General features: G+C 40.1%; 3 protein-coding genes across 4 annotated transcripts in view; all 3 read left to right on the top strand.

The window, feature by feature from the left end:
- The first annotated feature begins 12,814 nt into the window (after positions 1-12,814).
- On the top strand, positions 12,815-59,250 carry LOC125938781 (putative uncharacterized protein C6orf183). Of its 2 annotated transcripts, XM_049654124.1 has the most exons (13): positions 12,815-12,958; positions 16,007-16,079; positions 16,475-16,585; positions 20,582-20,695; positions 23,508-23,661; positions 24,713-24,870; positions 26,611-26,763; positions 28,487-28,588; positions 32,795-32,956; positions 42,251-42,363; positions 42,746-42,881; positions 43,138-43,341; positions 57,068-59,250. In XM_049654124.1, exons 1-13 carry the CDS (start codon positions 12,828-12,830, stop codon positions 57,311-57,313), a joined length of 1,857 nt encoding a protein of 618 aa, XP_049510081.1. In that variant the 5' UTR covers positions 12,815-12,827; the 3' UTR covers positions 57,314-59,250. The 2 variants fall into 2 exon arrangements, with proteins under 2 accessions (XP_049510081.1, XP_049510082.1); XM_049654125.1 differs by lacking the exons at positions 12,815-12,958; positions 16,007-16,079; positions 16,475-16,585; positions 20,582-20,695 and adding an exon at positions 21,676-22,138.
- Positions 57,537-99,945, top strand: LOC125939125 (uncharacterized). Its single transcript, XM_049654653.1, has 15 exons — positions 57,537-57,560; positions 59,158-59,364; positions 66,468-66,668; positions 67,399-67,520; positions 69,537-69,765; positions 72,905-73,107; positions 75,386-75,541; positions 77,679-77,772; positions 78,468-78,605; positions 84,397-84,554; positions 85,624-85,735; positions 87,118-87,167; positions 87,770-87,946; positions 96,532-96,649; positions 99,590-99,945. The coding sequence occupies exons 1-15, from the start codon at positions 57,537-57,539 to the stop codon at positions 99,761-99,763; spliced, it is 2,163 nt and encodes a 720-aa protein (XP_049510610.1). The 3' UTR covers positions 99,764-99,945.
- Positions 99,946-114,848: 14,903 nt separating this feature from the next.
- Positions 114,849-144,179, top strand: part of LOC125938782 (coiled-coil domain-containing protein 162-like) — a 52,040-nt gene continuing 22,709 nt past the window's right edge. The window contains exons 1-6 of the mRNA XM_049654126.1: positions 114,849-114,940; positions 115,998-116,159; positions 128,003-128,232; positions 129,384-129,522; positions 130,975-131,095; positions 141,733-141,842. Coding sequence (XP_049510083.1) covers positions 114,902-114,940; positions 115,998-116,159; positions 128,003-128,232; positions 129,384-129,522; positions 130,975-131,095; positions 141,733-141,842 — 801 coding nt within the window. The 5' untranslated portion in view covers positions 114,849-114,901. The remainder of the gene's footprint in view (positions 114,941-115,997; positions 116,160-128,002; positions 128,233-129,383; positions 129,523-130,974; positions 131,096-141,732; positions 141,843-144,179) is intronic.

Genomic DNA, 144,179 nt, shown 5'->3' on the forward strand with positions numbered 1-144,179 from the left:
TCATGGTTCATGAGATTGAGCCTCACGTAGGTCTCCATGCTGACAGCACAGAGTCTGCTTAGAATTCTCTCTCTCTCTCTCTCTCTCTCTCTCTCTCTCTTTCTCCCTCTCCCTCTCTCTCTCTCTCTCTCCCTCTCCCTCTCTCTCTCTCTCTCTCTCTCTCAAATAAACTTTAAAAATAAATAAATAAAGTTTAAAAAATAGTTACTGTGCCAATCTTTGTATAGAGACATGAGTATGCTTCTGGCCAACCTGAAAGTTACACAATTGCTAAAAATATCTTTATTTTATATTTATAGTAATACATTTACTTAAATGTAATTAACTTAGTTTAAGCTCCTCTGAACTGCTGTGCAAGTTCTTTTCATATGTAGGACTCAATAAGCAGGATGACTTTTGCAATAGTTTTGAGCTAATAAAAATCTGCAGTATACCAAACATATCTAATGATTTTTAGTATTCCTCCTTTTATAGGATAAATTAGCAAAACTTTGGAGCTGTCTAGCAACTGTTTGAGAAACCCCAAAGAAAATTTTATATAGAAGACACAGTAATAGTTTATTATTCTGAATTTGGGAAATGCCATATCAAAAAAAGTTACCAGAGGATAAAAGATATGATTAAGTGACTAAAGAAGGTTACAGGCAATTTGAAACATTTCTTTCAAAAAAGAACATGTATACCAACATACCTCAGTTTTTCATATATATCTTTTCAACCTACTAATTAATGGTCACTTAAAATATATAAAAATAAAAGGCAAGTGTATGTAAAAACTATGTTTGTTGACTTAGTATTTATTTTGTTCTGTACAAATGACTTGCTTAGATATAATTTATATCCAAAGATTACTAATTAAATAAGTAACTCAGTTTAATATTCATTTAGGAATTAGAAAAGTATAAAGTATAATTATTTAGGCTTTCCATGAGAAAACAAACCTGTCTTGCATAAGTTAGAAGAGTATACAACATTTTAATTCTCACTGTAATTAAATCAGAAAGGAGACATCTAAAACAGCATTATTAAACAAGCCTAATTTGTCCAACTGCATGCTCACTAGGAACATGATTACTTAAATTTTTCTGTTTTTCATACTAAATATTTAGGAAGTCTTCAAGTTTTGTTTAAAGGTACTAAAGTTTTCTTTCTATTTTTCTCTCTGCTGTCAATTTGCATCTCATTACTTATCTTGTCAACTTGTAAACAAGGCTATTTTTGTAGTAATTTTCCAGTCAGATTGTGGGTTGAGCTAGAAGCACAACTTTAGATTTATTAACACCTTATTTTGGGGCACAAAGCTCTTTTGTACATCTTTACCTGGATTATTCATTTATTTATGATTTCCTATTTTCTTTTGAGAGGAGAGAAAGTAAAAGTTATGCACCCAGAACTTTTTAGATTTCTTGCAGGGATCATTAAGCTCTAAGCAAGTCAAAAGCAATCATTCTCTCTCCATCACAAATTCAGGCTTATTTGTAGAACGCTTGTACCATTCAAGCAAAACAAAGTCTCTACCCTTTGCTCTAAAACCGTTTAAAAACAATTTCAAATTTTATTCATTGTGTATATTTTGTCCTCTCTCATGGTAAATTTGTCTGTTGGAGTTAGATATCCTTATATAGTGTGTTCAAATGACAGCTCTTATGGCCTGTTAGTCTCTAATAGTATCCCAAGGGACAGAGAAAGTTTATAATTATAAATAGACTATTGTAGAAAGCTGTACCTTCCTTTTTGAGGAGGAAAGAAGGCTTTTAAAAAAAATACACTAAAAGAACCAACAGCTTGGTTTTATAACATCAGCCACAGATGGATCAAATGTAATCCAAGTACAAAATCTCACTGGCTGATGCAGCTCCAGATTTCCAATATCTGCTCTTCACTCCGGTGGGCGCGAAAATATTTTTATTTTGATTTGAATCAGAGTGGCACACAACATGAGAACAGCATAGAGGGTTTCACCAGTGGTAAGGCAGCAATGAAATAAATGAGTACTATGGGGAGTAATATGAGCAACTTTCCAACTTACTAGTGAAACCAGTCATCAGTTTGACTAAATCAAGCTCTCAAGACCTAAAGGCAAAGAAAGATGTATCTCAATGACAGGAGCTAACAGAATGCTTAAGACAAACGTAAAATACAATCAAATACACTGTCATATGTTACCTCATAAGGACCAGACAGACCATTAAAAACTGTATTACCAACATTGCTGCCGCCAAAAGAGAAATAGTGGTTGTGTACAAATCAGAACTAGCATGAAAACCAGACTTAACCAGGAAACAAAAAACCAAACAGTTATAAAAAAGAAATAGAATCAACTAAATTAAAACCCTATTTCCACAGAAGATTCACCCTAGGACTGGAAAAAGTTATAACTCAAAGAACCATTAAGTTACAGTTTACTTGGTTCTGGCTGGCGAATACTTACCCCTGGTAGATAAATACATAAAATCTTGGTAGAATCTATAGAATTGTCAAGGAGATACTCAGAGACAAAGCACTTATTAAGGAAAAGTTTACTTTTAAGAAACTTTTGTAAGAAACTCCCAAGTATAAAAGGACTGGTTCGCCAGATAAAAAATACAAGAGTTGGGGGCGGGCGCCAGAGTGGCTCAGTTGGTTAAGCGTCCAACTTTGGCTCAGGTCATGATCTCATGGTTCGTGATTTTGAGTACCACATTGGGCTCTGTGCTGACAGCTCCGAGCTTGAAGCCTGCTTTAGATTCTGTGTGTCTTTCTGTGCCCCTCCCCTGCTCACGCTCTCTCTCTCTAAAATAAGTAAATAAAAATATTTTTTAAAATGTTAGGAACAACCCCACAAAATTATCAATACTATTAGCTTGTAGTTAGTCCGCTCATGATAGAAAAGAGCAATTTTCTCAAATGGCTGTCACAGCTACAAAGGTTATCACAAATCAACATTGTAAAAGTTGATAAAATTGTGTTTATGAGGGAGTCAATACTTATAAACAAAACTTAAGGATTCTTTTATTTGGGGACAGTGAACTAGACACAGTGACCCTGTTTTTGTTTCCTTGTTTTGTTTCTCTCAGGGTGCAAGTTGTTTTATTTTCTGATTATGATGTATACACACACTGACGCAGCAGAGCAATGTGTCAAGTTTTGCTTCAACACATGCTTCTTTTGGTCCTTGGTAGTTGAAAACCCGTTCACAAACAAATACTGAGGTAGTTAGTATAACTTAAAGGAAAAGAACTAACAATACAGCGGGAAAAGGCCAAGTTTAAGGGGGTAGTTTGGAGAGTAGGTTTTTTTAAAAAGAAATTGCCATATCTCTGTGGACAAAATAATAAAAACTTTGGATTAATGGGATTATAATACTAATGACTAAGACAAATCATAAAAATTTGATTTTGATTGAGGAAAAAGAGAGAAGGGGTAGAACAAAATTAAATTTACCAAGCCCTTCAGTGAGAAGTTGAGTCTGACTTTGTCAGACTCAAGGGAAAAATACAGGTAGAATTCCATACTTCAAGAATTTGTAAATACTAAGAGGATTAGGTTCATTTAATCCATATCCCTTTGATGAACCTCCTCTTCCAAACAGCCAGACACCTTGGTTTTTCCCAGACACTTGTTAGACCAGCTTTTCTCAGGATGGAAGCTGTGATTCATTAGTGGATCCTGACATTGATTAGTAGCGAATTGTGACCAGAAGTTTGTTTTTATTTTTTAAATTTTTTAAAAGTTTATTTAATTCAAGAGAGAGAGTGTGTGTGTGTGTGTGTGTGTGTGTGAACAGGGTAGGAGCAGAGAGAGAGGGGAGAGAGAATCCCAAGCAGGCTCTGCACCGTCAGAGCAGAGCCTGATGCAATGCTTGAACTCACGTACCATGAGATCATGACCTGAACTGAGACCAAGAGTCAGATGCTTAACCAACTGAGCAATCCAGATGCCCCCAATTTTTAATGAAATAGAGTAGAAAATATCAGAATACATTATGTGTGGTACTTCTCAAGTAACTATTGAGACTTCTACTTTAGGTAGGATTTAGTAGAAAGACGAGGCGTCCACTGAAACAGATAAATTATGAAGTTATATGTGTAAAGTCATTGGAAAGTCATGGACACAACAAAGCCTAGATGAACTAAATTTCTAGAAAAGGAAGAGCTCTCATGAGTGAGCTGACAATCCCTGGATGTTTTATTCCTTAGATATTCCTTAGATGTTTTAATCCTTAGATAAATTCTGGTCATATTGACTCTGTTTTTGGCACAGAGACTCTACTGGGACAAAGAGAAGCCAGGTGAGTTTTTGAAGACCTTGGGTGCAAACATAGCAGATTTGAATCTAAAGAAGTTGGAAATATACCATGGATATTTGCTGAACGTTAGAGTATAAAACTGGCCCAGAACTGGCCCAGAAAAATCTTCAATTTTTTGGTGCTTAGGAGGTAAATTCCTTCTGGAAACAGGGACTGTGTCAAACATGACAGATCTCTCCCTCAAGTTTTCGCCAGATATTGAACTTGATGTTGTGGGGGACTAAGCTCAAAACCTTTGAAGGACAGAATGCCAGGGATGAAGGGAAAGAGAAAAGCCAGGCTATCAGTCAAAAACCTCAGGAGGCTACACTCACAAAGGAAACTGGATTGGAAGGGCAGAGTTAACTCTGTCCACAATGATTAAGAGACAAAATCCCACCAGAAACAGAAAGCTAGCATGATATACTTGGCTAGTTCTCCCTCTCAAGACATTTGCCAGATTTTGAAGCTGCATTGAAGTAGGAGGCTAATGAGCTAAATTAAAATCTCTAAAATCATAAACACTATGATTCTCCCATAGTGTTTAAGGGGTGAAGGAGAGAGACTTGCCAAGTTGTCAATCAGAAGTCCAGGTGAGCCACACCTGAAGAAAAAGGACAAAGAGGCAAACTGAGTCTAACTAAAACCAGAATCCAGCCCCAATCTAATTCCATTCCTGATGGGATTAAGATGACTAGCCCTTCAAATTATACATCTGACAGAATAAAGGGAGAACCTTTAAGGGGGAGGGGGGGAATAACAACATTATCAGTCCCATTGGTTCTTTTATACACCAAACATAGCATATAATAAACTATAAGACTTGAGAAGATGTGGGAAAGTATGAGTGATGAGAGAAAAAGCAGATAGTAAAAGCAGACCCATAGATGATCCAGATGTTAGAATTAGCAGACAAGGACTTTAAAATAATTACTATGTACATATGTATATACATATCATGCACATATGCACACATACACAGTAAAAGAGGAAAAGATGGGAAAATTGGATAAAGTGATGCATAATTTTCACAGATTGGAATCTATAAAAATATGCATTATAGAACTTAAAAATACAACAGCTAAAATTGAGAATTCACTGGGTAGTTTTAAGAGCTTAGACTGAGCAAAAAACAGTGAACTTTAAGACAGGAAAATAGAAAATATCTGAAAATGAGGCACAGAGACAAAAAGAATGGGATGAATTAAATGGAGTAAAAGAATATAGTGAAGTAATCAAATGTATGTTTAGAGTCCTAGAAGGATAAGAATGAGAGAGAATGGAGCAGAAGCAATATTTGAAGAGATAATAGTCATGAAAGTCCCCGAACTGATGACTCTTATCAACCCAAACATTATAGCTCAGTGAACCCCAATACACAGGGAGGATATATACAAAGGAAGCCACAGTTAAAAACATTACAGCTGAAATGCTGAAAGACAAACATAAAATCTTCAAAGCAGCAAGAGAAAACAAGACATATTACTTTCTAAAAAAGGAACAATAAGACAGATGACTGATTTTCTGATTGAAATTATGGAAGCGAAAAAAGAATAGACGTTTAAAATGCTACAAAAAAAAATATCTGTTATATACCTAATTAAAATATCCTTTGGAAATCATGATAAATACTTATTCAGACAAAAGCTGAGAGAATTCATTATCAGCAGACCCACACCATAAAAAATATTAAAGGTAGTTATTTTTAGATAAAGGAAAATTAACTCAAATGGAAACGTGGGTCCTCAGGAAAAAAAAGAGCAGTGGAAAAGATAAATATGTGATTAAATTTTTTAAATTGAGTTTCGAAGCAGCAAAAATAAAACGTGGAGTTTATATGCAGAAGTAAAGTAAAAAAAAAAAAAAACAGCTGCATGAATTGTAGGAAAGAGGTAAATGGACATAAACCATTGTAAGGTTTTTATTCTTTGGACAGTGGTTAAAAAAAAATACTAGTTTAAGGTAGGCTGTAACAAGCCAAGGATACATATTGTAATCTAAAGGAATGATTATCAAAGTATAAGTATTATCAAAGTAGCAGTATAAAGCAATATAAACATCATCTGGGAATTTTTTAGAAGTAAAAATTCCTCCCCCAGACCTACTAAATTATAAACTTCAGAGGTGGGGCCCAGAAATTGTATGTTTGAAGAGTCCTCTAGGTGTTTCTGATGCGCACTAAAGTCTCAGAACCATTGCCCTGGGTAATAACCAAAAGAAAACAAACAAGTATAATTAAAAACCTAATAGAAGAGAGAAAACAATAATAAAAAACTTGAATAATCTAAAGTAATGAAGGAAAAAAGGAATAAAGGAAGAGAGAATACATAGAACAAATAGAAAAATAAAATGAATAAAATACATAGTAAGATTGTGAACTTAAACCCAACTATAATAGTACTCACATTAAATGTAAATGAATTAAATGCTTCAATTAAAAAGATTTTCAGATTTGACTCAAGAGACAAAAAGGTACAGATAATTTGAAAGGATTAAAAAGATATACCATGTAGGGGTTCCTGGGTGGCTCAGTAGGTTAAACATTGCACTCTTAATTTTGGCTGATGAGATCCAGCCCCACATGAGGGTCTGGACTGACAGAGTAGAGCCTGCTTGGGATTCTCTTTCTCCTCCATTCATGCTCTTTCTCAAAATAAATAAACTTAAATATATACATATATATATATATATATAAACTTAAATATATATATATATATATAAACTTATATATATATATAAACTTAAATATATATGTATATATAAACTTAAATATATATATATATAAACTTAAATATATATATATAAACTTAAATATATATGTATATATAAACTTAAATATATATATATATATATATATATATATATATATATATATATATTTATACACCATGTAAACACTACCCACCCAAAATGTTCTGTGATTGTATTACTAAGACATAAATTTGACTTTAAGGAGTATTACTAAAGGGTGCCTGGGTGGCTCAGTCAATTGAGTGTTGGACATCAGCTCAGGTCGTGATTTCATGGTTTGTGGGTTCAAGACCCCCATTGGGCTCTGTGCTGACAGCTTAGAGATGTCAGATTCGGTGTCTGCTTCTCTCTCTGTCCCTCCCCCACTCGCACTCTGTCTCTCAAAAATGAATTAAAAAGTTAAAAATTTTACAAAAAAATATTACTAAAGATGAAGAAAGATGTCATAATGACAAAAGTTTCATTCAATAAAAAAAAACCTAACAGTCCTACTAGCAGCCAATAATAACTTCAGATACGTAAAACCAAAATATCAGAACTAAATGGAGAAATACACAAAAACCAGTCATTGCCAAAGATTTTAATGTACATATCTCAATATCTCATTAAAAGTCAGACAAAAAAATCAGTAAAGATATAAGATATAGATATAAGAGATTTAAACAACATTATGAAACAACTCAATCTGACTGATCTATGTAGAGCACCACTCCCAACAACAGAATATATATTCAAAAGTACATGACACATTTACCAAAATAGACCATATGTTAGCAGAAAGCAAGTTTAAAATATTTTCAAAAATTGAAATCATGCAGACTATGTTCTTAGGCCACAATGGAATCACATTGAAAACTGAAGCCAAAAACTGGAACCAATTCTAAATGATTTACATGTCAATGAAGAATTCTCAGTGGAAATTAGAAAATATTAAAATGAGAAATAATGAAAGCACATCTAAAATGGTGATGTAACTAAAGCAATGCTTGGAAGGAAATTTATAGTTTAAATGCATGCATTTAGGAGATAGGTTAAAAATTATTGGTCTAAAACTTTAATCTCAAGAGCTTAAATCCAAGATACTAAAAAGAATGTATAATAAATGATTAGGAATAAAAAACATGTAAATAATAATAAATGAATAATAATTCAATATAATTGGTATTATTGAATTAATTGGTATAGTAAATGAATGTAAATAATATATGAATCATAATAAATGAGCAGAAATCAGTGAAAGATAAAGCAGACATAAACAGACATTTAGAATAAAATAAAACTTGGGGCACCTGGGTGGCTCAGTTGTTGGTTGTCCGACTTCGGCTTGGGTCATGATCTCACGGTTTGTGAGTTCAAGCCCCGCGTGGGGCACTGTGCTGACAGCTCAGAGCCTGGAGCCTGCTTCAGATTCTGTCTTCTTCTCTCTCTCTGCCCCTCCCCCGCTTGTGCTCTGTCTCTCTCTCTCTCAAAAACAAACAAACATTTAAAAAAGAAGAAGAAGAATAGGGAAGCCTGCATGGCTCAGTCGGTTAAGCATTTGACTTAGGCTCAGGTAATGGTCTCACAGCTCATTGGGGCCCCGCGTGGGTATCTGTGTTGACAGCTCAAAGCCTAGAGCCTACTTCGGATTCTGTGTCTCCCTCTCTCTCTCTGCTCCTCCTCCACTCATGCTCTGTCTCTCTCTGTCTCAAAAATAAATAAACATTTAAAAAAATTTTTTTAAAGAATTGTTAGAATAAAATAAAACTAAATATGGCTCACTTAGTAAAATTATTAAATCTCTAATAAGACTGATCAAGATAAAATAACAAGTACAGAAATTATCAATAGTAGGAATGTAAAAGGAGACAACACTATACATCCTACAGATAATAAACTAGTAAAAAGACTCAAAGGGCATTAAGAAAGCGAAAAGACCCACAGAACAGGAGCAAATATTTGCAAATAATGTACCTGATAAAATATGTATCTAGAATATATAAAGAACTCTTGTAACTCATTAGTAAAAAAACCAAAAAGCTCAATTAGAAGAATGGCAAAGTGGGGTACCTGGGTGGTTCAGTCAGTTAAGCATCCAACTTCAGCTCAGGTGATGATCTCACGGTTTGTGGGTTCAAGCCCTGCATTGGGTACTGTGCTGACAGCTCAGAGCCTGGAGCCTGCTTCAGATTCTGTGTGTCCCTCTCTCTCTGCCCCTCCCTCACCTGCACTCTGTCTCTCTCTCTCTCAAAAATAAAAAAAATAAAGATGTGCAAAGAATCTGAATAGTCATTTCCCCAAAGAGGATAAACAAATGACCTACAAGCACATGTAAAGATACTCAGCATCATTGACATTAGGGAAATGGGAATCAAAACCACAATGAGATACCATTTCACATCCACTAGGATGATTAAAATAAAAAAGATAATAAGTGTTAAAGATGTGGAGAAATTGGAACACTCACACATTGCTGGTGAGAATGTAAAATGGTGCAGCTGCTTTAAAAGACAGTCTGGCAAAACTTTTACATGAACGTTCGTAACAACATTATTCATAATAGCCAAAAACTAGAAACAACCCCAATCTCCTTCAAATGATGAACTAATAAACAAAATGTGGTATAGCCATGCAATGGAATATTATTCAGCCATAAAAATGAATGATCTATCTGTATGTTAACTAACTGGATACATGCCAAAACAGAGATGAACCTTGAAAACATTATGTGAAATAAAAGAAGCCAGTCACAAAAGACCACATATTGGATGATCCCATTTATATAAAATTGCCAGGATGGGCAAATCTATAGAGATAGACAGTAGATTAGTGGTTGCCTATTGCTAGGGGTAGGGTGACTCAGAAAAATGGAGAGAAACTGCTAATGGATATGGGCTTTCTTTGGGGGGATGAAAATGTTCTGAGATGGATTGTGGTGATGGTTATGCAATACTGTGAATACACTAAAAATCATTGAACTGTACATTATAAGTGGTTTAATTGTATGGTGTGTTAATTATATCTTTAAAAAGCTATTCAAAATATGAAAGGATATTATGAATGAACAAACTTATGCCAAAAAAATTATCTACTTAAATGAAATGTTCTTTTAAAAATTTATTAAAATAAACACAAAAAGGAATACAAAATATGAATAATCATAATCTGTTAAAGATATTGAATCTGTAGGGGTGCCTAGGTGGCTCAGTTGGTTGAGCGTCCAACTTTGGCTCAGGTCATGATCTCACAGTCTGTGGGTTCGAGCCCCGTGTTGGGCTCTGTGCTGACAGCTCAGAGCCTGGAGCCTCCTTCAGATTCTGTGTCTCACTATCTCTCTGCCCCTGCCCCCCCCCTCTCTAAGACAAATAAACATCAAAAAAAAAGAGAGAGAGATTGAATCTGTAATTTAAAAACCTCCCATAGAGAAAATTTCAGGCTGAGATGTTTCATAGGTGAATTATTCCAAACATTTAAGGAAGAAAAAATACCAATCTTACTTTGATAGATGGGCTTAATCCATTTACATTTATTATAATTATTGATATATTTGAACTTATCTCTACCATACTTTTTTTCTTTTTTCTCTCTTTTCCTGATTTCTGTTGGATTTATTAAACTCATTCCTACCTCCCACCTCTACTTGTTTGAGAGGGTCTGTGTTGCATTTTTATTCTTTTAGTAGTCAGTCACCTTGAAGTTTTTGACACAGTATTTTCCTGAAGAGTCTAGTTACTCAGTATTTCTCTTCTAAACATGCCTTCTTTAAGTCTATCAAAGCCCACCTTAACCACCCATTGAACACCCACAAACACTGCTCAAGCTAATCTTACTATCTTTGTCTGAGAGCTTAGATTTTACCACTTTTTAAAAAACTTTTATTTATTTTTGAGAGAGAGACACACACACAGAGTGTGAGCAGGGGAGGGACAGAGAAAGGGAGACACAGAATCAGAAGCAGGCTCCAGGTTCTGAGCTGTCATTGCAGAGCCTGATGCAGGGTTGAACTCAACAAACCACAAGATCGTGACCTGAGCCAAAGTCGGATGCTTAACTGAGCCACCCAGGTGCCCCTAGATTTTACCATTTTTAAGCAGGTTTTTTATTTGTTACAATCAATAATTAATTAAATTTACTTATTTTTAAAAAAGCTTTTGAATAATTTTGAGACTCTCTTTGCGGGAACTTTAAAAGAGGGCCCAGTGCCTGCCTGATACAGAACAGGTAGGTACTCACTAATGGGATCCACCCTATCCCGTCTTCCAATACACAGAGCTGTTTGTCTCTTTGGCACTAGATGTGTGCGGTCAACAGGCATGGATTCCTCTGGGTTGGATTCATCTCATGGATAGTTGTCAAAGACTGACCTCTCCTGATGTTAATTTTGTGAATACTTTACTTCACTGTGCAGTGAGCTAAACGATGCAGGATTAAATGTTCTCATTTCTGAGCTGCGAAGTGTTGAAACTGATCAGGAAATGAAGGCAGAATGTCCATCCTTTGGAAGAAGAATCAGCCAGCCTGTGTTGCTGCCACTCTTGGCTGCTGATTGGAATGCAGCTGTTAAGGCAGCTGTTTCACTGTTTGCCCAACTTGAAAGGACACTGCCAAGTGGCAAATATTTTTCACAACAACATTTTACTTTTGCTAGGAACATCAATGCATTTTTTTGAGCTCCAGCAGTGTGCCAAACATGACAGATTTATTACCCAGCAGGTTCACAACCTAGACTGAGCATGCATGCTCATTTCCATTCCTAATATTTATAAAAAGAATAAATAAGCCCCAAAGGAAGCCTCTACACAAAACATCTCTACAGCTTAATTATTTGTTGGAATGACAGCAGATTAACTTGTGAAAATGAAATATCTCTGAAAGAAAAAATGAAAATCTAGAAATGTCAAAGCAAAAAAGGGAAGGGTTAAATATTTTAAACCTCTCTAATGTGACCCAAGAATTATTTTATCCCACATATCCAGGACAGTAGCAGCAGTAGCACAGGAAACACATCATCTTCTGAATCCCCTACAAATCGTGGGTTCCATTCTAGGTCATGCAGTTAATTTGTGTTGTAATTAGAATTACTGACTAAGTTCTTAGTAAATAACTGTGTTGTATTTGACAGGCTGTGAACTGGATGGGGTAGGACTGAAGCATTATCAACTATTTTATTTAATGGTAAAAGCAGTATGCCAAATATAAGCATTCAGAGCTAAGAAAGCACATTTAAATGCATAAGTATGACTTTCTTGCAAATCCCAAAGTGCAAAGATCATGATCATATTAGGTTGCTTTCCATCCTCAGTATGTTCTCCCTAGTCAGAAGTCCATGGCTTCAAAAAAGGCTTATGGAGAAATGCTCTAGGCATGTAGAGGGATCCCGTACCCACCTATTGTTTGTTCCAGTTGAAGTGATACTATAAGTCAACCTTAACCACATTAACCACCGTTAATAACATTTAGTGTGTAATTCCCACAAGCCTTTATGAAGACTGCAGAGGTTGGGCCAGAGGGAGGCATTCTTTTTTTAATAAACCACCATCATCAGAGCTCGAGTAGGGATGTTTCTGAAGGTGAACTGGGCTGAACATAGTCAATGGAGGTTCTGATTTCTGTTTTCTCTACTATTTACTAAATGGTAATTAAATCATAAATGACAACAGTCTAGTCAGCCTGTTTCCTCAAATTGCAAAAGCATACATTATCACAAAGTTGGCATGACTTCTTGAAGAAAGAGGGACAAAGTTTCATACACTGGATAAAGGTTACCAAGGGAGTCAGTCAGCCACAGAAACTTTGTACTCTTGTTTTTCAGGATATGGTAAAACAGTAAATGCAAATCATGGGTGAAATGTATAAGATCGCTTCCACAGAAAGGATCCAGCAGTTAGAAAAAGAACTGGCTTTGCAACTGACTGAACTAAAGTCTGAGATAGAAGAACAGGAGACTCATCAAGCTTACAGGTAAATAGTAGTAGTGAGAAGGCATGGTCTTCAGGGGCTTCAGCTCCCACTTTCACCCCATAATCTCTATCATCTCCCTCTTATTGTTTATATAGACAATTGGCATTATCTCAAGCTCAGATTTTACGGCTGGCCATGAGTTTTTCCTGTATTCTAGTATTGCTAAGACATTTAGAGGCAATATCCTACCAAGGAAAATAGAAAAGTGCTCACAAATACCATTGTTTTAAAGTTCCAGATCCTATGGGGTGCCTGGGTGGCTCAGTTGGTTGAGCGTCCGACTTCAGCTCAGGTCATGATCTCATGCTCCGTGAGTTCAAGCCCCGTGTCAGGCTCTGTGCTGACAGCTCAGAGCCTGGAGCCCGCTTCAGATTCTGTATCTCCCCCTCTCTCTGCCCCTCCCCTGCTCATGCTCTGTCTCTCTCTATCTCAAAAATTAAAAAAAATAAACAAAAATTTAAAGTTCCAGATGCTATTATACAAATCATGCTAAGTGCAAAGAGGTCTCATTTTTCCAAAAATATTTTAATTGAATTTGACCTTGATTTTGATAAGGCATATAAAAACTGAAATAATGCTAGATATTTGGTAATGAATTCTGCAAATGGTGTTTTATTAGGAGCTTTTCTATAGGTAAATGCATCCAATGATAGCAATCTCTTTTGAAGAAACAAGGTAAAAAGATCAGCCCCTAAGTGGCAAGTCTCATGGGCTCAGGATCTTCAAATCCCTCTCTTTCTATTATTGCTACAATTGGTCAAGAGGAACAATATGAGGTCCCTGTTAGGTTGAATAGCCAAGTAAACACAATGTGGATGGTGAGGGTTGGGGAAAGAAGATCAGGGGAAGAAGCAGTAAATACATGCATTACTACCTCATTCCAAAGATGATTCTGAAGAACTAGTATTTAGTGTGTTTTATAATTTGTATTTGAAGCCACTGGTTGTAGGAAGCAGATCAAAGATTGTATGATGAAGCGAAAAGGTAATGGAACCACGCAGGTCATTATTTCTCTCAACGTTGGTTTCTTTCTGTGAAGAATGAGGTTACAAATATGTACCTTGCCTATATTATAAGGATCACGTGAGGTAATGCATGTTAAAGCACTTTGAAAACTAGAAGACACTGTACAAAGATCAAGTGTCAATATTGTTACAGCTTCAGTGTCTCAGGGTCAAACAAGTGTCTGATCTTTGTACATTGTGTTAGAAAGTCTTCCTGAAGTCTCTTTTATTTTTTAGAATAGAGTGATGGGAAATCTCTGGACACTTGTATTTCTCTACTCCCCCCAAAGCACTTATCACTGCACCTGGAAGAATCTACTTATTAATTCGATCAATACTGAGCACCTTCTATTTGCCAGGTGTTGTGCTAGGTTCTGGAGTCCAAGGAAAATGGAAAATGTACACTTCAAATAATCACTTTAGTATTCTCATTACCCACTAGATTCAAAAATGTATTAAGAACTGTAGTATAGTGGTGCCTTGGTAATTTTTCTTTTTTTTTTTTTTCTGGTTATCTATTATCAGTTTACCCCCAAACCCAGGTCTTTGTAGTGGTTAAATATCTCATAAGTGCTTGGCTGAGTGAATAGGTGAATGACTGTATGCTGAATAAACAATATTAGATTGAACACATGGGTGGATTTTTATGGGTTCAGGTACACACCACTCTTTTAAGTCATTCATAGACACTTGGAGATGAACTGAGATGAAAAACATGATTTGAATAAGAGAAGGTTTAGGCAGCTAAGCCCAGGACACTGCTCAATCTTCCAGCATGCCAAAAAAATCAGAAGACAAGAGGGAAGGAAAGGGATGGGTTTCTTCTGTTTCCCTGACTGCCTGTTCCCTTTCTAGTTGGTTACTGGTTCTCCACCTCCATGAGGTTGCAGCCAGGATTCAGGCACCCAGTAATCACAGAAACTACAGCTTTGATTTATTAGTGCTTTTACTCTTAAGGCTTTTTCAGAGCTTGCCTCATTTTTTTCATCAAAGCCAAGATATGAGGAGATAGGGAGGCAGTATCTCCAACTTCAGTTGGGAATTCAACACAAATGGCTCAGTGAGTTGCTTAGACTTATGTAGCTGAGGGACCTCCTGTCTGGTCTTTTCACAGGACCACTGCCTAAAGTGGGGGTAGAGGGACTGCTGACAAGTATACAAACTAACAGTCTATTTTCATCTTTCCTTAAAACCTACCCATGGGGACTAATAGGGTCATATGAACAACATTAACCTGAATTTCATTGCCTACAATCCCTCTCAAATCTCTAGGTGGTTTCTCACATGTGTTTCACAGCTACCTGCTGTGGCTTCCTTGCCAATGTCTGCAAAGTTTTATCTTGAGAAAGTGATGTCTATACCAGGGTTGCTGTACTCTGATGTTCCCAAAGCTGCCAAGCCTTGGAGTGTATCTTACCCCCAATGGGGAGAGCTCCCTTCTTCCTTTCACAGGGTCCCCCTTCATTACTGGGCCCCACGGCTGTGCTACTTGTGCCTTCTCATATCAGAGCCCATGGTGCAAACAACTCCTTCGTGACTAGGTTCATACAGTACAACTCAGTTAAAATAATTTTCAAAGTATTTCATGTTTAATAAATTAGCAAGAACACGACAATAAAAACATCTTGTTTAAACTGATACTAGTTTTGTGTAAGGTGAAAGAGATGTCTGATAAGCATAGTACTCGTTAGAGATGAGGTTACTGGAGGAAATATGTGTGTGGGGGGGAATCTTAATCATTGTGCTTCTTCCGGTACTCTGGAATTGAAAATAGAGAGGTAAATCAAGGAGAGTAGGAAAAACCATGTTAGAGTGAAGGAAAGGAAAATTGGCCCATGGAAAGGCTTAGCAAACATGAGTTAGACACAAGAGAGATTCAGACTAAGACAGAAGCACATGGTCTTTACATGCTCTCAATAATCCAGTATAATATGACATAGTTATTTAGAAATGAGCAGTTCTGAAGAGTAATCAGGGCCTATCTATAATTTGGTTTATTACAGTTTCTATAATTACAGCTTCTATTGCATAAATCTTTCTGCAGCTCTATTCGAATGCCCAAGGACATTTCTTACTTTCGAAGAGAAAGGGAATTGGCTCTAAAGAAAACTTTACAGGTGAGTAGGAGAGTGTAATTGTAATACACAATTGTATTGTAATACAACAATACACTGGATTTTGCTAACTTTTTGAAACATTTAGCAAGAAAACTTTATTTTCAGCAAACACCAGCTGATGTTATTGACAGTGTTATGAGAGCAAAACAGCCCAATGCTCACTGCTAGATCAGAGTAGGCCACTACTTCTTTGGAGATACCTATTTTTTGTGATGTTTTGAAATTTTACAGTTTCTTGATTTGTGCTATTACAATTCATTATTTGGAAACAGAGGTATAACAGTATAACATGTTGTGTAAAAACTATCAGAAATTGAATATCATTTGCTGTCGTAAACAATGGTAATTTTTCTTCCTTATTTCTTTGTTTGCCTGTTCTGCTGCCTGGGGTTCAGGTGGCTGAGTCAAAGCCCCTTGTTGTTCAAGCAGATGTCATGCAGAGGGAGCTAGAGAGCTGCCTAAGAAGAGAGTACACTCCTGAAAATTTACCTTTGCTTCTGTTGCAGGTAAGTAAGAGTCATGCTGCAATTTGAAAAACAGATCTGGAAATTAATAGAAATTTAGTTATACTCACTAAACTATTGACTAAGTTTCTATCAATTACTCCCTGTGCTGGTATTATGAAGCAATACAATACTAAGAAAGTCTCAGCCCTCAAAAAGCTGTTGACTTAGCCAGGGAATATATTTCTGAAAATGTATTTTAAGAAAATAACTCAAAATATGGTAGAAAACATTTTCCATAAATATTATTATTGCAACATTACAATAAAAGTGAAAAAATCAGAATTGCCTAAATATCAAACAATAGGAGAGTTAAGAAAAATAGCATAATACTGGATAGAATATTGTTCTACCATTAAACATTTTTTAGCATAAGAAACTATTCTGTTATTATGTAATATTTGTTGACAAAAACTAAAGTGTGTGTGTGTCATAATAATGGTCATATAATATATAGAAAAAACACTTAAAGGACATAGACCAAAATGTTAGCAATCACTATCTTTGGAAGGCAGAACAATGAATCTCTTCTTTTTACTTTTATATATTTTCTAAATTTCTTATAATAAGCATGTATTGCTTTGGTTTTTAAAACTCTTTGTTCTTTACTCTTATGTTATGAGTTATATTCTCACTCTGCATGCAAATTAGTTCATTAGCAACTAGCAATTAATGAATAAATTAATCACAAAGAAATAAAAGATGTTGAGATTCTATTTGCCACCTAAACTTTTGTCATTACCGTCATCTAAGATTCACTTTCCTATCATTCTGGCACTCTTCATTCTTTTGTGTATATCTGTGGTTGTCAGCGGAGAGAAGGGGAGACTGGAGATGGTGGACATATGGCAGCGTCTAGAGACATTTTGTCATAATTTGGGAGAGGAATGGATTCCTACTGGCATCTAGTGGGTAGAGGCCAGGGATGCTGCTACATATTTTACTATGCACAGAATAGCCACACCACAAAGAATTATCCAGTCCCAAATGTCAATAGTGCTGGGTTTAAGAAACCTTGGTGTAGCCTAAGCTTCCATATGATATAATTTATCTTCTGCCTAGAGAACAGACTTTAGGGGCGCCTGGGTGGCTCAGTCAGTTAAGCTTCTGACTTCAGCTCAGGTCATGATCTCACAGTTTGTGGGTTCAAGCCCCATGTTGGGTTCTGTACTGACAGCTCAGAGTCTGGAGCCTGCTTTGGATTCTGTGTCTTTCTCTGTCCCTCCCCTGCTTGTGTTTGCTTTCTCTCAAAAATAAATAAATAAACTTAAAAAAAAAAAAAAGAAGAACAGACTTTAACATGTCTTGTACTGCCGATCGGCCATGAATAATGTCTTTGCTTTTTTTTTGCAAAAAGTCTTCATTTTGCCTTCATTTTAGAAAGGTATTTTTGTTGAATGTAAAATTCTAGGTTGATAGTTTTTCTCCTTTGTCACTTTAAAGATGTTGCTCCACTGTCTTCTGGCATAGATAGTTTTCATTTCCTAACACAATGTGTCCTTTTGTTCTATGGGTGCTTTTAAGATTTTCTCTTAGGGGTGTTTAGGTGGCACAGTACATTGGGCATCCAACTTCGGCTCAGGTCATGATCTTGCTGTTCTCAAGTTCAAACGCTTCATCGGGCTCTGTGCTGACAGCTCAGAGCCTGGAGCCTGTTTCAGATTCTGTGTCTCCCTCTCTCTCTCTGCCCCTTCCCTGCTTGTGCTTGCTTTCTCTCTCAAAAATAAACATTAAAAAAATTTTTAATTAAAAAAAAAAGATTTTCTCTAATGGTTTTAAGCTATTTGACTATGGTATTCCTTGATGAGTTTTTCCTTATGTTTCTCTTGCTAGGAGTCGGTTGACCTACTTGGATTGTGATTTTTATCATTTTCATCAGTTTTTGAAAGTTTTCAAATATTATTTCTTTAAATATATTTTCCATCTCCTTCCTTCCTTCTGGGACTCTGATTAGACATTTGTTCAATCACTTTGTATCATTCTGTAAGTCAGCGAAGCTCTGTTAATTTATCCTGTCTTTTCTTTTCCCTCAGTGCTTCATTTTGTATAGTTTCTATTGCTATATCTTCAAGTTCACTAATCTTTTCTTCTGCACTAAGCTGCTGTTAATCATATCCAATGAATTTTTCATTTCATATATTGTAGTTTTCTTTTGTACTTCTATTTGATTTTTTTGGTATTTTTCATTTCTCTCCTTATTATGTTCACATTTTCCTTTTAATCATTTTTATAAAAAAATGATTATTTATATTTGAAAGAAAGAGATAGAATGTGAGCAGGGGAGGGGCAGAGAGAGAGGGAGACACAGAATCCAAAGCAGGCTCCAGGCTCTGAGCTGTCAGCCCAGAGCCCGACGTGGGGCTCGAACTCACGGACCACAAGATCGTGACCTGAGCCACAGTTGGATGCTTAACTGACTGAGCCACCCAGGTGCCCCTTCCTTTCAGTCCTTGAACATGCTCTGCATATTAGTATATTAGCTCTTTTAAAGTTCTTATTCGCTAATTTCATCACTGGTGCCATTTCTGGGTCTGATTCTCTTCATTAATTTTTCTCCTGCTTTTGGGTCACATTTTCCTGCTTCTTTGCATGTCTAGTAATTTTTTTTTGACACTGGACATTTCAATCTTATATTTTTGTATGCTGATTTTTTTAAATTTACATCCAAGTTAGTTAGCATATAGTGCAATAATGATTTCAGTAGATTCCAGAAATCCATTCCCTATGTATAACACCTAGTGCTCATCCCAACAAGTGTCTTTCTTAATGCCCCTTATGCTTTCAGCCCACCCCTCTCACCCACAACCCCTCCAGCAATGAATGCTGGTTTTTAAAATTCCTTTTAAAGAGTATTGGAGTTTATTCTGACAGGCATTTAAGTTGTAGATCAGCTTCATACTTTCAAGGCTTGGTATCAAGCTAGATCAAGTTTAGACTAACTTTCACTCAGGATCATTTATCCTTATTACTAAAGTGTGACTCCTCTGGTGTCTCCACTGAACGTGTCAGGTGGCAATGAGGACTCTTCCCTTTAACTGGAACTTGAACATTTCTTGTCCCCGTATGAACTGTGAGAACTATTCAGTTTATACTTCCCTAGTCAGTTATTCTTTGCATGGCCTCATGGAGTTTCACCCTCTGTAAAGCATAGTTTAATAGTCAGCAAAAAGCTCAAAGAGATCTCCATGCAGATTTCTGGAGCCCTTTCTCTGCACAACATCCCTCTCTCCAGTACTCTGCCCTGTAAATTCCAGCTGACTCAGCCTCTGAAGCTTCAATTTCTCTCTCCTTAACTCAGAGAGACTGCCGTGCTCTGTTTGGGATTTCCTCTCTTATTCTGTGGTTCAGAAACTGCCTTCTTCAGGCAGAAAACCAAGGTGATTGTAGGGCTCATAGCATTTGTGTCCTTCAAGGACCACAGTCCTGCATTGTGTGTTGTTTTATGTCAGAAAATAGTTGTCCTGTTTGTTTTGTCCTATTTTCTAGTTATTTATGATGGAAGGATGAGTCTGTTCCTACCTGTTCCATCATGGCCAGTATTATATTTATTATCATAAATAAAACATTAAAAATGGTTGGTTTATTTGACTATTTTTAAGTATAAATAAAATTTCTGGTCTAAGATTAAAGGCTATAATCTTACCTATAATGTGCTTCGTATTTTTAGACTTATAACTTCAGTTTTTAAGAAATTTTCAGTGTAGCCTTAGACAATTGTACAGGCTTTTATGTCACTGCTAAAATTGTTGACTAAATGATAAAGTACCATCTATTAGATTGGCAACATATCATATAGATTTAGAAATAACTACTTGCCTCATTTAAAGTTTAATGGTGTCTTGAGCCAGGTTTCTTAATTTTATGATCTTCGTGTAGGAAAAATCCATCATTCTGAAGCAACCAGAGAGTGATTTTCCTATTGTTAGTGTTCTTAAGACTTCAGTCTTTCTACTATAATTGTATTCTAAGTGTTAATTTTTATCATTGTTTTTGTTAAAGTATTATACAGAGAGAATTACCCAGCTGGCCCAGAGTAAATATTTACACATGCTTAGATGGAAGAGGTTTTGCCAGCACAGTAAGATTATGGAGCAACTTTATCCTCTTTACAAGGTAGGAATCTCAAGAACAGAACCTATGGGCTCTTTTTTTTTTTTTTTTTTTTTCAGAGAAAGAGTGGTGTGGGGGACACAGAGAGAGAGAGAGAGAGAGAGAGAGAGAGAGAGAGAGAGAGAGAATTTTTTAAGCAGGCTCCACACTCAGCACAGAGCTTGACACAGGGCTTTATCTCACAACTGTAAGATCATGACTCGAGCCACAATCAAGGGTCAGATGCTTAACCATCTGAGCCACCCACGTACCCCTCTTTTTTATAATGAAACAAAATGATCAATAAGCTTGTCAATACACATTATTAAGTATGGTCATCATACCTGTACATTAGATCTCTAGACTCATTCATCTTGCACAACTACAAATCTGTACCCTTTAACCAATATTTCTCCACTCTGTAGTCCCTGTTAACCACTGTTCTACTCTCTGCTTCTATGAGTTCAACTTTTTAAAAAAAAATCATCATGTAATCATACAGTATTTGTCTTTCTCTGTCTCAGTTATTTCACTTAGCATAACATCCTCCAAGTCCATTACTAATGTCAGTCACAGGTGTTAGGATTTCCTTCTTTCTCATTACTGAATAATATTCCATTGTGTGTAATATACCACATCTTCTTTATTCATTCATCCATAAGCAGACTCTTAGACTGTTTCCGTATCTTGGCTATTGAGAATAATGTTTCAGTGGCCATGGGAATACAGATATCTCTTTGAGATACTGATTTTGTTTTATTTAGATATGTCCCCAGAAGTGGGATTGTTAGATTATATGGTATTTCTATTTTTAATTTTTTGAGGAATCTCCATACTGTTTTTCAACAGTGTAGCTTTTCAGTTTTTTTAAGTCATGGCTAAAGATGGTAAAGGAACTAATGGATGTACCTATTTACCTGTTCTGCCTGTGGCAGAAGATAATGGCACCTATTTTTAAGGATGAGATTTAAAGGAACTTTTGTATGATAGAAAATGCATTTTTCTTCATGGATTTGGCCTCCTGTGCTATAGATAAAAAGCTAAGAAGCCCCCTATAGTTACCAAACATCCATATGCACTGACTCTTTGCTTCTCTCTCCTAAGAATATGACTGCTGCCCTTGTCAGTCAAATTCAGAATGTGAAAGAATTTTGATATTCTAGGAGCCTCTTATTTGGCCCCCAAACAGCATTAGCCTATGCTTAGAAGCAAATGACACAAGAGAACAGCTTGCAAATAATCGTGTTCTGACTCTGCCTTCCTCTTAAAAAGAAACAAGTTGCCTACATTATGCAGGAATACAATGATGCCCTTCAGAGAGCTGAAAGATTGTCTGTTGCACGAGAAAACTTCCTTCTGGGAAAAAACAATCCTTCTAACTTAGTGACACAAGAAGACCTGACTGTTTACACAAAGTGGCTTGTGTGTCACCTACACTCGCTCAGGACTGTTCACCACTACCTACGGGTATGTGAAACATAGTTATATGATAATATAGTGCCCTCCCATGATGGTCAGCATTGTTTTTTCACACCTGTCACCTACTTTTGGATTGTCACTGCTTCTGTGTTCTACTTGCCCTACGAATGACAGGAAAATAATTAGTCATTAGCTTTTTTTCTTTGAAACCTTTGAAAATGTTTTTTTTGAAAACTTGCTCTAATGAAACCACTCCATTAATTTAGTTTTTTCAAACATGTGTCTGCTGTATTATTTCATATTCACTCTGCAAGTTCTTGTTCTCATCATCTTGTTCAGAATTTATGATGTCCCCTTTAGATCTGCTTTTTTATTCAGCAGTATCTAATAAGGGTCTAATACATGCCAGGTACATGTCCAGGGCCATGAAACAACAATATGGGCTTTGCTGAAAAAAGTAACTGGGTCCCAGGCTGGAAGGGAAATGAGCAAGTAAATATTCAACTGAAATACCATGTGGTAAGAAAGAATAGGATGGAATAGAAAAGAACAGAATAAGTATAATCACAGAGTAAATAGAGTCACCAATGAGAGGCTGTAACCCAGGCTAGAGGCATCAGAAAGGAGTGATGTGATCATATGTCTATTTTAGGAAGATTATTATTTTGCTACCTAAATCTTTTCCTACTCGTCTATGGCTCATCTCAGTGATACTACCATCCACTGAATTACCCAAACCAGAAAACTGGCCATCATCCTAACTTCAGTCCTTCCCTAGTTGGTCACTATGGTGTCTACCTGTGAGTCCTCTCTCCCCAGTCACATGACATAATAACACTGTGCTCATAAGTCTATGTCCCCCCATTAAACTGTGAACTCTTTGAGGTTGGTCTATGTCTTATTCTTTTTTTTTTAATAATTTTTTAACGTTTATTTATTTTTGAGACAGAGAGAGACAGAGCATGAATGGGGGAGGGTCAGAGAGAGAGGGAGACACAGAATCTGAAACAGGCTCCAGGCTCTGAGCTGTCAGCACAGAGCCCGATGCGGGGCTCAAACTCATTGACCACGAGATCATGACCTGAGCCGAAGTCAAGATGCTTAACCAACTGAGCCACCCAGGTGCCCCAAGTCCATGTCTTATTCTTGTTGGTATCCCTAATACCTCACACAGTGTCTTGTCCATAATGGATGCTTGATCAGTGTAGACCCACTTAGAGGTTCAGGTTGCTTAGTGTTGGTGACCACAACAAGTCTCCCAGATCCAGATTTAGCACCCCATGTTTGAGCAGGTTACTAAGACCCGCCTCTATCTCCTCCTCCTCTATCAAAGCAAAGGGCTGCTTCTGAACCTAAGTCTGGAAGCTTCTGTGAGAATTGAGTTGACATGTGGCCTCTTGGTTGTGCTCTTCTGTAGTCCCTCCAGTATTTGCCCATCTCCAAAGTGCTGAGTGTAGCTATTGATGAATTTCCTGAGGCTTGTCAGGAGAATGAAAATGTATGTGTTGATGACATCGACCCTAATATCCAGAGTTCTGGATCTCTAGACCCTGTGGATACCAGCATTTCAGGTAAGATATCAGTCTTCTGTCTCCTTGGGTAATGTGGAGAAAGAAGATTGTGGTTTTGCACATGTGTTGTTTTATGGCATTGATCTTGCTTGACATTTTTCTATATGCCAAGAAGTTATATCTTCTTAATAAACAAGTATTAATTTAATATTTTATGATGAAAAAAAAAACACTTTTCTTAGACATTATTATCTCCCTCTTTATAACTGACAAATAGAGAGGGAGAAAAGCAATGAACTTGAAGTTGAGAGTACTAGGTTCCAGATATATTTCTGTAGTGGCCTCACTGTGGGCCTGTTCAGGTCATTTCATCTCTTTGGGCTTCAATTTATTCATCTCCAAAATACACCTTTCAGATTAAGTGATACCTAAGGTCTCTTTCAGTTTTAATATTACATGCTTAAAAAATAATTTCCTTATCTGAATCAATTTAATGGTCCTCCTGCCCTTACCTTGTGTTATAGATAACTAAGAAACCTAATCAGGTTTCTACTCTGAGTGGCATATTTGCTTGGGATATGTACAGGGTGACACAGGAGCACCTGAAGTGGCAGCCATCTTAGTTGTAGGGAATCAGAGAAGGCGTCTCAGAGGAAGGCCGTCTGAACTGGGTCCTTAAAAATGAGCAGGAGTGAGCCAGGCAAAAGGAGATAAAAGCTCTCACTTTCTTCTAATTTGCTGGTTAATTTATAAATCATAATCTTTGTTTACCACAAAGGACTATAGGTAGTTCTCCCACTAAGTCATTCTTCAAAGGGTCTGTTGGGTTTCTCCTACAGGCTGTGTGAAGGTGAGTGGTCCTTGCTACCTCCCCCAGAAAGCCAGCATCAAGGGTTTGTCAGATAGGCATGGCCCAGGATGGCCTGGCCTGTAAATTGTGCCAGAGAAGCTTGGGCAAAGAGCAGAATGGGCCTCCCTGTGAACAAAGAAGCTCCTGCCTTCAGTTATCTCACAGAACACTCCATTTTCCCTCCCTGATTAGTGTTTATTGGTCTTAGTGTTCTTGGTTTTGTGTTTTTTTGTGGTTTTTTGTTTTTTTGGTTTTTTTTAGGGCTGACAAGAACAGAAGCTGCTTTCTCCCTGCCCCAACACATGACTGAAAGAGAAGGACTGAAACCCCAGCTGAGGCTCCTGCTCTCCCATTTTAATATCCCATATGACGTGGAAGAGCTAAGGGATGCTACTAAGGAAATGGAACTCTTTAACCTGGTACTTGATGGACTCTTTCTTAATACAAAGATAGGTGTTCGTGAAAGAAAACACTACTGTTTGCCACAAAGTTGGATATCTATGCTGCCTCAATTGTTTCTAGAGTGATAAAATTTAATTGTAATAGGTGAGATTTAGATTAGCACTTGAACTTCCCCTCTGTAAGAGTACTGGGTCTCTTGAATATACAACACAGAGGGATCACAGGATTTATTTTTCTGTAGAATTTAAAGAAAGAGTAGTTTATAGTCCATAGTAGATGGTATAAAAGTAGCCAAGACTTGGAAGATAATGGAGAAGACAACTAGATAATGGAGTTGTCTAGTGTCTTGAGCCCTTCGATTCTCGGAATGTGTTGTAGTAGCTCTCCTATTGGCAAAAATTCTTTAAATTCAATAGAGTTTTATATTATGTAGTGATTTTTTAAAGTCATGCAGTCTGCTGAACTATAACACAGTGTTGCACTTCCTTTAAAAAAAAACTCGTATTAATAGAAACCATGTTAAAACTCATTTCAAAGGGAAAAATAAAATTATGTATGGATGGCTTTAAATTTAGAATATAAAGTTTTCAGCCAAAGCATCAACAATAAAGATATTACTTTAGGTCTGGGTGTGGGATTTTGCAAGCATATGTATTCGCTAGGGAAAAATAGTAAATTGATTGATCCAAACAGGCAAAACTAAAATCTGAATGTGTTTGAATGCTCTTTGTGTAAGAAGGAGCCACTGTCCTCCCTGTCACCATTTGCCATGACATTCAACTTTCACTTCCATGTGTGCTTGTTCCAGCATGATTTTACTAGGATTATTTCTACTAATATGTAACATGGTCTCTTTATGCTCCCTGAAACCGGTGTTATCACATGTGCTCTGGTTTCTTTGAAGGTGATGTTTCAGTTCTTGCCTTTCTTTGCAGCAGAGCGCTTCTAGGGAGTACCTTACCCTCATTGTCAGCAAGCATTGTGATAAACAAAAACTGGAATTGGAATAAGACGGTGTTTTTAAAAGAGTCAAAATAAACAAAAATAAATGATAACACAGTAGCTATCATCAATGATAACAAACAAACAAACAAACCAACCCATGAAGCTGCTGAGCAAACTTGTTCCAAAAGAACAGCTTGTTTCCTTTACATAGCAATAGTTTCCACTTCTGATTATTTTGAACGTTTTTTTAAATTTATTTTTGAGAGAGACCAAGTGTGAGCAGGGGAGGGGCAGAGAAAGAGAGAGACAGAATCTGAAGTAGGTTCCAGGCTCTGAGCTGTCAGCACAGAGCCAGATGCGGGGCCTTAAACTCGTGAACCACAAGATGATGACCTGAGCTGAAGTCAGATGTTTAACCGACTGAGCCACCCAGGCTCCCCCTCCACTTCTGATTTTCTTGTAACAGTGTTATGTGCAGTGCTTGTGCTCACAAGATAATCAATCACATTACAACAATTTTGTGTGTGTGTAGGAAGAGTTCTTATATTTGGGTACTGTTTATTCTGGTTCTCTAATTCCTTAGAGCAGAGTCAGCAAATGACAGCTGCAGGCCACCACCTGTTTTGTTTTCTTTTTTAATAAAGTTTTATTGGAATTCATCCATGCCCATTAGTTTACATATTACTATGACTGCTTTTATACCACAAATGCAGACTTGAGTATTTGCAACAGAGACCATATATATGGTCTGCAAAGACTAAAATATTTACTATCTGACCCTTTAAGAGAAACTTTGCCTTAATCCTGTTTAGGTTTCCCAAAAATTTCAAAGCATCTTTATGGAGCAACAGAGAATGCAAACATTTCCAGACTATGATGCGAAGATAGCTACTATGGAGAATTTGGGTTTGGCAGGACCTGGTATGGCCTTGAAAAAGAAAGCTAACTGGATTTCCTTTATAAAGGTAAGGAGACCTGTAGTGATAGTCACCTATCAGTGATGTCAGCATGGTCATAAAGTATCCTACAAGCAGGCCAAGCAACCTGGTAGCACCAGGTCTGTCGGGTCCCTATTTTCCCCTCGCCTCAGTGCCCTAAGCAAACTGTCCCGTAGGACCAACGGTAGGTACACCAATCTCCCCCAGCTCCTTCCTGCCTTGGGTCCATGTTGAAGTTAGCCATGTTGACCTGCCTTCTCTGAAAAGCCCCCATGATCCTGTACTCTGTATTGAGTCAGAACTCTCTTGTTGTTAGTGGTCTTGGCTACTTGGCTAGAACAAAGAATAACATTCAAAGGTATAAGTGAGCTGTGTAAATCCAGCTTTTTAGTCAAAAATTATTCATTGAGTATATACTATGTTTGAGGCATGACCCTTGGTGCTGGAGATACACAATTTACAAACAATACAGAAGCAGATTAAACAAGATGATTTTGGGTAGTGGTAAGTATAGTGGATTCTCATTGTTTGGGGTTACTATGTTCTATAAAGTTGCCACAAACACTGAATTAACAAATACAGAACCATTGTTCATAGGGAAAATACAAAGTTTATTCATCAACTGATCAATACATAACCTTGATTTATGTGTGTTTCTGTTTAAAGACTAATATATGTTTTTGATTCATTAACATTGAATTCGTGGCCAATAGCACTATAACTCATGCCTGAAAAAAACTTATCAAACATATGTATATCTTCTATAACATATATCACAGCCTTCCTGTACTTAGGAACACTAGGAATACTTCAGCACTATACCTAGGGGCCATTTTAAGCAGTGACATCATCAGTAAAAAACATGAAAATGTAGAAACAAAAAGAACTTGTTTACAGTATGAGAACTGAAACAAGAAGGCAGAATGTCACCTTGTTTGACCTCATCTGGGAATGTGGGGTTGGATGACTCAAATTTTTCACCATCCTTTGCATGTCCATGAATAACCTGGATAGATCTACTACTATTTGTTTGGGTTTTAAAAATAAATTTTAGTGAGTAGAAAATTTTCAAAAAAAAAAATTTAAAAAAAAAATCCTTGAATAATGAGGATCAACTAATTGTGAAAGAAAGAAAAGTCTTGTATCGTAAGATGGAAGGTGGGAAAGGAGAGAAATCTCCTGGGGCTTGAGCAAATAGGTGGTTAGTGTGGGAAAAGCCAGACTTTCTGTTTTAGATTGTTACATTTGCCTTCCAACTATAGATATCAAGGAGATAGTTGGATATAATAGACTGGAGCTTAGAGCTAGATATAAATTTGAGAGTTATGAGTATGTTGATGTATTTACAGCTATGGGTCTAGTTTTTGAAATATACCCTATTAATGCAGAAGGTAAATTTTTACTTGTGGAGTATTTGTGGGCACACTTTTCTTGCCCCATAAATCAAGTGTGGTGCCCAACACTGATGGATTTAGGGTCCCTCCTGCTCATGGATGGTCCTGTGTCGTCCCGGTTGAAGCTAGTAATGTATCTCATAGGCCAGGCACCAACAGGAATTGCTGCTGCCATCTCCCTCCATGGATCTGTGAACCCATGCAGACCCTTTCCAAGATGTCCCATGATCTTGGCAAACTTTCTAGCACCAAGATTAGATCCCATTTCAGAAGGCCCTTGAATCTCTTTGCTTGCAACTTTTTTTTAGAACCATTCTGTTATGTTGTAACTTTGTATGAACATGTTTGTCCCTTAGATTAAGCCAAAATGTGATCCTTGGCAAAAGAAGATGTTGACCAAACTAAAAGAACGGAAAAGAATTGATGCATTAATGCAACTCCAAGCAAAGTTTTTGAAGGTAAGAAAATAACCATGTTCCCTTGTAGATAAAATTCTTGCTAAAATCATTCTCATAAAATTAAATTTTCTTTCCCTTTTAAAGAAATATTAGCCATGGATTTTCTATGAAAGCTTTATTTGGAACGTTCTAATCTAATTGCAAAAGTTTTATAGCCCTGTTAGTTTTCAGTAGAAAGTAACAATTGTCAAAAGAGCTGCATTTCAGTCCAGCTTCAGCACTAATGCTCTGTGTGACATTGGTCTAATCACAAAACGTCCTTGAGTTTGTTTCCTCATCTGTGAAACAGAAATACTGGATGAAGTTATCTTATTTTTATTGTGGCAAAAATCACACAGCATAAAATTTGTCATAGTAATCATGTTACGTGCATGTAGTTGTGTTCAGTATATTCACATTATTGTGAAACAGATCTCCAGAACTTTTTCACCTGGCAAACAGAAACTCTGTACCTATTAAACAACAATTCCCTATTTCCTCCTCCCCACAACCCCTAGCAACCACCATTCTATTTTCTGTTTCTAAATTTGACTACCTTTAGATACCTCTTATAAGTGGGACTCATATAGTATTTGTCTTTTTTGTAACTGGCTTATTCCACTTAGGGTAATGTCCTCAAGATTCATCCATGTGGTAGCATGTGGCCAGATTTCCTCTCCCTTTTGTTTTTCACAAACATTTTATCAGCTTTATTCACAATAGCCAAAATCTAGAAACAACCCAGATGTCTTTCAGAGGGTAAATGAACTAGTTGTGGTACATCTGTACCATAGAATAGCAGTCAGCTGTAAAAAAGAACAAACTAATGATATACCCAAGAACCCGGATGAATCTCCAGAGAACTATGTGACTGAAAAAAAGTCAATCGCATAAAGATGGTATAAGTCCATTTCTACAATACTCTTGAAATGACAAAGTATAGAAATGGAGAATGGATTTGTGGATTGTAGGGGCTAAGGAGAGGCTGGTGAGGAAGGGAAAGAAGTGTGGTTATAAAAGAGCAACATAAGGGATCCTTGTGGTGATGCATTTGCTCTATAACTTGACTGTATCAAGGTCAATATCCAGGTTGTAATATACTGTACTATGGTTTTGCAAGATGTTAACATTGGCGGAAATGGAGTGAAGAGTACATGGGATCTCTTTATATTATTTCCCCCTCTTTTCTTTGATTGTAGTAAAATAGACATAAAATTTACTATTTTACCTAGTTTTGTTTGTCTCAAGTTTTTACTTAAATTCTAGTTAGTTAACATATAGTGTAATATTGGTTTCAGGAGTAGAATTTAGTGATTGATCATTTACATAGAATACCCAGTGCTCATCCCAACAAGCGCCCTCCTTAATGCCAAACACCCGTTTAGCCCATCCCCCCACCCAACACCCCTCCATCAACCCTAACCACCTCCCTTCCATCACCTTACATTTGTTCTCCACTGTTAAGAGTCTCTTATGGTTTGCCTCCCTCTCTTTCTTTTTCCCTTCCCCTATGTTCATCTGTTTTGTTTCTTAAATTTCACATAGGAGTGAAATCATATGGTATTTGTCTTTCTCTGACTGATTTATTTTCCTTAGCACAAGAAACTCTAGCTCCAGCCACATCATTGCAAATGGCAAGATTTCATTCTCTTTGATGGCTGGGTAATATTCCATTATACACACACACACACACACACACACACACACACACACATATATACATACTTTATTCATTTTGAGAGAGAGACTTCATGATGAGCAAGGAAGGGTCAGAGAGAGAGGGAGAGAGAGAATCCCAAGCAGGCCCTGCACTGTTAGCACAGGGCCTGATTTGGGGCTTGATCCCACGAACTGTGAGACCATGACCTGAACTGAAACCAAGAGTGGGATACTTAGCCAGCTGAGCTACCCAGGTGCCCTGTTTTAACTGTTTTTAAGTGTACAGTTTAGTGGTATTAAGTACATCCATAATGTTGGATAATCATCACCACCGTCCACCTCCAGGACTTTTCATCTAGCAAACTGAAACTGTAGACCCATTAAACAATAACTCCTCATTCTTCCCTCTCCCTATTCCCTGGAAACTACCATTCTAATTTCTGTCTCTATGCGTTTGACCACTCTAGGTACCATGTATTAGTGAAATAATACAGTATTTGTCTTTTTATGACTGACTTATTTTACCCATCCACATTCATCCGTGTTGTAGGATACATTAGAATTTCCTTCCTTTTTAAGGCTGAATAATATTCTCTTGTGTGTATCTACCATGTTTTAAAAAATCTATTTGTTGATGGACATCTGGGTTGCTTCCACCTCATGGCTATTATGAATAATGCTGCTATGAACATGGATGTGTAAATATCTTTCTGAGATCCTGCTTTCTATTCTTTTGGATATAAACCCAGTAGTGGAATCGATGGATCATAAGGTAATTCTGTTTTTAATTTTTATTTTCCATAGAAATAGCAGCATTTTACAATACTACCAACAGTGCACAAGAGTTCTGATTGCTCCACATCCACATCAGCACATGTTATTTTCCTCCTTCCTTCCTTCCTTCCTTCCTTCCTTCCTTGTTCTTTCTTCCTTCACCTCCTCCTCCCCTTCAATGCCCCATCTGTCTCCCCTCCCCCTCCTTCTCCTCCTCCTCCTCCCTCTTCTCCCCAACTACCTTCTCTCCCCCTTCTTCTTCTCCTTCTTCCTGTCTTTCTTGATATTAGCCATCCTAATGGATGTGAGGTGATATCTCATTTTGGTTTTACTTTGTATTTCTCTGATGATTAGTGATTTTGAGAATCTTTTCATATGCTTATTGGCTATTTGTATATCATATTTGGGAAAATGTCTATTGAAGTCCTTTGCCTATTTTTAAATTGGGTTATTCTATTTGTTGTTGTTGAGTTGTAGGAGTTCTTCATATAGTCTGGATATTAAACTCTTACCAGATATGTAATTTGGAAATACATTCCCTCATTCCCTAGGTGACTTTCACTCTGTTAATTGTATCCTTTGATGCACAAAAATTTAAAGTTTTATGTAGTCACATTTGTCTATGTTGCTTTTTTCTTGCCTGTGCTTTTGGTGTCATATCCAAGAAATCATTGCCAAATTCAATGTTACGAAGGTTTTTCCCTGTTTTTGTCGAAGAGTTTTATAGTTTTAGGTCTTATGTTTAGATTTTTAATCTATTTTGGGTTAATTTTTTTGTGTCTGGTATAAGATAAAGGTTTAACTTCATTGCTTTGCATGTGGATATCCAGTCCTAAAACAATTTGTTGAAGAGACTGTCCCTTCTCTGTTGAATGACATTGACATCTTTTGATCATCTGACCACATACTTGAGGGTTTATTTCTAGATTTTCTATTCTATTCTGTTGGTCTATATGTCCAATTTATTCCCGTACCACACCATTTTGATTACTGTAGCTTTGTAATATGGTCTGAAATCAGAAAGTGTGAGTCCTCCAGTTTTGTTGTTCTTTTTCAAAATTATGTTGGTGATTTGGAGTCCCTTGAGATTTTGTATAAATTTTAAGATGAATTTTTCTACTTATGCAAAAAACGCCATTGGGATTTTGATTAGAGATTGGACTACATGAAGTTCCTTGTGATATTAAAATGATTGAAATTCCATAATACTTGTATCACTGCAGTAGGAGTTCAGCATTGGGACTATTATTTGATTCTTTACGTCCGGAAAAGAAGGAACATTTATTCAGTACCTACTACATGCCAGGCATTCTTGAAGCAATCTGGGGAGATACATCCTAGTGTTCTTGTTAGCACAGAACAAGAACAGGATTCCAGCAGAGAGGCAAGCCCAAGTCTGCGTCCTTACAAAGCCTGTGCTTCCCTCACACTATCCAGCCTCCTCTTCCTCCATCTCCTGGCAGCTTCCTAATAGCAAACAGGGTTTGTACCCAAAATGATGGGTGTTCATCTTTTCACTGGTCCCACAACACCTCTAGGGGAGCAACCTGCTATTGTGTTTAGAGGGTTGTCACACAATTTTAAATGAGCTCCTATGTGTGTTTGAATACTTACAATGTTAAATGGATGGACATATGTAAGGGAATCGTGATGTTTGAGTATGATTTTATTTTTTAACTGAATAAAGCCCCACTTGGGACTGCTTTCCTATTCGTGTGTACATGACCACATTCTTGCTGAAAAGAAGGGGATAACGCTTTCCCAACCATTCATTTCCCCCTTGTACTCCTTGAGATTTCCAGCCCTGAGCGAGTTATGCAAGTGCTCCAAGACCACGCGGCGAAGACAGTCATGCTGGCTCCATCTCATCCAGCTTTCGTGGCTTCCCAGAGTTTGCACCAGTGCAACTATGACAGTATCTGGGAGGACATTTATAACAACATCAACCTGTACAAGGTACAACAGGAAGAAATAACCAATGTGCCTTTCTGTTCTACGTACCACCTGTGTGTACACCTTAGAAATTTACTTTGGTAGTTTTGCAGAGACCCTCCCCCTAAAAGCTTTACTACCCAGCCAGGCTTGTTTTTATTTTATATACATATATATATATGTATATACATATATATACACATTTATATATATACATACACACACACACATATATATATAATTAGCATTTAATGCACTTAAATGCTAATTAAAAATAGGCATATAAAGAAGTGTAATACAAGATGTTGCTGCTGGGACCTATACATACAAATGCAAAGCTTCACACTTCAGTGCTTAACGGACGAAGCCACCCAGGGGCCCCCACTCCTTAGTGTTAAACACCAAATGAGTTGGACAGTTGTTAAATATTGTGTGTGTTTTAGAGGCAAAGTGGTGCCCCCAGGGTTGGTTCTTTTGGGAAAAAGCCTCTGGAAAAAGGAGGAAATTGAGCCTGGACTTGACGGAATTGTGGGGCTCGGGGCAGTGGTGCTGGAGAGGGAAGCACATTCGGGAGGGAAGCATGAACAACAATGCAGAGGAGATACTGTGCGTGGAGTGTTCAAGTCCAGTTTGGCTGCATGAAAGATTCATGTGGAAATAAATATAGGGAAGAGAGGTGTTTTTAAGAGGAGGGGAGAGAGTAGGTTTTGAATGCCTCTAAATTTCCGACCAAGGAATTTGTACTTTTCCTGTAAGGGAAGTGATATATACATAGCTGTATTTTGTAGGAAGGTTAATTTAGTAGCAGGTGTTAGTTGGATGGGAAGAGGGAGAGATTGGAGGCAGGGAAGCCAGCCAGATAGCTACTACATAAGATGGGCCTGGGGCTTGGCAATGAAAATCAGTTTCTACACAAAGCTATTGGATATTTGTCTTCACAGTGGTACTATATCACTTTTGAATAATCTGCTATTATTTCTCTGTTGCTCTAAGGGAAGAGTTTTGTTTCCTTTGCTTATTTAAGATGGGAAGACTCAATATGTTCATTGTCTGAGAGGAATGAGCAGTGGAGAGGAAGGGATGGAAGATATGAATGGTTAAATCTGAGAAAAGGACCCTGGGGAAAGAGGAGGGAATGGAATGTAGAAACCAGTCCAAGGAGTAATTTTGAGAAAGGGAGAATGGCATCACTTCCCTTGAGGTGAATGAGGTATATAGAATTGTCACGTGCCAAAAGATAAGGTGTGGTAGCTTGTAAATGGCCCTGGCTGTCTCCAGGAGAGAGAGAAGAGGGAGAGGATGTCTGCATTAGTGAGGTAGGAGGTGAAAGTGACAGGTGAGGAGGTATATCACTGCTGGGAACACCACAGGGCCACCAGTGAGAAAAGAATATAAGGATGACCATGTAGCTAGTGGGTTCAGTTGAAGTAAGAGGGCCTGAATTTGTCTGGGGCCCAATCTGCATAATAATCCTATTATTTTCACCCCTAAAGATTAATTGTAGAGTGACTAAAAATTATACATAAAGTCGAAGGTATGGAGAAGTTCAGTAGAATGCTAGAGAGAGCACTGTCATGGTCCATCATCTCAGACTGGGTATGGGAGAAAGCGAAACTTGAAATGAGTTACAGATTAGCTGGAAGCAAACCTGTAAGTGCATGTATGTATACACACACACACACACACACACACACACACACACCACAACTTCTATGCACTTTTCAATCTGTTTAGGTAAGGATCTAGAGAACCTAATAAAAAATGATTTGGTCACACAGATCAGGAACAGATACAGCATATCATGGCATGGATCTCCCTGGCCTCTGAATTCTCTGATAGGGCATGACTACCAACGACACTCCTCAGCTAGCAACCTGCAAAAATTGAGAAAATAGCCACATTTTTCCTATTCCATTGCCATTTCATACTGAGGTATATGTCACCTTGCAGGAAGACCTTATACTAACAAGGGGACATTTAAAAACATCTGGCTCTTTTGTTTCTTGAACCAAGCTTGAAGGAAAGGAGGTAGGGAGTAGGAAAGAAGGGAGGGGGCGAAGGCAAAGTCAGCCCAGGTATCTCAGAATAAGACCCCTGCTCCTAGGATCCTGGACAGTCTACCTCTTGATGCTGATATAATCCTCCATTACCTGAAATTCTGGTATTAATATTTGAGGGCCATTAGCACTAATATGCTTTTCTCCTTGACTGAGAGAATAGGGGCAATTAAATTCCTGGGGGCCAGATGAGGGTGAAATATGAGTAAGGTGAATATGAGTAAGGAAGTGGTGAGAGGCAAAGGAAGAGGGAGTCGGAGGCAAAGAGCTTCATGTTTGAATTCATGGAGAATGGTCCAGGGTCTGGCTGGACCAGCAGGCCAGAGTTGTAGCAATGCCTATGGGTATTTAGGGGACAAAGGAACTTACCAGGGAAAAGCAGAAGGTGCATGGTGACAGCAGGAGATGCTGGCTCAAGTAAATGTTGAAAGGCAGAAAACACTAAGAGGTGCCCAGCCACCCAGTGGAGAGAACTAACACTTCTGCCATTCTCTGTTACTGCTTTCCTCCATTTGCAGATGAGGTAGAAAGTCAAGCAGGGTATGATGAAATACAGTCTCTTTCACCAAAATCTGTTGTGAATGCAATTGCCTAGTGTTAAATAGGAGGGAAAAAAAAGAAAAGGAAGAAAACCACTTCCTCTGGCTATTGACTGACTTGTAAATGTTGTTCTTGGAATTAGCCAAAGGGAGAAAAAAGTGAGCACCTCTTTTCAAGTTGATTTATGGTAAATAGACCCTAAAGAGACTTAGAATACCTATAGATTTTAGAGGTGGATCATGAGGGGAGCCATATAACACACATGGATTAACCTGCATGTTAGTGTCATGCAAGTTTCTCAGGCATTCATTCATTCATTCATTCATTCATTCAATGATTATTACATGGATGCTGCCTTTGTGCCAGGAATTGTGCTGCTCAGGGAATGAAACATGCAATAAACAAGTGAACGAAAAAGTAAATCTACGTCTCTAACTTGTGGGTTCCATGAAGAAAACCACAGGAAAAGGGGGCAGTAGGGTAGAAAGGAGCACTCTCGGAATGATCAGCTAAGCTCTTTCACAGTTGGGGACATCTGAGCTGAAATCTGATGAATGAGAAGGAGTCAGCCATACTGGAGAAGAGTTTTCCAAGTAGAGAATGGAAAATAGCACAGTGTCTGAGAAAGGAAATTCTGAGGCAACAATCAACAGTTTTCTACTTTTCCTTCACAGTTTCCTGTGGGTGTTATTTTGTGACTTCCTTGGGTATATCTGCTCTGGTCAAGAGTCACTTTATACAGTATCAGGGGACCAATAATAGTGTGATGCCATTCTGAATGTTGAATGCTAGTCGGATGAGATTAGGATTAAGTGGAAGGTGGCAGCTGGGAGGAGTCATAGGAATGTGGCTATGAATTTTAAAGCTCTGTTACTATTTTGCAAGCATGTAGCAGTCAAGTATGAATTTTAGCATCTATATGCTGGTCAGCATTCTGATTCTGAAGTTGGCAAGTGATAATAGCCCGTGAAAAATGACTTTCTTAAGCGCCTTCTGCATGAAGGAAAGCAAACCTGGTAGGACTGTCCATTTTAACAGCTCTGAAGGAATATAAGCACTAATTATGTATAGCACAACTTCAGAACAATTTCTGATCAATTTTCTGTGAACACCAGAAGCCTTTCCTTAGGGTTTTTTTTTAAAGAAAATAAATGTTTTATTTTAGAGTAGTTTTAGATTTACAGAAAAGTTAAAAAGATAGTGTAAAGAGTTCCCAGGAATCCCTGTCCAGTTTCTCCTATTATTTAAAAAAAATTTTTTTTAATGTTTATTTATTTTTGAGAGAGACAGTGAGCCAGAGTGCAAGCTGGGGAGGGACAGAGAGAGAGGGAGACACAGAATCCAAAGCAGGCTCCAGGCCCTGAGCTGTCAGCACAGAACCCGATGTGGGGCTCAAACCCATGAGCTGTGAGATCATGACCTGAGCCGAAGTCAGACACTCAACTGACTGAGCCACCCAGGTGCCCCTGGTTTCTCCTATTATTAACATTGATCTTATATTACTTTGTCATACCTAAGGAACCAGCATTGGTACATTACTGGCATCTAAACTAGACTATATTTGGAATTCACTAGTTTTTCCATGAATGTCTTCTTTGTGCTCCCGGGTACCACATTATCTTTAAGTGTCCTGTTTGCCAGTCTCCACAGGTCTGTGTCCATTTCTCGGTCTTTCCTTGTTTACCATGACCTTGACAGTCTTTAGGAGTACTGGCCAGGCAACCTGTAGAATGTTCCCTAATTTGAATTTGTCTGATGTTTTTCTCATGGTTATACTGGGGTTATAAGTTTGGAGGATGAGCACCTCAGAGGTGAAGTGCCTTTCTCATCACATCATATCTGAAGCAGATGCTATCAACCTGATTTATCACTGGGGATGTTACTCTTGATCATGTGGTTAGGCTAATGATGTTTGACAGGGTTTTCCACTGTAAAGTTACCATTTTTCTCCTTAAGAAGTTGTTAGAAATTAATTTTAAACTACAGAAATAATAAATAAATGTCTCCTCCTAGTAAAAAGTGGAAACATCACTGAAAAGTTAATGCTTTAACTTTAGCTAATGGGAACTCGAATACTGGGTCCCCATTCTACTTCCTCAGAGGTTAACATGGTTATTGGCTTCAAGCCTTTTTAATGCATTTACATTTAAACGCATGTTCTCATTAAAATATATATATATATATATATATATATATATATATAGCATAATTTTGTGTTTTAGTTTTGTATATAAATAATCTATCATTGGGGGCCTGGGTGACTCAGTTGGTTAAGTGTCCAACTCATGATTTCTGCTCAGGTCATGATCTCAAGGTTTGTGAAATCGAGCCCTGTGTCCAAGTCTGCGCTGACAGCATGGAGCCTGCTTAGGATTCTCTCTCTCTCTCTCTCTCTCTCTCTCTCTGCCCCTCCCTCACTTGCTCTCTCTCTTTCAAAATAGAAATAAACTTAAAAAAATTATTTACATGATCTGTCATACTCCATGGATCTTTGTGCAACTTGCTCTTTTTTTGCCCAATAATATGTCTTAGAGATCTGTCTCTGTTGTTCTTTTTAATGGCTGCACTATATTTTATTATATACCACAGATCACACAGACACCTCCCTGTGGATAAGTGTTGCCATTTTTTATTCCATTAGAAACCATTCCTACTGAATTTTCTTGTACATGCCTCCTTGTGCGCATGTGTGTTTCTTTAGAGTAGATATTTAGAAGTGGATTTCCTGGGTCACAGAATGTGCACATTCAAAATTTCCTGCTAAAGTGGTATATCGTTTTTCTCCCAACCGGTAACTTATGAGAGAACCTGCTTTCCCACATCCATTTTAACACGGAATGTGTTTGTCTGAACATTGATAATATGTGTAATGTTTCTATCACAGTTTGAATTGGCCTTTTATTTAATATCAGCATGGAAGGCTGGCCACTCTTTTCTTTATACACAATTCTATTTCCAAATTCACTTAAAGACCTGGGTTTGGGGGATAAAGAAAAAAATACCAAATCTTCTTATAATTGTTCATTGAAGATAATTTATAACTAGAAAGAGGTAATTCTGGTCCAAATGGACTGCATTTTTTGATAGTCTTTTGAAAAAACTTAAAAATAATTTAACTGTAGTCCTAACCAGGAGAAGGAATAGACCAGGCAGCCCTATGTGGATCTTCCCAAACCTTCCAAACTTGTATCATATCAAGTTACTTGTATCCAGTGCTTTTCCCCAAGAAAATCCCTGTTTACTCAAATGGTTATTTATGTACAGACATTTAATACTACTATTGACCATCATATATCTTTTTTTTTAAATTTGCATCTAAGTTAGTTAGCATATAGGGCAATAATGATTTCAGGAGTAGAATCCAGTGATTCATCCCTCACATATAACACCCAGAGCTCATCATAAGTGTCCTCCTTAATGCCCATTGCCCATTTAGCTATCCACCCACCCACAATCCCTCCAGCAACCCTTAGTTTGTTCTCTATATCTAAGAGTCCTTTAGACCATCATATTTCTAAAGGTATGGTTTAAATGGTCACTGTTCTTTAGCTTTATGGAATGCTGAAGGGGCAGAAAACACTAGATCAACTTTGCCTCTTCTTTTGCTTCCTTTTAAAAAAAATTTTTTTTAATGTTTATTTATTTTGAAGAGACAGAGACAGAGCATGAGCAGGGGAGGGACAGAGAGAGAGGGAGACAAAATATCTGAAGCAGGCCCCAGGCTCTGAGGTGTAAGCACAGAGCCCGATGCGGGACTCAAACCCACAAGCCACGAGATCATGACCTGAGCCAAAGTCGGACCCTCAACTGACTGAACCACCCAGGTGCCCCCAACCTCTACTTTTGCTTCTTCTTACTGGCCATACGGAGGAGAGGAGAAGGGGACAGCTGTTTCCCCCTGTGTTACTGCTCCCCTCCATTGCCAGAGATATTATGAGTACATGGTGTGCCCTCACAAAAGTGTTATTGTATACAGTAGCTCCAGTGTGCAAGAAGTTCAGGGACACATAAAACACTTCTTTTCTGGTTTCCCTCATCAATTCAATAAGGCATTTTAAAAACAAACCTTTTCTGTTGACAATAATTACATGTATTTATCATAAAAAAATTTGGGAAATATAGAAAAGTTCAAGGAAGAAAATAAAAACCAGCCATTATTTTACCACCCAAATAAAGCAATAGTATTGTTAACATTTGGTATACATATATCCCTCCCTCATATACATATATTCTGTAGGTATACACAAGGAAGCTATAGGGACATTTAGGAGGTGGGAAATACATAATAGACATATTTTCCTTCTAACTCTTTCCCCCTCCACTCCCACTCCATTGGCCCTGCCAATTTCCCAGAATAAAATGAGATTTGCAATCAGTAGAAGTCTCAGAACTGTCCAAATACACGAACTCAGCCGTGCTGGCAAAGACCCAGCCACCAGGGAGAGTAAATGTCAAAGGGTTTACCTGCCTCAGAAGAAAGTACAAACGCAGGTGGTGTTGACATTCTGTTTTCCGGTCAGCCCTGCTGCTTACCTGCTCAGTGTCCAGCCTTCTTAGGGAGATACACTCATGCACCTTTGGTATTTCCTAAGCAGTTTACTTCAGTGGGCTGTGGTTGTTCTGTTTTTCCGGTGGGTGCTGGGCTCTCTCCCGTTACTCACCCTACCCTGTTGTGCCCCCTTCCTCTCTTCCTGGCAGTCTGCTGGGTATTTTTGTGGCTTGTTCAGTCATTCCTTCAAAGTGTCTTTCACTGTAACTTGATGTCACTTTCTGTTCCTTCCTATGTAATTCTGGGTAATTTTAGAAGCAGCTGAAAAAGTCACAGTCCCATCAGAGAAAGGCTGTGGTTCTGAGCCTGCCCTCTGGACCTACGCCCAGCAATGCTGAACTGCAACATAAGAGCACCATAAGGCTGGGGGGCAAAAGTCTTCAGTAGAGCCCCTCTTACCCAAAATTCTGGGCCAAATAGAAACTGTCAAAGTTCAGCTTTCCTCATAGAGTACACTCTACCCTACAGATTTTCTTAAAATAACAGAGATTCTCTTAATTTGGGGTAATGATCTTGTGTTTCTGTATTCAGGAACGGGAGTACACCATGTAGCCTCCTAAAGCCTTTTCCATTCCCAGGGTTGTGGGATGTTTACACAGAAATACACTGATGTGCATACTTACCCAAAACAGGCAGGAGTTAACTATCCACAGGCAGAATGGGAAGCTACTTAACGATACCCAATTAGACCATTTTCTTTCTCACCAACTCTTCCTAGTATCCCTGCTCCAAATTTTCTCCTCCACTGTCATAAAGACCAATTGTGTATCTTTAGAATCTTAGGTACTGTATTAGTTAAAATTATATTTGGCTGTTGGTCATAGTTAAACACAAAATAAGAGAGGGTGAAAGGAGATGGGAATTTTTTTCTCTCCCTCATATTAACATCCAGGGGTAGGAAGTACAGAGACAGTGTGATGATTGCTCCCATGGAGTTCTCAGGGACCCATGCTCCTTCTGTCCTGGAGTTCCAACAAATGTGGCCTCCATATCCAAGATCAACACCTGGTTTGAGATGGAGCTCCAGCTGTCACATTCATATATAAGTGGCAGGATGGACAATGGGGGTGAGGAAGCTGCCACTTCAAGGAAATTCCCAGAAGCTGCCACCTGACATTTTCACTCTCATTCCATTGGCCAGAGCTTAGTCACATAGCCACACCTAGCTGCAAAAGAGGCTTGGAAACATCATCTCCATCTGGGTGGCTATGTGTCAAGATAAATATTCAATTACTATAGAAAAAGAGGAAAGCGGATATGGGGGAACAACCAGCAGTCTCTGCCATAGGGCCTTATTGGAATTCCAAGAACTATTAGAATATAAGTAACCCAAAGAGTGGGGCTCCAAATTAACTCATTGCCACTCAGAATTTTTGTGGGTATCAGCACCGCTACGAAAAAAGAATATCTTATGAGAATGGCGTTTATGCCCAGGGGCAGGCAGAAAGGACAGCCAAGAAAGGGGCTGCTCAGAGGGCCAAGGACATGATCATTCATCAATACCACCTTCTTCACAATTTTTCCTAGGGCCCTTTGTGTGTGATCTCATCCTGCTTGACATCAGGAAAAATGCCTGTGGATTTTTTAAGTATAAACCACGAGTTCTGTGATAGATCCTACAGGGCTAACTGACTATTGCAATCCATGGCCAGCATGTAATTGAGCACCTATGAGGTGCTAGTCACAAAGTGTTAATTCTCACAGCAGCTTATTTTGTATCATTATGCCATTTACAAGTGTGAAAACAGGATCAAGACTATAAACAATTAAATCATAGAGGTCAAAAGTAGAAAGAGGTGTTTAATCCACTGATCTCTCTCAGCCTGGAACAAGACTAGATTAGAGACGTTCATGGTTTCAAGCATCTACAAATGTGTGTATCAACTTTTCATAAGTGAATCATGTAAAAGGTGTGTGTGGGGTGCAATTTTTAAAAGCTGTGAAGAGTTTTATAAAACAGAGACTAAATAATAATAAAAACAGTGCCTTCCAATTTATTTTGGAAATCCACATTTTCATATGTCATGTTGCAATGGACCAAGATGCTCTTCTGTTTGCTCATCTAAATATGCCTTGGATCATAGGATTTAATTTTGTGGTGACCCAGCCCTGATTTTTGTTAATAATATTGCAAATGTTGATGTCATTCAACTGATACTACTTTTTTGATAGAATGAAAATATGAAGGAAGATGACCTTGCGATGGAACAAAACGCAAATGACCCAGCACAAATAAGTCTCTGCCAACATGCTGATAAGCCTGTCAAGCAGAAAAAAGAGAAAGGGTAAAATTAAATCATTTTACTAGGGACTCAAGGAAATGGATTAAACACTGTGGAGGAAATTGAGTGACTGAATAATAAGTAGGTTACATGTTAACTCAAAAATATTTAAAGCTGAAATAAAAGCAAGACTGTTGAAACAGGTCAGACAACTAAATTAATGTTTCACCCTAGGTAGGACTGGGTTTTTAACAAGAGTAATTGCTAAGAGAAATTTCTTTTTATATTTATACATAGTAATTATTTTTATTCTAGTTCATTTTTAAAGAGTAGCTACTGTGAAACTCCCTTAAGTTAAATAAAGTGACTTCAATTTGGTGTAGATGAATTTTCCGAACCACTTTGAGGTGGAAAGCATTTATTCTGTTTTTCCCGCCTGCTAAAGATACAGCTATGCAATGGCCCTACAACGGCTCGGCTTGGACGATGGGACTGGGCCCAGTGATAGGGATCCTGTCCTGACGAGGGGGACCTACTTGTCCTTTCTATATCTGCGCCACCTGCGAATCAGGGAGCTGCAGGTATGTGGATGGCATGGCATGCTGGCTTCAGGTGTCTGAAATGTTGGGTTGTCTCCCAAGGCAGCTTTCCTGCTTTCCCAGTAGCAATGCATCCTTACACCTGTTCTTTGTTTGGATATTTTTCCACAAAATCAGGCCATTTTGGGGGTGGTGTGTTTCTCAGCAGTAGGGTTGGCCTGGCAACCCCATTCAGTTTTACTCTGTTGTGTGGGGCCAGCAAAGGGCAGGGGCCTAACCTGGTCTTTCTTTGTTTCAGCGCGTCTGTTTAGGAATTCTGAACTATTTCAGATCTGTTGAACGAACGCTGACAATCAACACTTCAGGCCTTACCATGGTTGCAGGGAGTCTGGTCCCCACCATAGAAGACAGTTCCCGGGTAAATATGGCAAAAGGAGGCTTGGGCATCTTGCAAGGCCTGGGAGCTCACTGCTATGTCCACGGGACATCTGCTGAGCACAAGGTGAGGTCAAGATTCGAGATTTTTTTCTCCCTTGATTATGCTGTCTCCCAAGTGCCCTTCTTCTTATGTAGCACCTGGAATCGGTTAACATGATAGAATAACAGGTGGGGGGTTCTTAGGGATATGCCTTTTTTAAAAAAAAATTTAATGTTTATTAGTTAAACATTAATTTAAAATAAAATATAATAATAATAATTTAAAATAAAATTTAATGGTTTTTACTGTATTTTTTTTTAATTTTTTTTTAACGTTTTTATTTTTGAGACAGAGAGAGACAGAGCATGAACAGGGGAGGGTCAGAGAGAGAGGGAGACACAGAATCTGAAACAGGCTCCAGGCTCTAAGCTGTCAGCACAGAGCCCGACCCGGGGCTCAAACTTACGGACCGCGAGATCATGACGTGAGCTGAAGTCGGACGCTTAACCGACTGAGCCACCCAGGCGCCCCTTTTAAGTTTTAATATAATTTATTGTCAAATTGGCTAACATACAGTTTGTACAGTGTGCTCTTGGTTTTGGGGGTAGATTCCCATGGTTCATTGCTTACGTACAACACCCAGTGCTCATCCTAGCAAGCACCCTCCTCAATGCCCACCACCCATTTTCCCCTCTCCCCTACTCCCCCGTCAACCCTCAGTTTCTTCTCTGCAAAATTTAATGTTTTTTAATATTTATTTATTTTGAGAGAGAGAGAGACAGAGTGTGAGTGGGGGAAGGGCAGAGAGAGAGGGAGACACAGAATCCGAAGCAGGCTCCAGGCTCTGAGCTGTCAGCACAGAGCCCGACGTGGGGCTTGAACCCACGAACCATGAGATCATGACCTGAGCCGATGCTTAACCAACTGAGCCAGCCGGCGCCCCAGGGATATGGCTTTTTAGAAAAATGCAGTGTCCACTTGAGAGTAGGCAGAGAGCAGTAAAAGCAGCCCTGGAGGACACATGAGGAAGGAAGGCATTTCAGCTGCAGGTTTGTTGACTGTATAGTGAGCAGAACATGAGGGGGCCTTTATGTTATCCTAGCCTGAGAACCACATGTCTTTACAGAGACGCTCTCCTAAGACCCTTTTTGACATTGTTAGAGGTACCCTTCTGCCTCTTTCCTGTTTTGCAAGCCCCAAGTGAAAATATGGATTAGAAAACAAAGGTAGAAAAAAATTGGAAAGAGGTGGACAATTAAATATCGTTTATCCCTGTAAAAGCATGTTTGCCCGTTGGTACTTTTAATATCTCTTGAATATATTTTTCTATAGCTCACAAAATTCATATCAACTCCCTTTCTTTAGGAATAAAGTTAAAAGTGCCTACAGTTTCTTGGAATATGGCAGACACTCTTGCAATATTTTCATTTCAATCTCTAGAAATTTTATTCCTGAAGGTAGGATTTTATAGGAACTTAATCTTCTTAAAAGATAGTTTGACAAATGTGAAAAATAAAATCTAATTTGCTACCAAGCAAGTTGAATTTTAAGCTCATATGACCCCTGACTTAAAGCTTGTCATGTCTATAAGGCTGAGAAATCTTATTATCAACTGTCATCCATAGGCAGTCTAGAGTAGCTCTGTCCAATAGAAATACAACACAAGCCACGTGTATAGTTTACAATATTCTAGTAGCCACATTTTAAAAGTATGAAGAGGGGTGCCTTGGTGGCTCAGTCTGGTTAAGCTACTGACTCTTTTTTTTTTAATTTTTTTTTTTTTTTAACGTTTACTTATTTTTGAGACAGAGAGAGACAGAGCATGAACAGGGGAGGGGCAGAGAGAGAGGGAGACACAGAATCTGAAACAGGCTCCAGGCTCTGAACTGTCAGCACAGAGCCCGACGTGGGGCTTGAACTCATGGACCGTGAGATCATGACCTGAGCCGAAGTCGGATGCTTAACCGACCAAGCCACCCAGGCGCCCCTAAGCTACTGACTCTTGATTTCAGCTCAGGTCATGATCTCACAGTTCCTGAGTTCAAGGCCCTCATTGGGCTCTGCACTGTGACAGTGTGGAGCCTACTTGAGATTCTCTCTCTTTCCCTCTCCCTCTCTCTTTGCCCCTCCTGTGTACTCTCTCTCTCTCTCTCTCTCTCTCTCTCTCTCAAAATAAATAAATAAACTGGGGACTCCTGGGTGGCTCAGTCAGTTAAGCATCCAACTCTTGGTTTCATCTCAGGTCATCATCCCACGCTTTGTGAATTTGGGCCCTGCGTCAGGCTCTGTGCTGACAGCTCAGAGCCTGCAGCCTGCTTTGGATTCTCTGCCTCCCTCTCTTTCTGCCCCTCCCCTGCTCACACTCTGTCTCTCTCCCTCTCTCAAAAATAAATAAACTAAAAAAATTAAAAAATAAATAAGTAAACTTTTAAAAATTAAAAAAATAAAATAAAAAATAAATGCATAAATATGAAATTAGCTTTAATCATATAATCTATTTAACCTAATATATCCAAAATATTATCATTTTAACATATACTCAATATAAAGAAATAATTGATGAGATACCGTACTTTTCTTTTTTCAATATATGAAATTTATTGTCAAATTGGTTTCCATACAACACCCAGTGCTCATCCCAAAAGGTGCCCTCCTCAATGCCCATCACCCAACCTCCTCTCCCTCCCACCCCCCATCAACCCTCAGTTTGTTCTCAGTTTTTAAGAGTCTCTTATGCTTTGGCTCTCTCCCACTCTAACCTCTTTTTTTTTTTTTTCCTTCCCCTCTCCCATGGGTTTCTGTTAAGTTTCTCAGGATCCACCTAAGAGTGAACACATATGGTATCTGTCTTTCTCTGTATGGCTTATTTCACTTAGCATCACACTCTCCAGTTTCATCCACGTTGCTACAAAAGGCCATATTTCATTCTTTCTCATTGCCATGTAGTACTCCATTGTGTATATAAACCACAATTTCTTTATCCATTCATCAGTTGATGGACATTTAGGCTCTTTCCATAATTTGGCGATTGTTGAGAGTGCTGCTCTAAACATTGGGGTACAAGTGCCCCTATGCATCAGTACTCCTATACCGTACTTTTTTTAATGTTTATTTATTTTTGAGAGAGGGAGAGGGAGATGAGTGCAAGTGGGGGAGGTGCAGAGAGAGAGAGAGAGGGAGACACAGAATCTGAAGCAGGCTCCAGGCTTCAAGCTGTCATCACAGAGCCTGGTGCGGGGCTCAAACTCACAGACCACGAGATCATGACCTGAGCTGAAGTTGGATGCTTAACCAACTGAGCTACCCAGGCACCCCTAATGTACATCTCTTTTATACTAAGTCTTCAAAATGTTGTGCTTACCTTATATGTACAGCACACCTCCACTCAGACAAGTCACATTGCAAGTGCTCAATAGCCACATGTGGTTAGAGGCTACTGTATTACAGAGTAGAACAGCTCTAGATACTGAAAAACATTTTATTTTTCCATCCAGTCACCTAGGGTCCAAGCTTCACTCAGTATATAGGAGACTTCTCTTTTTGGTCTCCTTCGCTAACAAGTACCATCCCCCATCCGCTCCTCATACACAGTGTTACCCCTCTGCCCCTCTCACTTGATCCTAGCTCGTTAGTCAAGTCCAGTAAGTATGCCCCTCAGTGGAGCTAGAGGGCAGGGTAAGATGCTTCTGAAACAAACACACCTATAAAACAAACACATCTTTCTCTTGTTAATATTGAGCTGACCTCATACCATAGCTGTGCTGTTATTTGCTAATAGATTAAAAAAAAAAAAAAAGAATTTTTCTTACCACGGAGCTCTCTCTCAGTTTGTTTGTTCTGGGATGGAGTCTGGGGGTAGACACAAAGGAAGGGAGGGGAAACAAATCCTATTCTGCCCCATCAATGGTAGGAGGAGCTTCTGAAGGGTGTGCAGTATTACTGTTCTCTGCTCTCATAAATGACAGGAATAACAGCTCCCTTGGAAGCTGCCAGAAGCTACTGCTATATGTGAGAAACTCCAGGAGGTGGCCTTCTTTCAGGGTCTTTAGTACGACCTTGTGGTTTAGCTCCATGTGTGTGGCCTTGTCAACATTTAAACTGGAATGTCCAGGCCTAACTATGTGATTCTTTCCCCTGTTGGGGATGGGAGGCACAGATGCTAGTTTGTTGGGGGTGATCTCACAAGGCCCAGGGCCAAAACTGGGGCCAAGATCATTGTCCTTACCAGCCTGGGGAGCTGACATTGGAGAAGCCCCTAAGATGGAGACCTCTTCCCTGGATGGAGGAAAATCTTGAGCTAGTATTAATAAGTGCTCACTCTGTGACAATACCCAAAAAGGAAAGCACCTACCACCCATCATGGGCACTTTATGAGTTTACTTTAAGCATGTGGCAGAGTAGAAGGAGCCCCCATATGAGACGTAACAGGCTTTTCCTGCACATCTGACCGTAAGCAAGTCTCTTTTGACATGGAGGTCTGACATCCCATGGCATGTTCAGGATCTGCCTGGACTTGGCATGCTAGTAGCAGAGGCTGTTATGAGTAAGTGGAGGGAATGAGGAGGCTGCAGAAAAAGATCAGGCCAGTCCATTAAAGGCTAGGTGCTCTTTAGGGTAGGGACCAGTTCCAAGGTTGGTGGGGAGCAGAGAATTTTAAGTAAGAGAATGGCCCTCTTCATCACTTTATAAGTTTCTCACGATCTTTGCCCAAATGTGATCACGTTCATTCCCTTGCCTGAAGGCCTTCAGGAGTATCCTGTTTCTCCTGAGATAAAGTTCAGGCTCCTAGGCATAGTCTTCAAGGCCAGGCACAATCTGGCCCCCAACCTCTTGGACCTCATTTCCCTCCACTGTCTCTATATTTCCATTCTTCTGGATCTGGGCCTGGCCCTCCTCTCAATGGGCAGAGCTGTTCACGCCTCTGGGCCTTGTACATATTGGCCCTTCTGTCCCTCACTTCCTCTTTCCTTGGTAAGTACCTACCCTATCCAAGAGTCCATTCAAATAACACCTCTCTGGAAGCCTTCCTTATATCTCCATGCAAAGCTGAATGGTTCTCCCCATGGTCTAACTCCATTATAGCACTCAGCTCATTCATTGCTTCATTCATTCACTCATTCATTCCACAAATGTTCTGATCAGTTTGCTAGGCACTGAGGATACAGCAGTAACCAAAACTGGCACAAATCCCTGCCATCATGGAACTCTTTAGTGGAAAGAGACAGACATTAAATAAATAAGCGACATATATAGAATGTCAGATGGTTTGGCACCAAAGCTTCCTCAGACTTCCTAGTTACTTGCAGTTGGGGCCTAGTGATGAGCTTTGGCCAGTGGGCTGTGAGCAGAAATGACATGTCACTTCCAGACCAAAGTATTTAAGAGCTGGTCCTTGACCCTCGAGCTCTTTTCACTTGCTGTAGCCATTGGAAGGCACTTATTGAGCCACAAAATAGAAACATCCTGGATCACTGGGTCACTGTTGGAAAATGGCTGCCTAGAAAGCAACATGTTCTGCAGTGGACTCTGCATAAGCGAAAAATTAATTTTAACTGTAGGCCACTGAACTTTGGAGTTCTCACAGAATAACCTAGCCTTTGTAGACTAGTGAACATGGTGATAGGCACTGTGGAGAAAAATTAAGAAGGAAAGGGTGATAGAGGTGGAGGCTGGTGATGGGATGTTGAAGCTGTAAGTAGGGTGGTCAGGGAAGGCCTTACTAAGAAGGTACTATTTGAGTAAAGACCTGAAGGAAATCAGGAAGGAAACCACATGACTGACTGGGAGAAGAGTGACAGACAGGGGAAAGCCAATGCAAAGGCCCTGAGGCAGAACCGAGGATAGCATTGTTGTAAGAACAGCAAGGAGTTCAGCACAGCTCGAACGCATGAGGGGGAAATTGGCCGAAATTATAGTAGGGAGATTGGAGGGGTGGGGAACAGGTTGTGTAGGGCCTTGTGGACCATTTCAAGGACTCTGACTTTGAGTGAGAATGGGAGCCACTGGAGAGTTTTGAGCAGAAGAGTGATGTTATTTGATTTACATTTTAACATCTATGCTGCTGCATTGGGAATAGACTGAAGATACTGTAGGACTAAAGTAGACTAGGAGGTTATTGCATTAATCAAACTAGAGGCAATGTGTCTGAGAAGACAGCACGGTGAGAAATGGTCAGATTCTGGACATATTTTGAAGGTACAGCCGGTATGGTTTCCAGGAAGATAGGATGTGGAATACAGAAAAAGAGAAATCAAGATTGATTCCAAAGTTTGGGTCTCAGCATCTGGAAGTTTGGAGTTGCCATCATCTGCCATCTTAGAATGGGTTTGTTAGGAAGATCAGGATCTCAGTTTAGGATTTAGAAATTTTGAGATGCTTATTAGATGTTCAGGTGGCAAAAAGAAACCGAAAGTTGGATATGTATCTTTCATACAGTAGGCATTAAATAAATATTTATTGGGCAGAAGAAAGGCTCTGTTCATTAACAAAATAGTTGTAACATCACAAAAAGACAGTGTACATGAAATTGCAAAGTATATCATGCTGTTCAAATGAAGAACAATTTGCTACAATAACAATATTATACTTATCAGGGGAGACAGAGATAGATTTTTAAATTTTCTTTTAAAAATATTTGAAAGATTATAGCCAATGGGTTGAGTCATTCATCTGACAATTTTTGGTGAAATTCTTATACTGGGCTATTATTATCTGTAATCAATGTAAAGATTATCTAGAAAAAGGTAAGCTGGTCAGAGAAATATTGTCTAATTGCCAAAAGGCCTAAAATTCATATTTGAACAAGTGATGGTAGAAACCAGTGGAATGAAGAAAACAAATGATGGGCCACCAGTTCTACTATATTTACTGTATATTCAAATAGTTATCTTGGCATCAGTTAATTTGCAGTCTTAAAAACATATGAATCTTTCCAAAGATCAGATTATTTCTTACCCAAACAGATAATTATTGCCTTCCCCTTCCTGCCACTCCTCTAAGTATAATATTGAAGGACCAACTGTCTAGACCACAGAAACTTTAGAAGGGGCAGCCTTCCACATAGTTGTGGAAGAAATTAGAAAGGAAATATGATAATGGCTGAGACATAACCCTGCATGAAGTAATTTGTCCATCTAGTCTTTGAAATTCATCTCCTATGGACATAAGCACACATTTCAGAGACAGGAACTGAGGGAAGAAAAGGGAAGGAATATGTATGTCTATGTAGAGGGCTTGAACAATGAGGCACTGGTGGGAGAGTGGAAAAAAAGGCAATTTAAATAGATAATGGTAGTACAGTCAGCATCTTGACACTGCAATGCTTTCCATCAGCTTCAGAAACTCAAACTAATAGCTGTTTCTTTAGTTTTAGAAAATGCCCCAGCACAAGAACATCGGGAAAGTTTTTCTCCGGTAAAGTGGATAAAGGACTCCACACTAAGTTGTCCCTTTCTCCTTAAACAAGAGCCCAGTTTGCATAACAGGTGATAGGAGCTAAAATGCCAACAGCAAAAGCCAATATACTAGCTTATAAACCTAAGCAAGCTGTTTAACTTTTGTATGTGATGTCATTTTCTCAGCATGTTTTCTGTTTTTCATTGGTACTTATCATTTTATAAGAAACAATACTTTCAATTTGGGAACTCCTAGTCAAAGGAGGCGCCGAATTATTAAAAAGTTGTATGCCTAGGTGTGCCTGGGTGGCTCAGTCGGTTAAGCACCTGACTTCAGCTTGGGTCATGATCTCACAGTTTGTGAGTTCGAGCCCCATGTCAGGCTCTGCACTGACAGCATGAGCCCACTTTGCATTCCCTTTCCCTGCCCACTCTCTGTCTCTCCCCAACTCACTCTCTCTCTCTCTCTCTCAAAAATAAATAAACTTAAAAAAAAATTTGTATGCCTAAAGAATAGCAAAAAGCAGAAATTGGAGCCCTTGTGTACTGTTGGTGGGAATGTAAATCATGCAGCCACCATTTACAGAAGAACAGTATGCTTCTTCAAAAATTTAAAGATAGGAATACCATATGGTCCAGTAATTCGATTTCTGGTCAAGCATTGAAAGCAGGGATTCAAAGAGATATTTGCACACCTATGTTCATAATTATTATTCTCTTTGCCTATTATATTTGCCTATTATTCACAATAGGCAAAAGGTGGAAGCAATTCGAGTGTCCATCGACAGATGGTAAATAGGATATATACATAAAATGGAAAATTAGTCAATCTTAAAAAGGAAGGAAAATATGACACATGCTGCAACATGGATAAAACTTGAGAACATTATGCTCAGTGGAATAAGCCAGTCACAAAAGGACCAATACTGTATAATTCCATTTATATGAGGTATCTAGAGTAGTCACATTCACTTGAGACAATATGGAGAATGGTAGAGGCCAGGAGTTGGGGGGAGAGGGAATAGGGGTTATTGTTCAATGGATACAGAATTCCAGTTTTGCAAGGTGAAAAGAGTTCTAGAGATGGATGGTGGTGATGGATGCACAACAATGTGACTATAATTAATGCCACTAAACTGTAAACTGAAAAATAGCTAAGATGATAAATATTATTTATATCATATTTCATGTATATGTGAAAAACTGGGCCAATGTCTCCTAACCTTTTTTTCATTATTGCTTCCCCCACAAGGACTCATTTTAGACTTTTTTCCCCAACAGTCCCCCTCCAAAGAAATGTTAATACCAGAGATATGCCACATATGTGTATAGTATGTATATCTGTGCTTTATACCATAAAAAAGTAAGATTTTTTTGTCCTCCAGGAAATACTTTTCCTTAAAAAATGTTTATTTATTTTTGAGAGAGCACAAGCAGAGGGAGGAGCTGTGAGAGGGGAACAGAGGATCCCAAGCAGGCTCTGTACTGACAGGCTGAGAGCAGCAAGTCCGATATGGGGCTCGAACGCACAAACCACGAGATCATGATCTGGGCCAAAGGCAGATGCTTAACCGACTGAGCCACTCAGGTGCCCCTCCAAGAACTACTTTTTACCCTGGACATTATCACCCCCATTGAGAATGCATTTATTAGGTGTAATGACATGAGGTGAGAATCCATGAGGGCCAAATACAGGATTTCTGACTGGTATATGTTAGAAGTACAAGTAAGCATCATAAAATCATAGACTAAAAGAAATCTGTGTACAAAAATATAAAGAACTATCTCTTCATCCATTCTTTTACTTATTTTCTAACTTTTTATGTGTTAGGCCCTCTAATAAACACTGAGGATACAATAATGAACAAAAATATACATGTTCCTTACCCTCATAGTACTTAAAATCCAGTGAGTGAGACAAATATTGATCAATACTCACACAAATAAATGTAAGACAACAACCTCAGTAAGTGCCTCAAAAGAGATACTTGGTGTTATAGGGAAGCCAGCAGGAGTTCCCTGTGAAAGTAATGATAGAGCTGAGGTTGGAAGGCGAAAAGGCTTTAACTAGGCAAAGGAGGAAGGAGATCTTTCAATGGAGACGAGATAGATTGTGCAAAGGACCTGTGCAGAGAGAGAGTATGGCACTCACAAGAAACCAAAAGACATGAATAGCTGGGACACAGTGATCCAGGTGGAAAGTGATGCAAAATGAAACTAGCCCAGTTTCTTGAACTTGACACTATTGACATTTTGCGTTTGATAATTCTTTTGTTGTGGGAGGCTGTCCCAACCATTACAGGATATTTAGCAGCGTTCCTGGCCTTTACCCCCTAGATGCCAGTAGCACCTACCTCCAAGTTGTGACAACCAAAAATGTCTCCAGACATGGCCAAATGTCCACTGGGGAGCAAAATCACATTTGGTTGAGAACCACTGGAGAGAGATAGGCAGGGGCCAGACTGTGTAGGCCCTGTTAAGGAGTTTTGCTTTATTCTGTAAGTGATGGGATGCCTTTCAGGGATATTAAAGTGGAGGAAACAAGACAATCAAAACTGCATTTCTTTGTTTTTAATAATTTTTTAAATGTTTATTTATCTTTGAGAGAGACAGAGCATGAGTGGGGGAGGGGAAGAGAGAGAGGGAGACACAGAATCTGAAATAGGCTCCAGGCTCTAAGCTGTCAGCACAGAGCCTGATGCGGGGCTCATACTTGTCAACCGTAAGATCATGACTTGAGCCAAAGTTGGAAGCCCAACCAACTGAGCCACCTTGATCACCCCTCAAAACTGCACTTCTAAAAGATCTTCTGTCAGCAGTGAGTAAAATGAGGGAAAAGAAACTCGGGCCAGAAGCAATGTGGATAGACCAATTAAGAGGCTAAACCAGTTTGGAAGCTCCTAGACTTTCCTGGTGAAAGCTAATTACAGCTTGGACTAGGATGGTGGGTGGTGGAGATGCAGAGAAGTGATGGATTGGAAAGATAGGAAGTCAAATCAACAGGAGTTGGTGATAGACTAAACATGTAGGGTGAGGCAGAAGGAGATGGCAGGAATGATTCATGCTAGAGGAAGTGACTGGGTGATGGTGCTGTTGACCAAAATGGGCAAGTTGGAGATGGCCCAGGTTTGTGGGAGAAACACAATTTTATCATATTAAGTTTGAGGGGCCTTTGAGATGCCCAGGAACAGATGCCAAATAGGTCATTGGATATGTGGGTCTGGAGCTCTAGGAGGCCTGGATTACAGATACCAGGGAGCAAATGGTCTAAAGAAGGTAATCTCAGCAGTGAAAGTATACTGCCTCCCAAGGAAGGAGTATAGGAGGAAAAGATGAGGTCCTAAGACTGGGTCTTAAGTGTGACTCCTGTTTAATGACCCGATAGAGAAAAATACACCTCAAGCATCAGCAAAGGGATGGCTGGAAAGTTGGTGAGACCAAAGAGAAGGTGGGGTCTCAGGAGGCCAGGGAAATGAGTGAGTCAAGAAGCAGGGAGTGCACAATGTTTACAGCAGCGCTATCGACAATAGCCAAAATATGGAAAAGAGCCCACATGTCCATCAGCTTTGGAATGGATAAAGAAGATGTGATGGGTGTGTGTGTGTGTGTGTGTGTGTGTGTGTGTGTGTATATATATATATATATATATATATATATATATGATGGAGTATTACTCGGCAATCAAAAAGAATGAAATCTTGCCATTTGCAACAATGTGGATGGAACTGGAGCATATTATGCTAAGTGAAATTAGAGAAAGACAAATATGACTTCACTCATGTGGAGTTTAAGATACAAACAGATGAACATAAGGGAAGGGAAGCAAAAATAATACAAAAACAGGGAAGGGGACAAAACATAAGAGACTCTTAAATATGGAGAACAAACAGGGCTGCTGGAGGGGTTGTGGGTAAGGGATGAGCTAAATGGGCAACGGGCATTAAGGAGGACACTTGTTGGGATGAACACTGAGTGTTATATGTAGGGGATGAATCACTGGATTCTACTCCTGAAATCATTATTCCGCTATAAGCTAACTAACTGGGATGTAAATTAAAAATAATAATAATAGGGGCACCTGGGTGGCTCAGTTGGTTAAGCATCTGACTTCAGCTCAGGTCATGATCTCGCGGTCCGTGGGTTCAAGCCCCATGTCAGGCTCTGTGCTGACAGCTCAGAGCCTGGAGCTTGCTTCCGATTCTGTGTCTCCCCTCTCTCTGACCCTTCCCAGCTCATGCTGTCTCTCTCTCAAAAATAAAAAACATTAAATAAATAAATAAATAAATAAATAATAAAAGAAGCAGGAAGTGTAAAACTGTGTCACATGCTCCTAAGAGATTACATAAGATGGCTAAAGAAAGTCTGCTGGATGTGGAGAAAAGGTCACTGTTGGTCTTAGTGAAAGTGGTTTGCTTTGATGGAGACAGGAGTCAGATGGAGACGGGTGAGGAGTAGGAGATGAGGAAATGGAGACAGTGAATGCAGATCACATCTTGGGAGGTTAGATTGTAGGGAGGAGGGGAGACAAAAGGTGGGACCTGGGGAAGGGCAAGAGGATATTTTAAAAATGAGAGGGATGTGAGGGGCACATGAGTGGCTCAGTCGGTTGAGTGTCTGAGTTCGGCTCAGGTCACAATCTCATAGTTCATGGGTTTGAGCCCCATGTCAGGCTCGCTGCTGTCAGCACAGAGCTTGCTTTGGATCCTCTGTCCCCCTCACTCAATGCCACTCCACTGCTCATGCTCTCTCTCTCTCTCAAAAATAAATAAACATTTAAAAAATAAAATAAAATAAAATAAAATAAAATAAAATAAAATAAAGGAGAGGGATGTGAGCATGTTTCAGTTTCAGTTGGGAAAATAGCTGGCTGCAAGGAGTTGGGTATCCAAGAAAAAGGGAAGCTTCAGAGATGGGAGGGAATGGTCACAGAGAAGGGGAGCAGGGTTGTTCCCCATAGAACAGAAGGAAGTGGAGAGGAGGGTGTGAGCCAGGGGGTCTGTGTGAGGGGAGGTGGAGAAGCAGAGGGGCTTCTGCTGAGACAGAGTGAAGAGTGGGCATGAGGTGGGCTTGAGAAGAGTGAAGTTTGAAATTGTAAGGATCATTATCAGAAAAATTATTCTCAGGATGCAACAGTTCCTCAGTCATCTGAAAGAAATTATGATTGGAATACCCAATTTACTTGTACTACTTTCCTAGAGTTGCCATAACAAAACACCACAAAGTGAGTGGCTCCTAGCAACCAGGAGAGAACTTTATTCTGTCATAGTGTTGGATGTTACAAGTCCAAAATCAAGGTATGAGCAGGGCCATGCTCCCTCTGAAGTCTCCAGGGGAAGATCCTTCCTTGTCCCCCCTAGCATCTGGCAGTTGCTAGTAATCCTGGCTGTTACTTGGCATCCTTGGCTTCTAGATGCATCACTCCAATCTCCACCCCTGTCCTCACATGGCTTTCTCCCCTCTGAGTCGGTCTCCATGTTTTCCTCTTTTTATAAAAACATCAGTCATTGGGAGCTCCTGGGGGCCTCAGTCGGTTAAGCGTCTGACTTCGGCTCAGGTCATGATCTCACAGCTGGTGGTTCAAGCCCCACATAGGGCTCTGTGCTGACAGCTCAGAGCCTCTAGCCTGCTTCAGATTCTATCTCCCTGTCTCTCTCTCTGTCCCTCCCCTGCTTGTGCTCCCTCTTTCTGTCTCTCTCTCTCAAAAAAATTTTTTTTAATTAATTAAAAAAAAAGAACATCAGTCATTGGAGTCACCCTACTCCACTATGACCTCATCTTAACCTATGTATGTCTGCAAAGGCTCCATTTCCATATTAGGTCACATTCACAGGTTTCAGGTGGACATGAATTTTAGGGGAACACTATTCAATTCAGTATATATATTACTAAGACATGAGATTGTGTTAATGCATCTTTAAAGTATTTGTATAATTAAAATGAAAAAGTCTTTAACAGCTCATGTGTATAGATCTCAAGTGCTTCATAAGCACAGTGTCAACGTGCCCCCTGTAAAACTGTTGTGGTATCGCCATTGTCCCCGTGTTACAGGTGAGGACACAGAGGCCAAGAGTAGCTGAGTGACTTGCCTAGGGTGAGATCCTGGCAGAGCTAGGCCCAGAACACAGGCACCCTGACCAATAACACTCAGCTCTATTGCCTGCCTTTTTCCAGGTAACCTGGAGTTAATCAGAACAAAACTTAATCAGCTATTTATCTATGTCACTACCCTTCCCCGCCAGCATTCTTTGCTCATATGTCTTTCTCTACATACAGTGCTTTATGCGTTCAGCATGTCTGCAGCTCCATACTGACAGCCCACTGCATGAGAACAGAAGCCTACTGTTTGGCCCATTTGGGCTGGCAAAATATAACTCTTTCTTTTCCGGTAACTTCTGGGCTTGGCTTTCTTTCCCCAGGTCCACAGCATCCAGTTCATGGAATTCTCAGAAGTGGAGAACCAGGATGACTACTACAGCATAGACGCGGGTTACGTCTACACCCAGGACCAGCGAGGAGTGCATGTCATGTATGATGAAGCCTTGAGTGATCTGAAGGAGCTGGAGGCAGAAATGCTGCTTGTAGCCAGCCATTACATTGAGAAAGAGAAAGGTCAGAAGTCAGATTTTAAAAAATCAACCAGCCAAACAAATAATAAACACTAAGAGCTCTGTTTAACACCTTCCACCTGGAAACATAAATGCATATCCAATAGTATCTGAAAACTCAGTAAGTGCATACACCTCCCCTACTTTAGAGAAGATATGGTTCTGCTTCTAGCTCAAGTCCCTCTTCTTGTTGGAGACTGTGACTACTCTTTCAAAGCGTGGTTATAATTCTGACTGTTGTTTAGACTCTGTTTGTTCCCCACCAGGTGAAGGGGGTGTCATGCAGGGCCCCGAGGGAAGCAAAGTAAGGGAGTGAAGGTAATAATTCTTTTTTCCTAAGTGACAAAAAAGTGATTGACCTTGGGGAAACAGCAGTTAGAAGCAGAGACACCCTGGAATTCCTAACAAAAATCCAGCAGGATAAGCACCAAAAGGAGAAATCATTACTCAGGGTAATCAAATAACCTATACTATGGGTTCTCTTCTTCCTTCTGGCGTCACTCAAATGTATGCAATTCTAGAAATAGGTGAGGAAAGAAGAATCCTTTTGGAATAATATGATGACATTAGCATTATATTTGGAAAGAGCTTAGAGTTTCTAGACATATTGCAACACCTAAAAGGAAATTTAGCAAGGGTTTGTGCTATTTTGTAATATATGTGGTTGGTAATTAAGAATAATTCATTTTGGGGCGCCTGGGTGGCTCAGTCAGTTAAGCGTCCAACTCTTGGTTTCTGCTCAGGTCATGATCTCACAGTTCATGAGTTCAAGCCCCATGTTGGGCTCTGCATTGCCGGTGTGAACCTGCTTGGGATTCTCTCTCTCTCTCCTTCTTTCTACTCCTCCCTCTCTCTCTCTCTCTCTCAAAATAAATAAACTTAAAAAAAAGAATTTTAATATTGATATAAAATACTGCTCAAAGAATGTTTGACAACTAACCTTTCAGAGCCTGACAGAATTAACTTAACATTGGATTGAACTCTGCCCTCTTTGTTACAGACCATGGGTGTCTGAATCATGGGATGCAGTGATGGCATCCAACATTCTAGGGCATTTAATTTCAACTTTTAGCTTTTATCTTTACTGGTTATTCTACATACTGATGGCATCATTTTTATTGATATTAATTTATAACACTGTACAACTGTTTCAAGCTGCTAAGAATTTAATTTGATTGAAACAGTCAGCAGTTATTTAGCCACATGAACAAGACCATCTTTCAACTGAGCTAGTGAATATGTAGTCATCCATCGTGGAATGATTTCCCAACCTCTGCTGAAGAAATTCCTGATCAAAGTCTTTTTCTTGTTCAGTACCCATCATATACATGATAATTATTGAACTCAAAGTTCAGCACCTGAAACTCTCTTACTTTTTGATATTTCAGTCTGAAATAGACCACTCAAAAATTGAAAGCAATACTCATGCTGGTATTGAAAAATTAGCATTAATATAGTGGGAAAATATTTTAGCTGAATATAATGACAATGATTACTTACCTTTATTGATTTAAGTTAGGAATTAACATAATTAAGGAATATCTTAGAAACTTCTCTGAGAAGTTTTTACTTGGCTAATTTCACTTGGAAGAGCGGGGTTAACCTGGGTTTGTGGTTAAACCACCAGGGACCTATTTTTAGAGAAGGTGAAATGTATGTTTTGCCTTTAAATTACAGGTTTGAGGATATTTTCGTGAAGATTTCATATTAACTGAATTTTGGTTGTATTTCTAAAATTAGCCTTTAAGACTAAAATTAAAAAGTGGAAACAAAAACCTCTATTGACTTAGAAGTCAACAAGTGTGAACTTAGGTCCTAGTCTTGGCCAATGGCTCTCCAGCTGATTCTTAGGAACCCCTGTGACTGACTCAGTGTTTTCATTCCTGAGATGGAGCTGACAGTTCAAGGGCTGCTTTTCAAATGAGAATAGCTCCGTGGAAAGGCCTGTCTCTGGTCATTCTCATCCCCCTTCTCTCCCAGGTCACAAAGAGGGCAGCAAGTCAAATACTGGCCAGGACTGGGGATGGGCCCATGCAAGCGTGGACAGATTTGCTGTGCTGTATGACATATGGACCTGGGAAGCAACTCTTCTAGAAAATAAGCGCCAGGTATTTCTCCCTAGAAAACAAAACATCTGTTAAACTTTCTTACAAAACCCAGTATTTAAAACAAACAAAAAGCCTGTCTTTTGGGGCAGCTCCTAATAAAGTAATTATTCTATTTAAATAATCTCAGCTAGTTGTAAGGGTGTGAATAATAAGTTTATTTTCTTGTGGTTCCTTGTTAACAAAAAATAAAATGTGAAGGGTACTACTTTATCTTATAGGCATAATTTGTTAGAGGGGTGTATAATTTAGGATCTTATATATATGTTTTTAGTGAGAATGGGTGATGATTCCATTCACATTCATTGTCCTGTCAGGGACGAGCCTCACTTTGCTACACACAGACACCCTGACTTTATTATGGCCTTTAGAAATACACCACATGTGGGTGGGGCAGGCAGTTGGGCAAGGTATGCTCAGCGCAGCAAGTTACGAGGGTGAGTTTAAAGCAATGAGATGGCATCTTGCTAAATTCATCATCATACCATCAATGGCTCATATCCTAGTAATAAATGAAACACTGCTCTTCATTTGTATCCACAGCATGGATTATTAGCCCTTCTGATGGTCACCAACTCTTGGGAGTTTATTCATCAAACATTAAGTATCTCCTCTGTCTCAGGAACTATTCTAGACATTAGGAACATATGGATAAATAAGAGAAGATAATTTCTGTCTTTAAGGAATTCTAGTCTATAAAAGTTCACCCAGTCTCTAAGTAAAAATTACAGGTGACTCACAGCTTACAACTGAGGCACACACAAGATCCCCAGAGACCACCGCGGAGGGAGGAATTTGTCCTGTGGGGGGCTATTGGAGTAAAGGAAATATTGGCAAGTCTTCTCAGAGGAATAGATATTTAATCCTGTTACTAAGAGATGTGTAAGATGTTGTCTGTCGGAGAAGGAAAAATCCTTAAGCAGAGGAAACAGCATTAGCGATGTCAGGGAGGTGTAAAATGAGGATGGTGAATTTGGAGAACAAGAGGACTTCTATGGCTAGGCTATAAAGGCATGATGAGAAACGAGCTGAATGTGTTTTGGGTGCAGCCTGTGAAGGGCCTGCTAATCCATACAACATTTACAGTGTATTTTATGAGCAAAGAGGAGTCATCGGTGAGTTCCAGTAAGGGAGAAATACGACCATAGCTCCGTTTTCACCAGTTGCTGGGGTATTCGTGGGGAGAATAGATTAGAGTGGAGCTCGTGCAGAAGAGCAGTGCAGCTATTGCAACAGTGACCTGGAGAGGGAAGACGGGACCTACACCAAGGATGGAACAGTGAGAACAGGAAGGAGGGCAGACTTGAGAGCACTTTGTAGAAATGGAAATGTTGGGATTTGAAGACCAGACGCTGGGGTGAGAGTTTAATAAGGGTGGAATTAAAAAGGACTTTCTCAGGGTCAGGGAGGAGGCTATTAACTGAAATGGAATGCAGGAGGAGGGGCACTTTGGAGGGGAAGGCAATACCGAGTCTGCCACAACAGGCATGTGAGGAGAGTTTGCTAAAACTCAGGTGTGAATGTTTTGTGGGATGTATAGGTTTGAAGGTCAGGAGCAGGTATGAGCTGAGGTATGAAGGTGAACGTTGAGCCACAGTAATGAATCAAATGACTAGGAAAAGCCAGAGATGTCTTAAATGCAGCCCTGGGTAATTCTTGAATTTAAGGGGAAGATCACAGAACAAGAATCCTTGAGGGGAACAAGAAGTAGCCAAAGAAACTAGAGGACAAAAAAAGAAGGGATAGTGTGATAAGAGCCAATGAAGGGGGGGGTGCTTTTAATTAGGAGAGGACAGTTACTAACTAGTGTGGCATGCAGTGAAACATCAAGAAAGAGGACTCCTAAACACCAGGCAGTGGGGTCAGTCCCCAGGGTCATTGCCAGCTTCATAGGACTCTCAGAGGAGGTATGGGGGTGGAAGCCAGCTTACAGTGCACTATGATGTGGTCAGAAGATGGGGAAGTGGAAATGTTTTCTTTGAATTGTTTTTCTAGTAGATTAGATGGTTAACCATTTCATCTACTCTCTGGTCTATTACTCACAGAGATTTAGGTCACCCAATTTTTGAAAACACCTGGCTGGGCTTAAAGGGTGAGAGCCTCGGGCTTTGAAAACCGTTCCTCTTTTCAAAGGGAACTGGCCTCTACAGAGTTTGCATCTGCACCCTTCATCTGCCAGTTAGAAACTTCCTTTGATCAACTAAGTGAGAGATCTAGACTCAGAGTGTAGTGACTGAAAAGGCTACATTAAAGGTAAATAAGACGGAATCCCTGAACTCAACAAGTTTATTGTCGAAACATGAGTTTTATGCAGCCCCCCTTTTCTGGGCTCTGTCTCCCCACCTTCCCTTTCAGTGCTTCCAGGCCTTCTATGGAGGCCCCAGGCAGGACTCAATGGCAATAGAAGAACAGAAGGGCAGAGAGGACTGAAAAATCGATTTCTCCACACTTTGGCATACACTTCATTCTGTGCTAAGCTACCAGGGCTGTTCACTAGTTTCCTCTATGGTAAATGAAATTATTTTAACTTAAAAAAATCATTGAAAACGCCTCCCCCCTTCCTACCCTGACAATAAGTTCTCTATAGAAACTGAGCTAGCTATCTGTGCCAAAGCTGTGAAACATGGCCTTCTAAACCAGAAATTCTGTCAAAAGAGCCTATTTCTAATGGATAAACCTTTGTGTTATCTAGAGTACAATTGATTTCTCCCAGTCCTGATTCTACTGCCAAATATATTGGAATCCCTAGAGTTAAGAATTGCTCAAACACACTGGGCTGTCTTAAATCCTGAAAGTAACCATTTTGTGTGTAAACTCTCATAAAATTAGGACTGATGTGAATTCAGGTGAATTAAGGAACTCAGAGAAGCCAGGCATTAGCTGTCCTGGCTCCTAAGTGGCACTTGCTCCACATGCTAATTCTCTCTACAGCCACCAGAGGACACATTTTCAGGGTAATTTGAATTAGTGTTTGGAGAACTAAAATAAATAAATAAATAAAAACCTGTGACAGTTGTGGCTAGCACTGATTTTCTGTTTTGTACTTGCATTTGATCTAAAATGTTCTTTTTTTAAGTCTTTTAAGTCCCAGAAATATAAGACACTCGAAGTAAAAATAATATAAACACAGAAAGGTCTGAGATTATTTGTTTTGTTTTTTTCCCATTTTCTCTAATATTTGATGCCTACCCTCAGTGTGTACCATGCATTGTTTTGCCTGAGAGTTGGCCCTTGACACACACAGGTGACATTTGACAGGCGAGGAAGACTTCTTAGACAAATAACCAGCCTAGAGTTTAAATGGAAATGGGCCAGTTAGCAAACAGATAATACATAGAACCTGTGAGGCAGAAAGATCCTGGTCTTTCCCCTGTTGGGAAAGTATTAATAATAAAATTATGCAAGGGTCCATCTGAGAGTTTCTTGAGGTTGAGGCCAAAGCTTAAAAAAGCCTAATGAATTTTTAAAAAGAGCCACGTTTTCCTTTTCAACAACTAGTGTTGCCAATTAAATTATGACAATATGTGGGACATACTTATACTCAAAAAGTGTTTGTTGTTTATCAGAAACTCAGATTTAACTAGGTGACCTCTATTTTTATTTGCTAAATCTGGCAATCCTGTAAACAACAAAGCGAGGTTGGCAAATTAGCACCAACCTCTGCAACCTGGTACCAGCAGATTGAAATCACCAGCAAGAACCCTCCCCACAAACTTCTACCAAATAGACAAACAATAGGGCTCTTTGTACAAAAAACAGGTCAAGGCATACAAATACTATAAACCAGCTCCTGGGATTGCCTTGGCTCAGTGAAAAAGGTTCAAGTTAGTCCAGAATGATTTAGGGAAGTAATTGTTTCTTTCCTAATCTCCCCACCTAGGCTATTAAGTGACACCTTTCTTACCTGTCACTCCCTCCTTTTTGTTTTGTCCTCTACTATTTAATTATTGAATGTTATTCTAGACTAGAGCTCAGCAGAGGGAACAGGTAACTTAGATAACCCTGCTTGTTCAATTTTCCCCAAGGCTCACTTACAGGGCGGGAGATCTCCACCTTTCTTCATTCCTTGCTCTGAGATGTGTGAGTTCCTAACCTACGAGTGCATTGTGTGTTCTGAGATTTTAGCCTCCTTTGGTGCTTTCCCTTTCATGCTAAGGTTGACCTAAGGTCCCTGAGACCAATGTTTCCCAAAGGGCATCCTGCAAATCCAGATGCTAAATAAAGTGCCCTAGGATCTCCCTCCTAGTGCTTTAGCATTGAAGCCCAGATACTGCACATCTGTTAATAAGGCAGCGTTTGATTCCTACTCTGCTATTGATTCTTGAGTGTTTACCTCTCTAGGGAGTCTTGGAAGCCATGATTAGCAAGATGGAGACACTCCTGGCTTTTCCTGCCACGTATTCATGTAGTGCTTGCACTTTCTCAGTTCTTTCTGGTTTTGTATTCTTTTCTTAGCTATTGACTCCACACAAAGAGAGGGGCTTTTTATCACCTTCAGGGAAATTTCTTATTTTGTTAAGAAGAGGGTTGACTTCCTGGCCCCAAGCCACCAGGAAGACCAACACCCAAGGAAACAAAACACACTCTTTCTCTGATGCATCTCAAAGTGTGCTAGGCTGTCAGATTGGTGGAAATTGCAACCTCAGCAATTCACTCCTTTCTGCCAATTAAATGCACACACTGGGCAAGCCTGTGTGTCTTTAAAAAATATATATACATACATATATATATATATACATATATATATACATACATGTCTGTATGTGTGTATATATATGTGTGTGTGTGTGTGTGTCTGTATGTATATATATTGTTTTAGCTCAATTTTAGCTAATTTATTGTCAAGTTAGCTAACATACAGTATATATACAGTGTGCTCTTGGTTTTGGGGGTAGATTCCCATGATTCATCACTTACATACAACACCCAGTGTTCATCCCAACAAGTGCCCTCCTCAATGCCCATCACCCATTTCTCCCACTCCCCCCACCCCATCAACCCTCAGTTTGTTCTCTTTATTTAAGAGTCTCTTATGGTTTGCCTCCCTCTCTGTTTGAAACTACTTTTTCCCTTTCCCATCTCCCATGGTCTTCTGCTAAGTTTCTCAAGTTCCATATATGAGGGAAAACATATGATATCTGTCTTTCTCTGACTTATTTCACTTAGCATAATACTCTCCAGTTCCATCTACATTGTTGCAAATGGCAGGATTTCATTCTTTCTCATTGCCAAGTAGTATTCCATTATATATACAAACCACATCTTCTTTATCCATTCATCAGTTGATGGATATTTGGGCTCTTTCCATAATTTGGCTATTGTTGATAGCACTGTAAACATTGGGGTATATGTGCCCCTATGAATCAACACTCCGGTATCCTTTGGATAAATTCCTAGTGCTTTGGTGATATGACTACAATGGGAGCTGACACCTTCCAGAAGAGTGAAACCTCCATAAGAGGAGCTAGGGAAAGAAGACTGGGAAGGGACATCTTGAGCTAAAACTCTGAGGGAGGAAGTGTTGGATTAGATCAGCAGAGGAAAGGAATCTGTTCTGTTGTGAAATGAATGGAATAAAACTTCAGAAGCTTCCAGTGAAAGCTGATTTATCCATCAGGCAATGTGGACTTGGTGTTTAGGATCTAAGAGCTTTTCAGGTACCATTGAAAATGTTTGGGATTTGAGAAAAAAAAAACCTTATGCATTACTCTGAAATATGAAAAGAAAATACAACATAGAAAGCAGTAATGCTTAATCACGTCAGTAAAATGTAAAAACATTGTTAACTGAGCACTTATAAACATTCCTTTTGCATCTGAAAATTTCTAGATCAGATCTTCTCACTTCTTAAGAATCTCTGAATATATACTGCCCAGAAATCATAGCCAATCATTAACTCAAAGTGATGTTTGTAGCCAAATTGAAAAGCAAAATTCTAAATATCATTTAACATTTTTACAGAAAAAAAAATTTGAATGGGATGTGAGTATGTCTTAATATAGTTGATATAATGTGGGATAGGGTCTCCAAAAAAAGATTGTCTAAGGCCTATGAAGGCCTGAACAGTAATCACACTGTTCAGAACTGCTTAATTATCTTGCCCTCAGGTCCCTGTTTGGGATTCCAGCCCAGTGATCTCTCAAGAGCCTTTTCCTGATTAGCACCATGACTAATTACACACAAATAGAATTTACACTCAGAACAGAAATTTCTTACGCTCACAGACAAATGTAAAAGCAAAATAAAGAACATCTCTCTCTGGATTCTCACATTAGGAACCCTCTTCAATGGTTAGTGTCTGGAAGCTTTCTTTGGTTTTTAGGAAAGGCTTGTGACCTCCACTGGAATTAAATTAAATTTAATTTAATTTAAATAAATTAAAAAATTAAAATAAATTAAACAATTAAAAAAAGAAAGTAATACAAATAATTTTTCATCAAATTATCAATAATCAAAGTATATAAATGATTTTATACACTGCAACATTCCAATAAAATTACTAATTCTCACTTCTAAAAAAAAAAAAAAAACAGAAAAAGAAAAGAAAAGCTCCCCCAAATGCCTTTCAGAGTTCTGTACACCAGGCCCTTCCTAGCAATTTCTAGGTAAAATTGAGCAAACTGTTAAAGAAAAGGGGTCAGAAATGAGGATAAGGAGAGGAGGCCACCTGCCTCCATTTGGTGAAAGAGTAAAATGGAGGCAGGAGAATGAGCCTGTGGAGAAAGGTGTTACAGACAAATATATTTGATGGAGTGACATTGCATGCACCGTCTCATTAGAGCTTATCATTATCACATGTTATATTATTCATTATTTAAGGCTCCTTTTATTTGTGGAGAGCAGGGGAAGAGGGGACACAGGCAAAACTAGTGTCCCTTCCTTTGCCCTCCCTCCTTCTGTGGGTTTACTAACTGCTCTGAGTCACTTTGGTGCTGCAGCTGCCCGAACCAGGCCGGGGTACCCCGCGGTACCCCGAGGTTCTGAGCGGTTTCTCTCCTGCTGATGCCCCGGGGCTTTCCAAAGCATGGAGTGGGTGGGGCCTCACCTCTCTTTGCTGGGCCCTACGGCTGCCTCTGCTGTTCCCTGACTAGAAACCTTATTTGCAGCTTCTTGACAGTTACTTTGAAGCCTACCAGCACGTGTTGGACCCCGAGGAGAGGTTTGCCTTAGCACAAGTGATCACTGACATCATGCACAGGTGCCCAAGGTTTGATTTCAGCCACCCTTATTTCATTAAGGCCTACAAAGATGAATGCACCTGCCTGAGGCTTCACTTGCAGCTGGTGAGGGGCATCCTCAATCAGCACGTAAGTACATTTGGATTTTAAAATAGTACATGTGAGAAGGCCATAACTGAAAATAGTGTTTTCCTTTCATTGCAGGTTCAGAATCCAGGTTTTCTAGGGCAGCACGTTGAGCATGTTTATTTGTAAGCTCATTTGCATTGTCGAATTCCAAGCATAACTACAGTCTTAAATGGAAGTTTCCAACCCTAATTACATTTAATGGTCCGCAAAGAATAGACAACTTATTTTCACTACATGATGGAGTTTATTGGTACTGAAAGGAGGACTAAACATACCCCTTTACAAGCCATTAATGTATAAAGTTGTGTTTATTAATTTGTTTTTAATGCTGTGGCTATTTTTAGGACACTAAAGGAAAAATTAGTGTACATCCTCTGGGGAAAAGCCAGTGGCAGGAAGTAAGCAAGGGATAAATTGTTGCAGTGCGTTTACCTGAGACCTGGTTAGATTTTTTTCCTTGTAGTCAATCATTTGACAAAGAGAAGTTTTCCTGGGCCTCTTAAGAGTGTCTCAACTTGGTTGCCTTTGTTTTTATTGGCTGATCCCAGGCTCAGACTGAGACACCAGCATGTCTTCGTGTGAATGGATCCTCAAAACCACGTCTGGGTGAAAATCAGTCAAATAATGAAGGGACGCAAAGGACTGCTGTTCTTCTCATGCCAGGGCTCATAATTCACACCCATGGGAAAGTTTAACTTTTCTAATTTTAACTTTTATGTTACATTTCTAGATAGAGCGCCAGCGGGAGTATGTCCAGAGGCTTTGGCAAAGAGGCCATCCAGATGATAGCAGTAACTTTGGACTTCCCCTTAACATAATTTGCAAACAACTTATTTCCATCAACAATAGCTGGTATGGTGCTATTGTCTTTAGACATTTTACATTTAATCTTTTAGATAAGTTAAAGGGTATGATGGTAAGTCTAAATACTATTCTATAAAGTACCTTTCAAGTATCTGGGGAGATGAGACAAGTAGATATAAAAGCCACAGAAGAGGGATTTTCTTGCATACTCAATATCCATTTGCTTTGTAAGTAATAAAGAATAGGAGGCTAGAATTTAAAAGTTAAAACACTGGGTACAGAATCTTTATTCTCATGAGAAGCTCTATAAGAAAGAAAGAAGTTGCTCTTAAAAATGCTATCAGAGGACTTATTCAGAGGTGCCACACAAGCGGACATGCATGAAACTTGGGTGTGCTTAAAAGTTTCTCAAAAAGGAATTTCTTTAGTAAGTGTCACCATTTCTGCAAACTCGCCTTGTGATCCTCTACCCCTTTAAGGAGCAAACTAAATTTCCTAAGATCACTCAGAGAAGGTATACCCCCATGACATGTATGCAGCTTGAGCCACCCCCTCCCCACCATTCCTTCCTTGCCTTTGAGAGTGGTAAGGGAATCAGGAAGTGGGTGGCAAGCCCCAAGTTGGTCTGTATGGCCCATGATCACAATCTCTATTGCCTTCAAATGGGTGGAGAAATCATCCAGCTCCTTTCAACATGTCACAAATATCTGCTGAGCCACCTACAAGTACCAGGCGCTGCGCAAGGAGGTGAGGACACAGTAGTGAACAATAGAGGCATGGTCCTGTGCTCCCATCAAGCGCACAGGTCAGCAGTACAGGCGCACTTTCACTAGGATATGGCCACAATGGGCTATGGTATCTTCTTGGGGAGTCGCAGGATGCCATGGGATTTCGTAGCTTAGATTCTTTTTTTTTTAATTGTTTATTCCTTTTTTGAGAGAGGGAGAGGCACAGATCATGAGTAGGGGAGGGGCAGAGAGAGGGAGACACAAAATCTGAAGCAAGCTCCAGGCTCTGAACTGTCAGCCCGATGCGGGGCTCGAATTCATGAACCGTGAGATCATGACCTGAGCTGAAGTCAGACACTTAACCGACTGAGCCACCCTGGTGTCCCTTGTAGCTTAGATTCTAACCTTATCCCTTGAGAAAGAGCCCTGGGAGTTCCAGGCACAAGACTGCATTTTCTCCACAGACCTTTCTAAGGACTGATTTCTTCTCTGTCATAAGATTGAGACATCAGCTGTCTGTGTGCGGCTCGCTATGGCAAGAATCTACTGTTGAGGAAATGGTTCTTGGCGGAACATGCTAGGACTGTATGGATACCAAGACCTGTCAGAACAGTCTCAAAAGCAAATGTTATTTGTTTGATGAAATTCCTTTCCAGCCCTAGCGTTGTAATTTTTAAGATCTGGAACTAAGAGGAATCCCATTTGTATAGATTTAAGAAGTATTTATGTTCTTTAGTTCTATGTAGGTATAGAAAGGCCCTTGACTTGTGCTGTATCCTCTATTTTCAAAGGAATACCCACAGACAAGCACTTTGTTATTTCTGGCTTCATCCATGTATAAAATAGAACATTCTTATGGCAAACGTGAATGATTCTAGCAGTTGTGTACAGAATTTAAAATGTGTCTTTGTTCATTAACATTTTCAGGGAAAAGGATAAAGACTCAGGTAGAAAAATAGAAAGCAATTATGGAAATTATTTATTTAATATTTAGTCACTGATAAGTTATTTTGTTTTCAGATATTTGACTAAATGTTGATTACTGGAATGTTTGTAGGTTTCCCGTATACAGTTTAAGAATCAGATTGGGCTTTTAGAATAAATTCTTATGGCTCCCAATTTTAAAAGGGTTCACATTAAAGCAAAGAGCATGTTGCATAATCTGGTGGCTTCCCTGGATGGCCTCTGAGGCCCCTTTAAGCTTCCAATTTTTTATAATGTCCTGGATTAAAAAAGCTGTTTTATTGGTCTTAAAAAATGTAAAATTCAAATGTCTTTTGAAACAGATCAAGTTCTTCGCTGTGTAAAATTGTCATTGATCCATCCTCTTTTCAAGCCCGTCTTTGAAAAACACGTATCTGCTGGAGTTCCACCCTTCCCTGGGCCTGGCATCGCTCATCCCCCGATCTCTTGATCACCTTCTCCAGGAGGCCCGTCACACCTGCAGACCCACATCAGCCAGCAGCCTCACCTTGCTGGAGAGACGCGTGCTGCGGCTGGCCCTGGATATGTGGCTCACACCGGCCCAGCCTGAGTCCTGGTACAGCCCACGTCTCCACAAAGATGTAGGTTCTCCGAAAGGGGAGATGGGGGAGCTCCTTGTCCAAGGGAATGTTTCCAGGCAGATGTTACTACTTAACTTTGTTTTTCTGTTTGGCTCTATTCCTCCCCTATTTGGCCAGAGACAGATCATAGTGCTGGGCTTTGCCAACATTTTTATGTAATGGTTTTTTCATTTTCGGTCAAAGTTTCTATTTTATCAAAATACTGCTACAGTTAGAAGGGAGATATACATACGTATGTGGGAGATGTTTTCTGGCTTATTTATATTTCAGCAATACACATTTTTAATTTAAAAGCTATGTATTTTATTTGCACTAAAGCTCTTCCTGAAATTCCCTCTTTTTGTCCTGACCTGAGATCTGGTATGAGAGAGAGAGTGGCTGAGTGAGGAGACAGGGACCTGGACTCAAGTTCCGCCCTGCCATTAACTTGCTGTGTGACTCTGAGAAAGTCTTTGAGCCTCCCTGAGCTTCTTTTTCCTATTTTGTAACCTTATGTTTGTGTATTTGAGGGGAGGGAGATGGAAGTGAGCCTGATGGTCTCTAAAGCCCCTTTCAGCTTAGAACTCTATGGTTCAAACTATGGCCTAATGATTTACATAGTATTTGTAGTTAGATTTTAATTCTCTTCTTTTTCTGTTAAGGCCAGCACAGTGGAGCCTATATTTCCAATCTGACTTACTCTGTGTGGGTACATGGTGTATGATGAAGGAACTTTCAGCTACCAAAAATCTCTCTTCCATGCATCTGCCTTGACCTCCTATTCCCTCCTAAACTAAAATTTTATTTTATTTTAATTCATTTTAAATCGATCAAAATAATGTAATACAGAATTTTAGCAAATGAAAAAAGCAAATGAAAAAAAATTACCCTAAATATAATCACTCAAATGCATTCACAATACTTTTCTGAATTCAAGCATTCTTCACATGCGTATTTTACATAGTTATAATCACATCCTTCATACACTGCTTTTCATACACTTAATACACTGTTTTTCTCAGTTAACATTGTATTATATGTTTTTCCATTTTGCTAACTAGTCTTTATACTCACCTTTATGGTTATAATTCCCTTAAAGGATGATCATAACTTTTCCACCTCTTTCCTTATTGTTGGACATTCAAGTAATTTCTAATTTTTCATTGGTATTAAAATTGTTATAATGTATGTTTCCATACTTACAGATTTTTCTATATTTTAAATCAGTTCCTTTGATAGATTCTTAGGAGTGGAATTACTGAAACAAAATTTAAGTCTTTGGATGCAAGTTGGCAGATTGCTTCTCAAAAGAGTTGGGACAAATTATAATGCCACCAACAATTTGTAAGAGTACTAATTCTGCCACACTGTACAGTATTAGGTATAAGCATTTATCTCTTAGAATCCTAATGTCATTCGTATTCACTTCCATGAGCTCTCTTCAATAAAAATTTTAACCCTTTGTCCATGATATTTTCTGCAAATATTTCTCCCAATTTATCTTTTTCTGTTTTATTTTCATAGAGTTAAATCTGTTGATCTTTTCCTTTGTGATTTATTTTATCTTCCTAAGTCCAGAAAGCAAATCATCTTCCACATGTTTTATATTTGTCTTACTTTATTCTAATTTCTTAAGTCTTTATTTTATTTTAAAAATATTTAAGTTCTTTAGTATTCCACCTGGAGGGAGAGAGAAAGAGAGAGAGATGGGTATGAAGATGGCTCAAAATTGAATTTTTCCTGGGGCACTTGGGTGGCTCAGTCAGTCAAGCATCCAACTTCGGCTCAGGTCATGATCTTGTGATTCGTGAGTTCAAGCCCTGCTTTGGGCTCTGTGCTGACAGCTCAGAACCCGGAGCCTGCTTTAGAGTCTATGTCTCCCTCTCTCTCTGCCCCTCCCCTGCTTGCTCGCTCTGTCTCTCAAAAATAAATATTAAAAAAATTTGAATTTTCCCCAAAATTACCAGTCATGTATCTACTACCATTTACTGCAGATTCTTTTCACATTGTATTATGTTACCAGATTTTTTTAATGTATTTTAAATTCTCTTATAACTCACAGTGAGTATTTGAGATACCTCCCTAATTTCCCATTGATGCCATATGCAGTTTTAATTATTCTTACTTTTGAAATGTGTTCAAATTTGGATCTAGAAATGGTAAATACTCAGATTAATCTTTTGTATTAGGCCAAAAAATGGGGGAGACATTGTCCTTAGAAATTAGTTTCTAATAGGAATTAGTTTAATAAATTTTTATCACTTTGGAAGACTTCAAGAATCTAGAAATTGCATCTTCAAGTAGAAAAGGCCTTTGGTGGATCAGTGGACAGATAAGGGAATCTGTGATAGCAAAGGCAGATAAGGGAGATAAGGCAGAAAAGGTAGATAAAGGAGCCAAGCCAGGAAAGGCAGATTTGGGGGTCCCCAAACTGGGTCCTTGCTGGGAATGGTATACGAGGGTGTAGCAACGATGTCAGAGCAGAGGAGCCCCCCATGGCAGGAGGGCTGTAAAGAGCAAGGAGGTTATTTCAAAAATTGCCCGGAACATGTAAAGGCAGTTTAGCATACTATAAAACTACTGGACTGGAGTTAGGAAGTGTAAGTTCATTCTTGGTACTGCTGTGTGACCTTGGAAAGTTTCAGTATTGCTTCAGATTTCTCACTAATGAAATGGAAATGATGGTATCTGTGACTCCTCTACTTCATGGGGATCTTGAGTTCATGTACACGAAAACACTTTGAAATTTTGAAATTGCACTTAGAAGAGTTTATAGGAAATTATTCTTATTATTGGCTTCTAAAATACTTGGAAAAGATCAGATTCCTACTTCTATTCTTTATTTTGGCTTAAAATATTTATAATAATGATAACAGCAAATACTATGTACCAGGCACTTTTGTATATATTAACTCAATGAACTCTCTCAATAACCTATTTAGGTAATTATTGTCTACTTGTTACTCTTAGGTATTGTTATTATTCTTATCCATCCTTTACAGATGAGGAAACCGAGAAATAGCAAAATTTTGTAGCTTCTAAGTGGCAGAGGAAGGACTTGAGTCCAGGAAATCTGGATTCAGAGTCTGTGCCACTGAGAGTGTTTTTTCTTAATATGTGAAATTTCTTTTTTTATACTTTAAAAAGTATTTTCTTTCAGCTGTTTTCAGCTAAAGTAATGGGAGATCCCTTTCTCATGGAGGAGATAGGTCTACTTGCACTCAAGTCCGCAGCAGACGAAGGACAGAACCAAAGCCAAGATTCTCACATGCTGCTCCTGGAGACATTTTCCAAACTTCTGGAACTCGTGACCCTCCGCCACCGGCTGATAGAAATGAGTCTGGAGAGTGTACACTTAGCTCGGTCAGTAGGGGGACTGAGGATCCAGATGGGGGAGAACAGACCATAGGTGTCCCTGCCTACAAGCCCTGCTCCCTCTGTGCCCCAGAGCAGTCAAAGCAAGCTTTCTAAATGGCTGAAATGACCCCCTTCCCCACTTTTTCATTCTCCACCCAGGCCTCCCCCTCATGTCTCTCTGACCACTCAGCTAGGCTAGGCCCTCCTCCTAGGACCTGGGCTTCCTCTCTATTCAGCACATTGCCTTTCAGTTAGATGCTTAATACTGGTTTATCAGTTTTCCTGCTAGTGTAAGCTCCTGATTGCAAAAGCACTGTCCATGTCGGTTTCCATGGTGTCCCATCACCTGGTATGAGGCCTGACTTACACTCAACAAATGTTTACTGGATTTGCTCTTAACTATGATGAAGCTGAATAGCAGAGCAGAAGCAATAGAGGGATTAGAGAAAGGAGAGGGATGAGTTAGTGACAGTATCCAGGCCTTACAGAGGTTTGGAAGGTTAAGCAGGTTGGGGGCAGGGGTGGAAAGAGAGAGAGATAAATGAGTTAGGTTTTAGGTATGAGTGTGAAGTGATGCAAAGACATCCAAGTGGACATGTTCCATAAGCAGGAAAAATATGGAATTAAAGGGTTTGTTGCAAACATGTATGAGTTCCCTTGTGTTCTAGTCCCCCACGAGAGTCCCTATATACCTGAAGAGTGAAATCATCTACCACAAACCATTACCAAGGGCCTGCTATGGCCAGGGTCTGTGCTGGGGACTTTATGTGTACTCATTCATTTAATTTACAGAATATTCTTAATAAGTAGCTTACTAATATTTTACCAGCAAGGAAGTGGAGGCTCAGAAAGGTAAGCTATTGGCCTAAGATCACATACCTAGAAAGTAGTAGAAACAGAATTCGAACCATGAGTCAAGATATTTATTAACCTTTATGATAGTACCTCCTCATAATCTTTGATCCTTGATCTCAGGGATCTCACAATTTAAAAGTTACTTCTACTATAGTTTAATATGCTATTTTAGTCATATAACCAAAATACTATGGGAACTCAAAAAATGGAGTGTTTCATTCTTTGTAAGTGGGTCAAGGAAAGCTTCATAACAGAGGCACTATTGAGGAACAAACTGTGTCCTCTGGCAGGTTCATATGTTCAAGTCCTCAGTCCCAATACATCAGATTGTGACCTCATTTGGAGGTAGGGTCTTTACAGAGGGAGTCAAGTTAAAATGAAATTATTAGAGTGGGCCCTCATCCAATATGACTGGTATTTCTTATAAGAGGAGAAGACTTGGACACAGACACACACAGAGAAGGAAGATGATGTGAAGACACAAGCAGAATGTGGCCATCTATAAACTAAGGAGAAAGGCCTGGAACAGATCCTTCCCTCATGGCCCCCAGAAGGAACCAACCCTGCTAATACCTTGATCTCAGACTTCCAACCTCCAGAACTGAGAGACAAATTTCTGTCTATAGTACTTTGGTACATCAACCTAGCAAATTAGTGTAGGTGCCATTTGAGTTCAGCCTTAATGCACCAATTTCTGAAAATGGAGAAATGTGTGAGGATGTGGGTGAGAGAGGAGTGGAAGACATTCTAGACTCTTAAGGCTGAAATGCCAGAGGTGCATCTGAATGGAGCCTTGCTGCAAGCCATGTAAATGTGGGAGTAGAGCTCAGAGTTGGGATAGGACAGAGGTACAGTCATAGGCTCTTATACTAGGGGGCTATCATTAGGCCATGTGGTTGGAAGACAAACTCCCCAAGAAGGGGACAGAGAAGAGGAGAAGAAGACCGGGTTTGGAACCCCAGGAAATACTAGAATTTGAAAATGAAGAGGAAGAGAAGCCAGTGCAGACTGAGAGATAGTGGTCATGAGGTGGGAGCATGGAGATCCTGGATCCAAAGGAACAAAGATGTTCCTTGAGGAGAGGACAAAGACCAGCTGTGAAGTGTTCTGAGAGAAAATAGTGAACCTTGTATTGAAAGCAGTATTGGTGACCTCATGAGGGCTCTGAGGATAGAAGCCAGCAGGAAATGAGAGTTGAGGAAGTGTCCAAGCACATCTCCTCCTACTTTAACTGCTATTTTTAACTGTCATAGTGTAGAGTAGACACAAGACCTTTGTGACTCATTGACTTCATTCCGGACTTGGCTTACTATTGTTTTGACTTTTGCTTTTGTGCTTATTCAGATTTTGTGGGTTTTCTTACCACGTACTTTCCTTCTAGTGGAAAATAATAGCAAATGCTCTTGGCTCTTTATCCTCCCCCCTTTAGTCTCTATAAGGAACTGGCATGGGAGATGGGTTTTGAAGAGTGCCATTTGTATCTGAGGCCTGTTCACTTTGAATTTGCATCACACAAGGACAAAGTGGACCATCCACCTCCTGTTTTTATCACCTCTCTGCTGGAGGACAGTGATCGAGTGGACAGGTGAGCCTTGAGAAGGTCCAAGTAAAAATAATGTAATGGTAGAATGAATGGCCAGTGAAAAATAATTTCTACCACCACTGGACTCACAAATGCAATTGTATTTCTAAATCCCCCCTCTTATATTCTATCTACTATGATACCATTCTTTTTTCCTTTTTCTTTCTTTCCTTTTTTGATAAGGCAGGGGAAGAACTCAATGAAGGGGGATAATTGAATTTAAAAAAAGCAAGTAATGGAAGAATCGGATCAGGGAGCTCAAATGAGATAAGATCACAGACTTAGCAGCACAGGTTGACCGTGTTGCTTCTAGGTAGAAAGGGGTGTGAGAGTTTGTCTCATGGGGCAAGAACCATGGATCAGAAGTCCAGATCCCTTCTCTCACTTTCCCTGGGACCAGGAAGAAGTCAGTTAAATTTTTTGAACAGCTTTTTCCTTGAAACTCTAACACAATGTACAAATCTAACATGTATGGCAGTATCTCAGTCAGATTCTTTTGTTGACCAGCAACAGAAGTGGACTCAAACCCTTGAAACTTCTTCATGCCCCATATGTTCAGCCCATTGCCAGAAAGAGAACACTCTTACTAGTAACAGATCATGAGTCTATAAGTCGGGGAGAGGAATCTTTTTCTTCCATGCAGGATCAGCCTTTGATATGTGCTGAGGAGAAACGTCTGTCTCCCTCTTCTTTCCTTCTTTTCTAGTCTGCCCTTCCCCTGAGGGTCCTTTCTTTCTATCCCTGGAGATTCATGGTACTGGCCCCACCCCCAGGAAAGCAAAGTTGATTCCAAGGAGGAAAAGTCACCTTTGTTTTGCTAGTGTGGATCACTTGTCAAAATTTAACTTTGACGTGTTGATATGTTAAAGGTCTCCTCTTCTCCAAAGAGACCTTGGGCTGGGTTAGGATGACAGAATATGGTATCCCAGAATTTCTCAACCTTGGCATTATTGAAACTCGAGGCTGGATAACTCTTGTAGGGGGCTGTCCTGTGTATCAGAGGTAGTTTATCAGCATCCCTGACCTACCAGATGCCAGTAGTACCCCTTCTCCCCTTTTATAACAACCAAAAATGTCTCCAGACATTGCCAAATGTCCCCTGGTGGCAAAATATTTCTTGCTCTATCCTGTCATGCTAGCTAAACAAAAACAATTTGTCATAAGTATGTAGAAATGTCTCACAGAAACTGAAGGCAGGAAGTGTGAGCAGGCCTCAGGTGAGGCTGGATCTCCAACCTTGAGCCAAGTTATTCTCTGGGTCTTTACGGGCCTCCTGCAGGAGCTGGTATTTTACACTGATGTAAAATAGGGCATATTTTTGTTCAAGTGGAATCAACCAATCACCAGAAAGTGCCCAAATGATCTGTGGCCTGGCCAAGCTGTGACTGGTTCTCGCAACAATGACCCAAAGATCTTGCAAGATCTGAGGAGCCTTCTGAATTAGCAGGGGAAGGTTTATGCACCCAAGGATCTTGTCTCTTGAGTTTGCATTTATTTTATGTATGTTAACTTCTTAGAGTTGCCACTTTGGAGTGCTGTTATAACAACATATATCAAACATGAGCATAGTGACTTACATTTTAAAAAGCACATTTGTTCATATTATCCCACTTAATATTTGCCATAACCCTATGAGATAGGTGATATCTCCATTTACAGATGAAGAAACTAAGATTCATAGGTATTAAATTACTCAACAAAGCGTCATAGGTATGGACAAAGGACCATATCCCAAGGCATAAACATGGTTGCAAAGAACATTTAGATGATTGTTGGGGCAATGGAAGAGAGCAAGAACTGGAAAGCCTTTAGGGAGTGGAGGAAAGGGTTCAAGTCAGTGAAGAGGCTGAGGACATGAGGTCGAAGGTAAGAACAGAAACAGGATAAAACAGTGGAATGGGGATCAACAGAAAAGAGTTTGGAGTAGGTGGTCACCACAATGAAACTGAAAGGAGATCAAGTCCAGTAAGGACTGAAAAGACCTCTGAGCCCTTCGGTCTTTGGGCAGAAATATCAAGTTTTGTATAACATCTGCACTTGGATCACCTAGAACTGATCACATGCCATGCGGTCCCATCAGAATGGGCATCTCTTCACTAAAACATGGTACATCAAGACAATGTCATGTTTCTTCTTGCAGATATTCTCCTACTACTCTTGTGTTAGCCATCTCTGAGGTGGATGATAACCAGGTTGGCAAGTTTAGCTTTTATACGAAGGAAGCCATCCTTAAGGTAAATTATTGTTTTTAAAGAAACTAAAGTTAAACAATTTGCTCATGTATTTCTTTAAAGAAAATAATATTTAATTTATATAAGTTCAGCTCCCCTGTGTAAGAAAAGCTTCTAGCCTTACCTTATTTGATGTGCACATTGGCCTGGTTTAAACCATAGAGACTGCAACACCCCATGCAATAACCACTGCTAGCTATCTTAAAGAAGCACATGTAGTGAACCATCTTTGTACCAAATTTTTAAAATATGTACATGTTATTGGAGATTTTATTTGATCTTCTTGAACTTGGTGCTGTTTTTCCCCCTTCCATTTAGATGGATTTCTTTGCTTCTGTGTGAGTATGTATAGGTTTGTATTTGCATGTGTGTGTTTTAAACATTAATCTAATTTTGGCAGTTTTAAAAGTTTGCCACTGAGCACATGTTTGCTAGTTCATCAGAACCTACTCATCCTTTTCTGACCCGAAACCTGATGGTGTCCAGCTATAGAGCAAATCAGGCCTGCAGGCTGCCTTCATGGGATGAAATGGTGCTTAGAGAGAGGTTCAGTCCCATGTCTGAGGAACAAGGATCTCAGCACATCCGTCAGTTGGATTCATATGTTTACATGTTAAATAAGTGTTGATCTCAAACCCTCAACTTCACCTCTTGCTTTATGACAGAAATTCCTAATATTTCACATTTTCTTCCTTTAGCTCTTATTCCATTCAGGAGTGGAAAACATGCAAGTGACCCTTGCATGCCAAGCTGCTCAGAAAAATGCTTTGATGGTGGCTGTCCAACAGGCATCCTTCTATCACACGTCCCGATGGGGCTGTTCTGCTGATGTGAAGGTCAGCTTGTAAGATAGAGAAACCTGAGGCATGCTACTATATGCCAGCTAATGCTAGGATACCCCTTCCATTCCTTCTATCCTTTAGCCTGTACCCTTCTCTCTTCCCTTCTTTTCTTCCTCCCCTTCTCCCCTTCCCTCCTTCTCTTTCTTCCTTCTTCCCCTTCTTGTCTATCTTTTTATCTTCTCTCCTTCCCTCTTTCCCTTCTTTCCTTTTTTTCCTAATGTGAGTCAACACATGACCAAATCTTTACAGGGTCTCTTAATTTCTCGTGATTTGCTAACAGTTTTTCTCTTTGTATGTAACTCTGTAACATTGACTAGTTAGAATCATCCAACAGAAAATATTGTACTTCTACCCCTACCCTTTGTAGAGATATGATTTTATTTGTTTTCTGTTTTATTCTTCCTGCATTTCTTTTTGTAAAAGTCAACAGAGACATTTGTCCCTTCTTTTTCTACAAAAGGTAACAAACAATGCATACCCCCTTTCCCCCCTCCCCAGATTTCGTAGGTTGTTTTTGAGATATAATTCGCATAACATAAAATTTACTCCTTTAAAGTATGTAATTCACAAGATCATGCAACCATCACCACTATCTAATTCCAGAACATTTTCATCATTTTCAAAGGAAATCCTATACCCATTAGCAGTCAGTGCCCATGCCCCCCTGTTACCTCAGCCCCTAACAAACAGTAATCTACTTTCTGGCTTATAGATTTGCCTTTTCTGGACACTTCATATAAATGGAATCATTCAATGTATGGACTTTTATATCTGGATTTTTTCACTTAGCATGTTTTCAAGTTTCATCCATGTTGTAGCGTGTATCAATACTTCATTCCTTTTTACTGATGAATACTTCAGTATATGGATATACCACATTTTGTTTATTCATTCTTCAGTTGACAGACACTGGGTTGTTTTTACTTTTTGGCTATTATCAATAATGCTGCTATGAACATCCATGTGCAGGTTTTTGCAAGGACATACGTTTGGAGTTTTACTAGCACTTGTTATTGTCTCTTTTTTATTTTTGCCATCCTATTAGGAGTGACATGGTATCTTGTTGTGGTTTTGATGTGCATTTCTCTAATTAGTAATGACACTGAACATCTTTTCATGTGCATATTGGCACATAAGAGAAATTTCTACTCAAATTCCCTGCCCTTTATGTCAAATGGAATTTGTCTTTTTATTATTGAGTTGTGAGAGTTATTTATATATTCTGAATACAAGTCCCTCGTCAGGTATATGATTTGCAAATATTTTCTCCCATTCTGAGGGTCATCTCACTTTCTTGATGGTATCCTTTGAAACAGAAGCTGTTCATTTCGATGAATCCAATTCACCTATTCTTTCTTTTGCCACTCATTCTTTTGGTATCAGATTTAGGAAACCACTGCTTAATCCAAAGTCACAAAGATCTACTCCTCTGTTTTCTTTTTTTTTTTTAATTTTTTTTAACGTTTATTTATTTTTGAGACAGAGAGAGACAGAGCATGAATGGGGGAGGGTCAGAGAGAAGGAGACACAGAATCTGAAACATACTCCTCTGTTTTCTTGAGTGTTTTGTAGTTTTAGCTCTTGCATTTAGCTCTTGCATGTAACCATTTATGGTTGATTTTTGTATGCCGTATGACGAAAGGGTCTAACTTCATTCTTTTGCATGTGGTGTGCTGTCCCAGCACCATTTGTTGAAAAAACTGATCTTTCCCCCATTGAATTGTCTTGACACCTTTGTCAAAAATGAATTGGCTTGAAACATAACAGTGTATTTCTGGACCCTGAATTCTATTCCATTATACTATATGTCTATTTTTATGTTAGTGCCACTGTTGTTTTGGTTACTGTAGAGTTGTGTTAATTTTTGAAATTGAGAAGTATGAGTTCTCTAACTTTGTTCTTTTTCAAGATCACTTTGGCTATTTTTTTTTTTAATTTTTTTTTCAACGTTTTTTATTTATTTTTGGGACAGAGAGAGACAGAGCATGAACGGGGGAGGGGCAGAGAGAGAGGGAGACACAGAATCGGAAACAGGCTCCAGGCTCCGAGCCATCAGCCCAGAGCCTGACGCGGGGCTCGAACTCACAGACCGCGAGATCGTGACCTGGCTGAAGTCGGACGCTTAACCGACTGCGCCACCCAGGCGCCCCTCACTTTGGCTATTTTGAGTCCCTTGAATTTTCATATGGATTTTAGGATCAGCTTGTCAGTTTCTGTATACACACACACACACACACACACACAGCACCATTTGAGATTTTGACAGGGAGTGCATTGAATCTGTAGATCAGTTTGGTTGGATACTATTGCCATCTTAACAATATTAAGTCTTCTGATCCATGAACATGGATGTCTTTCTATTTGTTTAGGGTTTTTTTGTTAATTTTTTTCAACAGTATTTTGTTGTTTTTAGTGTATAAGTTCTGTACTTCTTTTGTTAAATTAATTTCAAAATATCTCTCATTCTTTTTATTATATTGCTGGACTTGTTTTCTTAATTTCATTTTCAGAGTATTTATTGCTAATGTATAGAAATACAATTGAGTTTTGAATATTGACCTTGTATCCTGCAAGCTTACTAAACTAGTTTATTAGTTTTAATAGTTCACTTGTGTTTATGTATTACTTAGGATTTTTTATACACAAGATTATGTCATTTGCAAATAGAAATAATTTTACCTTTTCCTTTCTAATCTGGATGTCTTTTATTTCATTTGCTTGACTAATTGCCCTAGGTAGAACTTCCAGTACAAGGCTGAATAGAAATGGCAAGAGTGGGTATTATTATCTTATTCCTGATCTTAGGGAGAAAGCTTTCAATCTCCTACCATTAATTATGATGTTAGTTATGGTTTTTCCATAGATGCCTTTTATAAGGTTGGGGCATTTCCCTCTATTCCTAATTTGTTGAATGATTTTATCATTAAGGTGTTTGGGATTTTATTTACATATATACTCTTTTGGATTTTGTTTTTTCACTTAACAATATATCCTGGGAATCACTCCAAATCAGTTCATAGGGATTTTTACCCAATTTTTTTTAAACAATAGTATAGTTCTCATGTGTATGTATATTCACCAGTAAAGTTAAATATAGTTTCAGGAAATCAACTTTCCAAATGTCCTTAAGCATTCTTTAAGTCTTATAGATTCTATATAGCTGCCCTAAATATACCATATTTATCCATTATCACATTTGTCAACTTCTATCTATTTCTACTCTTCATGTTAATAGGAGAGTACAAATTTATGAGTATGGCAAGAATACTCATTCCTTGCTTCTACTGCTAGATAATAATCCTCCATAAAATTAAATACTGAAGTAGGAAATAAGGATAGAGTGAGTTATATTGATTTTTAAAAATTCAACCCCCAAAATCTTAATTCAGTACATCCTGTAAGTTAGGTTCATCAGATAATACTGAGGAACAATTCATGCTTTTAAGGAACTTCTAGACCAGTGTATATAAGGCTGACAGACTCACAAGGGGTTTAAGCTCAAGGTATAAAAGAGGTTCAACAAGCTATAGAAGAAATTTAAAGAAAAGAGAGGTCACATCTGGGGAACCAGGAAGGGCAGCCTAGAGAGGGGACATTTGGGAAAACCCAAAGGATGAGCTTTTTGACAGGCAGAGAGAACAGCTTCAGATAACACAGGCATGGAAACGAGAGGGCAGATGGGTACTAGATAAAAATGAGGAGCCCAGCTTGACCATCACTGGTGGTTTTCATACATAGTTGACATAGGAATTCTCTATTCAATTACTTTAATCTTATAAAGAATACCATTATATAAAACAAATATAAGTGGAGTTATTCTTGTTGAAATGGAGATTGAGAGGATTATGAGTCACTCCTTAAGATCTATTCAAGAAGCAAATGTTGAAAGTCACTGGATAGGGCACGGGGCATGGGTGTAAAGACATTAGGGATATCTATATCAATATCAGTATCATTATAGGTATATAGATATATTTATATATGAATATATAGTAATATATGAATATATAGAGAAATATGTGTGTGTGTGTATGTGTGTGTCTGCTTATATGCTTTCCTATAAGTGTGGGACAGAAAGACAGCTGATGGTATAATAAGAAGGAATAATGATGGAGACAATGAAAAGGAACAAGAGGAAATGAGGGAAGGGAGGAGGGAAGGAAAAAGACAGAGAGACAGGGAGGAAACAAAATTGTGCATTTCTACCAAAGCCAAAAGAGGGGAATGTTTCAAGAAGAAATGAGTCACCAAATAAGATGTACAGATGGTAAATAAGCACAGAAAAAAAGTGCTCATCACCATTAGTTATTAGAAAAATGCAAATTAAAGCCTCAATGAGAAACTACTACACACCCATGAGAATGGTTAAAATTTAAAAGACAGGCTGTTTTGAATGTTGGCAGGGATGTGAAAGGTATGGAATTCACATACACTGCTGAGGGAAATGTAAAATGGTCAATCACTTTTAAAGACAGTTTGACAGTTTCTTAAAAAGTTAAACATACACTTACCATATGATCCAGCCATTCTACTCCTAGGTATTTACTCAAGAGAAATGGAAACCCATGTTCATACAAAAACATACACATGTTTATTTAAAATAGCCAAGAACTGGAAATAACCCAAATGTCCCTCATCAGGTGAATAGATGAACAAATTGTGGTACATCCATACAATGGAATACTACTCAGCAATACACACAAATGAATTATTGAGATACGCAACAATATGGGTGAAGCCATACAAAAAAAGAGTACATACTGCATGACTCCATTTACATAAAATTTAGGAAATGCATTCTAATCTATAGTTGCAGAAAGCAGAGAGCAGTGGTTGCTTGAGGAAGAGGGCTGGATGGGAGGGATGGTCATTATTTTGATTGCAGAGTTGGTTTCATAGTTGTATACATAGGCTAAAACTTTCTAATTGTACACTTCAAATATGTGCTGTTTATTAAATGTCGGTTATATGTCAATGAAACTATTGTTTTTAAAAGAAGAGGGGAAAAAATAACAAGTTGAAAGTTGATAGAGTTAAATGTAGAGGGAAGAGCCAGAAGAGCAGGGATGAAGATGAGGTCATTTGACATCCTCAAAAGCTCATTGCCAACTGAGAGAGAAGTTCTAATGGGGCTGAAAGCAAGACTTGCTTGAAAGCAAGACTGTCCAGAGTTAAGGACTGAGAGGGTGATAGACTTATAGAAGCAGTGTGTGTTTACATTTACTGCTCCTGCATCAGTCCACCTATGTTGCCACAACAAAATACCACAGAAAAGTTTTTCTTCCACACCCTCCCTTCCCCTGCCTTTTATCATTACATTGTGCATGACAGCATATATAACCCACCTCCATTTGCTTATGCTGAACCACAATGAGTACCCTGCCTCAGTTTTTCAGACCTTGCAGCCATGAAATCCATCAGCAGTATTTCTTAACAGGCCACTCTACACAGAGCACTCCAACTAGCTAACTTGTAGAATGAAGAACTTTTTTCAGGGCAATTTAGACAACTGCACTTTATTCTGGAAAATAGTTACACTTACTCCCTCACCCTTAGATTGTACAAAATCTCTCTTCCCTTCCTTCTCTTACTCTCTCTTCTTCTCCCCTCAGTTTCCCTTCTCTTCTCTCCCTTCTACTCCAACCCGTCCCCACCCCACATACTCAAGCATTTACATGTGTTTGGGGTCAGTTGCGGCTGTGAGATAATTTCACAGCCAGTACTACAGAGCTTACAAATCCAACAAACTTAATAATTCCATTCTCTTCGGTTTAAAACATTTTAGGAAACAAGTTCAGATCTGAGAAATCATGGTGGAATGGGTCCAGCCAGAAAAAGAAATTCCGGAATTGTGAATGGCATAGAAAACTTGCGGTTAGCCCCAACTCCTAAAGTTCCAGACACCTTCACTCATCCTTCGGAAAGATTCCAGGCTACCAAAAGGTACTTCACTAGGGATTTGTTTAAAATAACAAAAGTGTTCTCTTTTAAATCAATTAATAACATAGTATTATGGTGTTGAAGGACGCCTAAGTTCCCAAAGTGACTAGCACGTGTTTAATTTTTAAGACCTTGTGATGAAGACCTTGTATGAACACTAAGTAGGCTCAACTTCTTCCAATATACAGTTTATGAAAGACAGTTATCAATGGTTCCTTACTTCAACCCCTTTTCTCCTCTTTTCTCCTTTTTCCTCCTTTCTCTTTGTCTTCCCTCTCTCTATATTTTTCAAATATAGACAGAACACAAGGATCTCAGCCTCTCCAAACTTTCCGTGTTTATCTTAAACTGAAAAACACAGAACTAACCTTACTATTCAAGGGTTTTACTATTGCTTAGAATGATATGGTGCTGCATTATCAGAAAGGCACAGCCTCTACAGAGAGATGGCTGTAAATCAGGGAAGTCCTATTATGTCTTGACCTCTTTTCACTAAGACAGAGAGAGATATTTGTATTTTATAATAAATATTCTGACTATTTCCAATGATAGTTTAATTCTGGAAGATTTTAAATGGAAAAAATAATAAGCAAAACTGCTCTATTACCCAAGATGCCATTAATTTGACACGTGGCCAGAGTTCGAATAGAGTTCACAGTCCTAACATGTGGATGGAACATTTAAGACCAATATGTCTAGCCAAGAGGACCCTTGAGAGTCCTCTTCAGTCTAGGGACCCCTGCAGTAGAGGCCAGGAGGGCACAAAGGGACCTGGGTAGTACAAACACCGAGCCAGGCAATGAAGTTTGGAACAGAGGAGGGATTGCTGACACATGCTTCAGGCACATGGGAGCCCCAAGGAGGGTGGGGACACATCAGCATCCCCAGTGGCTATAACTGTAAACATTTGAAGAAGATGAACAGCATGGAGACAGAGCTACCAGCTCTTCTGTTGCAAGGCCCAGTATCATCCCCAGGTATACCAGTCCTCCAGCAAGCTGTTGAGTTGTCTTTTTATAATATGTCCACTTACTTGCTGCCTTGGGCTCAGATGTCTCTGTTCACTTGTCAGGGCACCAGAGGCTTTTGTGTCTATTCAACTAGAAAAGGTGGGGCTGCGGGACATGATGCTGAACGCCTTCCTCCTCAGGAAACAAACGATGGCTGACAGAATGAAGAACCATGTGAGTTTAGTGAGAAGGACACATTAAATGAGTATAAAGCTCTCATTGTGTTTTACATTTGAGCAAATAAAAATTCTTAACTTGTAATCTGTTGCTTTCAGCCTATTTAGATAGGACTATTGAAAATATAAAGAACTATAAAAAGGGAATTCAATAAGAAATAGAGAGGAAGTAATTCAAGGTAATTGCAGTCTACTTTTAAAAATACGTACACTTTTCCAAGACCACATTTTATTTTGTCACTTTCTAAACACAACTAGTTTCAACACCTGCTCTGGAACATTAGCCCATTCCTGAATAACCCACAGGTGTTCAGGGGTTTAGACAGGTGAGCAAGGGCTCTTACTATCGAATTTATGTGTTATCTGGTTTTCCAGATGTTAATGCATGTTTTTATTTAAGGGTTTTATGCTAGCATAATCTATTGGAAAATATTATAAAATTTAAGCCTTTAATCAGTTAAAAGTATTGCTTAATTTTGTGAATATCATTTCATTGCTCATTAATTTTTTTTGAGGAGGAAGTCATTAGACTAATATATAGTTATTTGGGAGAGAAATCACAAGTCTACAACTCTAAGCTTTTTCCCTATCTGTGACTGAAAAGGAAAGGCTTAAATTTCCCTAATCCAGTTCTACAAATGGGATGTAAGGGAGGCCAGACTTCTAGATTACTGCTGAGTAATAATGGAGGCAAAGGACTCCTTTTAATAAGTAATTGAGATATTCAATTGTCTTTTTTACTACAATATTCAAAAAATATTGACCAAGTGAAAAATGTTATATCTCATTAACTGCTCTTCAGGATTATCCAATGCCTGTCAGATTAGAAGACACAAGACTCCTAGATCAGGGACAAAGAACTTTATGACTCACAGCAGAGCAGGTGACATGAGCTTCATGTTTCTATCAGTTCCCTCTGCCTCCCAAGTCCCAAGGGGGCAACATGGAGGAGCCTAGATTCATGCACTGGGTTTTTGTCACAACCAATGGGTTCATGACACTGAGCTTGAGTTGTCATAACTCATTGGGTTCATGATACTGAACTTGAGGAATCCACCTCTTTTTAAATGGCAAGCTTACTATTTTTCCTGGAGGGAGACATTCCCTTATCCCTTGAGGTTGCTCTTTACAAACAGAACCCTGAGAAATGGCCCAGGTAAAGACTAGTCAGGGTCTTGCATTCTTGGCATACTCAGCAAGGTCTACAAGAAGGAGAGAGAACCACAGAGGCTCACAGCAAGTTGGCCTTCAGAAAGAATATCTCAACCGCATGGGCTTTTCCTGCCTTAAGTTTGCTATAAGTATGTATACATGTACTAGAATGGAGAGTTTTTACAGCCAACCTTCTAATAGAAGAACTGTCATTCTCTTTTATCGCAGGATGAAATTGGTAAAGTCAAGAGAGACGTTATAGTTGAATATTGTCAGAAGTAAGTATAGTATATATGAACAACATATGCTGATTTCTCTGACTGTGAAGTCAATAAACTGCAGTGTTACACAGAAATCCAGACAATGAATCAGGTGGCTGGTTTTTTGTTTTTTTTTTAATTTTTTTTTAACGTTTATTTATTTTTGAGGCAGAGAGAGACAGAGCATGAACGGGGGAGGGTCAGAGAGAGGGAGACACAGAATCCGAAACAGGCTCCAGGCTCCGAGCTGTCAGCACAGGGCCCGACGCGGGGCCTGAACTCACCAACCGTGAGATCATGACCCGAGCCGAAGTCGGACGCTTAACCGACTGAGCCACCCAGGCGCCCCTGGTTTTTAAATAAACACACAATTCTCTTGGGTAAAACCAAACCAAACTATCCTCTGACACACAGAAGAGCATCAGAAGTGAATGCTAGGAGGTGCTTTGAAGAGGTCCATGCCTCTGCCTTCAGGCAATAGCAACCTGACCCAGATAGAACTTTCTTCTGGATGAGGTCCTCTATTCTCTTTGAAAGGTCTTTCAAGGAAGTAGATCTTTCTAGGAATGACACAAAGACTTTGGTTCACCTTCTGGATACCATCTTTTCTGACTTTTCAGACTGAACTGCCGTATGTCTCACTATGCTCTTCGGGGTCAGATCATGGCATACTGCAATAGCCTGAGAGCCCTGCTGGAAGATTTCCCTGCTATCAGGGACACCTTTTTCATTGTGGGGCAACCACGAGAAAAGAAAGGGTTGAGAGACTCCAAGGAGGGCCTCAAGGCTGACCCCAGGTGTGTAAATTCCTTTAGAGCTTTTTACTCCCAGCAGCACCCCACCCCCCCCGCCCCCACGCACCCTATGCCTCCCAGGGAAGAAGGAAGAGACATGTTACATTTGGTATGGGAATTGCTTTCTTTACTGCATTTGACCTTGGTCTTTTGGTTCAGAGGGCAGAAGAAAGAGCTAACACTCCAAGAATAACAGTATCTTTGTATTTGAACCCAGAAGAAGTTCTCTGTTTATGGGCTATTTCGCTGCTTTTTCAATCTATGTAGTTTTGTTTTCCCCTGGAGATCCCAGAGATTTTCATGTCACACCCTTTTACATAAGCCAGCATCTAAAATGAGCAAACAAATAAGTAAACTTGATCTTGAGCTGTCCTGGCTTCAAATATTTTACCCAATGGAGCAGAAGGAATAAGAAACACCCCCCCCCCCCCCCCCCACCCCCCACACACAACATTGATACCCCAGTGCCTTGGATAAATCTGTCCTTCTGTATTTCTCTTACAGAGAAAAAAACAATGCATGTAGAATGATATTAAATGATAAGAGCAGAGCTGCTCCCATACTTCCTTTTCATGCCTTATCCAGTTTCTCAATTATTCTTAACTCACCTTGCCTAGAGTTCACTCAAGTAGATGGAGGAGTTAGCATACCTGTGCAGTCAGCGACCACATTTCCTTTAAAAAAAAAAAAAAGGTGGGGGGTATTACACGGTTATGCAGCCTCCAAGGGGGAGCAAAACATCCTGTAGGGTAAGCTTGTTTCCTCCTTACTCTTTCCCATAAGGTACAGAGCTTAGTGCCAAGTAATAGTGATATTCAACAAATATGATCATAGAACAGACAGATGAAAGGGAATTGAAAGAACATTTGTATCAGACCACTCCTTCGCTCACTTATTTCTTCATGCATTATTTAACTACTACTTATTTAGTGCTTACTTAGTACCAGACATTTCACCATGTGCCAGGGTTACGAAGGTGAGTAAGTCATGGACTCTGGCAGTAAATTCAGTCTAGTGGGGGAAAGCTCTGTGAACAAAAAAGTAACTTCAAAGATTTTAAAGATAACCTGCTAGAGTTATGCGAAATGTTCTGTGAGGACGCACAAGAGGGAGTGTTTAACTGTAGCCCAGGGCCTCAGGGAGAAATTCAAAGAGGAGGTGACAGGTAAGTTGGAACTCACCAAAAAAGGGGGAGGAATGGTAGAACAGGCTAGAGAGTACTGGAGAAGGAACAAACTTGAGTTTGTAAGCCTTTGACTGACTGACAGCTGGCTACCAAAATAGCGACCAGGCCTACCTTATACTTATAAGGCACCCAGTTTGTGGATACCAGTGTTTGTCTCATGAGCTCAGGCAGTGCATTCACCTGGGTAGACTTGAGGATTTACCTAATGGAAGAATGCATTTAAGGGAGGGGTAGGGCAAATATACCTCAGCAGACTGACTATTTTGCTGAAGGGTTTGACTGGGCACCTGTTTCCCAATGAGGCTGAAGTGTGTCTTTCTCTCATATGGAAGATCACAGGATAATCCCCTAAGATTTCTTAGTTTCATTATTTCATCTACCCACTAGCCAAGGAAGCCATTTGTAAGCCTAATCTATGTTTGGGATCAAATTTTTAAAATAGTTTCCAGAACTCTAACCACAAGTTCACTACATTTGTGTTTAGGAAGTCTGTTTTTGTTTCTGATCTGTTTTATTTGAAGCAACCAAATGAGGTCAGGAAGTAGAAAAGAAAAAAAAAAATCTCTCCTAACTTGCAGGTCTTGCTCTATTCCTTTATTGTTTATTTTAGATGACTGTGTGTTTCCTAAAGATTAGGGGAAACAGACATTTAGGGGGGAATGAGCCTAGCCAGTTAGTGTGTGGTAATTTCATGGCAGGGTTTGGTCAATAAAAGTGTGAGCAAAGTGAGCACACACCCAGAGTCCAAGTCATAGTCAGGCAGTGGATGAGCAGTGACTGATAAAGATTCAGTATTTTTCCACTATACCTGTGTCCTGCTCCCTAAACTATCTAGACTTTAACATGCCCCTTTTACTGCACCTCAGAAAATGGAGCAATAGAGAAAGGAACTTCTGTCTTTTGTGGAAGTTTTGTAAACTTGAAGTAGTATAGAAGATTATTTCTAACTCCAAAGTCTGTGGTTCCATGTACTGAGTATTCATAAAAATGGACATCAGCCACAAGGAGGTAGAGAGAACCATGGCCTGGGAGTTAGAATATTTAGGCTTTACCCAGCTTAGTCATAAGGTGCCCTGAGGTCTCAGGCAAATTGCTTCTCTTCAATCTCTGAACCTCAAACTCTTCATCTGATGAGTGAGGAAATGGAAGCAGCTCTCTGAAGTTAAACATGCTAAGATCTTTAGTGTTAGGGTATCTAGAGGTTGATTCCAAGGAATGGAACTGCTATGGAAAGACTTCCCAGAAAGGGACCGTTGAAGAAAGTTCATGAAATGATAGATGGGGATCACCCCAGGGCAAGTTTAACTAGAGGTGTCCCCAGGACAGGGTTGGGTAATGAGGGTCATGGAAAACAGAGGTCCTCACTCACTGCATTCCTAAAATATGGAGTTGGATTAGGTGGAAGATAAAGAATAAGTTTTCTTTTAAATATCAGTTCTAACAATTAATGCCCTGCTGAGGATTCTGAGATGTTCCAAGCTTATGAAAGTGTTGTAATTGATTGGCGATGTCTGCCATGGCCAAAGACAAGGGAAAGGTGGCTTCCCTGCTTGTGTTTGCCATCCCTTAACCAGAAGAACCCCATGCATTTGGTAGGTTTAAAATTCTAAGATGCTACTTAATCCTTTAAAGGCTGTAATGTACTGTGTTTAGTTTTAACAAAGACTACCATATCCTCAAACCAAAGTCTCTCTAGAAGAGGAGCCAGAGGGAGTTCTCCTCCCAAGAAAGATGTCCGTTGAGAGCTCCTTGCTCTTCATGGCTCCAAAAGAGACTAGAATCTGGATACTGGGATGATGCTTGGCCACTCTCCAAGAGCAGTTGGCTGATGGAGGAGTGAAGAAGGGAGAGAGAGAATACTAACATTAATCGAACCCTTACTGTGTGACAGGTAGAGCCACCATGATCCCATATGGTGCTTTATGGACATTAGAAGAAGGCACTCCTTCTTCTGGGCAGGGTGTAGAGCTTGGCAAGCAAAAGATAGGCTGGATATTGGCCACTGCTAGCTGCCTCAGGACACAACCTGAACAGCAGTACATGGCAACCTTGGTGCCAAGTGCTGTACAGCAATGGATAGACATGGTTCTTGCCCTTCAGACAAGGGGAAATAGGTAATTACAGTACACTGTAATAAAGAATAAGATATGATAAGAGTATAATGAAAGTATCCACCAGGAAATGTTCAGTGTTATCTAAAGGATTGGGGAGGTGGAGATGGGGAGCAAGGCAGGCTGCAGGGAAAAGGGGATACTAAACCTGGGTCTTAAAGGGTGGTTGGTGTTTCAAGTGGACAAGGAAAAGAACTTCAGTTCAAGCTGGGAGAAAGTACAGAGAGGTGGACTCTTGAGTGGCTCCCACCCAGGGTATGGGAGGATGAGCAATGGGAAGTAAAATGTACAGAACAATGGGCAATATCCAGAAGTCTGGTGTTTGTCTTTCAACAACAGGAAAAAGGGGAGCAAGCTACTGACACTGTACAGACAGGAGATGTTTAGGAGGTGAAATCAGTTGGCCAGGTGCTGGATTTATGGGAGGCTAAAGGAAAAGGAGGAATCTAGGGTGTCACCCAGAGTCTCTGACTTGGGTAAAAAAAAAAAAAAAAAAAAAGACAGCAGTACAATTATTATTTAATTGGTACAGAGTTGCCATTTTGGAGGATAGAAAAAAGTTCTGAAGATGATGGTGATGACAGTCACACAACAACGTGAATGTACTTAATGCCACTGAACTGTACCCTTAAAAATGGTTACAATGACCAATTTTATGTTATGTATATTTTGCCACAATTTCTTTAAATGGGGAAAAAATGGCAGTGCCATTAAGAAGAAGAAATGTGGGGGGGGCGCCTGGGTGGCTCAGTTGGTTAAGCGGCCGACTTCGGCTCAGGTCATGATCTTGCGGTCCGTGAGTTCGAGCCCTGCGTCGGGTTCTGTGCTGACAGCTCAGAGCCTGGAGCCTGTTTCGGATTCTGTGTCTCCCTCTCTCTGACCCTCCCCCATTCATGCTCTGTCTCTCTCTGTCTCAAAAATAAATAAACGTTAAAAAAAAAATTAAAAAAAAAAAAAGAAGAAGAAATGTGGAGAGAGAGATAATGAATCACAGCTCAGAAGCCTCAGCTGTGAATTCGTCCAATAATCTCCCACTAGGTCTCAGATACTTCCTATTCTGGATGTTCACTGCACTTTCTTATACAGTTGACCCTTGAACAACACAAGTTTGAATGCAAGGGTCCAGTTATACATGGATTTTTAAAAATTTTTTTTAACGTTTATTTATTTTTGAGACAGAGAGAGACAGAGCATGAACAGGGGGGGGTCAGAGAGAGGGAGACACAGAATCTGAAACAGGCTCCAGGCTCTGAGCTGTCAGCACAGAGCCCGACGCGGGGCTCGAACTCACGGACTGCGAAATCATGACCTGAGCCGAAGTTGGCCGTTCAACCAACTGAGCCACCCAGGCACCCCTATACATGGATTTTTAATAAATATATTAGAGCGCTATAAATGTATTTCCTCTTCTTTATGATTTCCTTAACATTTTTTCTTTCGCTTCCTTTGTTATAAAAATATAGTATATAATACATATGACATACACAATATGTGTTCATTGACTGTTGATGTATCAGTGAGGTTTCTGATCAATAATAGGCTATTAGTAGTTAAGTTTTGGAGCAAAGCTGTGCACAGATTTTCACCTTTGAGGTGGGTCAGAACCCCTAACCCCTGTGTTGTTTAAGGGTCAACTGTACTTCCATTACACCATGCTTCTATCATAAATCATGCTTGCATATCTAGCTGCCTCAGAAATGTAAGAACCTTGAGGGCAGTGGCTGCCTTCATTTCATATCCCAGGTGTGTACCTCCACCTTTGACGGGAGGATGGGGGGTGGGGAGGGGCCCACAGGAAGTAGGGGGGGTTCCAGCAAGTAGCCTTTAATTCAATTATGTAATAACAGACCTTGTCATCATCTGCTGGCAGGAGTTTGGTATGAGGCTGAAAGAAGACTTGGAATTATTAGAAAAGGAAATGGGCATAAAAGCTGATCAAAAGAAAGAATAAGGGTTGTCCTGGGGTGACACTGTTCAGGCTGGAAACCATTTACTTGTTGTTGTATCAGTGCAATTAGTGGTATGATCTCCTCCAGCTGTGCTCAGCAGAATGCAACTAGAAGCAGAAAGCATAATAGCTGGTGGGATTCAGAGCTGGGCTTTTGCTAGGTAGCTGGGTAGTGAGTACAAAGAAGTAGAGACTGGAAGTTTCCTGTGCTCGACCGCAAGACCCAGTCTGGGCAGGGAAGGGAGTGAATTCAAAATGGAACTGACAGATGGAAGGGCTGAGGGAAGGACCAAAGGGCTGGATGACATCACGGAGCATATGTTGGGGGGATAAAGGAGGTTTATTGAGAGTGAGTGAGTGAAAAAACAGGGATAAAATGTTGATATGGGAACTTAGGATGTTGAGTTTAAGTCTTTGGAGGTGATGTGGTCCCAAGTAATGACAAGGTCTGGAATGTGGCCCCCAAGTGAGTGGCTAAAGGAGAATTAAGTTTAAGGGGGATGATATTGAGCAGGTCAAGGAACTGGCAGGCTGGGGAATTGATGGGTCATCTACCAGTAAGGGGAGGAATCCTCCTTGTAGGGCTGAAAACCAGGCTAAACTCCTGAACTTTGGAACCAAAACTTCCTGCTACTCTCTCTGCCCTTCCTCAGCTGCAGGCAGGGGTGGAAATGGAAGGACATAGTGGATGAGAAATTCAGGATAACACTTGGAAGAGGGCCCTGCAGCTCCTGGGATCTATATGCTCCTCAGAGGCTAAGGACTGGTTCAGCCATGCTGCTGCTGCCAGCCCCTTGACCTGCAACCTCTGTGTGCTCAGCCACAGGCCTGGTGACTTTTTATTGTTGATATTCGATGTTTCTTTGGGGCACCTTTGGACATTGTGAACTGAACAATGGAGATAAGACTGGATTATACACTGGCTTTGATCTGCTGCAGGACAGGATAGTCTGACTTTGTGGTTGCTGAAATAAGGGAAATTCTCCAAACTAACACCATCCTTTGTTCCCAAGCTTCAAATTACCTGATTAAAACCCTGAGACTTGAAAGGTAGGTTTAAAGCCAATGATTCACCTCACGTAGAGTTGTAATGATTTTAAAAGTCTCATACTCAGAATGTTTGATATTGAAAACATTCAGCCCTCAGGTAAAATGAATTACATTTTACTTCAGTAAGTGGAAGGGGTCATCTGAATCTCTCCCAGTGACCCAGAAACGGTAACAAGAGCCAAAAACCACCCCTATGGTTTCCAAAATGTCCCATAGAAGGTGAGACCCTCCCACTGAGAGTCCTTGCTATCGACAATGGAAGTGGGAATGAAAACCGGGTACAAGTATGAGGGGATCATGAAATCAGTAGGACCTGAGGAGTAAAGGAGGAGGGAGGGTCTAAAAATGACTCCTTGATTTCTGGTTTTTGGGACTGGGGGTTGTGGTTCTTTTAACATGGGAGGAGACACAGGACTGGGGTGGAAGAGGGTAAGGAGTTCAGTTCTTGCTTTTTTTTTTTTTGCTTGAGATGACCTGAAGCACTGCCAGCCAAAAGGAAGCAAGTTGGAAGCCTGGAGCTGTGGAGGGGACCAGGTGTGCAAATGAGAAGTCAGATGTCACTGGCAAATAGATGGTGGTTTTGGCCAGAGAGTGAACACAGCTGTCCAGGACTAGGGGGAGAGTAGAAGGCTGAGGTGGACCCCAGGGGCCCTGGGCAGGGAACGATGTGAGGGTGGGGGCTCCACACCCACTGCACACCTCCTTCCACTGTCTGTCTGTCTGTGAGGACTGCCTTGTCTAGCGTAACCAAGACAGGCCTGAGGTGGCACTAGTCTCTGGCCTTTCCCTGTCACCCTCAATTCTACGACATCCTCTCATTAGCATGGACAGGTTCCTACTTCTTGACAAATAACCCTGGGGGTTCCTATGTGTCCCTCTACCAGGCCATAAGCATCCCTTGCTCCCCACCCAGCCTGGGCCACTTTGCTAGACAAACTTTATGTTATAATATAAATTATGATAACAAACTTTGTATAGCACCTCACAATTTATAAAATACTTTTCACATGCTTGGCACTCTTTTTTATCTTTAGTTTGTTTTTTGGTACTTAAAAAAAGTATTCCTTACACCAATCCTGTGAGTTAGGAATCATTATCCCCATTTTATGTATGAAAAGACTCAGATGGTAATTCATCTAAGGCCACACAGCTGTGGGTGATGGAAGTTGGTCTCAAAATGGGGTCCTCTGATGCTAGAACCCACACCTGTTAACTGCCCATAGCACCATTTTCACACCAGATGAACACAGACATAAAGGCATCGAATCCATTCAAATGGGAAATCGCTCCCTCACCCCACCCTCTGTTACAGTGGGCCACTTAAGTCCTGAGATGATATAGAAACCAAGTCAAGATGCCAGCTTCCTCCAGTGGGTATAATACAAAGATCACGAGCTTCCATTGGTATGAAGGTTGAAAACAGGCAAAACCCAACAAGATAATCTTTTAATGGTTTATCCACCTGTGGTAAAACTACAAGGAAAAGCTAGCATTGGTTAATGTAAAATTCAGGATGGTGATTTCTCAGAGGGCCATCAAAGGAGCTGGTGACATTCTATTCCTCAGGCCAGGTAGTAGGTAGCTGGGCTTGTGTAAATTCTTAAACCAGACATACGTGAATTATGTGTTTGTACATAAACCTGCAACAAAGAGACAGCTATACTGCTGCCTACAAATAATAAGGTATTCGGAGGAAGAGGAGAGCACAGAGGGAAAAGAAGGAAAAGAAGGCAAGAGTCTGGAGAACCTGGCAAAAAACATGGCAGGCTAGGGAGGAAAATAGAGGCTGGTCTCTAGAGCCTGGATTCTAGACCCGGACAGATCTGCATTTAAATCTCAAACTTCATCTCTTAGGAGCTGGACAGGCAAGATCTCAGAGTGCCTCCGTTTCCTCATCTGTAAAAGAACAAAAGAGGTACATTCCAAGGTTGTCATAAGAATTAAGTGAGAAAACATGTAGCGCCTAGAATGGTGTTAGCCACCTAATTCACGTTCTCCCTTTGCTTTCTTACCTCACCTCTCCCTCGCTCCGTGCCCACTCCTTCCGCCAGCACAGCTGAGTCTAAAAGCAGCCCCACTGCTCTTCTCCACAGTTATTTATAGCCAGGGCCACCTGTGAGCGGCCTGGAACGGAGGCCTGCTGGCCCAGGCTCCGACGCCCGGCTCATGTGTCACCACAATCCAGACTCTGGCGCTGCGGCTGAAGGGCAGTGATATAAATAGTTCACGCTGGGGCCACCTCTTTTTTAGAGAGAAATGCTGTGCCTACCCAAACTTTCTTATAATGCTGCAGGAGTTTTCAGCCCCGGCCACGATGTTTGCTGTCTGCTGACGGGAAAGTCTTCCTCAATATATGGTTCATACCCCATCCTTCTGAAGTGCTGGTTATGTTCAAAACTCTGCCAGAAAAGGTTTGTATTTTTTTTTTTTTTATGTGTACCAGAATGAAAACTGGCTGAGTTTTTTGTTTTGTTGTTGTTGTTTTTTTTGTTTTTTAATGTCTTGTGGTTAATAAGCACATCAATTTCAGAGAACATCTCTTGTTTTTTTTCCAGGGATATCTAATAACTGAAATCTTCACACAGCCCCCCAATATTCTTGCCTGCTTTATTATTATTTCTCTTAGGCCTTATTATTTTCTGAGTTCTGTTTCTCCCTGGTCATTAATGAACACAATTCAAGCTTCCCACATTCCTTATTAATCCTCAATTTCCTCCCAAACCCTTCATGAAAACGCCACTCTGATGTCCTGAAGCTAATGACAGGTCGAGATCACAATCCTGGTAATCAGTCTATTTTTTGAGGGGTTGCTCTGTGTGCCTATCTTACTGGTAACCATTAAAAAAAAAAAGGAGTAGATCTAGAAATGCACAGGGCACTCATGTATTTACTAAGTACAGTGTTGAAAAATGGCAATTTGGAAACATTCTAATTTTTCTATGTAAGTGAACACCTATTTAACAACCTAGGTTTCTTACCCTTTCTTTCCCCATACCCCAGCTTTATTGAGATATAACTACTAAATAAATTGTATATATTTAAAGTGTACAATATGAGGGGCGCCTGGGTGGCTCAGTCGGTTAAGCGGCCGACTTCAGCTCAGGTCACGATCTCGCAGTCCGTGAGTTCGAGCCCCGCATCAGGCTCTGGGCTGATGGCTCAGAGCCTGGAGCCTGTTTCCGATTCTGTGTCTCCCTCTCTCTGCCCCTCCCCCATTCATGCTCTGTCTCTCTCTGTCTCAAAAATAAAAAATAAAAAATAAAACGTTAAAATAAATAAATAAATAAAGTGTACAATATGACATATGTGTACAATGTGAAATGATTACCATAATTAATGAACATACCAATCACCTCACATAGTTACCTTCTTTTGTATGTGGTAAGAATACTTACCTACTCTGCTAACAACTTCCAGATATGCAATACATTATTATTAACTCTAGGTACAATGCTGTACATTAGATCCTCAGAATTTATTCATCTTCTAACTGAAAATTTGTACCCTTTGACCAACACCCATCCATTTCCTACCCCTTGGTAACCACATTTCTATGAGCTCAACTTCTTGTTTTTTTAGATTCCATATATAAGTGACATTGTACCATATGTGTCTTTCCTATCTGGCTTATTTTACTTACCATAATATTCTCCAGGTTCATCCATGTTGTTGCAAATGGCAGGGTTTCTTTTTTTGTTCATGTCTGAATAATATTTCTCTGTGTGTGTGTTTCACATTTTTTTTTATCCATTTATCCATCCACTGGGCACTTCCATTATTTCCATAGCTTGGCTATTATGAGCAATGCCGCAATAGACATGAGAGTGTAGTAATCTCTTTTGAGATACTGATTTTGGATACATACCCAGAAGTGAGAGGATCATATAGTAGTTGTACATGCCAAAGAATGAAACTGGACCCCTCACAAAATCTTTCACCTCTCACAAAAATTAAGTTGAAGTGGATTAGAGACTAAAAATAACATCAGAAACTCTCGGAGGAGGGGCGCCTGGGTGGCGCAGTCGGTTAAGCGTCCGACTTCAGCCAGGTCACGATCTCGCGGTCCGTGAGTTCGAGCCCCGCGTCAGGCTCTGGGCTGATGGCTCGGAGCCTGGAGCCTGTTTCCGATTCTGTGTCTCCCTCTCTCTCTGCCCCTCCCCCGTTCATGCTCTGTCTCTCTCTGTCCCAAAAATAAACAGAAAACATTGAAAAAAAAATAAAAAAAAAAAAAAAAAGAAACTCTCGGAGGAGAATGGGAAAAGCTCCTTGACATTGGTCTTGGTGATGACTTTTTGGATATAACACCAAAAGCATGGGCAACAAAAGCAAAAATAAATAAGCAGAACTACCCCCAAACTAAAAAGCTTCTGCTTAACAAAGGAAATAACAAAAATAAAAGGAAACTTACAGAATGGGAGAAATATTTGCAAACTATGTATCTGATAAGGGGGTAGTACCTAAAATATGTAAGGAACTCCACAACTAAACAACAATAAAATCTGATTTTAAAATGGGCAGAGGCCCTGAATAGATATTTTTCCAAAGAAGACCTACACATGGCCAATAGGCATATGAAAAGGTGCTCAACAGCACTACTCATCAGAGAGATGCAAATCAAAACCACAATGAGAGATCACCTCACACCTGTTAGGAGGGCCATTGTCAAAACACAAGAGACCACCAAGTGTTATCAAGGATGTGAAGAAAAGGGAACACTTGTATACTGTGAATGGGAATGTAAGTTGATACAGCCATGATGGAAAACAGTGTGGAGGTTCCTCAAATAATTAAAAATACAACCACTCTTTCTTTCACTGAAGAATTTTATGTGTTTTTGAGATATACATAAAAATACTACCTTCTTTCAGTTAGATCATATGTTTCTACTTTTTCTTCACTTGAACATTAATATTTAAGATCCAGGGTTTAGGTGGCATGTTTAAAATACATTGAAAAATATCTATGCTTTGCTTATAGGTATTCCCTCAGGGCAATGTTGTCTGAATATGGGTTCCTGCTAGGAATTTATTTGTGATCCTTGTAACCTATCAGTGGTCATACAAACACATTGTGCTGTGTTTATGGTCACTGTGGTTTTAAACAAAGAGAAACATATTGCTTTAAATGCCTCACTCCAGGACTTACCTTGTCCAAAGGCATATACCCTGGTTCATGAATAGTTTTGTTGTTCTGTTTTTTAGATATTAACCTGTAATTATTATCCTATATTATATCGTGAAAATGTTTAACCAATATTCTTATTCAAAGATATTATCCCCATCAATGCTCATATATTTTTATATGTGTCTTAGAAACTTCTTAATATTTCTTTGTGTTGGTTATACCCACAGGCAGCTTTTCAAGCCTTAAAGCTAACTCTACAGCTGATAGCCCCTCTCCATGACATTGTGGCCTACCTTTTCAGTTTTGCTAAACTTGGAAATTGCTCAACATGTTTTAAATTTCCTCTAAGTGCTAACCCTTTGAAAGGTGACTGGGGAGGAACTGAGGGCATTGGTAAGTGATTAAAGGTGATTCAAATCACCTTCAATATTCGCTTGAAATTCTATGAAGCTCTTCCTGCACCCCCACCGCCCCAACTTTACTGCAGTATAATTGGCAAATAAAATTGTAAGCTATTTAAAGTGTACAATGTGGTAACTTGATATGCTCACACATTGTAAAAGATTTCTCCCATCTAGTTAATTAATATGAAGCTCTTAATACTTGGAAAGACAGAACTAAAATATTTTTTCATAAATGACAGTGAGAAGAAGGGCAAAGGGCAAAACATCATAATATAGTGTCTCCAAACTAATTAATTCCACATTTATACGCTAATCCACAAGGTAAAGCAAGTCAAGAGTGGCAAGCCTGGCTTTTTACCCTGTATCGGCCACTTGGTTACTGGAAGCTGAACATTTTATTCTGTGGATCTTTGTCCATCTATAAAATGGGGATGATAATACCTGTTTCATGGAGATGTTCTGTGGATTAAAATCTCTGTAAAATTTCTACAAGAATGTACATCCCCCTACTGCACAATAATTTTATTTCATTCCCTTTCTGGCCTATGTGAGCTAACATGGCAAGGTCAGAACCAAGCATTTATTGTCAAGAATTCTTGCAGACAGTCCTCTGTGAGCTGACAGTAGCCTGATGGTCCTGAAGTAAGAATGATTGAGGCTTTAGTTTTATTTGCCAAGTGCTAATCCATAAACCCTAACTAAGCACTAAGTTCTAAGATAAATGCACAAGGTAAATTAAAGACTCTGAAATGCTTAGTAAGCTGGGTTAATCAAAAGTAGGGAAACTGATCTTGTTATTTTAATAATTTGACTCCCAGTCAAATTATGTCATTAGTTAATGTAAATGTGATAACATATTGTAACAGAGTAGCCAAGGATTTTAATATTTTTTGACGTTTATTTATTTTTGAGAGACTGAGAGAGAGCATGAGCAGGAGAGGGGCAAAGAGAGAGGGAGACACAGAATCTGAAGCAGGCTCCAGGCTCTGAGCTGTCAGCACAGAGCCTGCCGCACGGGTTCATTCAAACCCATGAACCATGAGATCATGACCTGAGCCGAAGTCAGATGCTTAACCCCATGTAGCTAAGGATTTTAAAGGATGAGAAGAGCCAACAAAATGAGCTAATAATATGCCTATTCTAACCTAGTGGTCTTCAAACAAGTGTAATATACTCTGAATCTATTCCTCTCTGGCCAGTGTATAAAGGAAGTATGTTTGTGGGAGACCCTGATTTGTTTGCTGGTAGATTTGCATTGCGCTAATGAGCACGGAAGGAATCTGTAAACATTCAGATAGGAGACCCTAGGGGAGCGTATGAGTGGTGATCCTGGAGGAAGATTGATGCCTGTATCTGAGGACAGGCAGCATGAAGAAGGGATGGATTGATGCTGACTCAGCAGAAAACACAGAATTTTCACAGGCTAATGAGATTGCAAAACTACTAGCAAATCTTCCATGTAAGAATCAAGAGAAGAAAGAAGTTCCAAAGCATGCTTAGAGCCTTTCCTTTTACTAATTCGGGGACTGTTATAAAAGGGGTTTACTCAGAAAATAAACTAAGACACTCTTAGAGGAGCTGCTAGATTTGGGGAGGGTATGGGGACCGGGCTTTAGATGAGGGACAGGAGAAAGAATGCCATCCCTGTCCTTGAGACACACGGAGATGAGATAGAAGCCTAGATAGAGCCAGAGTCATCTTTCCATAGAGGCTGCATAGGAACTTCTACAGCAGCTGAGAGGGCGGAGCCTGTGGGGAAGATGATGTGGGGGGTACTTGCCCTCACTCGAATCAATGGAGAAGGCTAGGAGGGATGGTCCTGGTAAGACAAGAAAAGGACTCTGGCAAAGGTGACAGGCAGACTGCACATGGCTAGTCCAGAGAATGGCGTACCTACTGGTGTGATACTGAGGAACAGTAGGAAATGAGGCCAAATTGTTGAGGACCTGGAATTCAGGATGAAGGAAATTGGTTTCTTACTATTTATATGCTTATGAACCAGAAACCATTGAAACATGTGGGGCCCAGGCTTTCCAAGGTGTGCAATTAGAGGCATGCACCCTGTCATGTTGCCAGCAAAAACATTTGTGCTCCAGGGAGAATGTGCAAAGTTTTGCATACTCTGCTGAAAATAGATAAAGAGCAAACTGAACTAAAAAAAGAAAAATCCCACTCTGTGATAATCATCTTTTTAAAAAGCCTAGGTTGCTCAGTTCCTGGCCTGCTTCCCAGAGGAGACAAGGAGAGCTAAGGTGAAAAGAGATGGGTCTGTTCATATCCTTGCCCACCTCCTCTTGGCTATTGCCAAGCTATTTGGAGTTTGACTTTTGTGGGCTCATATGCTTTAAAATAATTTTTAAGGGGACCCTCCAGATCTCAGCTTTGGCCCTGCCATTTGACTGAGGAAGCAGCTCTTAGACACTGTGCACCAGCTCTGTGGACCTGCCCAATCCTTTCCTTCCCTGAAAGTCAGCAACTCCCTTTGGAGTCAGCAGAGGATGTAATCAGCCTGTGGGAGTTTACACTGTGATTTCCTTGTAAAGGTTTAGGAGGCCAATTAAAGCCCAAATACTGTCCACTAAACTTAGAGTTTCAGAAACTCTAGAGACAAGCTGAGAACAAATTGTGCTGGCTCTGAGTATTCACATGGAGACAGGGCCACTATGATTTCCACCTCACCCCTTCCCCTGCCCCCACTTCTCTCTCTGATTTCCCAAATAAGACCCTCCTGGGGAAGTCTCATTTGTTTCCTGATGTTTCCTGGCTCAGGGTCTCCTCCCAACCTCCCCACCACAACTACATAGTAACCATCTGCCCCATCCTCACAGTCAGGCTGTCTGCCCTGCCCGCCAGCCACCTCCCCTCCCATCAAGCAGCTGCTTGATGCCATGAGACAAGGGAAGCCTAAATGAGGATGGTAAAGTCAGTTAATAACAAAGAAAGGGTAGTCCCCACCTCTGCATCTGTGTTTTAATGATAATACTACCTATCAACACAGAACAATTTTGCTGGGAAGTGATCATATAAACATGCACACACATCACGTATATAAACAATAATGGAAATAATGAAAAGAGAACAATTACCTGCAATCCAACCATTCTAACAAGTGAGATATTTTTATTTACCTTTACTGCCTTCTAGCCCTTGTCCAAACACACTTTACATTTAACAGAGCTTTAATCGCGGGATATATACAACTTTATATTCCTTTTTCATTGTCATGGCAGAGGATTATAAACCATTCCCCCCTGGTTGCTACTTCACCTGACAGCATGTAATGCTTGCAGACCGTCCCACTAGGCCTTGAACAAATAAGGTTCACTGATTACCACTAAATAGGGCCTCCATCCACCACCAAAATTCTTGTGCAGTTCACTCTAACATGACTCCTCTTCTGGAGGAAGTTTCTTTTCAGTCCGATATGGCCATCAGATTTATAGAGGAGTCATAAAAATTTTGGTGATTGGGTCCAATTTTGCAGCGGCTGGAAAAGTACCTAAAAACCATTTTTCTCTTCTATGTAAAGCATCAAATGGATATGAAATCTGGACTTCTCATGTTTTCCTAAAGCCAAAAGCATATATCACAAGCGTTAGCAACTATTCTCAGTCCTGGTTCTGCCCTGGTCAGGCTCTCATGGACAGCTTCCCCATTCCCTCAATTCCTCTTTCATCTAGAAATGTGGGAAGAAATCCAATGCCAGGCCAGATAGGGTAGAAGGCTGCTCAAGACTGGACAAGCTATTGAGAGAGTAACTCTGCAAATGCCTCATGAATATCCCATCTGTCTTCTGCCTTGGGCTACATATCAGGCACAGAGATCAGTTTCCATAGTCTTCTTCCCATAACTGTGATGTCCTCTCAACTAGAAAGCTATCACTGTCCTCGCTGGGAGTTGGCGAACATTTCAGATCAGCTGACATTCCAATAGCCCTGGAAGTGTGGACCCACCTACTACCCTACTAGTGCTCCCTAAGGACTCATCATTTTCTTGCTTTGCTCTCCCATTCTGACTAACTCCTCTCCTGGGCCAATAATAGAGATGCTATTAAGTCATCTATACCCAGGCCAGTTTCTTCAACCCAGTACTGAGTGTTGCAAAAGGTCCCTAACTTAGATTTCCATTCAAAACACATGAAAGTCTACTTATGTCCAGTCCACTTTTGCAGTAAGGATCCAAGAAACAAGTCAGTTTAGGATCTCTCACACCTCCTAAAATGATGATAATCTCCTAGAAGAAGGTGTGTGTGCGTGTGTGTGCGCACATGCACACATATGGGTATGCATATTTCTTGCTTGCCTTAGATGGTCTTGAGTCTTTAATCCATGAGCCAGTGAGAGAATGAGCCAGTGACAGAGAGGCTGATTTGTATGGCATGGTTGTGGGAAATGAATGCTGGTTTGTAATCTATAATAACTTCAAGCCCCTAATAGCTCTACTGAGACCTATACTTTCCCATTCCTTGTCATTCTTTTATTCAGTCTAGAGGCTATAGCCTTGTAAAATTTAAAACTTTCATTCAACAGCATGTTCTTATTCTGAAAAGCAAAGCAAATTTTTATCTTATTGAGGGAGGAAGGAAGGAAGGGAAGATAAATCAGACCTTGGGCTCTACAATATAACTTTGCTAGTCTTGCAAAACATATAATTAGCATGTTCACAAACAAAGAGAAGTACATTTAGGTAAAAAGTTAGCTTTGGAGGTGAATGATGGCTCATTAGGTTAGCCACGGTAGCCTGTAGGTCACACTATCTGACGAAAATGTCATCCATCTTCCAGGGTCTGAGCTTCAAGAACTGCAGAAAATGATTGACAGCCTCCAGAGCCCCCAGGACCCTGCCCACGTGTCCCAGGCACTCCTCCTTCGAAGGGAGGTTATATTTTTGCAGTTTGATGCTGCGGTGCGGCACCTCATCCGGTAAGGGCTGGAGCGCCGGATCCTGTCCAGTTCATTGTGTAGGGCAGGTGCTTCTGAGTGACCACTGGGGGTGGCCACTCTTGGCAAGATTGAATACCGAGCTTAAAATAGGGCACAACCTGAGCCAGAGCACTGTGGCTACCGAAAGCATTCTGCTGCAAAGGCTGTCCAAGCAGCGTGTGTTCTTGTCCGATCATAATATTCTCAATGTTATTAAATGTGCCTTAAATACAGTTAGTTTGCACAACAATCACTGCTTTCAATGTTCAGGTTGTTGAATTGGGAATGATGTTTTTCATACCTCTGAAGATGATTCTAAGAGTTTTTGTTTATGTTTTTCAGCCCTTAATCACCTTTCAAAAGAACAGAATTTTCACTGCACGTGTGAAGCCAGTGGAACTGGCTGAGTTAAATTTATAAATTCAAATAAATAAATTGTGGGTATTAAGTGTTCTGCATACAAAAAAGAATGTCTATCTGGTTAATTAATCATGACTGATGAGAAAATTAGTTGGGACTGAGAGTCACACTGTTTCTAGGATAAATAATAAGTTTTGTATGGGAAGGGAAGAGGTCAGGCCTAAGGGTCTCTGCTTACTCTTAAATCATCAATATCAATTAACTTCCTTTGATTAATTCCCAGTATAAGTATTTAGCCAAGGAGGAAGACCTCAGGAGGCTGTGCTCTTACCTGTGGATTATAATCACATTTCACTACTAGCATGGGTATCCATAGAGGATGTAAATGTAGGGTTTGAACTGAACTGTATTTTCTCTTCCTACTCTGCATTTTCTTTACTCTGAGCATCAAGGATCTCTGGATTCAAATTAATTCAGCAGAAGAAAACAATTGGACGAATTGATTTCTTTTTTATTGATAAACAACTTTCTGAGCTGTAGCTTAGTTGAGCAGGTAGAATATAAAGGCTCCAATTTTTTCAGGATGGCCATTCATTAGTCCTCTGACTCTGAAACCCCAGGTCAGAATTCGGAAGGAATTCACATAGGGTGAAGACAGAGCTATACCCCCGAGGTTCTGTTTGGATTCCAGCTGTGCAGGGTTCAGCTTGCTACTGTTCTCCCAGAGGAACCATTCTGCTTCCCCTAGGAATTCCTTTGAGGGGCTTCCTTTGTCCTGGCACACTCAGTGCTCAGGAATAGAGGGCACTGTGTTCTATGTCTGGTTTCAGTATATTCAGTATATTTTTCAAAAGACTTTGGAGGGAACCACTCGGGACGGTATGTCTCCACTAGGCCTTTATTCATCACATTTCCTCCAGCCTTTATCTTCAGAGCTCTTCCGGGCTTGTGTGTATTTGGAATCGCACAGTTAATAAGTGGCAGACTACAAGTAGAACCTAGGTGCATTTGACTCTAAAGTCTTAGAACTAGGATGGATGCCAGACAGCAGTGTGGATCGAAAAATAGACTCTGGAAAGAAGGCAGGGAACAGGAGGAAAAGAGAAGCTAAGGGATAAATGTCATCCCACTTGATGATTTCACTGCTAAACCTGCAAACAAGGAAAAGTCCTTAGATAATCAAGAGGCAGGAAGGACAGGGAAGTTCCCTCACCCTTCCCCAGAGTTCATAACTCTGAGCAAACATGACTGTTTACCCAAGGGAAGTTTTTGCTTATAGAAACTCAAGACTTCTCCAGAATTTGAAAAGAAAGAACTGAACTTTTACCTGGAATGAGAGCAACATGCTTCTATCGACTGGGGGAAATTGAGGAAGGATGTAGCTCAAGGACATCAAGATAGTGGCCCATTAATCACCTAATATCTGGCTCCTGCTTCTATGTGGCATAATCAGCTCTGGTTGCAGGGTAGATGCAGTCTAAGCACAGAAGTCTCACTCTGCCCCTGTCAACCTGCCCTCTGATGCGGGAAACAAAGGCAAAAGGAAATGGCAGATAAAATTAAATTTCCTTATGACCTGCAGCCCTTTGATAAATACTTGAGGCAAGCAGAGTATAACATTTCTCCAGGAACTCCCTACTGTCTTCATTTTAATACTTTGCTAGGGGGAAAAACAACCTTCGCTTGACAATAGCTAGGCCTCCAGTATCCATGAGTCTTCTTTACCATGTGAAAATACCTTTGGAAACTTCCCCTGGACTTTATCTCTCCCAACTCCCAGGTGTATAATCAGTCTCTCCTCACAATCCCCAGGCAGCTCTTCCTTCCCACAGGTCCTGTCCCCCTGCTTTAACAAAACCACCTTTTTGCACCTAAGTTGTCTCAAGAATTCTTTGTTGACCATTGGCTCCGGACCCTACCATCACTCCAAACCACATCACCTACCAAGCTCCTGGCAGAAATTGGTATTGTTCTCTAATACCATTGGAACCACGTTGCCCAGGGCCTGTCACCTCTGCGCATGTCCAACAACCTGTAGAAGTTATTTATTAGCCAGTGCAAGAAATGCCTGAGAAGTGAGCTTGTCTTTAATTTCAGGTGATGTAATCATTTGTGTTGAAAGTAAATGCTTGGGTGGTACAGTGGTTCTAATCCATCGTAACTATGTAAGTCAGGGGTCAGCAAACTTCTGTCATAGGCCTGATTTTTGTATGGCCTGTGGGCTAAGGATGGCTTTTACATCTTTAAATCGTTGGGGGAAAAATTTCAAGAAAAGAGTAGTATTTTGTGACTCATGAAAATTATATGGAATTCAAATTTCAGTGTCCATAAATGAAGGTTTTTGAAACATAGTCATGCCTATTCATTTGTAAATTATCTTAGACTGCTTCCACACAGAACTGAGTAGTTGCACAAGAGACCATATGATCCACAAAGCTGAAAATGTTTACTATCTGACCTTTTAAGAAAGATTTTGCCACACCCTGATTTAAACAGCATTTCCCTGTTTCTTGAGTGCTATTGGGCAAGCTGTGCTGGTCAGACCCACCCTAGCAGAAGACACAGGCCAGGGTTTATCAAATGAGGTGTCTGATTGAGTTGCGATGGGAACCCATGACCTGTTATCAATGTTTCGAAAGGCATGATGAAAAAGACACATTTGCCCCAAAGCTTTGCAAGTAAACAAAATGTCAAACTTCTTTCTTTTTAAAAATTTTTAAATGTTTTTATTTATTTTTGAGACCGAGAGAGACAGAGCATGAGCAGGGGAGGGACAGAGAGAGAGGAAGACACAGAATCTGAAGCAGTCTCCAGGCTCTGAGCGGTCAGCACAGAGCCCGACGCGGGGCTAGAACTCACGGACTGTGAGATCATGACCTGAGCTGAAGTCGGACACTTAACGGACTGAGCCACCCAGGCGCCCCGCTTCTTTCTTTTTTTAAGAAATTCTGGAATTCTAAGAACTGAGATAAGGGGGAGAGGAAATTTGCTCTGGTTGAGTTCTCACCATGTGCCAACTCTGTGGGTAGAAATAATTTCCCCCATTTTTACAGAGGAGGAAATAAAGATTCACAGAAGTTGCATAACTTGCCCAGGGTCACACAGCTTATTGTAGCAGAACTTGGATCTGTGCAGTTTTTCAGACTCCGGAGCCCTATTCTTCCTTTATATCATGTTTCTTCGTCTCTTCCTGCAGCTTGGAGCTTGGGCTGGAGGCTAATGTGGTATCAAGTTAGACAGGAAAATATTTACTGAACATTTGGTAGAAAAATCTTTCAAAATATGGAGTCCATGGAAAGGAGGGAAATAAAAGAGGATTTAGTGCTAAAAGTATTGAGTATCATCTTGAGACCCCTTTTTTCACATGGTATTAGACACAGTTCTATTGATAGAGGGGAGATGGCGCCTACAAAGCATGGTGATCTAAACTAAGGAATCAGGAAAGTAGGGAAAAGAATACCGATGATTTGGTCAATGGTGGTGCCTATAATTTGACTCTGGCCTCTCTAGAAAGTATACCATATTCTATGATTCTGTAGCTTAGACTAGCAGCCACATTTACATCTGAACTGCATTGTATTTTTGAACAGTCTCCAAGCATCCATAAATTAATAGGCTTGGTATGTGCACAAAGCTATGTCTGGGGCTCTAGAACCCTGCCAGGAATTGTGTTCATTTGTGGCACTTGGTAGTTACAAAGTTCTGCACAAACTTGTCAGGGTAAGAGAGCACATCGGTGTTCTGTGTTCTTTTATGTGATGACCAGTCAGGTATAGCCACAAGAAGGGAACAGAAGGGACCTGGGAAAACAAAGTTTATTATATTCACAGGTCCTAGAAACAAGATGTATGCCACACCACACAAAGCCACATGGGAAAGCATCTGTGTGGGCCAGGAGCAAGGAGAGTGCTGAGACCATACCCTGAAAGGCATGGCAGGGCTGGGTTGAATAATTCCAGTGGGCTTTGGGTTGTAGAGGTGATCTCTAGTAGTCTATTAACTAGCCTGGGATGAATAAAGCAGAGGAATATTCCCTCCTCAGGTGCAAGGGTCAGGTAGAGGAAGTATGGCTCTGGATGGTTGGTTTGCATATCAAAGCCATGCTCCCTGCCAAGTCCTTTGCTATTTCTAGGAACTATCTAGCCCAAGGAGGAGCAGTATCATCCTTAGCCAGAAAGGTCTTTGAAGATGTCAAAATATCCATAATAAACAGAAAATAAATTTTAAGATATAAGCACTGTAGTCAAGGATTGAACTAGTAAGACATGAGCAAAGCGGGACCCAGAGACTGAGAGAAAGAGAAATCCTTCTTATAGATTGGTGGCAGAGGAGAGCAGGAATGATAGGAAAGGAGCCAACCAGGAAGAGGTTGTACAAGTTACTAGACTTCTGAACTCTTGGTTTGGGCTGAAAATAAATGTTTCTATTAGAGTATTCTGCTATTTGGTACCACTGTTTTAAGTAGATCTATATGATCTATATGTGCCAGAAGACAGACATGGGTGTGGAAAGTACCATGGTCATTTAGAGGAAGGTCAGAAGCAGCTGTAAATGAGCTCTGCCTCACTGGGGCTCCTACTAGGCTGAAAAGTCAAACACATTTTTGTATTTGGGACAGTTCCTGCACTTTGCCTTGTGCATAATTGGTGCTTGATACATCACTGTCACATGGGTAGCAAGTGAGTAATGTGTCCCTGGCAGGGCCCATTGAGAATCATTAGAAAACATGTGAAAGACATGAGCAACAGGAGAAAATGTTCTCATTGAGCAACTCCAGGCTCCATCCTTGAGGTATCAGGATAAGTCAATGATTGTATCTAGTCTCTCAGTATAAAACATTTATTCAACTATCTTTTGCTAATTCTCATTAAAATGTGAAAAGGTGGTATGATTTTTGCGGTTTGATGTAAAAGTATGGAGCTCCCTTCATCTGTCTTTGAACTTAACTTCATAAGCCCCTTCTGCTGATGGCAAAAAAAGATGAAACTTCCTAATTCCACCTCATCCAGCCACAGGTAGAGCTTAAAAGTGGTCGGTTGGAGATTTAAAATAAGTCAATTTAAGAATAATTAATCCCCATTTCCCTTTGTTTTGATGGCCTCCTATTCACCCTGTTGGTAAGTGAGGGATTCTGCGCTAGTGTTTCAGGGACACTAAACGCTGGGCAGAGGAGATCAACAGCAGTTTACCAGTCATCTACATCCCAGGGGAAGAGGACACTGCATGCTGTGCAGGGCCACAGAGGAACTGCACCCGGGGAACAAAGTGAACAACTAGGGACTATGGGAGACAGGCTTTGTGGTATCAGGAGGGTATGATGTCCCCTCATTTGTGCAGGAGGATGTGATTGGTTCATTTGAATACTTTCATGGTCTGGCAACAGACAGAAACCACTAAGGGGGTAAGCAGGGATTGCCCTAGGTCCCTTCAATAAGAAAGATTATTTGACTAAGGGACCTTATCTGTGAGAGCAGAGTGGAGAGGAAACCTTTTGGTTAGGCCATTCCAGGCCCTCCTGATTTTACCATAATATTGGACCTAAATTTTAGGTCTTACACTGTACTTTTCTCTTCCTTCATTCCTCTCAGAGATGATGTAAGCTCCTGGGGGTGCTTATAAGTCATCCTAGCAGTTGAGGAAGAATGGCTAGGTCACCTACCCATTCTGGATTATCTTGTTCAACCTCAGATCTCTTCTGATTGGCCTGATGCTCAGCATTCCATGTAGATACCCTTCTGTGGGGGCTCTGGCACTCCTCAGGGCTTTCCCCAACACTTTGATTGTCTGCTAGTCTCTGGGAGGCTACCTCATTTCCCTCAGGGCTAGTATCTTCCTCAGTCATTGCTAATCTCCTTTTTGATGTCTGCTTTATGCAAGACTTGAGCCAAGCCCATGGAAGATCCAGACAAACGGTCCCTTCTGTTTTAGGATATCCTCTCCTCAGTTTACCCTATGTCAGCATCTTTTTTTTTTTTTTTTTTTTTTTTTTTGGTATCCACTAGATCTAAGTTCTAGAAACAGTCTTTCCTTGCTTACTAAATTCTTATTTCCATTTGAACAAAAAAATGTCATTGTAATTTATCATGCATACATCCTTCTCTACAACTTAATGGTATAAATTTCATGCACTAGTCTTCAGGATTTTTGGTTCTTGATATGCAAAACCAAGTTTTATTCAAAACAAAACAAAAATCTTCCTCTCTCAAACCCCAAAGTTTTATTATTTAATTTAAAATTTGGTTTGCAGGGGCACCTGGGTGGCTCAGTCGGTTAAGTGACCAACTTGGGCTCAGGTCATGATCTCATGGTTTGTGAGTTCAAGCTCCACATTGGGGTCTGTGCTGACAGTTCAGAGCCTGGAGCCTGCTTCAGATTCTGTGTCTCCCTCTCTCTCTCTCTCTCTCTCTCTCTCTGCCCCTCCCCCACTCACACTCTGTCTCTCCCTAAAAAATAAATAAACATTAAAATTTTTTTAAAAAATTTGGTTTTGCATATCAAGAATTGTCTCTGCTATTGTCTTAAAATAATTCAACAATCCATATCTTTGTTCTAGAGCTACAGCTGAGTTATCCAATGCAGTAGTCACATGTGGCTATCTAATTTAAAGTCTCAAATTGATATTGGCTTAGATGAAGTAAAATTTAAAATTCAATTCCTCAAATCACAGTAGCGACATTTCAAGTGCTCAACAGTCACATGTGGCTAGTGGTTACCATCCTGGACAATCAAACTCAGAACATTTCCATATTGCGGGGCGCTTGCTTGGGTAACTCAGTTGATTAAGCATACAACTCTTGGTTTCGGCTCAGGTAATGATCTCACAGTTTGTGGATTGAGCCCCGAGTTGGGCTCCACGCTAACAGCACGAAGTCTGCTTGGGATCCTCTCTCTCCTTCTCTTTGCCCCTCCCCTGCTCACACATGTGCTTGCACTCTCTCTCTCTCTCTCTCTCTCAAAATAAATAAATCAACTTTTTTAAAAAAAAAGAACATTTCCACATTGTATAAAGTTCTATTGGACAATGCTAGTCTATAATATATCTACCTTTCCCTTTAAGGGTTGTGAATCATGAGAGTGAAGGGCAGTGTGTAAAGAAAGGAGGATGAAGGATGAGGTCATTGAGGAGGAAACCTGTGTTTATCTCAAAATGTTATCTTGCTATAGTAACTTTGAAGAAAGTTTCGAGCTTCAGAAGCTTAAGTAACTGCTTTTAATGAGATTCCCTCCATGTTTTGGTAGAAGAACATTTTTGGCAACTGGAAATGCTTCTGCCTACCAGTCTGTTACAGACGGCATGTACCATGGATTGCCACCGCTGAGCAACTCTCTCGTGAAGAGCATTTTTGCTTCACAGCTCAGCGTGCCTCAGCCACTAGATCCACAGAGCCTCCAGGTATGTTAAGAAGTATTTTTATACCTAGAAACGATGTTGTACGTAGGGAATTGGCACTTTGTTTCCATTTGGTTTAAATTTTGCAGGGGTTCTCCATGTTGTAGTGCTCTTTAGTCTTGCTTGGCTCCCCTTCATTGACATAGTAGAACAGCCTGGGCCCCCATAGCCAGCTGTTATTCCCAGTCAGAGTCTTTGCCTCCAAACTGCTTAACAAGCAAACGGGGGCAACACCTTATCTGCTCCCAGCTGGTAGCAAAACCAACAGTTGATCTTTTCCATTTAATAAATAATAATAGCAATTACAATACAAAAATTAGGTCAGCAGCTCAGTTTTTAATAGCCCTGGTTACAGCAGGTATTATCATATGTAATCCTGGCAATTATTGTTTTCCCTAGGTACCAACAATATTACCCACCCTCTACAACTAAAGACTGTAAGGTTCTGGCAGGTCAGAGATCAGACTGCTGGGCATTCATGACAGCACTAGATCACAAACTGTATTACTTATCTATGGCTGCATAAAAAATGACCCCAAAATTTAGCAGATTAAAACAATACATAGTCATCATCTCATACAGTTTCTGAGGCTCAGGAATCTGGGAGCAGTTTACTATGTAATTCTGGCTCAAGATCTCTCGCCAGTCTACTATCAGGGTATTGGCCCAGGCTGTACTCATCTCAAGGGTCTACTGGAGGAGAATCTGTTTTCAAGCCCACTCATGGGCTTTCGGGAGGCATCAGAAGATCCACTTTCAAGCTTATTCATGTGGGCTTTTCCACAGGGCTTCTTCACGGCATGGCAGATGGATATCTCCAGAGCAAACAATTCAAAAGAGAACAAGAAACAGAACCCAAGGTGGAAGTCACAGTCTTTTTATTACCTAATTTCATAAGTGACATCCCATAATTTTTGCCATATTTTATTCATTAGAAGTGAGTCACTAATTTTAGCCCACACTCAAGGGGAGAAGAATTAAACTCCACGTTTTAAGGGAAAAGTATCGAAGAAGTTATAGACCACCTATATTTAAAGCCATCTCATGGGGCGCCTAGGTGGCTTAGTGGGTTAAGTGTCCAACTTTGGCTCAGGTCATGACCTCACAGTCTGTGAGTTCAAGCTCCAAGTCGGGCTCTGTGCTGACAGCTCAGAGTCTGGAGCCTGCTTTGGTTTCTGTGTCTCCCTCTCTCTCTGTCCCTCCCCTACTCACACTCTGTCTGTCTCTGTCTCTCTCTCTCTGAAAAAAAAAAAAAACATTAAAAAATATATGTATTAAAATAAAATAAAATAAAATAAAATAAAATAAATAAAATAAAACCACCTTACAAACCCAAGTCTTCTGACTCCAAAACCTCCAATGTAATTTTTTTATGTTACAAAGCTAAGCCAAGTAATGCCAACACCAACCCCATGTAAGTCCTACCATTTTACCTTCCCTAGCAACAAGGCAATGACTCTTGGCCCAAACCTTGACCCTCATTTAGTCCTGGAATACAAGATTGACCATGACCATTAGTCCTGTTCCTACTGCCTTTAAATGTTGCCTGGGATTAGGTAGATGGAAGTGTCCTGGCTTCTGGCTACCTGAATCAATTCCAATTCTAGGAATTGTCTGAAGCCAGTACCAAGTCTGCAAATGTAGAATGGAGTCAGATGGATAGGTCCACTATGTCCAGGCCTGCATGTGATGCCACAACTAGTAGGGGATGCCTTGACTGTTGGACAGTGATATGGAGAAGACAGAGGCCCACATATTAACATTGTGGCATTGGCTTTGAATTGTTACCTAGAATTGGAACACAATGGTGATGAAGGAAAACATTTTAACGTTCCTTATGTCTAGAACATTTGAATAAGTTTACTTTTGTTGATTGTAACTGTGTCCCGTTATTATTATGGTATTCTGGAACTTCCAAACACTGGTGCTGACTAGTTACACTGAAGTCTTAATTAAGTACCCTTCTGTTTATCCAGATTTGGGGAATAAAAAAAAAAAAAAAGAATATTACTCTCTCCTCTACATCATCAGAGACTTTCTATCCAGAACTACTTCTTTTTTTTAATGTTTATTTATTTATTTTGAGAGAGAGAGAGAACACACCAGCAGGAGAGGGGCAGAGAGAGAGAGGGAGAGAGAGAATCCCAAGTAGGCTCCGCTCAGTCAGCACAGAGCCCGATGTGGGGCTTGATCTCATGAACCATGAGTCCATGACCTGAACCAGAATCAAGAGTCAGACACTTGACCAACGGAGCCACTTAGGTGCCCCAGTAACTATTTCTATATAATAAATAAATCATCCCACATTGTTTTGGAGTACAGACACAGAAATCCTGTTCATATAAGATATTTATTATTTGTGGACAACAGTACAACATTATCATGTTTCTCATTTGGTTCTTTTAGGCATCTGTGCTATTCCCTTGGAGAGCATTTCTAGAAGATGGAGGACTGTTTCCAGTTATGGGTAGCAGCCCAGATACCCTAGAGTATAATATGCAGGTAGGCTAGTTCTTCCCACTCATGGCAGAAAGAACTGAATGCAGACTGCAAAGCAGGTTTCATTGGGTCCATAGGTCAATGGTGAATAATTTATGAGATAAGCAGGATGTTTGATTATGAAGCTGTAAATCCAATGCTACCAGGTGAGTCATGTTTTCTTATGACAGAAGAGAATCATGGTCTCAGCTGGTATGGGCCTTGGTTGTAGACTCAGCTGCAATTCTCATGACCAGTAATGACCTGGGAGAGTGACCAGCCATCTCCAGTCACTCTCTGCACCTCTTAGAGAAACACCCAGGCTGGAAGCTCAGGGGTCTGTAACTCCCGGTCTGCCTGTGAATGGTGGTAGGAAGAGAACTCTTTAAGCAGAATTCATAAGGAGAATTTCTTTCAATTATGTGTTTCCTCCCTGATTACCTAAGCAAATATTGTGTTTTCATTTTTTAAAATAGAAAATATGGAAAAGTATTAAACATGAAAATCAATCATAAATTTGCTCCGAAATAATACAGAAGTGGAGAGTGATGAAGATAGGGGCAGGATTGGCCACAGGCTGATGGTTCTTAGGGCTGGGTGGTGGGAACTCTACTCTTTACTTCTGTATAGGCTCAAAATTAAAAAGGTTTGGGTGTTTTAAAGTAACATAGTAAGAATGGTTAAAAAAAATAAATCGTATTTCCCCCAGTAGGAGACAATCACCGTTCACATTTTGGTTTATTTTTTCTAGTACTTTCCCTATGCATACATGTGTCTCTATCTGTACTTTCAAAAGAAAATTGATATCACACTATGCATTCACCATATACAAATACCACTCACTGTAAAGTGCTGGGAAATGGACTTCCATACAAGGCCAAAAGTCTGATATGTTCAAGGAGGACTTTCGGCTAGAAATGTTACTCTGATTTTTACAGATTTTTCTAATAGTGGAGAGGGTGGGGTTTGTAAACACAATTATTCCTAGTTTTCTCCCCCCAAATCATGTATAAGGGATACATAGAAATCTTCAAGATGGGTGTTTTGTTTCATTTTGTTCTTTGTTTTGTTTTGTTTTTAGCTGTGCCTCTGTAGGCTGAGTGACCATGATCTGAAGGTGGCTCATGGAGAGCTGGTGGGCATGCAGCTGCTTTTGGAAGATGTGCTTCTGAGCAACTATCATATGATCATGGAGGATCATGGAGGATCCCCCCAGCAAGACACACTGGACAAAAACACACAGGTACTCTTGGTGAGCAGTCTTCCTAATTGGCCAGTGCTGTAGTGTACTGAAGGACCTTCCTCCCCCTTTGTCTGACAGCCTCTTCCAGTGCGTCCCAAGACTGGGCTAATGCCACATGGGAGCAGCGGATTCATTTCTTTTCGTTTTAAAAACAGAACAAAGGTTGTAAGAGGTCCATTGAAATCAAACGGGACAAATAATCCAACTGGCTGGGTTTCCTTGTGAGTCATACACATTTAGGACTGGAGTTGGGAGGACTGGAGGGGTAGGACAGAGGCCCTGGGTGAACATCTCCACCCCGGGCTCTCATCTTCGTTACTCAGCTAGCCTTATGGACTCCTAGGTGAGCACTCCCTCCTCTGGACTTATCCCTGGAGCTCTAAGGCAGCAAGAGCCCCTGGCCCACTTGGTGTCATAACTGGAACCAATTCTGCACATATGTGGGAACCAGACAGAGACTTGTCTGGACACAGGGTGAGCTAGCTGGTGCTCCCATTTAAAGAGCCTCCTTTTGAGAGCCCAACTTTCTGAGAGATGTCTGCAGCAGCCATCTCCATTTCCTCACCTTCAACCCACTCCTCAGAAACTGTGCTTTGTTACCACTGAGACCACCCTCATCAAAAGCACCATGGTCCTTGTCACTAAATCCCCTGGATACTTTTCAGTGCCCCTCCAACCTGACCCTTGTCAGCATTTGACACAGTGTATCCTTCTTGCAGCCTCCCTGCTGCTGGCTTCCAAAGCACAGCTCCCTTCCTCCTTTTCCTCTGGCATCGGTAGCCATGCCTTCTCAGACTTCCCCATAGACTCTCTCCTGCCTCCTGCCTCCCTTCTTCCTCTGCCAGTCCTCAAAGTACTGTTTTTTCGGGTTCTGTCCTGCTACTACCACCAGCAGGGCTGCATTTTGACTTCCACAACGCTAGCCACTTCTGTCTTTGTAGGCCCTTTCCTCCATAAGAAAGCATTAAAAGTTATAGTTTACAACTGTGTTAATATACAAAAATTAATATCATATATTAAAACACTTTATTCAGCCTCAGTATCCTTTTCCTCTGATTTTAAAAGAAATTAAGGGGTGTCTGGTTAGCTCAGTTGGTTGAACATCCAACTCTTGATTTCGGCTCAGGTCATGATCCCAGGTTCGTGGGATTGAGCCCCACATCAAGCTGCATGCCCAGCGTGAAGCCTGCTTAGGATTCTCTCTCTCTCTCTCTCTCTCTCTCTCTCTCTCTCTCTCTCTCTCTCCCCCTCTGCCCTTCTCCCTCACTCACACTCTCTCTATATAAAATTTAAAAATATAAGAAAGAAATTAAAACATTCTGTGGGCCCTGGGCACTGTGCCTTCTGTGTCTAATCAAGAAGTTTCCCCTGAATGCTATTAATACTACTGTTGGCTATGACTGAGATCTTTTCAGAATGCTTTAGTAATTATTAGCTTCTTTAATCTTCCCAGTAATTCCATGAAATAGATGCTTTAATTATTCTCATTTAATACTGAAGCTCAGAAAGGTTAAATGATGTGCCCGAAGTCACATGCCTATTGTGGCAGGAAACCCACATTCCAACTTGACAGTCTGCCCTGGAGCTTCCTTCTACTCTTATCTGCTACGTTGTTCCACTCCACAGCCACTCCCTAGGCACGCTCATCTGCTGATGACTTTCCTGGCTATAACTCATGCAATGACCATCTACCTGTCTTGTCCGAATCTCAATCCTGTCAGATTCATGCGTTCAACTTCCTTGTTCCATCCCAGAGACACTGTGTCCCCAGGTGAGCTTGTTTCACAGCCCAAAACTTGCTCCTCTTTCCATATTCCCTCTCAGTTAACCACCACCTGCCCAACTGCCCAAGCCAAAAAATCTGGATGCTCATCTTTGACTTCTCTCTATCAAACCCCATAATCAGACACTGAGTTTTACTATCCTGTTATTTTAATATCTCTCAAGTTTGTCTCCTATTCCCCATCTTCCATCACCACCCCCGAATCAGCATCATCTCCTACTATTAGGCTATGTGCATAACCTCTAATTAGATTCTTATATTCACTCTTGCCTTCTTCCAGCCATTCACCAGGATTATTTTATTTTATTTTATTTTATTTTATTTTATTTTATTTTATTTTTATTTTATTTTTTAAGTTTATTTTTATTCTGAGAGAAAGAGACAGAAAGTGGGGAAGGGCAGAGAGAAAAGGAGAGATAATGCCAAGCAGGCTCTGCACTGACAGTGTGGAGCCTGATGTGGGGCTTGAACTCACAAACCATGGGATCATGAGCCGAAATCAAGAGTCTGACGCTTAACCGACTGAGGCACCCAGGCACCCCTTACCAGAGTAATATTTTAAAATGCAAACCTGATTATGTCCCTTCCCTCTTACAGCCCTTCAGTGTCCTCCATATGTCCTTAGAATAGGATCCAAATGCCTTAACCAGCCCTTTACTACCTAGCTCCTGCTGATATTTCTACCCTCAACTTCTTTCATTTTATCAAATGTACCGTGCTTTCTTTCCTCAGTAACTTTGTGCAAGCTAACCCCTCTGGTGGAAAAGTTCCTTCTCCTACCTCTCTATGTCATCATCTGATTAATTCCTACTTATCCTTCAGGTTTCAACTTCCACGTCACTCTTCCCGAAGCTTTTTCTGATTTTCCACCTTTGAGGTGATGCCCTCTTGTGCCAATTAGGGTGCACCTGCTATAAGTAACAGGTTGTCCTACTAGCCATGAATTAAATTAGCAAAAGGTATTAATCTTGCAAAGCAAGTCCTTAGACTTGCCTCTTAATGAGGCAGTTTGGGTTGGTGCAGTCACTCAGGTTGGTTTATGCTCCCACTCTGCCATTATGAGTATGTCAGCAAAATGTTTCCTTCATCCATGTAAGATGAAAACAGGAGCAAAAAAAGCTTTCTCCTAAAGGGCTTTATCTTTTTACCAAGAAAATCCTCTCCAGAGCCTTCTAATAACCTTGTAATAGATTTTCCTTGTGTCTTACTGGCTACAATTGAGTCACCAGTCTACTTCAGGAAAATTCGTGGAAAAGGAAGAGTGTTTAGATGTGCCATCTAAATTCCACAACAGAATTAGATGTTTCACTCAGATGGAGCATTTGCAAAGCAAGCATTGGCACCAAGTAGTACCAAGATCAAGAAGCATGTTGGGCCTTTGGGCCCTCTGTTGACTATTTCTTAGTCCTGTTTTTGATGGATTGTCATCCTTCCCTGACACCCCCACTGTCCCCCACCTTTGTTCTTTACCTTGTCTCCTGTTCCTTCTTCCATCCTTTAAAACACTTAGGAAGAGAAGACTTCTCTTAATATGAATATATTAACAAGGGAAGTTTGCTTTAAAGTTATGGTTTATTTTAACTAGTTTAATGATATGATTTATTTTATTTAAGAGTATTTAGGGGCGCCTGGGTGGCGCAGTCGGTTAAGTGTCCGACTTCAGCCAGGTCACGATCTCGCGGTCCGTGAGTTCGGGCCCCGCGTCGGGCTCTGGGCTGATGGCTCGGAGCCTGGAGCCTGTTTCCGATTCTGTGTCTCCCTCTCTCTCTGCCCCTCCCCCGTTCATGCTCTGTCTCTCTCTGTCCCAAAAATAAATTAAAAAAAAAAAAAAAAAAAAAGAGTATTTAATATTCATAGATAACAGGAGGCAATGGAATATATACTGCCTGTGAGATAGGACCCTGGGTTTCCTGGCCCCGCTGTGCAACCCGTGCTGTGATCTCTTAGACCTCAGTCTCTAAAATGGAAGTCATGGGCCTTTAAAACTGTGGTTCCAGGAGCCCTGGGTTCCTCAGAGGCAAGTTGGAGGTTTTTTGTGTATTTTTTATTTATAATGCCTTTTTAAATTGAGATGTAACTGACATACAATACTATATTAGTGTCTGGTGTATGCATTGCAATGATCATCACAATAAGTCTAGTTACCATCTGTCACCATACAAAGTTAATACAATATTATTGACTGTATTCCCCATACTAGACATTATATCCCCATGATTTTTTTTTTTAATTTTATGACTGGAAGTTTGCATTTCTTGATCCCCTTTACTCATTTAGTCCCCCAAACCTCCTCTCCTCTGGCAACCACCAATCTGTTCTCTGTCTCTATGAGTCTTGGTTTTGTTTTGTTTTTTAGATTCCACATATAAATCAAAGCATGCAGCATTTGTCTCTGACTTATTTCACTTAACATTATACCCTCAAGATCCATCCATATTGTCACAAATGGCAAGATTTGATTCCTTTTTATGGCTGAGTAATATTTCTATGTGTGTGTGTAACCACATCTTCTTTATCTGGTCATCCATCAATGAACACTTAGGTTGTTTCTCTGTACCTTGCCTATTGTAAATAATGGTACAGTGAACATGAGATGAATATATCTTTTCAAATTAGTGTTTTCATTTTCTTCAGGTAGATACCCAGTAGTAGAATTGCTGGATCATATGGCAATTCTATTTTTAAGAGGAACCTCCATACTCTTTTCCATAGTGGCTGCACCAGTTTACATTTCCACCAACTATGCACAAGCGTTCTCTTTTTACCATATCCTTGCCAATACTTGTTAGTTTTTTGTCTTTTTGATAATAGTTATTCTGACAGGTGTACAGTGATATTTCATTCTGGTTTTTATTTGCATTTCTCTGGTGCTTAGTGATGTTAAGCATTTTTTCATATGCCTATTGGCGATCTGTATGTTTTCTTTGGAAAAACACCTATTCAGATCCTCTGACCAATTTTTAACATGATTTTTCTGTTTTGTTTTTTTTTATTATTAAGCTGTATTACTTCTTCATGTATTTTGGCTATTAACTCCTATTATGTATGTGATTTGTAAATATTTTTTTCCCATTCAGTAGATTACATTTTTGTTTTATTATGGCTTCCTTCACTGTGCAGTAGCTTTTTAGTTTGATGTAGTCCACTTGTTTACGTTTTTTCCCCACCTGTTTACTTTTACTTTTATTTACCTTGCTTTTTCTCTTGCCTTTGGAGTTAGATCCAAAAAATATCACTAAGACCAATGTTTTGGGGTTTTTTTTAAACCTTTATTTATTTTTGAGAGAGAGAGACAGTGCAAGCAGGGAAGGGACAGAGAGAGAGGGAGACACAGAATCTGAAACAGGCTTCAGACTCTGCACTGTCAGCATAGAGCCCGATGTGGGGCTTGAACCCATGAACAGTCAGTTCATGACCTGAGCCGAAGTCAGAAGCTTAACTGACTGAGCCACCCAGATGCCCCTTACTAAGACCAATGTTAAGGATCTTACTGCCTATGTTTTCTTCTAGGAGTTTTAAGTTTCAGGTCTTATATTCAAGTCTTTCATACATTTTGAGTTTATTTTTTATATGGTGCGAGATAGTGGTCTGTTTTAATTTTCACATGTAGTTGTCCAGTTTTCCCAATACCATTTATTGAAGAGGCAGTCCTTTCCCCATTCTATATTCTTACCTACTTTGTCACAAATTAATTGATCATATATACATGGATTTATTTTGGGGCTCTCTGTTCTGTTCCATTGACCTATGTGTTTATATTTATGCCAATACCATGCTATTTGATTATTACAGCTTTGTAGTGTAGTTTGAAATCAAGGAGCATGATACCTCCTCTAGCTTTGTTTTTCTCAAGATTGTTTTGGTCTTAAGGTGCTTAGGTGGCTCAGCAGGTGAAGCTCTGACTCTTGATTCCAGCTCAGGTCATGATTTCACGGTCGTGAGATTGAGCCCTGAATTGGGCTCTATGCTGGGTATGGAGCCTTCTTAAGATTCTCTCTCTCTCTCTCTCTCTCTCTCTCTCTCTCTCCCCATCTGTCCTTTCCCCTACTCTCTCTCTCTCTCAAAAAAAAAAAAAACAACAACAAGATTACTTTGGTTATTTGGGAGTCCTTTGTGGTTCCATATACATTTTAGAATTATTTGTTCTAGTTCTGTGAAAAATGCCATTGGAATTTTGATAGAGATTGCATGAATCTGTAGATTGCTTTGTGTAGTATGAATATTTTAACAATACTAATTCTTCTAATCTATGAACATGGAATATCTTTCCACTTATCAGTGTCTTCCTGAATTTCTTTTAACAACAACTTATAGTTTTCAGTGTACAGGTCTTTCACCTCCTCAGTTAGGTTTATTCTTCAGTATTCTTTTTGGTGTAATTGTAATCTCAATTTCTCATTCTGATAGTTTGTTATTAATGTATAAAAATGGAACAGATTTTTGTATATTAATTTGGTACCCTGAAACTTCACTAGATTCATTTATTCCAATGTTCTTTTGTGGAATCTTTAGGGTTTTCAACATATAGTATCATGTCATCTGCAAACAGTGATAGTTTTACTTCTTCTTTTCCAACTTGTATGCCTTTATTTCTTTTTTTTCTTGCCTAATTGCTCTGGCTAGGACTTCTAATGCTATAATGAATAAAAGCGGGGAAGGTGGGCATCCTTGTCTTGTTCCTGATATTAAAGGAAAAACTTTCATCTTCTCACCATTGAGTATATTAGCTAGGGGTTTGTCATATATGGCCTTTATTACATTGACAAGCATTTCCTCTCTACCTACTTTGTGGAGAGTTTTATCATAAATGGATGAGAGTTTTTTCAAATATTTTTTCTGCGTCTGTTGAGATGATCATGATTTTTATCTCCATTTTATTAATGTGGTGTATCATGTTGATTGATTTGTGGATGTTGAACCATGCTTGCATTCCTGAAATAAATCCCATTTGATCATGGTGTATGATCCTTTTAATGTATTGTTTAATTTGGTTTGATAATATTTTGTTGAGGATTTTTGTATCTGTGTTAATCAGGGATATTGGCCTGTAATGATTTTTGGAAAGGGTGATGTCCTTGTCTGTTTTTGGTATCAGGTAATGCTGGCCTCATAAAATGTGTTTGGAAACATTCCCTCCTCTTTAATATTTTAGAAGTGTTTGAGAAGGATAGATATTAAATCTTCTTTGAATGTTTGGTAGTATTCACCAGCTGTCTGGTCTTGGACTTTTCTTTGTTTGGAGGTTTTTGATTACTGATTTAATCTCCTTACTGGTAATTGGTCTATTTTGATTTTTTTGTTTTTTGTTTTTTTTATGATTCAGTTTTTGAAGATTGTAAATTTGTAGGCACTTGTCTATTTCTTCTAGGTTGTACAATTTATTTGTGTATAATTGTTAATAATTGTCTCTATGATACTTCGTATGTCTGTGGTATCAGTTGTAACTTCTGATTTTTATTTCTGATTTTATTTCTTTAAGCCCTCTCTTTTTTTTCTTGGTGAGTCTAGCTAAGGGTTTGTCAATTTTGTTTATCTTTTCAAAGAACCACCTCTTTATTTTATTGATTTTTAAAATTATCTTTTTAGTCTTGATTTCATTTATTTCTGCTCTGATTTTTATTATTTCTTCCTTTTACTAACTTGGGCTTTCTTTCTATCACTTAAGACCAATGTATCCTTATTGATTTTTCTGTCTGAATGATCTATCAATTGATGTAAGTGGGATGTCAAAGTCCCCTACCATTATTGTACTGCTGTCAATTTCTCCCTTTAGGTCTCTTAATATTTATTTTATATTTTTGGTGCTTTACATTGGATGAATATATATTTAGAAATGCTTTTCCTTTATTATAGTCTTTGCTTTAAAGTCTATTTTGTTTAAAGCTACACCAGCTTTTTTTTTTTTTCATCTCCATTTGCATGGAATAACCTTTTTCCATCCCTTCACTTTCAGTCAGTGTGTGTCCTTACTTATGAAGTGAGTCTCTTATAGGTAGTATATAAATATGCCTTGATTTTCTGTCTATTCAACCACTGTATGTTTTTTTATTAGAGAATTTAGCCTATTTACATTTATTTTAATTATTGATGGTATGTACTTATTGCCATTTTGTTACTTGTTGAGTGGCTGTTTTTGTAGTTCCTTTCTGTTCCTTCCTTTTTTTCTTTCTTTCTTCCCTTCTGGTTTGATGACTTTCTTCAGTGTTGTTTAGTTTCCTTTGTCATCTTCTTTTATGTAGTTAATACGAGTTTTTGCTACACAGTTATTTTGAGGCTTGCATATATCATCCTATGTATATAACTATCAATTTTAAGTTGATAGCAACTTAAATTTGAACATGTTCTAAACTCTATGTTTTTATTACCACACCCCTTCACATTTTATGTTTTTGATATCATATTTTGCATATTTTTATTTTATGTATCTCTTAACTAATCATTGTAGTTTTAGTTAATTTTACTTTTGTCTTTTTTTTTTATTTTTTTTTTTACTTTTGTCTTTTAACCTCCATAGTAGCTTTATAAGTGATTAATTCATTATCTTTACTATACATTCACCTTTTCCAGTGATATTTTTACTTTTGTATGTATATTTGTTATTAATTAGTGACATCTCTTTTCTGCTTAAAGAAGTCCATTTAACATTCCTTGTAAGGCCAGTTTAGGAATGATGAACTCCTTTAGCTTTTGCCTGAAAAATTCTCTCTTCTTCAATTCTGAATGATAACCATTAGGTAGAGTATTCTTGGTTGGAAGTTTTTGCCTTTCAGTACTTTGAATATATCATGCCACTTTCTTCTGGCCTGCAACGTTTCTGCTGAGAAATCTGCTGATAGCCTTATGGTGTTTCTCTTGTAAATAATAATTTTTCTCTTGCTGCTTTTAAGATTCTCTCTTTAAGTTTTGACACTTTAATTAAAATGAGTTCATCTTATTTGGAACTCTCTGGTATTCCTGAACCTAGATATCTGTTTCCTTCCCTAGGTTAGGGAAGTTTTCAGTCATTATGTCTTCAAATAAGTTTTCTGCCCATTTCTCTTTCTTTTCTCTTTCTAGGACCTCTATAATGCAAATGTTATTCTGCTCGATGTTGTCTCATAGGTCTCTTAAGCTATCTTCATTTTTTAAAATTCCTTTTCCCTTTTGCAGCTCTGTCTGGGTGAATTTCATTACTTTGTATTCCAGCTTGCTGACCTGTTCATCTGCTTCATCCAGTCTGGTGTTTAACCCCTCTAGTGTATTTTTCAGTTATTATATTCTTCAGCTCTATGGACTCCTGTTTCATACTATTATATTTTCTATTTCTTTGTTGAAGTCCTTACTATGTAAATCCATTCCTCTCCCAAGTTTGGTAAGCATCCATTACCCTGAATCTTTATCAGATAGAATCCTTATCTCCATAGCATTATGACCTCTTTCTGAGGTTTTATCCTATTCTTTCATTTGGAACATATTTTTCTGTTTCCTCACTTTGCTTGACTCTCTGTGTTTGTTTCTATATATTAGGCCAGACAGTTACCTCTCTCAGCCTTGGCATGCTCTTGTGCAGTTGATGAAAGTTCTCATTCAACCTTGCCCTAGCTCTTGGTTGTTTCTTGTGACTTTGTGATTGTTGGATCAACTTGATTTATTATTGATAATGTCCTTATGGTTGAGATGTACCAGAGCCTGTCAGTGTTCTAAGGGGAGGAATTTCATTTAGCACCAAGTTTCAGGCTAATCGAAAGTCAGACCCTCAGGTAGCAGCTTTTAAAATATGCAAATATAGTCTTGTGGGGCCACAGTCATAATCCCTGCTGCCTCCAAACCAAAAGATCTGAAGGTGTCCTTGGGTGACAGTTGCAAAATGTGGGACTCTAGACGAGTATATAAACTCCTTTCTGTGAGGTCTTATTGAGCTGTATCAAGGTGAAGGGGGTGCACAAGGATGGTGTCTTCCTGCTTATGTTCCCTGGGAGCACTACTGTAGCCTCTAGATGTATGGAAAACTTGAAGCCTGTTCCTCAGCCTGAAGCCCCAGGATAAGTAAATGGGCTTTTGTCACAGGAAGGCAAGGTTGTGTCTCAGTTGGCTGTCTGAAGTGCCCTGGAGTGGTGGCCTGCCAAGTACTGTCTTTCTGATTCTTATATTCCCTTGGAGCTCAGGAATGTCAGCCCCCTTGGCCATGAGGGCCAGGCAGTCAAGGAGCATCCTCTGTATGGATTGCACATATCCACTGGCTTAACTAAGCAGCTAGAGAGTGTAGGGGGTGGGGCACACTCTCCAGCTTAGAAAGGCAGCAGGAAAGGGTCTTGACTGCATGTGCCCAGGGGTTTTAGGAATGCAGCAGGAGAGTGCCTTGTCTGGGTGCATATTCTGGCTTTAGGCTCAGAGCAGAAAAATGCCAGGACTGCTCACAGTTGCCAGCCCCAACCAGTGAGTGGGGGAGCGTTGCAACCACCTGTGCTCACCAACCAGCTTTAGTTCAGGAGTGGGAGACTGCTGCTACTGCTTGCTCTTGCCTGCCCCAGCTGGGGAGCAGGGAAGTGTTGGCACTGATGCCTGCTCTGGCTTCAGCAAGGCAAAGGGGATAGTGCCACAGTCCATCGCCCCGCTTGTCTTAGCAAGGTGGTGGCGGAGAGGATTTTGCATCTGAGTTCACCCACCTGTGCTAGCAGGATAGGTGGAGGGTGAAATATTGGCATCTGCCAGTGGCATCCTTCATCTCTGGGGAAAGTCCAACTGCCCCTGCTTCTCCAGCAGATGCTTTTAGATCAGCAAATAAATCGCCTTCACATATAGTCTAGGCGCTTTTTAAACTGGCATTTTTTAACTGGGTCTTTGGGTGAAACTGCACACAAGCCCTTTAAAAGGAGCATCCTGGGGCTTTTTGAGCAGAGGGGGCCAATTACATGGCCTCTACGCTGCCCCCTCCCAGTCACCATGTTCAGCCTTGGTCTGTTGAATATTTTTGGCCACTGCATAAGATGTCATTTGGTGAAAATTTTCTGAGGATAAAGCAAATCTGAAAGTGCCTGGGTTAGCTTGCTGTTGAGTAGGTAGGTCACTTGAGGGGTTGTCAGCTGTGTGCAGGAGCTGCTGGCTGTCCCCTGGGTCTGGCTGGCCAACTCTGCCTCTGACCAAGCCTCTTTCTGGCAGCCATGCCTTTCTTTAGATATGTTACTAGTACTGATCTGGGATCCAGTTACACTGGGTGGTGGTTCTTCCAGTTCTGAGCCAAGAAACTTGAGCATCTGAGGTGCTGTTACCTGAATGTTCTCTGAGGCCCTTCTTGTCATAACATTATGATCCAGGTTTGCCACCTTTTCTGCAAAGGAATATTCCTTTTCCTGTGACTGAGACACTGTCATCAGGCTGAGGTTCCTGGACACAGGTCCCCATTTTGTCTGTCACTCTCTGGGTGACCCTGGACCTCACACCACTGGCTGCCGGAGAGGGGACCTGAAAACCTTGTTCCCTCTAATCCTCCAGGGCTCATAGCAGTCCCTCAACAAACACTTAAGGAAAGCACCAATGAATAAATGAACAAATAATCCTAAAGTATAATTGCCTAGTGAATAATAAATTCAAATTAAGAGACATGTGAACTTTTAAAGGATGAGAGAAGGAATAGGAGATAAGGTAAATTTAAGTTTCCATTTCTTCACCCACAAAATGACTAAAACCCCTAATTTAAGGTTTTATTACAGCTCCACCGTGATGGGGAATTAAATCTCAAGTGTGTTGAAGGGCACTTTCCAGAATGCAGAGGCTGAACATGAAAGGCTCCGTTTTTCAAAGGCAGATAAAATGTTAGTACCCAAGTAAAGAGTTTTTAAAATGAGTGGTTCAAGACCCAAGCAGGAAGCTGAAATGGAGACATTTCCCTCTTTTCTGTATACTGTCTATTTAGGAAGAATGTTTACTCTCTCTAAGCTTTAAATGTGCTATAGGCCTGCAAACCATTCCTCCTGGGGAGAATAGGCCTTCTCCAAAATGTTCATTCTGCATGGGCTGCATGTAAAATGTCATCGCATATTGACCTATGATCAATAAAGAAGAATTTCTATAATGCTTTCAGCCAGATTTGTCCAGAGTGCCAGTATTCAGAAGTCAGTTCCAAAGCAGCCCCAAGATCTCCGAGCTGCTGAGGGGCCCATGCAATACGATGATGCCTCTTGCTTTCCTGAGATCATTTCTGGTGCTGTGGAAGCAGCTGGAAGTGCTGAAGGACCACTGGGGCCAGCTCAAACTGCAAGGCCAGGACGGCAGTTCTGTCTCCCTCCACAACCAGTTCTCAGAACTCTACGGGTAAGTGTTGCTAAGGTGGAAATTCTCGTGGACGAGTGGAATCTGAGGCTTGGCACATTCCTGCCCCTTGCTCTGAGGGAGAGATTTGGTCCATGAATTCTGGTATGCCCAGCCCCACCGAGCTCAGAGGAAGCTGGGCAATATGTCTCTATAAAAAGTGCTTTACAGGAAAATCTGGGTTCTACTGAATTCAGGGACAGTGCTGGGTTCCACTAAGCAATACTGTACATCATTTACCCAGAGTTCTGTCCCTGGGAACTTGTGCTTCTCAAGTGTTCCCATGGTGCTGACTCTAAGCTTTTTTAGTTCATAGGATCCCAGCAAGCACTGGGTAGGGAGATGCTGCTGCTGTGAACTCTTCCCTACTTTCTACCCCATTAGACCCAAGTGCTGAGTCTCTGAGAGTTTCACCCACTACAGCCAGAGGTATAATATGGTGCAACATGAGATCTTAGGTCTGTGGGATGGTAGGGTGTTTTCACACTTCAGGCTCTGGCTGGGATGAATTAGCTGTCAGAAAAGATATGTTGCCTCTTCCATGTGTCTGTTATCAAACAAGCATTTACCATCCTTGGACCTTACTGGGCATAAGAAGATTCTCTTTGGTGCCATAGTCCTTGTGGTCTATTTTATGAATTATCACAGTCAGCTTTCCTGGTAACTAGGGAATGAGAAAACTTGTCAATTTTTTTTAAAGTTCATTAATTCATTTTTAGAGATAGCACAAGTAGGGGGAGGGGCAGAGAGAGAGAGAGAGAGAAAAAGAGAGAATCCCAAGTAGGCTCTGCACTGTCAGTGCAGAGCCTGATGCAGAGCTTGAACTCACAGACCATGAGATCTTGACCTGAGCTGAAATCAAGAGTTGGCTGCTTAACCGACTGAGCCACCCAGGTGCCCCAAAACTTGTCAATATTTTGAAGACTAAATGAAGACAAAAATTAAATGTGCCCAGTGGGAAAAGGCCTAGGATTTAATATTGACTAAGGGTGCAACAACTATAGTGAATTTAGATGTCGATGTGAGTATCTAAAATGGGTTGGGAGGTTTATACATGATGATAGGAGACAGAACATGAATGAAAATAATTGTCAGAGAATATGAATGAGAAAAAATATGTTTGTTTACTAATTTTGGTCTCTCTTCTTTAATAGAACTGACATCCTCTACCCCAGCATGAAAGCTATAGCTAGGCGGATGGGGAAAGAAGATGAATTTGAAGATCTCATAATAAGTAGTCAGTCTATTCTTCCCCCTAAAGGAGCTTCAGAAATTGAAATAAAAATTCAACAGGTATGCAAGAGCCATTTTGAATTTGACTTTGAAAATTTGCTTTATGGCATAAGCATGTAATACTACAGATACACCCAAGTGGTTTTTTTTCTAAGACATTAAGTGTAGATTGTAGGTGTGTAAATCACTGAACAGGCTCAGAAGGAACTAAGTACCTAAAGGCATGTAGGGCTTTGATTAAGCAAATAACTACCCCTAATGTTCCCATTTTGTAAGTCTGAATCTTCATATTTTGATTTTCCTCAAATTAAGGTGGACTACCACACAAAAAAAGACCGTGATAGAGAACATAACCACTAGCATCTTAAACATAAAATCTAGGGGTACCTGCGTGGTTCAGTTGGTTGAGCATCTGACTCTTGATCTCAACTCAGATCATGATCTCACAGTTCATGAGTTCAAGCCCAACGTGGGGCTCTGCTCTGACAGGGCAGAGCCTGCTTAGGATTCTCTCTCTCACTCTCTCTCTGCCCCTCCCCCACTCGCACTGTCTCTGTCTCTCTCAAAATAAATAAATAAACTGAAAAAAAAAACCATAAAATCTGGCACACAATTATCTGCCCCCCACACACACCCATGGCAATGGAATGTATTTAAAATAGCTCCTGTGATTTTTTTTTTTTCTGAGAGTAAGACCACGCAACTTATGCACTAATCCATTTGGTATATGCTAGATGATCTATGTGAGAGGCTCTTTTCCCAAGTGTTTGTTTACCTTTGTCCTAGGACATAGACCCAATGTGGCTGTGCTCACTGTCACAGGCAAACAAAACCTCTAGCTGTTTCAGTGTCAATGCAGAGATTCACGTCCCCTGAACACCAAGGAGAATTCAGCTCCCCCGCCTCCAACATACACACATCCCAGTCCCGAATCCCCTTGCTTACCCTTCTGAATCCTGGTTCTCTCTAGTACCTGGGGTCCTCTAACAGGGAGAAATGTGGGCCCAACAAGCATAATGGATAAAGTAAGAGTTCATGGTTATTGGGAAAATTTTCTATTGGTCATGTTTAGAATTTTAATCTTCTCATGAAATCCCTCTTGATATCTAAATCAAGTTTCAGGCCCAGGGGTTTCTCTTGTAATAACAGCTCATGAAATTCCTGGCCACATTTAGAGACCCCCAAACACATGAGGTCACCTCAGACATTGAGCACTTTGCAATTTAGCAGAACTTGGTTTAAAAAAATAAAATAAAATAATAAAAATAAATAAATAAATAAAAGGTTATGTTTTATCAGTGGGGATGTGGACCAGGAAAAGATGCTGATCCCCAAAGAGGTATATCTATGGTCGCAGAAGTACTTAGAAACCCAAGAAAGGAACCCTTTCGTCTTCCCCGGGAGAGAGTAGCTAAGGGACAGCACCTAATCCCAGACCCTTTTGCAGGAATGTGACTTGGGAGCTCAGAGTATAAGCTGAGTGTAGAAAGTGACTCAAACTTCTTACTCTAGCTTCAGAAGCTTCTGGAAAATCTTGAAATTCATATGATCCAGGAAGTATTAAGAAAAGTTAAGAGAGAAAGAGCACTGGTTGTATCAGAAAAGTCCAAGGACCAGGGTACTCTCCCTACAGGTAAAGTATGTTTATTTTATTACTTTACAAAATAGCATTTATTGGTTTTTTCCTAATTATGAAAGCAATCCATGTGTCATTTTCATGGTAAAGAGGTACTACAATGTCCAAACAATGATATAAAAATTACTTTTTAATAACTTGGCCCAGAGAGAACTATTAACATTTTGACATATTTCCTTCCACTTAAAATCTTTTAAATAGAAAACATTTGTTAAGTTCAGTTTCAGCTCTGTTGATTAACTCATAACTGAAATAAAGTTGAAATGGGGAAAACATATAAGCTTTTCTTACTTGTAATATATTTAAGTTCACGTATGTATTATACACATATGTATAACATATAAATGTAAAAATCTTACAAACACATGTATTTGGGGTGGGAAGGTAATCAAAATTATTTCCTTTCATCTGAGCTCTAAAGTCAGGGTCACTTCATGGACATGTGATCAGCACACTCACACAGGATTCAGGGGTACTTGGGGCTTAATAGTCTATGGCTGCCATCTTGAAACTCTTAATTTTGACTAAGAGTTTGTGTTTTGTAAGTGGAATCCAGTGAGTCAATGGAGAATGCACCAAGACTTGGAGCCTTGCTTTATATGAAGTCCTGCTTCTTACTGCCTCCCCACCTTGCCGAATGGCTCTCAGCTACCTATTCGTCTGCTCTCTAGTACCCTGGGCACCTCTAATCTCCCCCTCACCATCCCCACCAGGCCATTGCTGCTGCCCTCCACTCCGGGGGGGGGGGGGCGGTTGCTGAGCAGGAGGAGGATGGGGATATGTGTACCTAGTAATATCTCAATGACCCTAGTCTGGCAACATCATGGTACATCTAATGGGTGACTCGGTGGGAGCAAGCCTATTGCCTATCCTAAGATTTGTACAATATCCCAGGACAGAGGTTACAATACCCTAGGGATTGCCTGTCCACAGTGGGCCCCTGGGAAGGAAAGATGCCTGGTTCAACTTCTCCACCCCTGGCCAGGGCACAGAACCTCAGTTCAGTAGCTACACAGGCAGTCATGCTCCCAGTCACAGGGTAGAGCTCCTCGGAGTGAGTGTCTCACTCTCCTCACAAGCATTCCCATGCCTAAGGAGTACAACATTAAAAACAAATAAAAACACCATGACAGGTCAAGAAAGAGACTGCAGAAGAAAGAAAACACTATATTTTAGTATCTATAATGGTGCTTTTCTTCCCTGCTTTTTGGAAAAGAGGCCCTGCATTTTTATTTTGCACAGCGTGCCATAGATTACGTAGCTGGTCCTGTCTGAACTGTCTACTCCTAACTCCTACTAATTCTGTAGGAAAATTCACAACATTTGAACCATGGAGGGGTTGTTTGACTAGCAAACTAAATTAGATTTTCTTCTTGAGACAAAGTCCACAGACATTATAATGTTAATTAATAACATCTGTCCTCACCTAAGACATTGTCATTTTATCAGTGCTTCGAGTAATTGAATTCTATAAACAGGGCTTTGGCAGAAGGCTATGCAGTGAGAAGGCAAGCCACTTCTTGGCTAGGGGTGTCACCAGAGAGCTGAATGTCACCAGAAAGCTGAGTGTGGTTGATCTTCATTTACAGAACATTTAACAAGACACAAAAAGCACGTGTTATTGTGCTGTGATGGCTGCTTCCAGGCAACTCCCCTCTGAGTCTTGGGAGAAAATCCACAAGTGCACAGCAGGTGCAACCATCTTCATGTTTCAGGCTGTGGTTTAATGAGACGCCCAGATGGGGGGCAAGGGACAAAGCTTTTTTGCTTTGTGGCTCTGTGTGCTGCCTTGTGCAGGGTGCTGTCAGCTGTGCTTGGAAAGAGCCTCCATAAGGAGCTGGTGGGAGTTAGGCAGAGGGGCGGGGTAGAGTTTTATTTATTTTTTTATTTTTTTATTTTTTTATTTTTTTATTTTTTTATTATATGAAATTTATTGTCAAATTAGTTTCCATACAACACCCAGTGCTCATCCCAAAAGATGCTCTCTTCAATGCCCATCACCTACCCCCACCTCCCTCCCACCCCCCATCAACCCTCAGTTTGTTCTCAGTTTTTAAGAGTCTCTTATGCTTTTGCTCTGGGGTAGAGTTATTTTTAATGGTGCTAACATTGATATTATCAAAATTTAGGGGCTCCTGGGTGGCTCAGTCGGTTAAGTGTCCGACTTCAGCTCAGGTCATGATCTCGCGGTCCGTGAGTTCGAGCCCTGCGTCGGGCTCTGTGCTGACCGCTCAGAGCCTGGAGCCTGTTTCAGATTCTGTGTCTCCCTCTCTCTCTGACCCTCCCCCGTTCATGCTCTGTCTCTCTCTGTCTCAAAAATAAATAAACATTAATAAAAAAAAGATATTATCAAAACTTACTTTGGCTAGAGTGTACGGGCCAATTGTAAACTCTTGTTCAGATTCTGTAGTCATGTACATGTAAATGCCAATAGTGAGGGTATTTTCTTATTGTTGACTCAATGTGAGTGTCCTCCTGTAGTGAGTTCCCTCAGTGCAAGTGATGGAGTCCCCACCGTATGCCTGGTGTTCTTCAGTGTAGTCTTCCTGAGACCTCTGTGGGCTAGGAAACTTCGAAGAAGGCAATAAAACCTTGGAATCTCCACCAAGAGATGCTTTTTGCTCATCTCAGTGGCAAAAAGCAGCCATAGTGGATGGGGCTTCGGACACAGGCCGCCTTTGAGGTCAAGGTTACCTTGGGGTTAGGGATTTCTACAGAGGGAGTTAGGAATGGAGACTATTGAGACCCAGGGGACATGCCAGGCTCTTGTCCTTCCCTCAGGGTCTCCTCTTTCCCTGTTGGACAACTCTGGTGTCTATGTTTGTGCCTGCCAGAAATTAGCCCTCTAATACTTCTCAATCGTTTCCCTCTTTCCCACCTTGTCTTGGAGCTTAGTCTTCTTCTAGAGCTTCTGAATGGGTTTCCAGTTTGTCAGTGAGCATCCGAAAATGCAGCAGCCACACCTGGTCCAGTGTTGGTTTGTGATAGCTGAACTAGTGCTCCCCTGGGAGCTTTAAAAAGCAGCTCCAGACAATCTTATTCAGCCTCAGGGCTTGGCTTAGCATGGAGATGGGTTCCACTGATTCAAAAAGGCTCCGCTATTCTCCATATTTAGCATTTTAGCATTCAAATCATTTTTAATTGATTTTCTCAATTTCTCTGAACATTTATAAGGTCAGCAGTCTCCAAAGTGGAGTGCGTATATCCCAGGAGTGTGGGAAGAAAACATTAAAACTTCTAAGTAGATTAAATTCATATGTAAGAAGTCACATGTCACACTACACACTGAGGTGTCCTGAAGTGACCACTTGGAGGCAATCCACAAGCAAGCACTAAGAAATAGTAAAGACAGGGGTGCCTGGGTGGCTCAGTGAAGCGTCCAACTTCAGCTCAGGTCACGATCTCATGGTTTGTGAGTTCGAGCCCTGCGTCAGGCTCTGTGCTGACAGCTCAGAGCCTGGAGCCTGCTTCGGATTCTGTGTCTCCCTCTCTCTCTGCCCCTCCCCCACTCACACTCTGTCTCTCTCTCTCTCTCTCTCTCTCAAAAATAAAATAAACATTAAAAAAAACTTTTTAAAAAAGAAAAAAGTAATAGTAAAGACATTTCTAATCCTGGTACATGCTTATCTTCAGCCACAGTATGAGGTTAAAAAAGATAAGTTAACCACATCTGATAAGAAGTCAGACAAAAAATTTCAAAAGGTCAAGAAAACTCTAGGAATGTAGACTGAGCTCCATTCTCATTGTTAATGAGCCTGGCCCTGAGTACATCATACTATACAGTATTAGCCAGTGATAGTGTTGTAGGTAGTTAGAAATACACAAATATACATATGTTAACAGTGAGCGGACAAAAATGTTTTGCTTAAGGGAAGCACAATCCAAACACTTAAAAGAGGGTGGCCGAGGCCAGCATTCCCAGCAGTGTGCCCTAGAACACAAGTTCCCCAACATTCTAGGGCAGGAGTTCTCTCATGCACTTTGCACTAACAGACTCCCAGGCTGCCTGAAGCTTCCCATTCCCTTCGTAACACAAGCCGGCAAAATAGTCGTTAATCACAGTCTTTGGATTGCCTGTGTTTACCTAGCTTCACTGATCATTGTTTGCTTCAAACCGGTTTATGCCACTTTTATTTGTCATTGTGTGTGGGTAATTTAATTAAGTATTATATAAACCAATGAAATGGGAGTACAAAAAGAGATCTTCTCAATAAAAATCAAGTTGAGGGGTGCCTGGGTGGTGCAGTTGGTTAAGCGTCCAACTCCCGATCTTGGTTCAGGTCATTATCGAGCCCTGCATCAGGCTGTGCACTGATGGCATGGAGCCTATTTGGGATTCTATCTCTCCTCTCTGCCCCTCCCCTTCTTGTTCTCTCTCTCTCTTGCTCTGTCTCTCTGTCTCTCTCTCTCTAAATAAATAAATAAATACACTTAAAAAAAAAAGTTGAAATGGATAAACTGTGGTACATCCAGTCAATGGAATATTATTTAATGCTAAAAAGAAATGAGCTATCAAATCATGAAAAGACAAGGATAAAAATGCACATTACTAAGTGAAAGAAGCCCACCTGAAAAGGCTACACATTGCATGATTCCAACCATATGACATTCGAGAAAAGGCAGAACCATGGAGATAGCAAAAAGATCAGTGGTTGCCAAAGGGTTAGAGGGGAGAGAAAGATGAACAGGCAGAACACGGGGATTTTAGGGCAGTGAAACTATTCTTTATGATAATATAATAGTGGATAGATGCCAATTATACATTTGTCAAACCCATAGTTTCACCAAGATTGTGAACTGTAATGTAAACTATGGACTTTGGGTGATAATAACATGTTAGTGTATGCTCATCAGTTATGACAGACATACCACACTGGTGTGGGATGTTGATAGTTGGGGAGGCTGTGTGTTGGAGGTGAAGGGGGCAGGGAATATATGGGAACTCTCTGTACCCATCTGCTCAATTTTTCTATGGACTTAAAACTGCCCTTAAAAAATGACACATTTGGATTTTTCATGGTCTTTTTATTTTTTCTTCATAAAAAAAGAAACAAGTAAACAAACAAACAAAAACAACAAAACACACACTAGGAATTGTAGACCATGTACTATGTGTTATGGTTTATAGAAGAAAGATAGTACAGAACTCCAATGTGTGGGCACATACAAAGGAAAGACCTAAGTTCTATATTAGAAAATAGGCAAATGTTTGTATATTTATGTTTTTTAAGTTAAATAGAATGTTTAAGGTACTACATGTCATTTTTTAAGCATTCTCTGGTTTATCAGACTTCTTTTGATCAACCAACTCTTAGTCTTGATTGGATAAGAGGATTTCTGCTGCGTTTTGCAGGGGTTGTGGGGGAAAGGTTTTATTTGTTGTCAAAGAAGTTTGGGAAACTTGTGGTAAATAATGCTAAAAAGATTTCTTTGCTCTAGACCTCAGAGCCTTTACTATCCTACTGTGCACTGTAAATCTCCAGGAGAGAGAGTATGAAATGTTCTTTACCTTTATTTGACCACAGAACCCTTTTCTCCCCTTGGGAATATCTATCATCAACTCAACCGTTCTGGGGAGCAGTTTGAGAAACACAGGAGTACAAAATACATTGCTTAAAGCAATAAGGTTTCAACCTACCCACCTTCTGGGGGAACCCTGGTGGTCAGGAGAACAACCTTGGTTGGCAGTTGTGTGCCTTCAAGTTTCAGTTCTGCTTGGCTCAGGACCCAGGAGCCACTCAGGCACAGAGGCCAGTGGTTGTGTTAGAGAAGTGAAATGCTACCAAACCAAGATACGCTTCCTAGAGGGAGGAGGCTGCATAGGGGTGGGGGGAGCATTCATAGAGGGAGAGAGGGGAAGTGGTTTGGCAAGGAGGAAGTCAAAGTTTCCTCCAGCCAAAGGACCTGGGCACAGAATGAGAGGAAAGAACAAAACCCTAATTTGACCCCCAGTGTGCTGTCTCTTTCCCACCTCCATGCTACTGTCAAAAACTACTTCATCTCAGAGAAGCCACAAACACAACACACAATGAAAATGAGACACATTTAGAGACCACCAACTCCACTTGGCCAGAAATTACTTCTCTTGGATGAATTCTATTCTCCCTGGCTTCCCCTGACGCTTGCCTACAGATGTACTTGTATGTCTGAACTTGAACTCATGAGGAAGAAGCACGGTGGGAAGATTTCCAGCACTCTGGTAAAATACTTCCCCTTCAGCTGAGCCCCAGAGCTAAACCCAAACCAGCTCTGTGGGCATTTGCCAGCTGACAGTCCCCAAACCAGAAATATGTGGCAGATGTGGTCCCTTGCCAAGCTTTTCCATAACCCAGAGACCTACCACTCAAGTACCCTGGAAAAAGTATCCAATTCTGTGTCTGAAAAATTTCTGAAGCATACATGAACTCCATTTTGTCAAAGCTTAGACGTACAAAAGTCTTAAACATCTTTTTTTTTTTTAATTTTTTTTTTCAACGTTTTTTATTTATTTTTGGGACAGAGAGAGACAGAGCATGAACGGGGGAGGGTCAGAGAGAGAGGGAGACACAGAATCGGAAGCAGGCTCCAGGCTCCGAGCCATCAGCCCAGAGCCTGACGCGGGGCTCGAACTCACGGACTGCGAGATCGTGACCTGGCTGAAGTCGGACGCTTAACCGACTGCGCCACCCAGGCGCCCCCAAAAGTCTTAAACATCTTAAGAAGTGTGAACTTCTAGGCACATTAACTTTTTTTTAGATTTTCCACTTTAGCTGTACCAGGACAATGGTGTTATGTCTAATCACCTTTATTGTCCTAAAGGAAAAACAAAGTCAGATTTATATGTTCGTGATGGAAAGTAGCCAATTGTAGAAGAATCGTGGAACTCCATTTTCAAACTCAGGACCACCCAGTAAACAACGTAATTGCAAATACCAGGTACTCCTGCATTGTCATATCCACATTTCTGAGAGGACTGTGCTGGATGTTTCCTCTTGTGTGTACCGAGTCTCCTGTCAGAAAAATGAAAGTATGAGTATGAAATCACGTCTGAAATTAGAAACAGCTGGCGACAGGGAGTGGCCCTGTGTGTACTCTTGCTGATGGCCAGAACCCCCACAGCAGAAAAGGGAGTGGGGCAGGGCTTGGCTTCTATCTCTGACTCCATAGGTTTCTCTTTGTTTCAAGACTCCCCTGGGGCCATGCACAAGGAAGTAGGCCCTACCCAACGTAATTAAACATACACATGTGCTTTTGCTCTTCCATATGGAAGTTAAGGAGTGTTGACATATTTCCACTGCTCCAGCACCGTCCTGTTGTTTTTAAGTTTGATTTTTTTTAACAGCTAAAACATTCACCTGGTTAAAACTCAAAACGATACAACAATATACATATTTAGAGATCAAGTTGCTACCACTGATCCCTTTTTGCCACCCCAAGTAGCCATTTTTATTAGTTTTTAATATATCCTAAGGGTGCTTCTTTATGCCTACACTAATTCATTCTTTCATTCAATTATCTATTTATTGAGCACCTAGTATGTTACACACTACTATATTTTAGGCACCATTTTGGGGTACAACCTTACTGTCATGGAGTAAAACTCCTTACTCTTGTGGAGTTTATCATCTAGAAGAGGATACACAGATAATAAGTAACACAAGAAGTAAGAAAATAATGGAGTAAGGAGGATGGCGTATGGAGGTTTGAAGGGAGCGCATTGCAATTTTAAATAGGACGGTCAGGATAGACTTCAGGGAGAAAGTGACATATTGAGCAAAGTTTGAAGGAGGTATGTGGGTATCTGCGGGAAGAGCATCCCAGACAGAAGAACAGTCCATCCAAGGGACTCGAGCAGAGGGTGCCTACCATGTTTATGAAGCAGAAATACCCATAGCCGGAGTGGAGAGAGAGTGGGAAACAAGGAGGAGGTGAAGTCAGAAAGGAAGGGTGAAAAGAGAGAGAGTGGATCATGCAGGGCCTATTCTTAGTGTTTGCTCCGAGTGTGAGGCAGTGCCTGTCCCAGATTTTGATCTGGCATATGTTAATGGCGTGTCTCTGGCTGCTGTGTTGAGAATGGACTGTAAAGAAAAAAGGATGGAAGAAGGGAGAGGCTGCTTTGGAGGCCACTACAATAATCCCAGCAAGGGGAGATGGTGGCTCAAACAAGGTTGGGAGCAGTGAAAGTATTAAGTGGTCAGATTCAGGGCATGCTTTTGAAGTAACTACTAATGGATTGTGTGTTGGGTGTGGGGGAAAGAGAAGAGTCCATGATAAAACTCCCAAGATTTTTGACCTGTGCAATTGGGAAAATAGAATTACCATTAGCTGAGATGGCAAATTAGGGAGAGAAGTTCAAAGATTAGGGCGCCTGGGTGGCTCAGTAGGTTAAGCGACCAACTTCGGTTCGGGTCATGATCTCGCATTTAGTGAGGTCAAGCCCTGTGTCAGGTCCTGTGCTGACAGCCCGGAGCCTGGAGCCTTCTTTGGATTCTGTGTCTCCCTCTCTCTCTGCCCTTCTCCCGCTCACACTCTGTCTCTCTCTCTCAAGAATAAACATTTTTTTTAAAAAGTTTAAAAAAATAAAGAATTTAATTATGCACAAGTGATGTTTGAAATACCTTTTAGGGGTGCCTGGGTGGCTCAGTTAGTTAAGCATCCAACTCAATTTTGGCTCAGGTCATGATCTCACAGTCGTGAGATCAAGACTGCTTAGGATTCTCTCTCTCACTCTCCCTCTGCCTCTCTCTCAATCTCAAAATATAATTAATTAATTTTAAAAAACGAAAAGAAAACCCTTTTAGACATCCAAGAAGAGATGCCAAGTGAGTATTAGATCTCAATTTGAAGGTTGTCCACATATGGATGGTATTTAGCTATGAGACTACATAAGATAGCCAAGGAAGTGAGCGTAGATAGAAAAAAAGGAGGTGAACCAAGGGCTGAGTGCTAGGACACTCTTATGTTAAGTTCCGGGGTGGGGAGGGGAAGCCTGGGTGGCTCAGTCCGTTAAGTGTCTGACTCTTGATTTCGGCTCAGGTCATAATCTCACGGTTCATGAATTCGAGCCCTGTCAGGCTCTGCACTGACAGCATGGAGTCTGCTTGGAACTCTCTCTCTCTCCCTCTCTCTATGCCCCTCCCCTGCTCTCTCTCTCTCTCTCTCTCTCTGTCTCAAAATAAATAAACTTAAAACAAAACAAACAAAAAGAGAGCTGGGGGAGAGGACAAGGAGAACCAGCAAAAGGGACTTAGAAGGAGCAGACACTGAGGTAGAGGAAAACTAGGACAGTGGTGTCCCAACATCTAGTGATGAAAGTTTCTCAAGCAGGAGGAATGTGACAAATTGTGTGAAATGCTTCTGGTAGTCAGGTAAAAGCAATGTTTTTAGTCATGTTGAGGTCACTGGTGTTTATAACAAAATCAGGTTCAGGGGAGTGATGGAGGGGAAACCTGGGTGAGTGGGCTTACGAAGGATTTGGAGAGAAGTCACAGCCAGCCAAGATAGGCCTTTCTTCCTGAGAGTTTTGCTAAAAAGAGAGCGAAAAAAATGAAGCAATAGCTGACAGGGGAAGTGGGGTCAAAAGCAGGATTTTATGAGGTGGGAGAGATAACATGAACTATTGTGAATGATCCAAGAAAGAGGGGAGAAGTGATATTGGAGAACACTGGCATTCTGGAGCAATAATCTTGAGTAGGCTTGAGGGGATATCCCCTCATTTAATATTTATCATGTCTTTCTTATAAAACATAACATGTTATATTCACTTTTCTTCACCTTGCATTTTTCACATAGAAATCAATAGTTCTTAGGGCATCTGGGTGGCTCAATTGGTTAAGTGTCCAACTTCGGCTCAGGTCATGATCTCACGGTTTGTGGGCTCAAGCCCCGCATCATGCTCTTTGCTGACAGCTCAGAGCCTAGAGCCTGCTTCAGATTCTGTGTCTCCCTCTATCTCTCTCTCTGCCCCTCCCCTGCTCATGCTCTGTCTCTCTCTCTAAAAAAAATAAAAATAAACATTAAAAAAATTGGGAAAAAAAATCTATGGTTCTTTTCCTATTAGTACATGGGGAGGTTTCTTTTCAGAGATGCATACTATTCCATTGGAAGGATATACCATAGTTTATATGTTGCATCCAAGCTTCTGCCATCCTAAACAATGCTTCTCTGAATATTGCATATATGCCTCATCTTGTATGTGTCAGCCTATTGCTGCTTCAATCCAGGAGCTAAAGTTCATAGCCTGTCAGCCCTCAACATTTCTAGTCTGTAACTGTAACTATAATAGCTCTTCATTTATTTATGTTAACTACATTAGGCCAAAATAATTGTTCAGATACTTAATGACTTAGTGAAAATAGGTATCATGTAGGATCAATAATAACATTTGATTCGGGATCTTTAGTTAGGATAACAGAATATTGTTCATGGGGTTTCAGAGATACTCTTCCAAATCTTTTCATTAGGACTCTTGTTGTAGATCTTCCTTATTCCTATGTTCTGGAGGACCCTGTGTCCTCATCCACTTCCTCCCTTCCCCCTTCCTCACCCGTTAAGTTTTGTGGATTTGGAAATAACAGCTTCTTGTGTCCAGTGTAATGCCATTAATCATTGTTCAGTGTTTCATGATACTAGCATCATTATGTTTCTCCCCCTAGACCTTTGGAAGCACCATGTCATGAAAGAAAACTTTTCAGTTATCAGACCACAAATAGTTGAAAAATTTGTACAGAGATTAATGGAAAATTACCAGGATGGTGGACTAGAGGTATGTATTGAAAGTTAGTCACTTTGGAGTGTATTTTTTTTGTAACATTAACCCAAGCAAAGAAGACTTTCCGCTTAACCCATTTCCCAATGCTTCCCTTATGCCCTTAGAATGAATATATGAACACTCAGGCTTAAAGTAGCAATCACTTGTTATAATTTTAATTTTGGGCAAAGACTGATTTCTAATAAATTAGGAGAGAGAAATTTGAATTTGCATGTTGACTAATTTCAGATTCAGCCAACTTTTTAAAGTAACCTTGGAGTTTGTTGATGAATGAGTTGTTTTAGCAACATTTCCTGCATTGATTTTTTAATATTCAAAACTTAAAAGAGAGAAACTAAAATAGCCAATAATTCCACTAACTAGAAAACATTTTTAAAATGTACAGTACAAAAAAAAAAAAAAAAAAAACAACCAACAGAAAGGTAACATTTCCAACCCTCCTTATTCCACCATCCCGTTTCCTCTCCACAAAGCAAACCAGCTTCAACAATTTTTGGTATATATCTATTTGAATCCATAACAAGTCTATATAATATATATTTAACAATAATATGTACTTAATACATACAATATACATACACACAGTCCTTAAAGTTATCAACTGTTTACTCTTGACTATTCCTAAATAGTGCTGAAAAGGCAAGATAACAGAGTGTATGTGGATATTTGGCCATAGCAGAGCTTTTAGGATCATTAACAAATTAAACATAAGTACATTAGGTAGAAACAAATCCAGTTGCCTTTGAAATTCAACCATTTCTTTAAAAACCTGATTTAGCAAAACATACCTAATTTTTTAAAACAACATTTCCCTCAAATTTATATTTTTCTAAGTTCTTCAAATATTCCCCGTAATTTTATTAACAACACTTCAGTTTTTAATTATGAGACAGAGAATTCACTAGCTTGGTTGGGGATACATTTTTCCTCAGAGCTTGATGATTTACATGTATTTCATATAAGCTTTCAATGATACCCAAGTGTAGTACTGTGTATTCTGATGAATGGGTGAAGTGGTCCCTTTTGGTCTCTGCAGCTCAGAGATTCTCAACCAGAGATACAGAGGTGATTAGGGCAGGGCATGCTCAGAAACGTGTTTGAAGCACAGACTGTTGTGCCTCTCCTTTAAAAAAAGGAAGTCAACCCTGACACATGCTTCATCATGGATGCACCTTGAAGACCTTATGCTCAGTGAAAAAAGCCAGTCACAAAAGCATAAATTCTGCACGATTCCACTTATATGAGGCACCCACAGTAGTCAAATTCATGGAGACAGAAAGTAGAATGGTGGTTGTTAGGAGCTGGGGGGAGGGCGAATGGGGAGTTGGTGTTCAGTGGGTATAAGAATTTCAGTTTTGCAAGCTGAAGACAGTTCTAGAGATCGATTGTACAACAGTGTGAATGCCACTGGACTTTACACTGAAAAATAGTTTAAATGGGGGCGCCTGGGTGGCTCAGTTGGATAAGCGTTTGACTCTTGATTTCAGTTCAGGCCATGATATCAGGGTTGTGAGTTCAAGCCCCACATTGGGCTCCATGCTGGGTGTGGAGCCTACTTACAAAAAGAAATGGTTTAAATGGCAAATTTTACGTTACATATATTTTACTACAATAAAAACAAACAAAAAGGTTGTAGCTCAAGATCTGCTCCCCTCCTATGCATACACTTTACTCCAACACTGAAGATGGGGTCATCTAGGAAAGAAATGAAAGTATTAGGACAAACCCATATCAGGTATGACTGAAACTCAAGGCACACTGATCAGGTTGGTACCTGCCTGCCAGTGTCTTGGAATAATGAGACGCCAGGACGTTAGACCCCTCCAAATTCTATGCCTGGTGGACTTCTAGCCTTTTCTGAATGATCTGCAAAGACAGGGAACTCACTCTCTTCCAAGCCCACCCCCTATCCCCAGCCATTCCTGGCAGCTCATATTTCAAGCAGCTTTTACTGAGCTGGATTTGGCCTTCCACCACCTCCATTGTGGATCCTAGTTCTGTCCCTGGAACACCACAGATCATGGTTCTGACCCCTCACAACAAGCCTTTGGATATCTAAGGGCAGGTCAGTCAGAGAAGCTCAATTACTGCCACTGCTGGCATGTGTGAAGCCTCCGTACAATTACAATGAGGGACCTGCTCTAGTAGCACAAACCCAGACAGGTGCACCTCTGCGCGGTGGATTACAAATAGTCACCCCTTCCTCCAGATGGGTGCAGTCCAAGCCAGGGCACATGGACTAGGAAAGAGAGCAGGCGCCGCACTCCTCCCTAACCTGGGTGCTTCTGTACCAAGTACAGACCACACACGCATACATTGAGGACCTGAGCC

This window comes from Panthera uncia (assembly GCF_023721935.1).
Source record: "Panthera uncia isolate 11264 chromosome B2 unlocalized genomic scaffold, Puncia_PCG_1.0 HiC_scaffold_24, whole genome shotgun sequence".
NCBI lineage: Eukaryota > Metazoa > Chordata > Mammalia > Carnivora > Felidae > Panthera > Panthera uncia.

Coding starts and splice junctions, on each gene's coding strand:
- LOC125938781 (XM_049654124.1), top strand. CDS start 12,828: ATGCAAATCATGGGTGAAATGTATAAGATCGCTTCCACAGAAAGGATC. Junction 16,080..16,474: donor CTCTAAAGAAAACTTTACAG/GTGAGTAGGAGA, acceptor CCTGGGGTTCAG/GTGGCTGAGTCAAAGCCCCT. Junction 23,662..24,712: donor TGTGGATACCAGCATTTCAG/GTAAGATATCAG, acceptor GGTTTTTTTTAG/GGCTGACAAGAACAGAAGCT.
- LOC125939125 (XM_049654653.1), top strand. CDS start 57,537: ATGCAGGGCCCCGAGGGAAGCAAA. Junction 77,773..78,467: donor CGAAGGAAGCCATCCTTAAG/GTAAATTATTGT, acceptor TTCTTCCTTTAG/CTCTTATTCCATTCAGGAGT. Junction 96,650..99,589: donor TCAAAACTCTGCCAGAAAAG/GTTTGTATTTTT, acceptor TTATACCCACAG/GCAGCTTTTCAAGCCTTAAA.